This window comes from Peromyscus leucopus, chromosome 12, assembly GCF_004664715.2.
Source record: "Peromyscus leucopus breed LL Stock chromosome 12, UCI_PerLeu_2.1, whole genome shotgun sequence".
Lineage (NCBI taxonomy): Eukaryota > Metazoa > Chordata > Mammalia > Rodentia > Cricetidae > Peromyscus > Peromyscus leucopus.
The window spans coordinates 53,824,575-53,968,753 of record NC_051073.1 but is presented as its reverse complement, the minus strand read 5'-3'; the positions used below and the strand labels follow the sequence as shown (position 1 = coordinate 53,968,753).

Genomic DNA, 144,179 nt, shown 5'->3' with positions numbered 1-144,179 from the left:
AATATTTTTAAAACAAAATCCATTTATTAGGGCTCACAGTTTTATGGAAAGTCCTTCTGCTCTCAGTGGTCTTTACTCATCCCAGTGTGTAGTCACACAGATGCCAGCTCTGTGGAAGCTGGCTCTATTCTCTCACACACTGGAGGTTGGCTGACTGTTGACAGACAAGTTCATGGTTTAGGACAACCTCCATTCTTTTCCATGGTTCCCCTGCATTCCTTTAACAAACCTGTCCAGGATGGCTCAGGGTGAAGGCGGCAGAGCAATAGAGAATGCAAACCCCTGTAAGATGTACCATCTCTTCGGCCACATTTGATCGGCCAAAGAAAGTAGAAAACCAATCCAGGTTCTTAGACTGGGAAAGAGACTGAATCCATAAATGGTAGGGGGAGGGGAGGGCAGGGGTGGTGCTAAAAGGATTTGAATGTGAGGAGGAGTCAAGGACTGCAGTCATATCTTTTGTTTTATTTTTTATTTTTTTTGCAATAAGCACACTGCTACATTGAGACATACATTTAAAAAGAAAGCATTTTGACACAAATTATCTCATGTCATCTCCACAATAATGTAATGTAGCATTATCTACATCTTCCTGGAAGCAAAAGGCTGGAGGGGGCCGAGAGAGAGGATGGTAAAATAGTTGCTAATGATGTGTACAAACAGAATTCAGGTACACTTTGCAGATAAATGTTTTAACCTAAATGAGCAGCAGACAATGAGGTCATTACAGTTTGGCAATGAGGGTATATTAGCAGCGTAAATGTGCTGATTATGTGAGATGAAACTGTTTTATGAAAGAAGACAGCATTCAAGAAATGGTTTCATTTAGATCTCACAGCTGTCTTTGGACTCTAATCCTGATTTATTTTATCAGATTTTTGACACAGCAGGGAATACACAGTTGTTGTTCAATGCATCCTTCCGGCCCCACCCAGACTTTAGAGTCAGAAAACTGGGGATTAGATTCATCTAACCTTTGGGAAGAAATTGCCTGGTGATCTAGTTAATTGTGGTTGAAAGGAAGATTACCAACCCTCTACATATGTTAGGGTGATTTTGTAGAGCTGTGCTGTGTATAAAACGCCCTGCAAGGAAAGTTAACTTTGAAGAAACAGGGGAGGGTGGAAGAGGTCCTGATCCTGTGTTAATCCATTTAATTTACTAAGCCATGGTCCCACTTGCTTCTCTGATCTCAGCGGTAGAAGCAGAAGCCTCACACACTCCTGACAGAGCTGAGGAGAAAGGATCTATTTTTATGTGGCAGGAAAAACTATCTTGTAGTGGGTGGCCGTTCCAGCTTTGACCTGGAAGTACTACCCACATTGAGGCTTTCGGTAATTGTCACACCTATGAGGCGGGCCGAGACAGGAACCCTTAAGACCTGAGATCCAGATGTGCCAGCTCTCTCTTGGTTCCTGGATCCTGGAGGCTGGAGGTAAACCAAGCAGAGTTCTCCAGAAAACACCACTGGACTGCAGGTCACCTCTCCTGGACCCTGTATATAATCTATCCCTCTACTTGTAAGTTACACCACAAAATAAACCTCTCTTTTAACTATGTGGAGTTGCCTTATACTTCTGCCAATACTATCTCTCCAGCATATCAAGGCAACTGAGCCAAATGGATTTTCAGATCAAATCAGAGCTCATTTTGAAGCTTAATGTCAATTTTCATTTTCCTACCTTAGAAGTCCTGTTACAGAGAATGGTGAAAAACCCTTTAATGACCTTTTGTATTTATTTCACATCCTTTGCTCAGTAATTCTGTAGTAATTTGATATCAGCCCCCTACAGAGAGTGAGTTTGTTTTTCTGGGCTTCTACTGTGGCCAAGAACATAGTGTAAGAAGCTGCATACAATGTGATGGAGAGACTGATTTCCAGAGTCTGGTATCTCTTTCTGCCTTTAGCTAAGTAACCTTGGACAAGGTATATAATCACTCCATGCCTTCATGTGCTCCTCTACTTCCTATTACTCAGGATTAAATGAATAAATTATATAAGTGCCAGAAACATGTTAAGAGCTTAACAAGTGGTAGCTGTGATTATTAATAAATACACATTTAGTTAATAGCCATGTGTATTATTTTACTATTATGATAGTTAAGCTTTATTGTCAGTTTGACAGCATTAAGAGTTCCCTAGGAAATACATTTTTGGGGATGTCTACAAGAGCACTTACAAAGAAGTTTAACCCACCCTAAATGTGGGCAGCACCCTCCCGTGATGTGAGCTAGGGTCCCAAACTAACAGTGTCCAGGAGATAGGAAGCAGAGCCAGACATTCTCTCTTTGCTTCCTGACTGTGGATACAATATGAGCAGGTTCCTTATAGCCCTGCTGTGGGTGCCTCTTCCACCATGACAGACAGCTGTGAGTCAAAATAAATCTTCCATTGCTTAAATAACTTTTTCTGTTTTTTTTTTTTTTTTGGTATGGGGAAAGGGGCAGTGCTATGACAGACTTGCCCATGTGGCTCTTAGGATTTCTGTATTGGTTTTCCAGAAAATGTGAAAAAGTTTGAAGCTTCTGATGAACCAGCCTGCCTCTATCTTAGACTTGAAAGCCGTCTTATAGTAAAGACAAACTAGATTCATTCCTGTTTATGATTAAATCTGTTTCTCAAGGACCAGGCTATGCCCTACTTGTAACCTTGACTACAAATGGTTCTGCCTGTTCCAGGAAATAGCAACCACGCTTTTGTTTCAAAAGCTTATGACCACCTGTTGTTATGACTGCCTTGTTATGACTACCTTGCAACCAGTCTTTGTTGCACACAAGGTTGTTATGACCAACTTGTTATGCTTATGTTCTGCTTCTGTAACCCTCATTATTTGCCTTCTAAATACTAACTCTGGAAACCCCTTATTCCTGACCTATAAAAACACTTACCTCACCCATTTCTAATGCTCATCTCTTGAACTTTGCTTTAGGGGGAGGCAGCCTGTGTATAGGAGTAAAAAAGCTTTCTTTTATTAATTTTGGCCATGATGATCTGGTATGGTGTTCTTTTTCCTTGTATCTGTGGGATTAACACTTCAGGCTAAAAAAAAAAAAGTGGAGAATGCTGTAAGAAGGGCTTAATGGGTCACAGTGAGGAAAGCTTAGATGATTTGAATGTCAAGATTAATGTGGACAGTGCAGGCCTAACTCATGAGGTTTCAGGAGAGAAGAGAGACATTGTTGAGAACTCCCCTAGAGGCCAATTGTGTTGCATTGCTCACAATAAGCTGGCTGCATTCTGCCCGTGTCCTGGAAACTGGGCTGGATTTTTAAAGTAATGGACTAGTTTGTTTTGGGTGGGAGAAATTTCAAGAGAGGGTAGCATCCGGGTTTCAGCATGGTTACTGCTCACTGCTCTTAACTAGGTTCACAGTGAGCCAGAGCAGCAAGTGGAACAGAGAGATATGACAAGTGAAAATTGCAAATGTCAGGTGTTTTGTCCCAGAGACAATTGAAATAACTAATACAAACATTTTTTCAGTGTATTAAATGGAAAAATTCACAGGAAAAGGAAGACAATTTTTATGGCCTAAAAAAAATCAGAATTAATGCCTAATTCTACTTTCTTTAAATATTATTTCCTATCCTTCTTGCTTATTGTATGTCTAAGTTTTATGGAGTGTTTTCACTGTTTATATCCATGATGGCCAATTTTTATTTTAACTTGACACACCCGGGAAGAGGGAGCCTCAGGTGAGGAATTGCCTCCATCAGGTTGGCCTAGGTAAGGGGGTTTTTCTTCATTGCTAATTCATGTGGGAGGGCCCAGCCCAATATGGGTAGTTCTGGATTGTAAGAAAATACGGACTGAGCATTAGCTAGAGGAAGTGAGCTAGTCAACAGTGTTCTTCCATGGTCTCTGCTTCAGTTTTCTGCCTGAGTTCCTGCTTTGCTTCCCCTTACTGATGACTGTAAAGTATAAGATGAAACACGCTTAATCCCAGCACTCGGGAGGCAGAGCCAGGTGGATCTCCGTGAGTTCGAGGCCAGCCTGGGCTACCAAGTGAGTTCCAGGAAAGGCGCAAAGCTACACAAGAGAAACCCTGTCTCGAAAAACCAAAAAAAAAAAAAAAAAAAAAAAAAAAAAAGATGAAACACGCCGTTTCTTCCCCAGTTCTCTTCATCATGGTGTTTCTCACAGCAGCAGAGGGATAACGAGTACAATAGTTATACAGCTTCATAGATCCCTGTAGTAATCTATTTTATTTGGCTTATTCTCTTCATTTTTAACTCATTTATCTAATTGAGATTATTCAAAGGTATCCAAAAAATGTCCATTCTGTTCATTTATCTAATCAATATTATTCAAAAACATGCTTCAAAAGTTTATTTGTGGGGCACCAGCCACTCCAGGGAAGACCTGCCCAACTTCCCCCAGTTTCTGGCCACCGGGCAGGTTCCCTTCTAGCCCCACTGGGAAGGATCCCTTCTCCAAGACCCCAGCAGACCCTGCAATCTCCACGCCATGCCCACGCCCATCCACCCGAGACCCCAGCCACTTCCTGAGACTTAGAGACCAGCCCCCAGCTCCCATTCTGCCCCGGACTTCCTTTCTGGACAAGAGCGCCCATCCTGCCCTGGATTTCCCTTCTGGACAAGAGTGCCCATCCTGCCCCAGACTTCCTGTCTGGACAAGAGCTTCCATCCTGCCCCGGAGTTCCCATTTGGACAAGAGAGCTCCCATCTGAACAAGAGAGAGAGAGACTTCCTGAATCTGTCAGCTCTGTCTGAACCAAGTGTGCTGATAAGACCAAGAACGAACCACAAGGAGATGGGCAGACGTCAAGGCAGAAGTACATACAACAAAATGAAGAGCAATACAGCATCACCAAACCTAGCCCGCCTCCAACATCTAGACCTGAACATCAAAAACTGGAAGAAGAAGAAGAAGAAAACAGCCTTATGAATAACATAATGAAGAAGGTAGAGGCTTGTGTAGAGGAAAAGACAAAAAAATGGGAAGAACGCTATAAACAACTAGAGGAAAGGGCAAACAAATTAGAAGAAAACAATAAAGTCCTGAAAGAAAACAATAAAGTCCTGGAAGAAAACAATAAAGTACTGAAAGAAAATCATGAAAAAGCAATGAAACAAATGAAGGAAATAGTCCAAGACCTGAAAAGGGAAATAGAAAAAATGAAAAAGACACAAACAGAGGGAATGCTGGAAATAGAAAATCTGAGTAAACGATCGGGAATTTCAGATGCAAGTATAACCAACAGAATGCAAGAGATGGAAGAGAGAATCTCTGGCATTGAAGATACAGTAGAAGAATTAGATTCATCAGTCAAAAGTATATTTGTATGGAAATGTTAGAGTGAAACCTGTTTCTGGACTAACCAAAAGTTAAAAAAAACAAAAAACAAATATTTTGTTCGTTGTTTTTTTTATTTTCTATTTTATTTGTTCATTTATTTATTAGAGACAGGGTTTCTCTGTGTAGCTTTGGAGCCTGTCATGGATCTCACTCTGTAGCCCAGGCTGGCTTCAAATTCACAGAGATCCGCCTGGCTCTGCCTCCGAGTGCTGGGATTAAAGGCGTGTGCCACCACCACCTTGCTTTGTTCATTGGTTCTTTAAAACAATATTAAAGTTGAGAGCTTTCAAACTCCCTTCAGTATGATAGTCAAAAGAGGGAAAGAAGTTGGGCTTTGGAATCAGAGAGGTTTTTGCCTTAATAAATTTGTACCTACTCTTACACTATAAATGTTTGATTATGCTAATATAAAAGCATGGAACCAATTCACTTTACACCCACATTTAAATGATATCTTATAATTTACAAAACATTTCCATGTTTATTATTTAACTTTGTAAGTAGAATATTAGAATTATCTATGTTTTGTGGATGGAGAAATGAGATTCAAAAAGAGTAATTGGTTTGCTTTAGAAAATATACAGACACATGAAGCTCCAATAATTATTGAAGACATTTTTACTCAGAAGAGTGGTTGACCTTCTCCATAAGAGGAACACATGAAATAATAAAACTCAGGTAAGGAGATGAGATTCCTTTGCCATCATGTAGGACCTTGCACAGTTTCTTAAGGCATTTGGATTCTTAGCTCCACCATCTGAAAACTGTGTGCCCTTTAAAAATGATTGTCAAGGAGATTAGATAAAATAATGTATAGGACACAATGAGCAGTAGGCACTGAATTAATCTTATTCCTTTATTTCTCAGGAGTCACAACTTTGAGTGTTCCAGAAATAAGATTTGTAGAATTCCACATTTTATCTTTCAACTAAATCACTTACTGTACTTTTGCTACCTTTTGCTTTTTCTATTCACAAAAAAGTGTTAGTCATCACCTCAAATGAAGTTACATCCATGTATTTATTTAAAAAAAAAGAAATAAGCTGATTTGATTTCTTTCAGCTTTTCTTCATTTTTTACAGATGGTTATGTTAGTTTCAGAAATGTATTATGGTATCTGGCCCATAGTAGGTACTCAGAAAATGGAGTTATTGGAGAAACAGACTACTCTTGGCAGAGATCCACAGTGAATAAATCATGATCGTAAAAGTTGCTAAGTAGAAGTTGGTCCTCCATATGCATGGGTTTCATATCTGTGAATTCAAATAACCTCAGAGCAAAAATATTTAGAAAAGACGATTTGGGGGGCTGAGAGATGGCTCATCAGTTAAGAGCACTGGCTGCTCTTCTTCCAGAGGACCCAGGTTCAATTCCCAGCACCCACATGGCACTTCACAACTGTCTGTATCTCCAGTTCCAGGGGATCCTACACCTTTACACAGAAATACATGCAGGCAAAATACTAATGCACATAAAATAAAAATAAATAAATCATAAAAAAGAAAAGAAAATCTCAGTTATAGATATTCATTCAATTGTTGTTGTTTCCTAAACAGCATGGTATATAAATATTTACATAGAATTTACACTGTATTTGACTTTGTAAGTAGCAGATATGTGCATAGATAATATGAAGGTACTGTACCATTTTATATGAGTGATTTACTATGGGTTTACACACACACACACACACACACACACACACACACACACACAGTTTTCATTTTAGTGAATTAGAACCCAATTATCCATGAGCTTATCTTTAGACGTGCTCAGGGTCTGATGTGTTGCTATGAGATTGTTATTACTACATGATTGAGAAGGGAAAGCTGGATCACACAGAGCAAAGAACCATGAGAGCAGTCTGCAGGTGGAATGGGGCCCCAAAGGTAGCAATGAGAAGGTGCTGTTTTGAAAAGTGTGAGCGTAGTTAATGCTACAATCTCAGTAGCTGCCCTTCCTCAAGTCCCTCCACAGAGCAATTTCTCATTGTCCTATTTAGCGTTTAGACTCTCATCTAAGGGAGCAGGGGAATAAAAACTGAGAAAAGATGGTGAAATCTCTTTTCTCAGGCCTCTCCCTTTGTACAGTTCCTTTGTTCAGGTCGAGGTGAGTAGACATGCTCCATGGGGGACGAGTATTCAGCTAGCTAGAAATAAACACTGCTATGTTGGTGCCTCGCCTCTGTTTCCTCCCTAACGGGGGAAAAGGTGAGCATGATAGAAACTGCTAAAGGCCCATGAATATTTCAAAGCCAAACGCCAAGGGACTGCATTAGACCTCAACAACTCTTCGGTAAATGGAAATAGAGACTGAATAATGAAATGCTCAGAGGTACTAGGGTGATTTCGGCGCAAAGCAGGCACATACAAAATAAAATGTTCCTCACCACAAAAATATCTCAAACTTCCTCCCCAGCCATCTCTGTTAGTCATTTCTTTTCAGGTCCCCAATGTCCTTGCACTGTGGGAGGCAGAGGCTGTCAATGACTACAGCGGCTAAAGTCAGGACCTGTCTAGATCGAGAATCCTGGCTGGAGTCTGGTCTCTTCCGTGGGTTGTGATAAGTATTATGAGAAATCCCCCAGCAGTGGGTAAGTCTGCCGATGCAATAAGCCAAATCTAACCAAATGAGAAGTCCAGATTTAATGAGCCAAGCATCCCTGGGTGATATTGGGGAAGAGGAGAAACCACCTGGAAAGTCTATGGATCCGACCTTCAATACCCTGTAGGCGGGTCTTGAAGAACTCCAGGGAAGGGGCTGGTGCTTGGCAGGCTTTCTTTGGGCGGGGTCTGGAATGAGAGGAGTGAGGCTGAGTTCCCAGCTGAACCTCTTAGGTGAGGTTTAGAATTGCTCCAACCCCGTCTCCCTCCCTCCTCCACTCTGGAGCTTGAGATTCCCAACAGGTTGTTTGAATCTCTGGTTCTCACTGCTGATGTTGTACAGTCACCTCTCAGAACACAAGTCAGTCACTTATTAAACGCATTTTACTGTTATGTGTTCCTCTTTCATATTTTCCTGCCTTTATGGAAACATTCTCACAACTCCACCTGCCGCATCGGTCAGGTCAGCAGCCAGTCTTGGCATGGCCCGTGTCAATCAGCCATAGGTCTAGTCGACAAACACAGATCTTGTGGTGGGTGAATTTTCCTCCTAATGGTCCTCGGGGACATAGGGCTTTTAAAACTGCACGTGCATCAGGCAGACTAGAAACCTTATTAAGGGCTTGTGCACTGTCAGGACCAGTTAAGTCAGTTGACGTGTGGTGGTCACTGCCTTCTGCTCTCTGGGTTGGCCAGGAAATATGCCTCTGTGCTCTCCTTTGTTAGCACACCTTTATAAAATATAAAAATCACTTTTGAGTGTCAGACTATGCATGTTTTTCATTATCAGTTCAGCTGGGTATCTCTTTGTGATTGTGTTAGTCATGGAGTAGAAAACTCAAGAACTATTTTCCCTTAACAATTTCATCCTTATATACTCTCCTTAAAGGCAGAGACAGCATTGGGAATGACCAGGGTATTTTAGAATCAGTTAATCTGTATTCTCCAGAATTCTCAGTAGAATGTTATGTCATGGAGAAATTCTATTGGCAAATATTTTTGCATGCCTACCTAATTTTCAGCCATAGTCCTAGGTGCTACCTGTGTAAAAACAAACAAACAAACAAACAAACAAATCCTCAAGGCCTCTATGTTTGGGGTCATAGTAGGGGAGGCAAGAAGTAAAATGGGTACTTATAATGTCATGGTGTGCTAACACAAAAGTGAAATGCCAGAGTAAGGTACGTATAAAAGCAGTGAGAAAATAGATGGGGGCGGGAGGGGGGGAAAGGGGTTTGAGATACTCCTCAGAAACCATGGCCTTTGATTTGAGTCCTGGGAAATGTGGATAAGGATTAACTAGTTGGCATGCATGATACACAATTTCTATTCAGTGAAAATTTTCGAATGTAATGCTTCAGAACAATTATTTGCTCTCAGGTCTCATACTTTAAGGGAGACTTTTTACCAGCTAGTCTATTACAGTTAACTTCACCCAGTTGTGATCTGATATATATAGGTCATTAACTTCCATCTACAAACTATAACCTGAACGTACCTCATACCATTGCTTTATAACCATTTCAAGGTTTTCACTCTCAAATAAATTACAGGCTTCCTAAGAGTTAAGGTTGTATTAATACGATCTCGATATTCCCAGAGTTTCCTGTGTCTTTAGAGGACACCCTTCATAGACAACTGCACTCCCTTCCCTCTCCCCTCTCTTCCTCCTTCCTTCCTTTCTTTCTTTTTAGGTTATGGTAATGGGGTGGACCCCTAGGAAAAATGCAGAGAAGAGTTTATCAGAATTCGGTGATAGACTGGCAGGGGCTGTGGAGGGGGAGAGAGGAAATGGCTGCTGGGTTGTGTCTGAGACATACAGGATGCCAGTGGCAAGGAAGATGGATGGGAATGTGTGATTGCAGGGATACATGACATAGATAAACAGCTTGGCTGTTTGCCTCTTTAAGCTCCATTTATTACTACTTAGACTGAATTGATTTCTGCATGGCAAATATTGGCTCATCTTTCAAAGGCTCCAGCTAAATGTCACCTCCATGGAGAATCCTTTCAGACACTCCCCAGGCATTGAGTTGCCTTTCCAGGGCTTGACAAGTATGCAGTGCATACACTGTTCATGCTACTATGATAATATTTTGTTGCTGCAATTTGTTGCTCCTGTCTTTTCTCTTTGACCAGTGGATCCAGGTGGCAGCCTGATCCAGCCTCAAGTAATCTGATCCCATCCCAAGCTCTGACACTACTGTTTCCTCATTAGCTACAGAGCTCAAGTCAGCAATGAGGGGTAAGGCAACATGTTTTCTCATCTAGCTGGCTTCCACAACTAGAAGCTTTCTTTTTGCCTGGTGCCAGCAAGTGAGAAAGAAAGGTGTCTTAGTTAGGGTTTCTGTTGCTATGAGGAGACACCATGACCACAACGTTGTAAGATATTCAATTACACTGTGTAAAGATATGGCACTGTGATTGGAAAAATTAAAAGCTGAATGGCCAAGAGCTAGGCAGGACTTTCAGGGCAGAGAGGATGCTGGGAAGAAGAAGGGTGGAGTCACAAGGAGACACAGAAAGCATGACATGTAGAAGATGAGGCAACAAACCATGAGCCATGTGGCAGCATGTAAATTAATATAAATGGGTTAATTTAACTTATAAGAGCTAAGCCATCGGCTGAGCTTTCATATTAATAATTAGTCTCTGTGTCATGATTTTGGAGCTGGCTAAAGGGACAGAGAAAGACTCACACCACCATGGCAACTCAAAAAGGAAAACATTTATGGGGGCTGCCTTAGTTTCATCATGTCAGGACATGGCAGCATGCAAGCAGACATGGTGCTAGAGAAGGAGCTGGGAGTCCTCTATCTTGATCCACAGACAGCAGGAGACTGTGTCTCACACTGGATGTAGCTTGGGCATATAAGACCCCAAAGCCCACCTCCACAGTGACATATTTCCTCTAAAAAGGCCACACCTACTCCAATGAGGCCCCTAGTGCTACTCCCTATGGGCCAAGCATCAAACACTTGAGTCTGTGGGGGCCATTATTATTCAAATCACCACAAAGGGACAATGTGATTACTTCCGAAGGTAAGGCTGAATATGGAATACTAGGAGAAGGACCTCAACTTCTTTCTAACTGTGTAGCCTCAGGATGTTTTCTTCTTTTCTGCTCCTTACAGAAATGCAAAAAGAGATTTTTGTTTATTTTTTTAAAATCCATTTTCATTTTCTAAATGAGCCAACCAGATTTCTAAAAATAGATTTCTAAAAAGTAAGCACCATTAGAAACCTAATCTGCCTATGGGAAGCTGATCAATTTTTTAATTATGATAAAGTGTGAACTAAAGATATACAATTAGATATTATCTGGAAATTTTGTCAGTGATGCATCATTCAAGTTGTTATTGACTTTTTACAATTTGAGAGTCTTCTGAGTTAAGATCTAAGTCAATATTAAGGATAACTTAGCAGGATGTCAAAGACATAGTGGCCAACAGTATCATTTTATAAGTGGGGTTATATTTACCCATGCTTTATAACACTTGCGTTTATACTATTGAGTGGGTACAATAAACCTCTGCACTAGACTGAGGATATTTGAAATCTTGTTCAATAGAAGATGTCCTTTAGCTTGGAGCTGTCATGTTCCCCAAGGGTTCATATAAAGTCTTAATCTCCAGCTTGTGGTGCTGTTGGGAAAAGTTGGAACCTTTAAGAAGTGGGCTTAGTGAAGGAGATTCAGTTGTTGAGGATATGCCCTTGAATGGGAGCCTGGACTCCATCCCTTTTCCTGTCTCTCCTTCCCTTCTGCCTGTGGTAAAGCAAAAACTTTTGTTCAGCCATGCACCACTGACCATGATGTTCTTCTGCCTCAACACGGGCTCAGAAGTAATGGAGTCAATTGAGCAAGGACTGACAATTTTGAAACCAGGATCCAATAGAAGCCTGCTTCCTTTTAGGTCGTTTGATCTCAGATACCTGTCTTATTGATGGAAAGCTAACAACAACAACAACAACAAAAAAGAATCTTGAGCAGTGAGGATCAATGCCAATTCTGAGTACACACCACACACACACACACACACACACACACACACACACACACACAATGATCAAAAGCAGGTACACTCTATCATATCTGAAAAAGATTTGTGGAGCAACTGTGGACAAGAACAGTGAAGATTTGGATAGTGGAGAGATGAGCCCTTACCTATGTATAACACTCGTTTGTTATCTATCTATCTATCTATCTATCTATCTATCTATCTATCTATCATCATCTATCTATCTTTCTGCCCATTATGAAGAGCAAATATAATATGTATAGGATGTAATAGATGCACATATCTCTTAAATGCCTAAATAACTACTGCTTATATGTTAGCAATTATAAAATGAGATTCATCTTTGAAAATTCTTCTATGTCAAATGTTCTGGACTTGCTAGGCAAGCTCTATACCAGCTTTAAGTCTGTGACGAAATTGATCTTATCAATTTTTCTTTTGTAAATCATGATTTTACGTTCTGTGTAAAAAGCAGTCTCTCCCAAGTTTGTAAAAATGTCCCCCTAACTTTTATAGGTTCTGTAGTCTTGTTATTTCTGTTTAATGTGATTTAACTGGGATTAAATTTTGTATATCGAATCATGCAAGTGCTAAAGTTTATTTTTTCTTATGGCTGTCTATTTTAGAAACATTTATTGAAATAATTATGCTTTTCCCATTGACTTTAGTTTAGTCCTTCAGCAAAAATCAATTGGGCTTATGAGTCTGCCTCTAAACACATTGTTTTGGCTCATTGATACACCACAACACCACTCTGTCTTAATTACTCTAGTCCTGTAATACATTCTAAAATGAGATAGTAAAACCTGCCTTCCCCCCCAAAGTATTCCCCATGTTTTAGGTTCTTTGTGTCCTGAAGAAGTATTAAAATTAACTGGTCTGTTTTTCTTGAAATGCATATCTGGAGGTTTTTTTTTTTTTTAATCATTAGTCACCAGTGACAAGCAGAATAAAATAAAGTCAATAAACTGCCCTACATCCACTAAAATATCTAAAGTTATGAAGACATACATCACAGAGCTGAGGAGGGAGAGTCTGGAACAAGCAAAATTCCCCTCTGTTGACAAGAAAGAAAGAGAGCACCCCCTCTTTGGGAAACAGTTTGACACTGCCCCTAATATTAAGTATTTACCTGACTCTATGATCCAGGAACTTCATTCTTACCCACAGAAAACACAAACATGATACATGTGCCAACATGGAGATGTGCACACAACTGTTGGCAAGAATCTTCTCAGCCTGGAAATAATCCCAAATCTAACAACATGTAAATGGATAAAAATATTTCTGTGAACCACCATATGATAGAATAACAGAACATCATCAGCAATAGGAAGATGAGAACTAACAAGTGCATTGAGCAAGATGAACTTCAATACCACAGTGCTTCAAAGAAGCCAGATGGAAAAGAAAACATATAGAACTTCTCTATTCAAAAAATAATAATCTGTAAGAGACAATTCATGTTCAGAGAGAGTTGGAGTCTTCCTACTTGTCGGCAGGTTAGGAAGTGATCAAACACCAAATGAACCTTTTGTGGGTAAAAGAAATCCCCTTTATCAGACTTGTGGTGATAGCTGTGAAAGTGTGTAGCACAAATCTTAAAAGGTCTTATTAATAAAATCAAACCCTTTGTATGTATGTAATGCATCATCCATCCATCTGATGGAAATCTAGGTTGATTCCATGTTCTAGCAATAGTAAAATAAGCAGTGATAAACATATGTACAAGGATCTCTGTGGTAGGATGTAGAGTATTTTGAGTATAGTTGGGTCATACTGTAATTCTGTTTCTATTTTTTGAGACTACTCCACACTCATTTGTAGAATGAAATTCTAAAAGGGTCTTATTAATAAAAACAAACCTGAAACCAGGTATTGGGGTGAATACTGAATGATCAGAGAAACAAGTCACAGCCACCTCACCTTGCCAGTTCCTCAGTTGATCCTGTTTCCTCAGACTAGAAGCTTCTCAGTCCTCATTCAGAATGAATCTCAGCTAAACTGTTGCTCAAAAGCCTAAAAGCTTAACAGGCTCTAGTTCCTGGTCCTCAAGCCTTAAATACCTCTCTGCTTTCTGCCATCACTTCCTGGGATTAAAGGCTCTTGTTACCATATCCTGGCTGTTTCCAGTGTGGCCTTGAACTCACAGAGATCCAGGTGGATCTCTGCCTCTGGAATACTAGGATTAAAGGTGTGAGTGCCACCATTTTCTGGCCCCTATGTCTGCCTAGTGGTTGTTCTGTTCTCTGACTCCAGATAAATTTATTAGAGTGCACAATATTTTGGGGAACACAATACCACCACAAAAGTGAATATATTTGGCAAAGCTTATTGAACAGTACAGTGCAGTTAACTATTCTTGTCTATATGTCTCGAAAGTAGATTATATATAGTTTTAGTGCAATGATCACCTTTTCTCCATTAAATACTCCTTTCTAAAATATTAAATAAAATAAAAATACGTTTTCTTGTGTTTTTTTCTGATTACTACTTCTGAATTTTTCTGCTCTCTGAACTCTAATAAATTTATGCTGATTACAAATTATCCAGTCTAAAGTATTTTTCTTCAGCAACCCAAATGAACAAAACAGAAATTGGCACCAGAAATCAGGTGCTATTATAGAAGATATGTAAACTGTAGAGATAGATTTAGTGTTCCAAAGTGGGGAGAATCTGGAAGAACTTCAAATTACATGCTAGTGAAAGCATGGATAATAAGGGGCAGTTCTGGCAAAAACTCAGAAGAAAGGAGCTGAAAGAGAGCTTTGAGACTGCCTAAATTGTCATGCTCAGAATATTGGCAGGAAGACAGATGCTAAAACCCATCTGGGGCCTGGAGAGGTGGCTCAGTAGTTCAGAGCATGTACTGTTCTTATAGACACCCCAAGTTTGATTCCCAGCACTCAAAAGGTTCACAGCCTTAACTCCGGCACCACAGAATCTGGTACCCTTTCTGGCCTCTTTAGGCAAATGCACACTTGAGCACATACCCAAAACACAAATAAAAAGATACAAAGGCATACACATAGTTAAAAATAAAAATTTTAGATCCAAGCGGGGCAGTGGTGGTGAACACCTTTAATCCCAGCACTCGGAAGGCAGAGACAGGCAGATCTTTGTGAGTTCGAAGCCAGCCTCTTCTACGGAGCGAGTTCCAGGACAGGCTCAAAAGCTACACAGAGGAACCCTGTCTTGAAAAAAACAAACAAAACGTTTTGAATCCAGTCTGATGAAATCTCAGGTAGAAATCAGAATGTGCTCCTGAAACTGGAAAGATGGAAATGTTTCCTATAAAGTGACAAGAGAGCTTGACTGAATTACGTTTGTAGCCTAAAGCTTTGTGGAGTCTGGAGTTTGTGATGGATAAAATTGGATATTTGGTGGAAGAACTATCTAAGAATGCATGTGGGGTTTGCAGTGTGGTATGCAGTGTTGTGGTTTGAATCTGAAATGTCCCCCAAGGCCTCTCAGTTTGAGTCCCAGCTTGTGGGACGTTTTTAAAGCATGTGGAGCCTTTAGGAGATGCAGCTGATGGAGGAAACAGGGGACCAGGCCTGGGCCTACGAGGAATTTATCCGGCCCTGTTTGCAGTCTGGCTGGCTAGTTTTCTGACTGATATTCTGTGACTAAGCTACTGTCTCATGTTCCCGTCACCAGAACCACCATGGTCTTTCCTGCCTTCGCCACCACAGTGGATAAGGATTCCTCAGAAGTCCTGAGGCGAAGTAAGATGCTCCCAGCTGGTTCTGTCAAGTAATTTGGTCAGAGAGACACAAAAGTAGCTCATAGTGTCCCTAGTTTCTGTTGACCGCTTAGAAAAGGCAAAAAGACACAGAACTAGAAGATAGTATTGATAATTAAAAGAGAAGCAAAGCCTAAAAGTAAGGCAAATCCTTAGTCTATCCAGGTTGCAAAAAGCACAAAGACATGTTCAGAGGAAAAACAAAACAACCCCAAAACAATTGTGGGGCCAAGAAAGCAGGTACAGTGTAGTCCTCTGTGAGGAGCCCATGGTAGATGGTATCATGATAAAGACTCATATGAGAACTCACCCATGGTGAGAGATCACACTGGGCAAGACAGGAAGCCAGAGGGAAAAGAGAGGGGCCCATTAGTTATGTCAGCTCACCCAGGAACTCAGAGGCCCTTGGCAGTGTGCAGTCCTTTCATAGGTCAATGGTTTCAATGGCATCTGCCAGGATCTACTTCTTTGTGTGAACATATGTGTGTGTGTGTATGCGTGTGTGTGTGTGTGTGTGTGTGTGTGTGTGTGTGTGTGTGTGTGTGTGCTCAGGCGCGCATGTGCGCCCCTGTGGAAGCCAGAGATTTATATCGAGTGTCCTCTTCAATTACTTTCCATCTTAGTATTTTGAGACAGAATCTGTCTCTAAACCTGGATCTTACCAATTCAACTAGACTGGCCGTCTAGGGAGCCCATTTTTTTTTTCCACAGTGAAGGGATTATAGGTGTGCACTGAAGTGCATGGCTTGCTTCTGAACTTAAGTTCTCATGATTTATGGCAAGCGCTTAACCTCTTGAGACACCTCCCCAACCCCAGATCCATTTCCTAAGGTCTCCGTGCTTTAAAATTTCTACACTGAGGACTAGCCTGTCAACGCATTGGGGGATAAAGCCCATCCAGATCATGGCAGAGAACAATCTGCTTCGCTAAAACCCACTGATTTAAATATTAATCTCATCTAAAGCACTCCAACAGAAGCACCCAGAAAAATAATGAGCAATTACTGTGCACCACAACTGAGACAGAAAGTCAGCCATCACATTCTATTGAATTTCTTCCTCCCCTCCCCACCACCATCTCCTGTGAGGGCCTCCAGCATCATCGTGTGGTTGGTCTCTGACTTCAAATTTCCCCCTCGATAATCTCTTTATGCAATCAGTTCTTTTCTACAAGATGAGTAAAACCACTCTGCCTCCATGCTTGCAGATCTGAAGTGCTTTCCTCTTCTCCGAGGAAAGTCTCCTTATGAAGACTACAACGACCAGGGGACTTGGTCCGTCCTTCTCTTTTAGTTACACGCTGCCCTACTCCACCCTACACTCACCAGTCCCCAGGTCCACAGCCCAGCTTTTTTCCCCTTCTTATCACATTTACCCCCTTTAGGACTTGGAGCCTCCTGGTTTCCGAACTTGCTCCCCGTGTTGTTCCCACTTCTCTGCGTAGCTTTCTTCTCGACTCCTACTGTCAGTGTGTCTGTTCGTTCCACAATGCCCCTCATCTAAACACAGTTAGCCTCCTAACTAAATTTTCCATTGTCACAGCTTTTCACTCATCCTTGTGCCCGTGTTCTTCCCAAACCACAAATGCATCTCTGAAATATCGCTCACACGGGGCTCTCAACCTTTTAAAGGGTAGGGTCTTTTACAGTTGAGAAGGCCTAGGCACTATTCTCAGAATGTTATTTTAAAATAGAAGGTGACATGCACACAGGCATAAGGCAGGCATGCTTTTGTGAAATAGTTACTGTGATGAAATACTTATCAGCGTGCTTCTGTTTTAACCCATCAAATAACAAGATAAAGCAATAGATCTTGTACCTATTGTAATTTTAAACAGCATACATATCATGTCAAGGTATCTGCAACCATAATATGAAATGACAATACTTGATTACTTTTGATGACAGTCACCGAGATTGCTAGCACTGCTGATTTTTAGTTCTACCTGAAGAGGAAATGATAAATTTCACACAAAAATCCAAGTTTATGAGCCCTTTGAAATCTATTCTAGATAAATCTTTTTAATATAGTATTTTTATTAATTCCTTGTGAATGTCATACAATGTATTTTGATCATATTCATCCCCATCTTTCCCTGAACTCCTCCTAGATCCATCCACCTCACCACTTCCCCATCTGTCCTCAACTTCTTGTCTTATTTTTGCTACATTTTAAATTTAATTAAAATACGATTACATTATTTTCCTACTCTCTCACCTCCCTCCTACCCTTCCTATGTCCACCCCCCCACTGACACTCCTTGCTAAATCCAAGGTTTCCCTTTCTTTAATCATTGTTGATTATATATATAAATAATATGTGTAGGATATATGAAATACTATACAATATATAATCATATAAGTATATATACAAACATGCACACAGATAAACATATAAACATGTTCTGTTGAGGCCTCTAAGTGTGACCTGCATGTTGTATGTTTCTAGGGCTGCCCACTGGTGTGGGATAAGCAATCATGGCCTCATCCCTGGGAAGACTAGCTTTCCCTCCTTCAGTGGTTGTTAATTGCTGTAGCTCTTCATCTAGGAGTAGGACCCCATGCTATTCCACAATTCTGTGCTGGGATGTCAACAGGTACTGGAATTACTCAGGAGGCCTTTGTTAGTGCATATGATGTTGAGGTTTCATGGGTGTTACTTCTCAATCATAGATAGAAAGTGGGATCTCACAGCAGGCTTTCTGACCTTCTGGCTCTTACAATCTTTCTGATCCTCTTTTCTGTGATACTCCATGAGCTCTAGGTACAGGAGATGTGTTGTAGGTGGATCACTTGGGCTGGGCAGCCTATGGTCAGTTGTTTTATGCATTTTTTTTTAACAAGTTATGGTTTTCTGTAATGGTCTCCTACTGCTACAAAAAGAATCTTCTTTGATTAGAGGAGAGAGTTACATTTATCTGTGGGTATAAGGATAAGTACTTGGAATGCAAGCTAGGAATTATATTGTTTTAGGAAGGTGGTGGTAATAGGTTCTCCTCTAAGACCCACCATCTGTCTAGCCAAGTGGAGTTGGCTACATTTACAGTGCCAAACATTATTTCCTCTTGTTAAGGAAGCTGTGAGTCTAATTAGATAGCTGTAGGTTACCTCCAAGATAGAAGCATCACTATCACACTTTTTGGGATATCTTGCCATGCTGATTATTATTGTGGTTGGTATCTGTGGTGGTTGGTGGTTTAAATAAGAATGGCCCACATAGGCTCGTGTATTTTAATTATTCATAACCAGGGAGTGAAACTGTTTGAAAGGATTACAGTGATTACGAGGTGTGGCCTTGTTGGAGGAAGTGTTCACTGGGAGTGGGCTTTGAGGTTGCAAAAGTCCATATCAAGCCTAGAGTCTCAGTCTCTCTCTCTCTCTCTCTCTCTCTCTCTCTCTCTCTCTCTCTCTCTCTCTCTCTCTCTCTCTCTCTGCCTATGGATCAAGATATGGAATTTTCAGTTATTTCTCTAGTACCATGTCTGCTTATGGACTGCCATGTTCCCTGCCATGATGATAATGGACTAACCTCTGAAACTTTAAGCAAATCCCCAATTAAATGCTTTCTTTTGTAAGAGTTGCCTTGGTCATGGTGTCTCTTCACAGCAATAGAACAGTGACAAAGAAAGTGTCACAAGTGAGTAGCACTATTGATTTCTTTACTCCTTAGAAGCTTGCATATCACCTTTGGTACTGTGAAAGCTAGTCCTTGGTGAGAGGACTTTTGGATCAGTTCCAGCTCAAGCCCTCTGCATCCTATGTCCAAGGTGTGTGGTGTCTTCAGCAGTTAGGACTTACCTTCAGCATCTGGAAGCCAACTAAGAGCAATAGCAATAACCTATATTGCTTCAGGAGTCTCTTGATTTGCCTGACTAACAACTTGAAAGGAGGTTTCTCATTCCTGGTACTGGGATTTTTTTAGTCTATGTGTTTTGGATAGAGTACTTTCACTCTAAGTCATTTAACTTCATTTAAATATGTATATATGTGTAATATACACTTACATGGGTTACATGTGAATTTTGGTAAATATAAAATTGCCGGTAGCCATGCCCAGAAGTGGACAGGTTCTAGTGGAAGATGTAAGGAGTCAGTGGGAAAAGGAGTAAGCCAGGCATGATGGTCTGGAGAATCTTGCAGCCTGACTGACTAACATCAGAGTGCTTTTTTATTTATACAAAATTTAGTAAGCAGTGATAGATTCATGTTGTTCCAAAACATAGATCATAACATTTTTGTTTTGGGATATGTATTTCACTTCCTCTTGCTCATCTTTTAGTCATCATTAATGACAGAACAGAGTTACCATTTCCAATCATTTTTGCTCAAGTTTTGACATCATTGATGAACAGAGTTATCATTTTTACTTATTAAACCACAACTCAATTTTTAAGAATCTAGAGACATATGACAGCCTGCCTCTGGTAGCTTTGGTTGCTTCAAGGACGCTAGACCAAAACAAAATCTTCAAGCCAGCCCAGGCATATTGCCATGTCCCAAGCAGTGACCTTTAAGTCATTCTTAAAGGTCAGAGTGCCCAGGAAAATTACTCAGGCCAAAACTGCTGCAGTTATTATTCAAATTCTGGCATAATACAATGTTTATATTTTATACTTTTATAGAATTTGTTTATATGTCTAATCCTGGCATTCTGTTGTTTCTTGGTCAAATGGCACCACAGTGGCTCTTCATGTGCTAACTTTTCTAAGAAAGGGAGGTCCTGACATCTCATTCTTTTATCATCTTCCCACTTCATACTTTGCTCATCAATATAAGTCTCTGTGTAGGGCAGAATTAACCACAGCTAATCTAACTTTATTGCTGTATATGTCACATAATTGCCTGAGTGTATAGCAGGAACAGGCTTGCAATCTGAACTGTGGCCAACTCCTCTAGCCCACTGAATTTTGTTGACCTTTTTAAGTTTACTTTGTTTTGACTATCTTGTTCCTGAGTAAGCATGCGGACCGATGTTTCAAAAATATCTCCTGGCCTCATAAAGAGACCTCTGGCTTCTTTGTGTGTGTCACTGTCTCCAAGGTATAAGGAAGACCTTCAAGTAGATAAGGATATCTCCCTAAAAGCTGGAGGGGTGGTATGTTTAGGACTTTCCTGGGGAAGCTTAGAAGCAGTACTTCTGGGAGAAGGCATCAATGGTTCATAAGAAATTCCCCATCCATCCAGTATCCCCAAATCGTGCAAGTATTAAAAGTCTCCCAAGTATGCAACAGGTGGAGATGAAAACCAAAGGTGGCATGGTAGCCATCATGTGGCTCAACTTTGCTGGATCCTTGTCAAGTTGTGCTGGCTTTATGACTTTTGCCATTCTGTTCAGATATGGCTGTGCCATAAAATAATGATTCTTTGTGTCTTTTCCAAGCATCCTGGGTGTTATTTATCCTTCCTCTCTCTCCTTCTGTATTGTCCTTCTTTCCATCTCCCCAATTAAAGACTCCTTCTCTACGTTTCCAATTTCCTCTTTCATATCACCTGTACTATTCTAGAGAAACCTTTAAAGCAGAGTCCCTGAATATCACTGGCTCTGCACTATCCCAAAATCCTTTTGCATCTTCTAAAATTTTTACAGCTATCTCCAACATTTTTTCTCTCAACATTTCTTTCCTCTGTAAAGAAGCCACATATCCGTTTGTGCTTGTTTCTAGACATTATCCCCGACCCCCTGCCATTTCTACTCAAAGCAGGCTCGTTTATATCTTTAGACCTGGAGGGATAGAGCATCATTTTCCTATTTTACCTGAAAAGCTCTCCTGACTTTGCCTTCCCCAGGGGGCTATCCTTACCAGCTACACAGTTCCTTGCTCCTATCTTTCTTTATTCCCCTGAAGGAGCCATCATAACCTTGCACTGTCTATTCCTCACACCTTATTTCTCTTGTTATCTACTGTGTCTAGGCCTGTACAGCTGTTCAGCACACCACCTAGAGCTCCAACTTCAGGGGTATCCAATGCATCTGGCTTCTGGAGGTACCTGCACTCGTGTCCACATAAACATACACTGATATATTCAAAGGTAAAATAAATCTTAAAAATTAATTTAACCCTCCTCCTAAAAACTATCACATTGGGCATTAGGCTTCAGCGTATGAATTATGAAGGGATGCAAACATCTATCCCATAGTAATATCTTCAAAACTAAGAGGTGAACCCTTTTGAGTTGCCCTGATTATGGTTTTGAAGTAGTAGGCAGGAACTTGGGTTTTGTAACACCCAGCATGACATTTCAATATAGAGCTTCCAAAGACTGCTGGGGGAAATGGAAGCAGAGCAGAGAGAAAACAACAAAATGGGACTTTTTTTTCCTATTTGAGAATATGATGAAAGCCTTTGCCAGAGAAGGTCTTGATGGTACCCACTGATGCCCATTTTAAGAGCTATCCTGGTAAAATTATGGATTTTGGCTCCACAACTTGTATCCATAATGGAAACAAGTGACAATTGACTCTGTGTTATTGCTATTAATGTAAGGCATCAATGTTATCTTTTAATTTTGTTTTCATTTTATTTTTATTATCTTGTATTTCTTCATCATATGAAATTTTTATGTACATATATAACATGCATATATATTATATGTGCAGCTATGTATATGAGCAACATATCTATGTATCTATATGTATATAGACAGAATAATTCTTTCTTCTGTAGGCAATGAAACTATACTAATTTTAATTTGTTAAACACCCACTCTATTGTATCACAACAGTACATATCTACAGCAAATATTTAAAAATATTTGTTCAACATAAGTTTGCTAATAGGAATGGATTCATGTTCGTTAAAATGTATAATTACTTTCAAACCATATGCTGTTCTGATGTAAATTCATGTTTCGCTTTTGAAGGAGACACCTATGATTTCAAAAATAGATTGCGTTCACTATCCTGTTTCTCTAAGCTTAAAATGTATTTTGTGATTTTTTTCACTAAATGTCTGGGGATGAAACCCAGGTTCCTGGTAACTCTTCACCTGCAACCTTAGCTGTTAATGCCAACTATTCCTTCCTTGTGTGTCTGATGTCAGTTTGTAGATGAAATATTTAAAATAACTATTGACCTGTATGGGGGAGATGAGGACATGTTATAGATAACAGTTCATGTTTATTTCGTAAAATGAACATGTCTAAAGGCAAAAGACTAGAATAGGTTAAGCAGAATCACCCAGATACTGGGGTTGGGGCAAGCAAAATCAGGCTCATGTGGAGTCAAGGGGTCAAGAATATTTTAAGCTGTGTGTGACAGACATAATCCCAAGTATCTTAAGTAAAGAGAAAGAGAAAGAGGGAGGAAGGAGGGGAGGGAAGGAGGAAGAGAGGGAGGGAGAGGGTCTCTTTAACTTTTTAGCAACAATTTAATAATGGCACTAATCCTACTAAGAAGGCTCTATCCCAATGACCTATTTACTTCTTAAAAGCCCCTCCTCCAAACAGTATCACATCAAGCATTAGATTTCAGCATATGAATTATGAGGGTATGCAAACCTCCATCCCATAGTAATATCTTCTCTGGAAATCAGGGAAACTTCTTAAAGTTATCTTATTAAATCTCTAGGAAAATTAAACATTTAATTCCAAAGTACTGATATCCTCACCCACTTTAAAGCCTTACAAGTCTTGGGTATTACTAGGATGTCACATAACTGTCACAGCTGCCTAATAACTGTAAGAAAATGGTTATCTTTTATGTTAGTCATATTTTCATCCCTACCACAAAATATCTGAGACAAGTTACTATGAAAGGAGATTTATTTAGTTCATAGTTTTGGAGGCAGAAAGCCTAAGTGGCATTATAGTGAAGGTCCCTTGGCCACATCACATCATGATCCACACAGCTACAGTAGGAGCCTGTATAGTAAAAAGCAAGTGATTACATCTGGAACCTAGAGTGGGATATGCTGGGTAGGCCAGGTTTATTCTTTTCATAACACACTGGCCAGAATTCAAAGGATAAAATGAGAACTATCAACTGCAGCTGATGGACCCCACAGCCACTTATAAAATAATCACTCAGAAGCTTATATTAATTAAAACTGCTCAGCCATTAGCTCAGGCCTACCACTGACTAGCTCTTACATTTAAACTCAGCCTATTTCTGTTAATCTATATGTTTCCACGTTTTCTGTGGCTTTACCTGTGTGCTGTTACATGCTGCTCCCTGGACGGCGGGCTGGCATCTACTGACTCAGCCTTCCTTTCCCAGAATTCTCCTTGTCTGTTTATTCCACCTATACTTCCTGCCTGGCTACTGGCCAATCAGCTTTTTATTTATCAACCAATCAGAGCAACACATTCACAACATACAGAACATCCCACAGCAATCAATGGTCTTTGCAAAGGCACTAACTTGTGGACCTTGACTAGGCCCCAACCTTTGGAGACTCCATTACCTCCCAGCAGTACCTATATGGAAGCCATACCCTTTTACATACAATAGACCCTTGGGGGCACTGAAACCATATTATAAGGAAAACAATAATTCTATCATTTTTGAAGAAAGAGGATAGTGGTTAAGATAAAACGAGTTGGAAGGGGTGGGACTGGAGACGGCTCAATAGTTAAGGGCACCCACTACTCTTGCAGAGGACCTGAGGTCAGTTGCCAGCACCCATGCCAGATAGCTGACAACCACCTATAACTCCAGCTTCTGATAAATCTGATATCTTTGGCTTCCATAGGCACCTCTACTCACATTCATGCCCCCATGCATATACAAACAATTAAATAGAACTACAAAATGATAAAACAAGTTGGGTGTTTGCCTCAAGTCCAAAATGTATAGCTTTGTCATCAAAAGTAGTAAACATAATTATTTGAATGTCATGTTTTCATGAAAACAATACAGAACTGTCTATAAAATAAAAAAGGAACTTTAAAAAACACAGATATGTGGTGATATTTTATTTGTGCTGAAATGTGATATTTTATTTGTACGTTAATAAACAAAGTTTGCCTGGAGATCAGAGATCATAGCCATAAACAGAAGTCAGGCAGTGGTAGCATACCACTTTAATTCAATCACATGGCAGGCAGAGTCTCTGTGTGTTCAAGGACACAGTCAAGTGTGGTACCAACCATAGAGACCTGGAGGTCTGTATAGATAGTCAGTGATGTGGCTGGGCTTAGAGCCAATGAGAAGGCACAACAGGAAGGCAATAAAGGCACAGGAAGAGGCTCTCTTGGGAAGCTACCGCGACATGGCAAGCTAAGGTTAGTTGGAGGCTATTGCTTTGATCTCTACGGCTTATACTTCTGTATTGGCTCTGTGTTTCTTATTTAATAAGACTTTAGAAATTCATCTACAAAGATAGGGCCCTGTTTGTTGCTTTTTATGAGTCTTCATTATTGTACAGTAGAGTCAACCCTCCCCCACCCCCATTTAGTCCCCTTCTCAGTCTGGCAAAGTAATTGATCCTCATGCACACAAGCAGGCAGATTTGTGAAACCGACAACAGACTCAGTCAATAGACGTGTCATGGATAGTTTGGGTTTGATAGTGGAGCTTTTTATAACTTCCCCACTCAGTTCAAAATAAGGGACAGTTCTCTGACAATTGTGTACTAGGTTGGATATTTGTCCTATCAGCTCAACCTTCAGTAGAGCTCTGCAGTCACAAAGAAGTCACAACAGTACCCACAAATTTAAAGACCTCCATCTTTAATAGGGGAACTATATCAAAAGCCCGTAAGAATTCATGTCCTGTGACTCAATTTTTTTCATTTTTATGGACCAGATCAAGCAAATTCTCTTATTAAAAAACATAGTGCAATAACTAAATTACATGGTTGTAAATGTACACTTGCCTACATGAAGAGTCCTACAATTTCCTGTGGAATACTTAAGTCAGCTTACAAAATAAATGTAGTGTGAGCTCATTGTTGTTATAGGTATCCTTGCAGATGTCTCTGAATAAATAGTCCATGTAAATAAACATGGATATTTTATGGTATCATGCTTTAAGTTCGAAATGTCTCCAAGGGGTTATGAGTTTGCACATTTGGTTTCCAGCTGATGCCACTGTTTGGGGAGCATTTGGAACTTTAGGGACTTGGTACCTAGCTGGCTAATGTAGGTCACTGGGGGGTGGCCTTGAGGATTATAGGTTAGCTGTGCTTCTGGACTAAGGTCTCTGGTTCCTGATCTCCAATGTGTGAGAAAGTAGGTTGCACAGCAACTCAAGCCCCAGGAAGCAATCCATTCCAGTCTCCATGCCTTCCCTGTAAGGTACTCTGTACCCTCTAAACCAGTGGTTCTCAACTTATGGGGGTCACCTATGACCATTAGAAAACACAGATATTTACCCTGTGTTCATAACAGTAGAAAACTACAGTTATGAAGTATCAATGAAAATAATTTTATGGTTGGGGGTCACCATAACCTGAAGAGCTGTATTAGGAAGGTTGAAAATCACTGGTCTAAACTGTGAAACAAAAACAAAACAAAAAAACAAACAAACAAACAAACAAACAAAAAACAAAATGAAACAAACCCAAAAAACAAAAAACCTCCCTTTCCCACTTAACTTGCTTCTGACAGATATTCTGTCACAGCAAAAAGAAAAGTGGTATGTATATGTACACACACATACACACATATACATACACACATAATACACATACATACACACATCACACATACACACATACTTACACACATATACATACACACACATACATACACACACAACACCCACATGCATACAAACATACACACACACACACACACACACACACACACACACACACACACATATGCCACCACCACACCACACCACATCCACTGGCAAATGCAGCTAGGCAGACCCACTGTATTAAAGCTAGATCTCTAAACGTCAGCATCACTCAGTCAGGATGGATTATTTATACCTTATTTTGTCAAATACTTTCTATCTTCCTACAACAAAAAGTATTGTCTGAGTAACTAAGCAACAAAACTGTTTTAAGATTCTTAGGAGAAAGCCAGAGTGTAGCTCACTTGAGCCAGTGTTTCCCTGGGATATACACAGCACATTTGGAAAGTAGAGGCCAGAGGATCTAAAGTTCAAGGTCATCCTTGGGTAAGTAGCAAGTTCAAGGCCAGCCTGTTATACAGGAGACCATATCCCAAACAGAAAAACATCTTAGAAGAATACTGTGTGGTTCCACATCCTAGTCTTCTGCACTTTGCCATTAATCACCAACAACATTCCTTCCCATCTTGAGATACTGCAATTCCATGATATGTTTGTAAAATGGTATCATCTGGGTCATAATACCCGCTGTGATTGCCAACCATCACACACACACACACACACACACACACACACACACACACACACACACACACACATCTATAAGAAAACTAACCAGGCAACCAACCTATTGGAAAACATACACTGAAAATGTCCTAGGTGCCTTGACACTTACCATTCTCATAGCTACAGTCTTTTCCACATTCCTGGTGACTGTGATTTTTTTTTTTTTAGCAAGAAATAACAAAGTTACAGTTCTATAAGGATCGATACATGAAAGTCATGGGCTTGGTAGATAGCTTTAACCCTGTAGAGAATAAAGTTAAGCAAGAGTCCCATTTGAAATTAAAGAAGCCTGCATGTATAATACTACCCTCATTAACTAACATTTCACTAGAAAGGTCACCAATTAAGTTATTTTTATAGTCAGGTGAACAGAAGCTATGTTTCCATGACAACAGATGGTACATAACAAGATTTTTTAAAAGGTTAATGGAACTTGTGGTGAGATTAATAATGATGTGTGGGAATCATTCATGCAGTTGGTTTTTCTATTGCACGGGCTTTCACAGGGCTGGCCATTGTTGAGAACAATGCATATATTTTTTTGAGATTTCCAAGTGCCTCTAAGGTGATATATTTAGAGAAGTGTTTAGTTATCCTGTCCTCAGTTGTTTGATGACTTGGAAAGAGAAAGGGATAACTGTAGAAGTCTGCCTAGATGGGCCTAACTGGCTAAGGAAAGTGCAGGGTTAGTCAGGACAAGACATGCAAGTTGTACCCTCACCCACCTCTGGAGGCCACTATGTGAATTAAATGGTATGTAAAGAAAAGTAGGATCTGGACTTCCGAACTACGCCATCAGGTAGAGAATGTTGATCATGTTAGAGGGGCAGCAAATAGGGAGTATGTCTACAGAGCTGACAAGTTCTATTTCAGGAAGTCCTTTATCATCAAAGAGGCTCAGGTACATCATTGGGGTACATTGTAGACTCAAATAATGCAGCTTGGTCAAAATAACTTATTTCCTACAGAGAAAGAAATGGTTAGGCTATGAATGGGACACTGGGTCTGGTGCCTATGGTTGTCTTACCCTTAGAAGGAATCACCTTCCCTTGCTGAGGATTTTTAGACTTATCTTGAATCTAATTTTTATGTTTCAAAATAATGTAAAGTATATATCATAGTGTAAATAGCTTATTTACTTTAGAATTCAGAATGTATATTTCTGTGTCTTCAATGGTCCATGACTTCATCACCCCGACTTCCAAATATAATGTATTAGTTTAAGTGAATGATTTTGTATCAAAATGCAGTCTAATTTTCCTTTATATTTCTCTAAGATTACTGTCAGACTCTAATGTGTCTTCCTCAGTTTTAAAATTCTACTAAGAAGCCAAGACTTTATGAGGAAAATGTAAATAGATAAGCATAAGAAAGATGAAAATTCCAATTCTAACAGAAAGCTGAAAACCACTAAACATGTATGTATATTAATATGAATTTTCAAAACCCCTGTAATCGCTTGCAGTGGGTTTGATGGCAAACATTAGAATGCATGAAGAAGTTCTGTGTCCAAAGTTGTAGCAATGTTGATCTGAAGTATAGACTGGGGATGGGGGACAGGTTAAAATATTGATCAAACTGAAAAAAAAAGTGAGGTAAAGAAATCCTAGAGCAGTAAGTAGCTTCTTGGTCACTCTGTGAGGGGTGGATCCAATTTAAGAATGACCTTCCTAATATTGTATGCAGGTTGATGCTTTGGTGAGATAATGTTTGAGACTGCACTCCAAGCACTTGCTTTAATGCCTTTCCCACAAACAATATCAATTCAAAGCAAAGTCAAACATTCAAATCATTTTAATATGTGGTGTGATGGCTTATGGTCTTTTTCTTTGTAGTAGTTTCTGCCAATGGAAGTTTCACTTAGTGTCAGTAGCCAAGTGAAGATCTCTTTTGCCTCACATAGGACTCAAGCTCCATGTGGCAACAGGTTTCTCTGAAGCATTTAGTTGCCTTGTGGAGCTGATCAGAGTTGCCAAAGTATAGGTTGCATCTCTTAAAATGATTTTATTTAAATCCATGATCATTCCCACTTTGAGATCTTTATCTTTTTCTTAGTTTTCTCCTCCCAGCTTAAAACCTCTGGGTGTAGATGAGCATAGGGGCAGAAAGAAATTCTTTGACCATGTCTGTCCTCAAAAAAATCCTATGGCTATTAGATTTGTATAAATTTGCATCAAATAACAGAAGCATTGTAGAAAATTAAAACTCAACGGAAATTTGAAAATGTGTAATATGAATTTAGTAAAGGTTACATACTCTTTCATAAGGAATAAATCTTTATGAGACAATAAATATTTCTTTCCTTTCCTTCCCTTCCCTTCCCTTCTTCTTCCTCCCTTCCTTCTTTCTTTCTGTGTCTACCTGGATGTGCACACAGGCAAAGGCCCCAGGTAAAACTCTTGTATTGTCCCTCAAGTATCATCCACCCTGTTTGCCGAGACAGTGTCTCTCACTGGAAGCTGGGACTTGCCAGTTTGGCTAGGCTGGCCAGTGAGTGAGACCCAGAGATCCACTTCTCTTTGCTTCCCCAGAACTGAAATTACAAACAAGCCCCACCTTGCTTAGGTTCTTTAAAGCCCTTAAAGTGGGTTTGTTGGATCAAATGGGTCCTCATGCCTAGTATCAAGGACATTACCAACTGAACTGCCTCAGGCTTCTCCCTGTAAGGTATACCTTTCCTTACATATCAGTATCAGCTGGTTCAATGGTTATAACTATTTACCTGCCTTGTGTGGAGATAGACATTCATAATCTGAGGGGGAAAAGATAGAACAGAATGTCTCAATATTCATGTTAAAATAAATCATCTAAACAAAAGCCTTAGAGTTTCTGAGAGATATGAGCATCTCTGTGATATTTAACCTAGTGAAACCTAGAGCACCTTCCTTCCAATAAACCAAACTTCTGGATCATTAACATACTTAGAGTTATTTTAATAAGAGTAAACCTTAGGATTTCTATGGACTGAACTTTGTGCCTCTCCCACAAATTCCTGTGTTGAAGCCCTAACCTCTACTCCCTCCAATATGAGAAAAACTTGGACACTAAGATGTGCACAGAGGGATGACCTGAAGAAATGCAGGGGAAAGACAGCCTTCTAGACTAAGCCATGGTGAGGAACCTGCAACACACCATTTTAATTGGCCCCAGAAAGAATCAACACTGCCAACGTCTTGATTTCAGACGTCTAGTTTTCACTACTGTGAGATGATGAGTGCCTGTTGCTTAAGTCACAGTGACTGTGGTTCTTTGTCACAGCATGCCTAGCAAGCTTTTGAGCTTTTGTAGTACCCAACTGTGTCAGCAGCCATTGGTCCTGGCCGGCGCTTCCCTCCTCAGGGCTGTTGGTGGTAGTGTAAGAGCTCAGGGAGAGGATGAACTGTGAGAGTCCCGTCTGTTGGAACAGAGCGACCAAAGGGATGTGGAAAAGAAACACGGAGACACCCAATTTGATTACTCTCATGATTTATTAATATTCAGATTGAAAAAGGAGCCTCACAGCCTCAAGTTACGCTAATTGGCACATTTGCTTTATTTATTTATTTTTAAAACAAACCGGGTTTTTGATTTTTTTTTTATCCTTTTTGTTCATTCCATCACATTGAAAATGAGGAAACAGAAGTGGTTTTGAATTCACTTAATATTTTGGACTCCTCAGAACGGAACATTGCACACGCACACACACTTGAAACAGAGAGAGAATAGAGAGGAAAGTGGACTCCCACAGGGCCACACGCACCAGATCAAAAAACTGGGGTACAGTGCAAGAATTTCCCAAGATGACTGCATCATCATTACCAAAAACTCGCATTAACAACACCAAGAAACAAAATGTTTAAGCCACACTGTTGGACTTGGGATCTTTCCTGCTTTTTTTTTTTTTTAAATGTTTGCCACACAGAGAGAGGGGGCTAGTAGGTAGGAGAGGACAGGCTCACACGCGTGAGCGGGACAGGAGAGGAAACTTCAGAGTGGAGCAGAGAAAGGGCGGGAGCAACAGGGTTCAAGTGGGAGCAACATGGAAAGCCATTTCTTAAAGTTCAGGCATGTTCTTGGTCAGCCTCGGGGTCTTCTTTACCCTCATCCTGTCGGGCACTTTCCTTAGGTTTGGCTTCATCTACAGCTTCTGAGAAAGGAAACAAGATGGGGAGAGGGAGAGGAGGGTTAGTTAGTATTCTGTCTCATGAATAGGTTCAATGGTACAATGCATCATTTTCTTTCTTTTCAAGTCATTGCATAAGAGATTGCGGTAATGTGATGAGTAATATCCCAGTGATCCAATTTCCCAGACCAGAAGCTTTTAATCAGGGAGGCTGCTCAGTAACACATAAGGAAGAGTGAAGGACAAATTGTCACTCTGTAGATATTACATTTAGTGTGTGTGTGTGTGTGTGTGTGTGTGTGTGTGTGTGTGTGTGTGTGTGTGTGTTATTTAAGTCAGAGGACTACTTGCAGGAAGGAATCAGTTCTCTCCTCCCACTGTGTGGGTTCCTGGGATTGAATTCAGGTTTCTGGCTTGGTGATGAGCACCTTCACCCACTGACCCATATCTCCTGCCCATCACTGGTTTTTAACCTTTTAGCCTTATAGTTGAGGCACCCACAATAACCTGTTCTTCTGTTGCTTAGTGTCAGAATAATTCTGGCAGATAAGTCATATGGCTCATTGAGCATTCGTTCCAGTTTATATTACCATTTATCTCGAATAATGTGAAGTTTGGAAAATAAATTACATGAATTTTAACCCTCTATGGGAGCCATAGGAGGCCACTAAAAACTGCAGTTTGATTAGGAAGAGGAAGATTCCCTTGGAAAGGTAGAGTTGGTTTTGTCCTTTGTGGCTTCCTTTTCCCAATACAGGGAGCACCAAAAAAGTACCTGGAATTATAACACCTATCTTATGACCACAAAGACACAATTTGTATAGTAAATATGGTGGAACAGAAAGAAAATTCATCATTACATGGAGTATACCATACTTGAACACCTTTCTATCATCCTTCTCATTGAGGGAGCTAAACAACCAACCACTTTAAACCACTGTGATGGCTCACAGTCTCTTATAGCTAAGTGCATTCCAAGGGGATACACAGACCCATGAAGTGAGCATTTCTTTGCTTAACAAGGTAGATTCATCTTTATGAAGGTTAACTCCCCCAACTCCAAAGCTTTCCCTAGATAACTTCATCAACGGATTATGTGCTGTCAGACATTTTACTAATATGCCAGCCTGTCTCAATAGAATCCATTGTCCCTAAAATTACTTGGTGCCAATTAATGGCATATCTTATGGCCCATACCAAGACCACCCCTTAGTCCAGTGATTTTTCAGAGAGGCCTTATAGACTCAGCCATGGCTGTCATACAAATCTTCATGGCTATAATTTATGATAGTGGAAGGACACAAAACAAAATAAGTAGTGGAGGGGAAGACTGCCTGGGGCAAAAATGGGGGAACAGGCACAAGGAACTGTGAGTCTTCTCCCCATGGAGTGTGAAGGATATGCTTAATCCTTCCAGCCATGAATTGTGAGAACACATGTAAGACAGCATCTATTAGGGATGCCCACTCAAGTCTACAATTTCAGATGTGCACTGGGAACTGGTCACATAAGCGCCCACTGCTTAGCATGAACTGAAGCCAGACTCCCAGAATGAAAACAGTTGTTCAACATAAAGTGCCCTGTTTACACTCTCTTATCATTCTTATCAAATAGGGGAGTGTGAGAACTCTTCACAGGTGCCAGTCATCAGTCAATGTTATAAGCCAACTTAAGGACAAAAGCCCCAAGGTTACTGTGCTAGCATTTTTTTCTCCACACTTTCTGGTGTTAAAGACACCTATGCCCTTTAAAATGTAGCTTTTATTATTGCTTTCCTCTCTTCATACCTACTTGCTGCCAGTTTTCCTTAGACAGATAAACGGGAGCCAGTGGGATCTTATTAGCCTGGCAGATTTGTGTTTAATGAGAAGGCAATGGGTAGGCATTGAAAACACTAAAGCAAGAAAAAAAAGTCGAACAGATTTGCTTTAAGGAGATTAAACGAGCAATGTTAAATAAAATGGATTGTTATTGGAAGGAGATGCTGAGGTTAGCAAAATGGACCCCACTTAGCAGGCCATTAGAAGAATTATAAAAATGTATGTGTCTTTCAAGTTCCTCACACATAGACTGGCATTCACTTATAGCAGGATATTTACATTTAAATAAGACCACCACTATCAGGCATACCTTTGGAAATCCTTCTTTGTAAATATATCTAAAAAAATGTCCTTGAAAATGTACATGGTTTCTATAATCGAGCCACTCTTATCTGGTAAATAATGTAAGCAGCTATGAGCAATAATTTCATCTTATAATGCCTCACTTATACCTGAAGCTTTAAAGTCTTACAGGTTTTGTAGGACTCACAATTCAGGGTGAGTTACTTCTGCAACACAGTGGTTACTTAGAGTCTTCAACCAGACAGCTTTCCAAGTGACAACTATTGACTTTGAAAAAATTGTCTCAATTCATATTTTTGGATAAAACAAACACAATCTTGTCAAAATAATATTGTGTGTGCTAGTATTCCTCAAAGATTATGAACTTTTGGTGTAATCCAGAAGAAAAGAGTGCAATGACTAAGGTGACCAAGGTCCTTGTGTAGCAATCTAGAATTCTTTTAGAGGATTCATGTGGAGCCTAGCACCGATCAAACCTTTGGATATTAAGAGTATGCCAAAAGTGGTTAATATTTCTATTGGCTCCACAAAACAATTTTAGAGCCCTTTTAAAACTACAGAAGCAGGATTCAAATGACCCAGCAGCAAATGGAAGGGTCAGTTATTGAAGCAGGAGAACACTTCACATCTCTCCTACTGAAATAAAACTTTGGGAACTACAATATATATGATTTGAAGGAAATTATGAAACTCAAGAGAAAAGAGGTTGCATGCTGGGTAAAATGAGAAGGATTTTGCGCTCGTGGAATATAAAGGAAAGAAATTCTAAGAGAATAAACAGAAGTCAAAGATTCCCATTGATTCTGAAAAGCAGAGATGCTTCTGTTCTTTGTCGGGATGGAACCAAGTTAAATCTTCTTCAGTTCTAACACTTTCTCCTGTCATTCTTTGCCTGGATGAACACAAAGATGAACACTTGTAGAAAGTTGTTTATTATGACACAAAGTCATTGTTGACAGTTCTCTATGAAGGCAGCTTTGAGACTTACAAATTTTCCACTGATACTTCAAATTATCATATATATATATATATATAATTGTTATTTACTTAACTGATGTGATACACATCTGCAGTGTGGTAAATATTCTGTGTTGGGGAGACAGTGAAAACAATAATAAATACCCCATCCAAACTGAAACATTTCATCACATTTATTTAACACAAAGAAATATTTATAGCTATAGAGTGTGATCAACAAAGGGGATCTTTAACATAACAACTTAGATATAAACTCCTTAGGGGCAACAATATCTACTTTTGTTCTATTTTGAATTCCTAGTGTTGAGCACAAACAATACAGGAAAAGCCCTCAATGATTTTTGAGTGAAACAATGAATATGTATCTTCATTTCTTAGATAAGGAAATTGAAGTACATAAAGAGATGCCCCTTAAGTCATATGGTTTGCTGAGAGCTAAGCCAGGACTAAAGCTCAGGTCTTCCACTTGTTTTATATCAGGGTAACAAGCTTGAGCTGCAGAGGTCAGAGGAATACCTGTTTTACCAACTGAAAACTGAGGTGGGTAAGGCTGAAAGCACTGGGCCATACCTTAAGCAAACAAAGAGCTGTGACATGCGCAGAGAGCACTTGATCAGAGGAAACCTGACCCATAAACTCCAAAATGGAAAGGATGACAAGCAGCCTCAGAGCTAACCAAGAAATGCCACAGTAGTTAGGAGCAGAGCCTGCCAAAAATCCACATACGTAAACCTCAGCCCTTTGTTTAGTAAAGGAGAGTTTGCTTGCAACTCCCAGAATCTGTGTTGTTGATTCTGCACATTCTCACGCCACTTCCTCTGGGATCAGAGAACAGCAGGACCACAGCTGCAGAGCCAGCAACAGAAGACTAGTAGCTAGAGTCTAGACGTTTCTGCTTCCCTATAAAACTAAGGTTTGCTTTAAGGCTCCTGAATATAAATACCAGAAAATGACCATTCATGAGATTCAAATGAAATGTCAGTCATTTAGCTGAAACTTAATTCAGAGGAGCATATACAATTAATTCTGTGTCTTCCTTACTTTGCATGAAACATGAGTAACTTTTCTGTCTAAACATTGAGCAGAAAGGTCATTTTCATTTGAGATGTTGAGCTGACTGCTTCAAGAAAGTAATATGTATCAAGTCAGGGTGTTCAGTGAAGTTTTGATAGGCCCCTAATAAATTATGCAAAATAAATAAATAAGAAAGGAAGGAAGGAGAAAGAAAGAAAGAAAAAAGAAAGAAAGAAAGAAAGAAAGAAAGGAGGGAGGGAGGAGGGAGGGAGGGAGAGAAGGAAGGAAGGAAGAAGAAAGAAAGAAAGAAAGAAAAGAAAGAAAGAAAGAAAGAAAGAAAGAAAGAGAGAAAGAGAGAAAGAGAAGAGAAGAAAGAGAAGAGAAGAAAGGGAGGAAGAAAGCAAACAAGCTTGGAGGGAAGAAACACTGGAAAATGCCAGTCTCTTCATCTCTAACAACTACAAAGTGAGGCCAGCTAAGATGAAGAACCCACACTACTACTAAAGAAAACTATACATACAAATGAAAAAAAAGCATAGTCCGATGTGGGGTTATACCTGTTCTAACGTCTACTTTAGTGGACACTAAATGCAGCCTGTGAAGAATTTTAAGACCAAGTGGAAGGGAATTTTTTAGGATATCTGTGATTTAGAGTAGGTCCATTTGAACCTGTATGCAAGAAAGAAACGCCTCTGGTTGATTAACGGGTTTTCATCGGCACCGATGCCAACCATAAACAAGTCTTACAGATAATAAATCACACTGGTCATGCAGGTGTAGATCTACAATTTTGTGTTTTCTTCAGTCTTGATGCCTGGAAGTAGCTGTAAATTATGGCATCCTGACCCTTTGTGTAAGGTATTTTGCTTAAACCAATATTTCTAAGATGTTGTCAACGCTCAGAACAGTTGTAAGCAGATTCATATTGCTTCATTTTCATCCTTGCAGCTACTCTAACAACATTATGTTACATCTGGGAAATCTGAGGCAAAAGAGTAAATAATTTATATAAAGTCGTACACATGGATGGTAAGTGGCAGCTTACCTCAGCCTGTCATAGGGCCTGTTTAAGCCTACCTCTTGATATCACACCCTCCGCTCTCCCCTTAGCCCAATCAGTATGAATGGACTCAGTGGGAACAATGACAGACACAAGTCCATTGTTATACAGTCTCAGTGTCAATAAAATCTAGAAGCTGGACTTGCTAAAAATGGCTCAAAATGGTGGGAAGAAGCCTCATTAGTGTTTAGTAATACAAAAGCTGGCTTTGGCACATTCTGGTGCTAATTATGTAATTTGCAAATGCTAGAGATGAGTTACTATGTAATCTTTGGTATTTTAAGCAAAAAAACAAAAACAAAAAAACTTTGATCATGGTGGTGAGTGTGAAAGACATGAATGGCTGAGGCCAGCTGGTCACTCCAATAGCCACAGTCCAGTTAGCATAAATAACTACATTCCTCATGCACTCTCCCTCTGCAACAATTGTTACGTAAGAGGCCGAGAAAGCTGAAGGACTAAAGTCACATTTTCAGTGCCCAGTGACATCAAACAAGGGAGCAGAGGTAACAGGGCTCAGAGATGGCAGAGTGAGTCTGACATGGGATACTGAAGCAAAGAAGAAATCCTGTAAGATAAAGAGTAGGACACAATTTTCTTAGTCATTTAGCTCTGGGTGCTACTTTTAATCATGTTAAGCACACAAAAAAATTAATATTAATATTGATGTTTTGGTTAAGATGGTATAGGAAAAAGAATCATGGCCCTATGGTCTGGATGTTTGTATTCTTGCAAATTCATATGTGGAAATCTTGATCCCTGTTGTGAATAATAAGAGATGGAGTCTTTAGCCAATGATTAGACCATGAGGAGGGAGCACATGTGAATTGTCAGAAAGTTCTTTAAAAATGGGCCATTGAGCACTCACTGGTTCCTTCTGCTATGTGAAGACACAGTGAGGATGTTAGATCTTTAAGACCTCAGGCCCTCACTTGACAAAGCAATTTAATTGTAGACTTGACTTAAAATTTACCAGCTGCCAAAGGAGTAAGAAGTAAATTTTTGTTTCTGAAAAAAACACCCAACTTTTTTTATAAATCAGGTAAGCTAAAATACTTTGACAATATATACATATAAATGTGTATGTGTGTGTGTGTGTGTGGAGGGGTATCATGTAGCAGATGATGTGTCCCCAAGTTGGTTTTCATCACATCAAAATCAGCTCCCAAAATGTGGTCTCCTTATGAGGACTAGAAATGTGTTTTAGTGGCTTGCATTAAGAAAAAAAAATTATGTGCTATAAGGTATGAGATTAAGAGACATGGTCTAATTTTTAAGAGTAAACAATTATATCCACAGGAGAAGCTTAAACATTTAATCTTTCTTTATGCAATAATCTAAGTCACATGAATGCCACCTAGTTATAAGAAGAATATTGAGACAACTAAGACAAATGATTTTAATATTTAACAAATAGTTGTAACTTGCCTCAGCAGCATTTTAGGCTTTGCAAAATCTTGCTTTTCTAAGCCCAAAGAGCTCTTGCAGGAAAAAAAAGAGGCTTGCAGGAAGCCTCTTTTGATTTTATTATTTATTTATGTGTTAACTTAAAAAGAGAAAGCCAATATCATAGACAATAAAGTCATATATTATTCATGTGTCAAAGTTGAAAGACACTTCAAAATGACAGAATGTGTGTTCATCCATTCATTAATGTATCTGATGAAAGAACTGAGCTACATACTATTCTATGAGTTAGGAGTAGACAGTGATTACAATGAAACACAAATCAAGAGTGTCTATCTTCTGGGACTGCATATGCTAGTAGTTTCTAGAATGAGGTGTTGCTCATTGGCGAAAGAGGTAAAGAAAAGAATAACAGAATTCACCATCATTTTCTTGAGCTACTTCTCTTGAACTTGCAAAGTTGAATGTTCTTGAACAATCTCATACATTTAGGAAAATGGAAGACCTTCATAGTTTTTTCTACATTATGTGACCCATGACTACCATTCTCTCCCCACATCACTTTTTCCTGTGCTGGTTATTGAACACAGAGCCTTGTAAATGCTAAGTATGCTAAGCAAGTGCTCTGTCACTGAGCTTAACTCATTAACCCTTAACTCCGTGACTATCATTCTTAAAAAAAAAAAAAAAGATCAAAGTCAAAGAACAATAAATATGTAAAAATATTTCTGTGTCCATTTGCACAGTAGTCAAAAATGACAAAACTACAAAGGAGATTTGAGTGAACAATTTCACCGTGGTTCTTCAAGTTCTACATCGACCTGACTCTCCTATCCCTGCTGAAAGCGAATCTGGAAGCATTTCTTGCCTTTGATGGTTTTCATTCATTTCCTCGAAAGGGTGAGAATAGTATGTCTGTGCCTTCCTTCTGTTGACGAGCAAACACCAAGACCATATGCAGCAGCGGCTGCTTGCGTGCCCATCCAGGCAGTCTGGTTTCAGTGCTGCTGGAGGGATGGCGGTGTTCCCAGCTGCCGTCGCCCACATGGAGCTCTAATGGCCCCGTTTCTTGGCTCTTCTCCAGGTCCCTCCACAGCCCTACATTACTGAAATTAGGTTGAGTGGATTTCCGAGTAAAACATTACCTCTTGGGACCTGCCCAGCTCTCCCCAGTCTTGTCAACATTGATTAAATAGAATCTGCTATCATCCTGGGGCCATGCCCACAATTATTCTACCAATCACCACTGGGCTGGGGTGCACTTCCCTTTCCCATTTTATTTTCATCTTTCTTGAATATTAAGTATCATCGTAACCTCAAAAGCTCAGAGGAAAGCAATAAGGAGTACTTAGTAGCTTACTCACATATGGCCCTTTTTGTGACTCACATGGTCTTTTTCTTGAGCTGTACACCAGATGTCAATCTGGAGCCTAAACTGGCTTTTGGTTGTCACTGGGACCCAAATTTTCCTTTGTCGTCACTTTGTTTCATATTTTAAATTATATTAAAATACTGAGCCTGTATACATAGTTTTTGATGTCAAGATAATGATTGAAATTACACCTTCACCTTTGTCCCTTGTTTTCTGAGCCTTTGAGAGAAAAAATAATCCATTATTCACTTACATTTTACAAATAATAACAAATAATTTAATTAAGAAGAAATGTCAGAGGCAGCGCCTTGGGGTCTTAGTGATGCCCAAAACACAACATCCACATGTTCTCTACTACCCTGCGAGCTTCAGAACTAAGCAACTCTACCATTTATTCTGACTCTTCCACCAACTAGTTGTACAAGCTCAGACAAATTACATTTCCTTTCTTTGCTTCAGTTTTCTAATCTAGAAACAAAAATATGGACAATTTGCCTGCCCTCCCCCTCACTGAAGATTGTGTGGTAGTTGTGAGAAGATATTTTATAATACTTCACAAAATGTGTAGTCTGTTGAATATTTAACCAACTAGGGGTTTAAGGTTTCTTTGACTTTAGTCTAACTTATGGATTCTGTAATTCTCATTCTGAGACAAAAAAAAAAAAAAAATCCCAAAGAAAGAAAAAAAAAACATTTTTTTCTCTTTACTTTTCTAGATTAAATGAGACCCCCTCACAACACTTCTATATCTCTGGTTGAAAACGATATGTGTCTTGTGAAGAGGTATACACACAAAAGCAGACACTCGTAAAAGGAAGATTATTACCCAAGGGAAATCATTGCTATAGAAGCTAGTAGGGAATATAGGCTTTCTAGTCAGTGAAAGAAAAGCTGGTGTTTTTATTTGAAAGGAAAATAGACCCAAAGATTAAAGACAAGAGCCAAAGAAGAATTGGTGAACTTGTTTTAGAAACTTCTTAAACTGTATCTACACAGTTGGCCTACACAATCAGTAAAAATCAATATCCCATCTCCTCCTATTACTGACATGCAGAAAGAGTGACAATTAAAACTGACATGACTAGCCTAGTAGCTGTCAGTAATTTCTGGCATAAGATGCAACAAATATATAAAATTAAATGATTTTAATTGTATTTCACACGCGCGCATGTGTGCGTGTGCGTGTGCGTGTGTGTGTGTGTGTGTGTGTGTGTGTGTGTGTGTGTGTGTAGACTTACCTATCTTTCTAAAAATTAAAGCTCCCATCTGACAAGACAGGTGAACATGTCAGAGACTTCTAAAAGCCTAAGTAAGTCCTGTCTTTGCTTTCTTAGCGTTGCAGATCCTACTCAGTTTGCTATAAGCAAACTGCAAGTGATCATTGTAATATTGGCCCAGTTTGCCTTACCATCTTAAAATTTCTTTGTTTTTAAAAAAATAACAGGAGAATAACACACACACACACACACACACACACACACACACACACACTTCAATATTCTTTTGAGAATGAGTAAAACACATATCTAGTTTTGATTTTGTAAATAGCTTGTCATAACAAAAGAAAAAAGAAAAAACCTTTCTCAGTGTTACCTTTTCCCTCATTTGCCATTCAAATATGCTCTTCATCTCTGGATCCTAACCTGTCCCTGTCAGGAGGTTATTGTACATTGTAACTGTGCTATTTGTGACCTGTGCAAAACTTACCTTACCAGGCCTTGACTCCCATCTCCCAGTTGCAGCAGGTTTGGTTGGCCACATCCCACACCTGCCTCCTTGACCTATCGGTGCAAACTGGGAGTCACCTCCATCTCAGGTGTCAGAAGGGTCCTGTCTCTCTGGATCCCCTACTTTTGCGTTGTGGTGCATTCTCTGTTTCAGAGTTCTTTGAGGGATGAGACAAGACCACGCTTCTCAACTTTCATCTTTGCCCATCTTCTTCAGCCCTACTCTCTTCAATTATTAATTATTTCCTTAGAGGGTGCCACCAATACTTTAGTTACACAAAAATCCTGTACTCGGGCTCTGATCCAAAGCTATCCTTTTCACCAAGAATGGGTATGATTGGAAGGCTGAGTAGCTGGTACTTTATTTAATGTATACAGAAAATACTCAAAGTTCTTTCATTTGAATTTATGCTCACCAGCTCTCATGACCTGGCCCAACTGTGTTTCCCATTTCTAAACTGCTCTAGGGAGAATTAATCACTCTTTCTTTCATGTGGAAACTGTAGTCCTTGCATTATATGCTGGTTTATGGTGTCTTTTTTAGTCTTTCGCTGATCATAAGCTAAAGTCTCCCCCCCCCCCGCAGGGATATAGTTACACAAATTTATATTCCACAAAGGCAGGTTTTTTTTTTAATTTGATTGCTTATGAATCTCAGTCTTTAAAACATGCCTTAAAAAATAGTGTGCATCTGTATTGTCTCCAAGTCCTAGCATCATGCTTTATATCTATGTTCACAAAATACTGCAAATGATAAAAATATTTAAAATATATTAAAATAAAAATCCACAAATGCTTTTTAAATACAAATAAAACTTCAATAATCTCAGACTGGGACCTATAATGAAACTACAACTTTCAAATTGGGGTTACAAAATGATTCCCAATAAACCAGAGTTCATGGCCATGGAAGATGTCCTCCATTTCCTTGCTAATTTTAATTTTTATAATTATTAATTTAGTAACAGTTATTGAGATATGCAAGAAAGTTTCTAAAAGATAGATATTTTAAGCATAACTATTATTAAATGGCCTAGAGCAGTGGTTATGGGATAATCCTTGAGCCAGACTGCACTAATCCCCTGCTGTGAAATTTTACTATAGCTTTGGGTAACTTATTTAACCTCTTGTAGCTTCATTTTCCTTATCTGTAATTGGCAGTAATGTTGGTACCTCTCTCACAGGGTTGTTATGAGAACTAAATGTGTTGATTTAAAGTCCTTCACAATGCACTTCATGTTTTAGTCATGTGCTTGCTCTGAAAGAGAACATTGTCCACTGTTTGCCATGTATTTAGGAGCTTGGGATAAAACAACCCAATAATTACATTCCATGCTTTTTCATATTTTCATAAATGAGGAATAATAAATTTACAGACATGAAGACAACTGAAAATCAAATGAAGAAAATGAAACTAACAGAGTGTCACTTCCTGGCTCACAGGGATACCTAATAAAGGAGTTGTCTTCTCCCTCTACCTCACTACTGAATACTCACCCAATCTTGGAGAAACTTAGAAAAAGGAAAGAAATATCTGCCCTATTAGGCTTTTGCTTATAGGGTGAAAAAAATATACAGAGAGAATTCTTTGAAAACAAAGCTTTAAAGTTGGGGCCAAGGTTCAGAAATTATCTCAAAGGCAAAGATAGATCACTGGCCAAAATGGGAGGGCAGCAAAATGAAAAGTCAAATGTTCAAGATCAGATTGAAGGCTGCTGAACAGAATTATACAAAAGTTAATGACATCTCTGCTGAAGCCTCAGCTCACCTACCAGGAAAACCTACTTCCTACCTAAACTTCACACCGGTTATTTTCAAATGAAATAGCTTTATACTGGGACTTAGCTCCGTTTGTAGAAAACATGAGTACTCACGTTGAATGAGCAGGATCCAAAGTGCCACTTGTTGCTAGCTGTGCAGTGAATCTAGCAGCCAGTGGACAAGTTACATTGGGAATGATGAAGTTTCTAGAGGTCAGGTTATCATAGACAATTTTAAGAAAAAAAATCCTTTATTCAGTCATATTAATAGAATTCTATACTTTAAGAATTCATTGTTTAAGCTTTAAAAATAATCACATCGAGTGAGATTTTCCAGCTCTATTATGAGAAAGATTTTTAATTTCTAGGAAGTCTTGTGGTCACCTGTGGTGGTGGTGGTGGGGGATGAGCTGAGGAAGAGATCCCCAGAGAGGACTTCCCTGATGTGGCCATTCTTCTCACTCATGCATCATACTCCATGGTTTCTTTATCTTCCCAAGTACTAAATCCCACCAGAGTCTACACATAAACTGTCTGGCCAGGAAAGGAAGTGGCTGTCTTCTCAAATGACTTCCCAGGCCAAAAAAAAGTCATACTTCCTTGGGAATTTTTATCAAACATGACAGAAATTGGCACTTCATTTTCTCCTCCTCAACCTGAAAAATATTTTCCTACAATTTCTCCCTGACACACTTTGGAGGAAGTTGCAACCAGAAAAAAAAAAATATCAGATAACATTGCCTGCCCATCATTACAGATTGTTTCCTCAAACTGTGAGCCAAGTAAAGTCTACCTTCTTTCCAAAAACAACAACAAAAAGACAACCCCACAACAAACCACTCAGATGTGATGCATTTGGTATCATTTATTAGGCTTAATACCAAGAGAAAATTAATAGGATAAGCAATTTTATTGGCCTTTTTTTTTTTTTTTTTTTTTGGTTTTTCGAGACAGGGTTTTTCTGTGTAGCTTTGTGCCTTTCCTGGGACTCACTTGGTAGCCCAGGCTGGCCTCGAACTCACAGAGATCCGCCTGGCTCTGCCTCCTGAGTGCTGGGATTAAAGGCGTGTGCCACCACCTCCCAGCCAATTGGCCACTTTTTATCAATATACTCTCTTGTCTTCCTTTATCAGAATTTTTCTTCAATTGAATTATATATGAGCTTTGTGTGGCATTTCAAAGGGTCACCCAAGAACTTATCTAGTGATTTGTTTGTTTGTTTCCCTTATATTTGAAATAGTAAGGATGTCTGAAAAGTAACAAGGAATCATACTATTAACTACCTACCTGAAAAACAAAAACCCTATAATATAAGTAAGTGTGTGTGTGTGTGTGTGTGTGTGTGTGTGTGTGTGTGTGTGTGTGTGTTTTCCCATCTGGGTCAACAGTGTTCCCTCCAAGAGCCAAAGATTGTCTGTTATAACCAAACCCAACACCACGCATGAAAAACTCCTTTTGAATTGTTACCCAAGAGAGTCCCAAAACATGACAGGCTATAGGCTTTTGTTGACTCTCAGAGTGGAAGGTTAGTCCCTATTCCTGAAGACACTATGCACTTCAAAGGGGGGGACCCAAAAGCCCTTGAGCTGGAACTGACTTGAAAGCCTCCTCCTGTGATTGGTGTCTTGTGTCTGACTTAGAGAAAATTAATGAGCTATCTTCCAGGTTGTAATGGCTTTTGTTTAAAAGAGCCTGTATTGATCCACAATAATATTTTCAAATATATTGAATCAACTAACATGGCTGACTACAAAGTTGATAATTTCAACATTCACCCTTAAAAGCAAAAAAAAAAAAAAAAACACCTCAGGGTTTTCTAAATCCTACAATCTGATATCAGATGTTATGATCTGGTTATCTGATTCCAGGGCTGACATTCAGAAATTAAAGCTGGGCATGACTCCAATTCTAGGAGAGTGACACCAATCTTTTTCCAGTTGCCTAAAAGCCTCTCCTGCTTGTGAACACCCATTGTCTGGGTGAGATGTAAACCCGTAAGTTGGGAGCATGGCACCCATGGATAGCAATCAGCGAGTTTCTTGCCATGACTTGCTGTGATTTGTTTGGGTAGAACTTGAGATTAGGCAGACAATTATTTATCCTTGTTGTGTAATTTTCCCTTATGGCTGTGTCTACACAGCACAAAGCAAACTAGAAACTTGGCAGTTGTCTTGCTAATTTTATCAATGCAAATGGCTGAACTACATAATTCAGGACAAAAAATCCTAAGTCTGTATATATTATCACAGACTTGGCTTGTGATGATTCATAAAATTACAGTAAATTGTTCATGTAATTAGTGAAAGCTGGGGGAACCCTTTAAATGATCTCATCTCAGCCCTTCCTTCTCTAAGAGAGTAACAGAAGACAGAGGTTCTGTGCTTTCCCTAAAGTCACACAACAAATCAAAATTCCGGGATCCTTCCAGGAGACCATAGTGATCTTTGCCATCCTCGTGGACAAGTGCATTCTAATGCTGATTTTATTTTATACCTCTCCCTTGAAGTCCTAAATGTACTGTGTATCTACTCCCTCCATCTTCCTCTTCCTCCATTCCCATTTTCCTTTGTGACATACAAAACAATTCAATATAAGTTAGTAAGAGCTATCAAAAGTAATCTTAGACTCTCTGGAGGCTCACAGAACCAGAACTGAGAATTACTGCTTTATAAAATTTCAAAGTTGTGTTCAGATTGAAAGGAGATGAAGTGGAAATCCTACACAGAAAGGGCAAAAATTAGGGACCTCTAAATGCATTCATTAGGTTGAATAGTAACAACTGATTATGATACATTTTGTAAATTAAATAATAAATTACTGGATAGTCAGAGACCAGAAGTGGATGAAATTATTACAGATGCTGTCATAGCTATAAATCCATAAGAGATCATTTTTATGTTCTGCAAAGGAGGAAATAAAAGTGAATACCATTCCTCTATCAGCCACCCCCTCCAGACTCTGGTGGTAGCAGAACGTTAAAAAACCAACTGTGAAGGTTTAACCCAATTTTGAAGTTAATTTAAAAAACATTATTGTAACAAGCAAACCCCATAAAAGGCGTTTGTATTATAAGCTTACACGTGGGTAAATAGATGCAATCCCATCTCTTACTGGGACAATTCATTTTGTACTCATTGTACACTTTAGTTTCCTGGGGCTTGTCAAATTATGGTGCTGCCTTTGAGCAAAAGAATTGCTTTAGGAATCAATGGCATTCACTGGAACACAATCAGAACTGTATTGGAAAAGTAATATTAGTGTTTGTACTGTTTTTTTTTTTTTTTTTTCACATTTTGGCCACAATCTCGAAGCTCTTCTCTTATATACAGTGACAGAATGTTATGGCTTTGGCTATTTGGGAACATTAGGAGAATAATCAGCAAAAGAATAGGGATTCCTGCTGTCTGAATCTTATCCAGGATAGAATCATAGACCCATTATTTAAATGTGCAATTTGAAGGCAGTACCACTGAGTGTTTATGGTCTAGCCAAACGGCTTCATGTGGAAGGTAGAACAGTCTGAGTGCCACCAGCTACCCTCCTAATATCCCCATCAGAAAGACCGCGATCTGCTCACTCATTATTAGTGACCATAGTGAATAGAAACAAGAGGGCCAGTGTACAGTGGAAATCAACTGCAGAGTTCTCACAACCCTAGTGACATGTAGACGATATCCCCACCTAATATAACCCTCAACTATAACTGGTGAGTTTTACCTTGTCATATTCTTGCTGAAAACCCTAAGTCAGGCCTAGAACCTGAATCTAAACTCTGTTCACCCAATAATATAAACACTGCCTACTTTTCCACCCTCATTATATTTCATGTGCTTCCTTATAGAGAATTCTTTTTGTGACTCCTTCAAACTCTAGCTTTGCCTCTTCTGGAATCTTTGTATGGGACATCTCTCTATTATAAGATGATGTGCCTCATTTGAAAAGGCTTTCTCTAACCACTAAATCCAGAATACATCCTGCATCATCCACTGACCCTGTGACTCCATTTCTTCTGTTCCATTTCCTCTGTTCCATTGATTGCAATTTGCAGTTCTTTAATTTTTTTTTAGCAGTTTTGTAGGTCTTGCACAAGGGGAAACAAGCATGTCTGTGTTGCTTATTATTCCACTCCAAGTTTCCATATTGTGCCAGACATGAAATATATACTCAATAAATGCTGTTATAATTTAAAAAAAATAATAAAGTACAATTTGAAAATTCATCCTTTGAACTGGGCATGGTGGCTCATATCTGTAATCCTATAACTAGAGAAGCTAATGGAGAAGGACCACCATGAGTTGGAGACCAGCTTGGGTCACAGAGTGAGATTCTGTCAAAAGAAGGAAGAAAAAGAAAACAAAAAAGGAAGAAAGTCACCCCTCTCTGTTTCTCTACCCAATGTTTTTTACTCTCCAATAAGGTCATTCTCTAGGACATATTATATATAGAAACTATCTCCTATCTCTTCCTTTTTTCAAGTTCTTCTTTCAAAATTATTTGAAATTGATCAGGGTATGCACCAACAGCACCTGAGTGTTAAAAGGGGTCTTAGAGACCCTCCCACACCCCCAATCTGTTGCAGGTATCCACAGTGACACCTCCAGAGACAGACAGTCTCTAGTTCCAGAACTTTCAGTGTAAATTATCCTGATGTTCCATAGAAATCTACCACTGTAAGCTTTGTGCAGCCTGTCTACTGGAATAACACAGAATAAATAAATTAGAAATCTCTCTTCTATCCAATGCCTTTCATAAAGTTTAGGGTAACCTCTGTCTTGGTGACGTGCACTAACCTATTTATTCCTTTCATCTCCAAGCAATAAACCTCATGCAAGAAAAAAAGCTATTAACTGTGTATCTTTTCTTTACCTTTCCTTCCTTATTTTTCTATTTTGAATTCACCAAAACAAAACAGAACAATTACACTGTAGACCATAAACTTCAGTTACCCTTATTATCATGGTACCATTGTTCCAGACCTTTCTTTGAATGTTTGTTCTTTCTTTTGAGTAATAACCTTTATCTGAGATTTAGGATGGAGAAAACAGCAATAGTTAAGAAACTCTCCCATTATTTTGCTTCCTGAGCAACCCCTATCCTTTTGTACTCCAGGAAGCGGCTTACCACAAAGAACCTCTCCATATAATTTGCTGTTCTCACAATCAAGATTCCCATAAGACTCTGGCATGCCACTCTTGTTTACCTGTAACAATGCCAAACATTGACCTTTCCCCCTGTGCCTAAACTACTGACAAGACCAGACCAGACATGGAACCCCCAAATCAGCATTCTTTGTCTATAAAATGTTTAGCTGAGACTAGGTATTGTTTGTCCCTTTGAAATGAGCTGGACACATGGTAGACAAATCTTGCTCAGCTGAATGAAAAATCTCTTATTTTAAAGCAACCCCAACTGTAAATCACCTCACCAATGATGACCAGTCTGTTCCTGCCTATAGCGCTCTTAGAGAAAACCAAGATACTGTGATGCCAGCCATGGGATTCCAATTGCTATAACCTGCTAAAAAGTATCTCTTCGGTTATTGTCACATTTTGGTTTTGACTTCTTACACTACTAGTTTTCTTTCATATCTTTTATTAAGAATAGGCTATGGGTTTTATTTCTGTAGAATCAGACTTCCTTTCTTTGCCCCTAATATGATTATAACCCAAGAGTCAGCTTCACATCATTTTTGCAGACTGTTTCAAAGATTCATTTCTCTAATGGCCTGAATGTGAACCATTAAATGCATGCTATCACCTCTATAATATTTAATTTAATTATTTATTTATTTATTTATTTATTTATTTATTTATTTATTGTGGATATGTACAAGCATACATGCTCGCATGCCAAGGTATCTCAGGGGAGATCAGAGGACTAACTGAAGAAGTCCATTCTCTTCTTCCCCTATGTGAGTTCTGGGGACCTAATTCAGGTCATCAGGTTTGGTGACAAGTGCCTTTATCTGCTGGGCCATCTCATCCTCTCAATCATTATATTCTTAATCTTTAAACAGTCTTGTAAGCACATTGCTTTTATCTCTGTATCACATTTGCCAAATTTTAGATTCTGCTGTCTAATATGTTTCCTTATACTTAACTTGCCTGCTAACTTCACTCCTGTATTTTAAACTATACTAAATATCACCTGGCCATTGTCTCTATAAATATAATCAGACTGGCCTTATCATCTCTCAGTGATCTAGGTTAAAATCCTCTTTCACTATGTACCAACATCTCTTCATTCTCCTTTTTCTGGCACACCTCCATAACTGAGGCCATGAACATGAAATTAAAAAGTACTGACAAAGTTGATATAAAGGCATGTCACATTCAAAAGGAACAGAGATCAACCACACAGCTACTCTTTGGCCATGAACCCAGGTGATGGGTGGAAGATAGTAAATGAACTATCTAAAGTCCATGGTTATGGAAATAGTCCCACAGTCAGTAAATAAGCAGTGGAGATTGCTGGAACACAGTAATTAGGAGGAGGCCAGCTCAGAGACATCAGAGCTAAATTATAGAAATCTATCAGTAAGCACAAAGTCTCTCTAATCATGTGCTTAAGAACAATAGTATTTCTGGCTCTGTGAGTATGGATGACAATAAGTCTGTGTTTGAGTCTCAAATCAGCTGAAATTTTAAAAAGAGATAAATGATGTAGGGTCTGACGTAATGCAAACTAACCAAAAGCATAGTTAGTAGAAGAGCTTCCAAACTATTGGTTGGCACAAGTTGATTCAATAGTGGGATAATTGTGAGAAGGGTTCTTTCAACAACCTTAACCTAGGAGTAAGAACATTCCAATGCCAAGGACAGAACTCAGTCTGAAAGACGTTTGCCACCTTTACTGGTGAGGCTTCTGTAGACACATGGCAAGACATCCAGCTGTCACTGCAGAAGGTGGTGGAGAAAACACTAGCACCTGAAATAATGTAATTACATCATAATATGCCTTTCTACTCTCAAGTAGCTAAAACAACTCGCTTAAAGCTGATAGATGATAACATGAAAGAGAAAAGAGATGACTGATATCCCAACTAAACTAATTCTTTGAAACTTTAGAACCTAAACTTGGGGCATAATTCGCCTTCAGAGCTAAATGAAAATACACTGAGTTTGAAAACGATAATTTTGCTATAACAGGTTCAGATGCAGCTGTCTGTCTGAGCCACACAGCTTAAGTATTGCTGCCAACTCCCACCTAAAGAGTACAGGAAGAAGCTCTCAAACTACACTGCCCTGAGTTGTTGAGATAAAAATGGAAAAGTTATAAAGAAAAAAAAACCAATTTAGTGAATTGTTTCATTTTACACACTCTCTCTCTCTCTCTCTCTCTCTCTCTCTCTCTCTCTCTCTCTCTCTCTCTGTGTGTGTGTGTGTGTGTGTGTGTGTGAGAGAGAGAGAGAGAGAGAGAGAGACAGACAGACAGACAGACAGATAGATACCATGTTTCACAGTGTGCATGTGAAGTCACAGGATAGCCTTGGGTGTCAATTCTTGCCTTCCACTTGGTTTGAGACTAGGTCTCTCATTATCTGCCAGTGCATAAACCAAACTATCATGTAAATTGCTGAAAAGTCTGTTGATTCTGCATTTCATCTACCATAGGAGCTCAAATATTGCAAAAACAAACTTCTATGTCTGGCTTGATTCTGGAAATCTGACCTCAGGTGTTCAATTTCCCTTTATCCACTGAGTCATTTCCCCAGCCCTAATTCTGTTTTTCTCCATTAGGTTTTCGAAGGTAGTCTCTGAATTTAGTGAGGTATAGTTTAAAAAATAATGTACAATAAAAAGCACATAAAAATAATCACATGTATGAGAAAAAACTTCTTATTTAAGGGAACAGAGAAATTCTATGGGACATCAACACTTTCTATCCAAAGACTGCCAGGAGCTTATGTGTAGCTAAATGTAGCTGGGTTTATTGACAGGTTGTAACCATGAAAGCACACACCACACCACAGGGAAACATGAGACATCTCAGAAGAATCAGAAGTGATTTATTTGAGTTTGTGTTTGGTGTACTGGAGATGAATTGGGAAACAGAATACACTGTGCATTGAGATAATGTCATGGATGGGTAATTTTATGACTGGGTACCTCAACAAATATCATCTAGAAAAACTTAATTGTTTATATAGCCAGACTAAGGATATGGATGGCCATTTTGTAGTTTGGGCAATGTTTATACTTAGATTATGCTCATATATGATCCTAGCTGTCTTACATAAAGTGCCTTTGCCTAATTTTTGTGCTCTGTAAAATGTTTATATACACAGGAGAACTCTAAAAAAGACCTATAAGAACCAGACTAGACCCTGGTTGTTAAGGACAGATTTTCTCTTCCTCAAGAGAAATAAAGAAGATTTCAACTTGACTTTTATTGATATGAGGTGTCACTTAAAGTCCTTTCTTATATTTCCCTATAATACCAAAGACATGCAATTCCCCTGAGCCACATAGAAAGAGAAATTATATTGATCACCTGCTGCCTGTGAAAAATTCTGTTTTACCCCAGTGTATTAGCTGAAGCCTTACCCTGAAAATGCTTTTATTGGCTTTTAAAGATGCTTATGACTCCTAGTGGACTAGTGGCACTGTTTTCTAATTTAAAATATTTTAATTAAATAAAATCTTTTGTGAGAAAAAAAAGAGCAGGCGCGATCAGAGTCTGTCAACTCGGTTGTCCTTTTACTGAACTGATATGACAAGATAGTACGTTTGGGTTTCTCACCCGCTCTCTCTTCCCCCTCCTTCCCTTAATGGTCTGTCAAAAGGAAACTTCATCCAGTGTTGGCACTAATGCTTGTTGTAAATAAAAGGGAAATGGGAGGAAAGAGGAGGAGGGAATAGAGGAGGGGGTGTGTTAGAATCTAGATTTGCAGTTCAATTGCAAAGCTTCTATCTTAGTGTCTAGACACCAGCTGCCTGGTTGCCATGGGAACCCACTAACTTTGGCTGATGGGCTGAGTAGCAATGATTCTCTGGAGATCTGGTGGGAGCTTGGTGGTGGTGGGAGACAGAGAGGTTGAGATAGATGGCACAGAGGGTGTTGGAATAACATGGCACACAATAAGACAAAACAAAAGTGTTTTGTGAAAGGGTAGCATTAACCCTGTTACAGTTTCTCTCAAACACCTTATTCATGGTGATAAGCTATAAATCTACTGTACTCAGCAGGTTTCAGGACACAGGTTGCTAGAGATGAATAGCTGAGCCAGAATGATTATATTCCCATTAACCTCCTGCCAGTGCCAAAGAACTTCTTCAGTGAGCCAATGCTTCGCACAGTAAACAGACTCAATGGAGAATCATCAGCCCAAGACTTGAGAGTAGGAAATCCCCAAGAATGGCCACCACATTTCCAAGTACTCACCAGTCAATGTTAATTACAACTCTCTTATCCCTTCTTCCCACCTTTGTGCTTTTCCCACTTACCCATTTAAAATATAGGGGTGGGTCAGCAGTTTCAGTAAAAGGGGGTGATGGTGGCTATGCTAAAAAATTGAGTAAGGAATGATATTTCTACCAGTTTAGGTCAAAATCATTAAGCACACAACTGTATTTTGTTCTCTTATTTGCATACAGTCTCCCATCATTGGAATTCTCACTCCACCAATTCTGGAGCTTTATGGTCGATTCCTGACATCCTGATACTTTCTAACCACAACTTCCTTTTGGGTTTGATTTTCTTCGGATTGCACTGACACTCTCACCCCTACCTCTCCCATCACACAGTCTGTTCCTAATTCACGTCCTAGCTACATTCCTTCATTTCACTTTCTAAATGCAACAGCACCTAAACCTTCTCCACAGTCCTTTCTCATCAAAGTTCATGCACAGTCACACATACTAGGTTTATTGTTGGCCTTGGTGTTCAGCCATTTTGCAGGTACCGTTCCAAACTACAGTCAAAACGAAAAGGAAAAGCTACTGAGTTTACAGGCATTTTTTGGATCGCAACTGTTTTTTCAAATGAACAGTGCTGATAGTTGACATAGAACTTAATCCTTAGATTATGACCAATCTTATGGTTTGAACTTGAAACATCCTCCTAGGCTCACATCTTGAATAGTTGTTTCCCAGCTAGTAATACTATTTTAGGAGACTAAAAAATCTTGAGGAGGTGGAGCCTTCCTTGTTTTGACTGTTAGAGAGGAGCTGGTCTGTAGTGCCTATTCTGCTCTCTCTGTTTACTAGTCCACACGGTATGAATAGCCTAGGCCACATGCTCCTGTTGCTATGAATGGGGCCGCCCTGCTGTACTTTCTGTGTTGTTACAGAATTGTGAACCCAAACCATTCTTACAGTGACTAAGACATCACTTGAAACTGAAAGAGTGGCTTGTATGCATATGTGTGCATGTATGTACACACACGGGTGTGTGCATGCTTACAAATTGCTATATGTGTGATTCCATGCTTCTTTAATTCAAATATGTATATTCCATATATTTTCATATAGTGGACCCATTAAAGAAATATTTAAATCATATTGAGCTATAATCAGCATGTAAAAGATCCAGCATACTAAAACAGAACCATTGCTGGGTTAAGTGCTGAGTTAATCATAACTTATGACATAGAAAATTTTAATCCACTGAGACTTTGTAGACATGAAATTTTCCATGACTGATTTGCTGATTCAACATGAGAGAAAGACAGATCACTCCTATGCAAATGTGAGTTTTACCATCTATTTTAAGTCAGAGAATTCCCAGTGATTGGGATTAAGCAGGGCTCATGTATTATTTCCTTTTCTGGTTGTTGTGACTACACACCTGACAAGAAGCAACTTAGGGGAGAAAGAATTTGTTCTGGCTTACAGTTTGAAATTATACAGTCCATCACAGTGAAGAAGGCACCATGGCAGGAGTGTGAGGAGGCTTATTCACCTTGTGTCGTAATCAGGAAGCAGAGAGTGTGCAGAAAATTGTGGTGGGCCACAAAATTTCAACCCCATCCCTGTGACCCACTACTAGAAAGGCTCTACTTCCTAGGGATTCTACCAGCTTGGGACCAACTGTCCAAACACATGAGCTGTCGGGGACATTTTACACTTAAACCAAAACATTGGCTAAAATTGTTCTCTGCCCTTTATATAGTCTTTTCCTCGGGAGAATGAGACAATGTGCCCCACCCATGGCTAGTCTCCCACCCAGAGAGGGACTGTGAAACAAGATCCAAGGATCAAATGCCTTAGGACCATACCCTGCTGATGGCTGTCAGTTTCTAGGAGGCTATTACATGTACAATGTATCAAAGAGTTTACAGAAGCAAAGGAAGCTGGGGGAGAATCTATCTAGGTAAAGAGAAGAAAGAAGCACCTTAATGGTCACTAGGGAAAGACTTACGAAAAGTGAGCATCTTTTCTTTGCCAGCTAGGTGCTGTCTTTCAGAACTGATTTGGCTACTTCGTTTTCCTTTAAGTGATCACAACCAAAGAAGTGCCGGTCATATTGTCATATAGGTGACTTCTTCAGTCACAGAGTAAAAACATGTCTTCTATAATGTTACTACATGTTCTACTTGCTAGGAATACAGCAATGTACAAAACAATACTAAAACAAAGAATACCCTGTCTTCATGTACCTTATATCACAAATAAATAATTAAAATGTATAGCGTATTATATAGCTTTAAGTGCAGTTCAACCCTTTAAGAGACATCTATCATTCCATGAGCCCAGAAAACATTGTGGACAAAGGGATGGAAAGTGTAGATGAATTTCTAATTTTCTTATGGTCTTATTAAATAATAAACACCGAGCCAGATATAGGGGTAAAAACCTTAGAGAGATGAGGGAAGCAGGGAAAGCCACAGCTAACCTTACCTCACCAACTCTGCAGCTCCCAAATGCCAGTTACTTCCTGTCTACCCATGCCTATATGCCTTGCTGTTCTGCCATCTGATTTGGTCTCTCTGCCCAGCTACATCACTTCCTCTTTCTGCCCAGCTCTGTAACTTCCTGTCTTATCTGTACAGACCTTCAGACCTCCATGGTTAAATAGTTTTGGAATTTAAGGCATGTGCCATCACACCTGGCTCTATTTCCAGTGTGGCCTTGAACACACAGATCCTGCCTGCCAAGTGATAAGGTTAAGGGCATGTGCTACCGTTGCCTGAATTCTTTGTTCTCTTAAAATGGCTTGCTATTTCCTCTGATCTCCCGGCAAGCTTTATTAAAGCAAAAATAAAATATCACCACATTTCAGCACAAATAAAATATCACCACAGGAAAGTGTGTAAAAGCTGGAATATAGGACTCAGTAAAGCACTGTGCTGGTTGGGTTTTATTAACTTTAACACAAACCAGAGACATCGACATCTAAGAGGAGGGAACCTCAGTTGAGGAAATATCTGTGTCAGAGTGACCTGTAGGCAAATCTGTGTAGCATTTTCTTGAGTGTTGATTGATGGTGGAGGACCCAGTGTAGCTAGTGCCATCCCTGGGCAGGTAAAGGGTATAAGGAAGGTGTGAGAAAGGTAGCTGGATGTGAGCTTAGAGAAACCCAGTAAGCAATGTTCCTTTATGGTCTCTGCTTCACTTTTGTATCCAGGTCCTTACCTGAGATCCTGGTGTGTCATCCCTCAATGATGGACTGTGATTTGTAAATTGAACTACATCCTCTCCTTCTCCAAGCTGCTTTTGGTCAGTTTTATCACCACAACAGAGAGGAAACTAAATTATAATTGAAGTTAACTATAAAATGCTGGGTCAAGAAGGGAGAACTTAAAAGTGTCTATTGGGTTTCCCACTATGGTAGGCATTTGTGACAAGGTACTTTCAGTGGAAGCTGGAAAGATGGGTGTGGTCATTAGGAATCAAGAGAAAGCCTAACGAAGTAACCTGGAGTCTGAGCATAGACAACCCTATGAGACCATAAGACTCAAGAGCCAGATTTCGTGTTTGAATCTGGAATCCATCACTTCCTAAATGTGATACCTTAAGCACCTCATGCAACCTGTCTACACCTCGGCTTCCTCAGTAATAAACCCTACCATAGAGGGTTGTTGTGCTGTGTGAGGCACATCAATGGCTAAGGAGTAAATGAGACTGTCACTTCATCCTTGAAAAGACAACTCTGCTATCAAGTTCTGTTCTAAGTCCTAGAGTCCAAAGTAATAAACATTCTTTGAGTAATTTTGGTGAAAATACTGCCAAGGCTGGTCTATTTTCATAGTGCTTTATGACAGCTGTGGGTTGAGTCAAAAGAGGGCATGCCATAATTCCACTCTTCTGCTTAATGTGATGTTTAGTTTTTTTTTTTAAAGGCAGTCTAGCAATTCTGAATAGTTAATGAGTTTGAGGTTTTTATTTTCTCAAATTTCTTTATTTTTGAAATATCTCAAAAGATTTCTTTCCTAATCAGGTTGAATTTCCATGGTGGTTTGTGAAAGACTATTCAAAATGCTAAGGCAGACATTTCCAGACTACCAAGTCAGTTCATGTGGCATTCTGTCAAACAGAAGTCTTTATCAACTAGCATTGTGGCCTTCCAATAAAAATTGACATTTGTATAATGCTCCTGAAGCATTTTATAGCCATGATTTCTCTATTTCTAATGTTGTATGTATTTTATTATATCCAAACCTCCCACAAATGGAAATCCAATAATGACAAAGGTAACAATTATTAATCAAGCATTAGAATAACCATTTCCTTAATTACATTGGATTACACAACTGTGTTGGTCCTTTTTATCTTTTTTTTTTTTTTTTTCATTTTTTCGAGACAGGGTTTCTCTGTGTAGCTTTGCGCCTTTCCTGGAGCTCACTTGGTAGCCCAGGCTGGCCTCGAACTCACAGAGATCCGCCTGGCTCTGCCTTCTGAGTGCTGGGATTAAAGGCGTGGGCCACCAACGCCCGGCTGTCCTTTTTATCTTAATATAAGCTAATATAAAGGAAAAATAGAAGTATCAACCTGATGATTGTATAGAGGGAACAAACCAAGACCCTGATGCATTCACACTCACAACCCATGAAGTCATCCGTTGCTTACTTATGTATCTATGAAAAGGAACATCACTAGTCCTCATCACAGAGCTGCTCAGGCTTCATATGCATGTCCAGAATTTAGCAGTTAGTCTAGAACAAATGCATACACAATCTATATTTTTCATCAGTATTATATTTGCTCCCTCCTTTTCTCCCTGCTTTTCTGTTTTGTTTTGTTTTTGAGACGGGTTTCCTCTGTGCAGCTCTAGCTGTCTCGGGATTTTCTCTGTAGACCAAGCAGGCCTCCAACTCAGAGTTCCACCCATCTCTGCCTCCAGAATGCTGGGATTAAAGGTGTGCGCCACCAAGCCCACTTTATATTTGCTCTTTCCATGACCTTATGTAAGGACCTAATAAATGAATGCCAGACCAAAGACGAGTAGCTCGAAGCTGTCAGATATGCATTAGATTGGTTTCCCATTTCAATTAAGTTTTGGGGTAGTACTGGAAACAGAGTCACCATTTTTGTGAGGAATCTTCAATTAATCACAGGAGTTCAATAGACATATGGAGTGTGTACTATATTCGTGTAGATGACTATTGGTGTGGAGCTGGAAAGGAGGTCTCCGCCCTCTATTTCTGAGCTGCCTGCCACATCAGCACAGCCCCTTGGGGTTTTAGAAGATGCACTCAAGCCTTCTGAGTGGCCGCACCCCCCAGAAGCGACAGGGGACAAATGGCTGCTGTCTTGCCACACAGCTCCGCTTCACTCTGCTCCCACCCTCTCGCCAGCCCACCAGGCACGTGCCAACAATGAGCTGCCTGCCTCACTGGGATCCTCGGCTCCGTTAATAAGCCCTGGAAGGCTGATAATTGGAGATTTGCAGAGCCTGCCGTCTTTCAATGAGACAGGTTGTTATGGAAACCGGAGGCAGACCATCATGTACATATTATTGATCCTTTAAAATAAAAATAAAAATGGGCGTTAGAATGCACCATTCCAATTCATCCTCTCTCTTACCTCACTCATTCCCATCGTTTTCTTTTAGAAGTTTGTCACCAATTTGCACACATGACAATTCACAGCTCCCCCGCCTCTCTCTCTCTCTCTCTCTCTCTCTCTCTCTCTCTCTCTCTCTCTCTCTCTCTCTCTCTCTCTCTCTCTCTCAGCATTCACCCCACCCCTTTCTTAATTACAGTGAATGATTTTTCACCTCTACAGACAAAAAAAAAAAAAAAAATTCAGCTGAGCAGGGAACCAACGGAACACCAAAGAAGACACTCTAAATCTAATTTAACACCAAGGCATTAATTCGATTATTTGAGACAAGAAAATCAGTCATGAATATCAATGTGCTTTTCTCACCATTAAAAATATAATAATCGAACAGGATTTAAAAATGACTTCGGAGCCCCGCCCTAGTTTATTCTGGTGGCAAGATAGTCACCACCCACGGTGAATCAAATACAGGGCTCTGTGAAAGGAGCGCCCGGCGCTCAAGCCTAAGACAAAGCGGGACCAATTTCTGATCTACTTTTAAAATTAGCTGACAACATACTTGCAGTAAAAATCCAATTACTCCTTTCAGTTAATGAATACAGGCGTGGTGCCAAGCGTACCTGACTGGGAGGCCTGTAAATAGCACTAAATGAATCCGGGCCCGGAGGCTGCTGTGGACTCAGTATCACCAACAGTCCCTGAATGGAAAAGGCCTGGGCACCATTGTTTCCCGGTGAACTTCCCGTATTGTCCCAGCAGAGGGCAACAGCGTAATACTGTTTCCAACTGTGAGGCCCACAGACCAGCAGGGACTCCAAGCAAAGCATACAGCCCTGAGATGGGGCAGGAATGATTTACTGTGACAAGGTCCTACTTTGAAGCCAGTTCTGAAGTTAATTTTATTTTTCAGACCTTCATAAGGTCATCAAAAACTAAATCTAGAAATACTCTTTACTGAAATCATGTGAGTGGATGAACTAAAAGGAATTGTGAAATGCATTGCAAGAGCGGATTATGCTTTGCATCAATCTTATCTCTATAGGATAAGGTCTTATTTATATCTAAGACCTTTAACTCTACAAAATAGTATGGCATCAGATAGACATACTATTTTTTACATAGTAAAAATACCTACCATTCTTTATTTTAAACCCCCAATCACTTTAGGTCTGAATATTTTAGGGCCCAACACTCTCACCTTCTCTCCCTGTCGCTACACCCATTGTTCCCTAATTATGTTCATTTCTTTTATTCAGATATCCCCCACCACCATAGCATCTGAACTCATCCTCTGCAGTTAAGACTGCAGTTTTCAGCCAAGCACGTACTTGTATGTTGTTCTTGACCGGCCCTGGAATAATTTTATTTGTTGTTTTTGTGTGTGTACTTCTTTTGCGTGCCTTACTTTGCTTCCGACCAGACTATACCTTGAATGCCAGCATATTTTTTTCCACTTTTATATGCCTGTATCCCTCATTATGCCTAGAGCTCTGTGCAAATTATACCCACTAGCAAATGAAAATTATCAGAGTGACAATGAAATGTGCTGCTTGGATAGCTGGTCTCCTCTACTCTGATTCTAACTCATTATGTGACCATTCAAGGTGTCTCCTACAAGACACATCACCTTTCATTAGAATACACACATGCACAGCCTGTCCTGTTCAAGTGCAGTTGGGTTGAACATTTTTGAGACATAGTCCCAGCTGAGTAACTGATGAAAGACAAGAATATCATCCATATGCACACACGGTAAAACATGTTACAAACAATTACAGAAGATGAAAAGATTCTCCTGAAACCCTCCACTCTTAGGTCAAGGTGATGTCTAACTTTTCCTCTATGTGTAAGCCTGTAAGATTAAAATGCAAGATGAAATCATTATACCACTATCTACCTAGAAAGAGCATAAGCCATTTCTCTTAAGGGTTCCCAACTCTTTCTATCAAATCCCTAGATTGCAGTTTCTGAGGGACCAATTACAGGAAGCCTAAATTAATCCTACCATCACTACCTGGTGGCCTTGGCTAACTTCCAGGCTCAATCATTACTGATAATGTAAGTACTTGGTAATGTTACTGAGTTACAAAGTAGGCCAAATAGAATATAGCCTCTGAGTCCCAGGAGACATGGCATGTCATTGTCTTTCTAGCTGACCATAATAAATTAAGTCATAGTTGTATGTTAATTTCCTTTATAAAGTCAGGGGGTTAGTGCCAAGGAAGAAAAAGTAAGTTTTCCAATAACTTCAGATGAAAAACAAAATCAGGACAGAAAGAAGTCAGTTTCTATTAAACACTTGCTACGTGTTTAATAAAATACATTGTAGATACTTTACATGCAATCCATTTAATGCTAACTGGGTTCGTCAATGAGACCATTTCACAATGATGAAACCCACACTGAGTTATTGACAGAGCTCCTTAGGGGCCATGTCTGTGCTTCAGGTTCAATGCCAAGACCCATGATCTTCCTCCTTTGTCACAGCCAAAGATGAGATTTACCTAAACCTACATACAGCTGTTGCAATGTTCTGTCTACTGATGCAACAAGTGTTGCATAACATATTTTCTTTTATAAAAGGAGTAATTTACATCATTTAAAATATATCACTTTGTAAATGTCAACTATTATTTACTGGATAAAATAGCACCTTCTACTAACCTTTACTTGAAATTAAATGTTCTTTGACAATTTTTTACATGTATTTAATGCAACCTCACCTCACTCATCCCCCAAACAAGCAAATATTTTCTTATTTCTCTATAAAAAGAGATGACAATCATTGTTTTTACTTTCTCTAGTATAAAGATCTGCTTAGAAGATCTTCTCCATGTGGCAAGAGAAGAATAGGATGAGAAATGATTATTTCATATATTATCAGAAGAAAGGGGTGAATTAGGATCTGCTTGACATGCATGTCTTTAGATGTGGTACCTTATTAAATATAATAAATGTATAGAGGTAGCAGTCATATTTTCATCCTATCAATGAAGAGTCTAGGGGATTGGAAAAATTGTTAAAGCTATGCAGAGAGACACCTGGAATAGAATCCAGGCCTACCTGACAAGTTCTAAGACTATTCCTTCATGAGTTGTCCTAGGTAAAACTTGTTTCTAGAACTTGACTTGGAATCTGCAATGTATTAAATATGGAAGTAGCTAATGTTTAAACTCAGGAGATATTGAAGTTCACCTTCTCTCTTCCTGCTGAGGAAGCAAGTAGATAGTGACTCTTGGTTGGGTGAGGTGGGGTTGGCTGGAATCGGATGCTAAAGAATTCAGACTGGGGGTGGGGATATTCAGAAATAGGTCATGTAAAGGAAATGAATGATTCATAACACTTAAAGGAGTGAGTTACAAGCAATATAGATACTTTAATTGGGAAAATGCAGTCTCTTTTTTTAAGTGGGGAGGCCTTCAAATTTGAAAACTGATAGAGTTCTTTCCTTTGCAAGTTATTTATTAAAATAAATCCCTCCATGTAGGATATTAATCAATCGGTAAATGTCTGCTGAAACCCGCCTATGTGTTGAGCTCTCAGCACTAGGATACGGAGTATTGTGGGAAAGGGTGTTGTCACTTCATTCAAGGATTGAAAAGCCTAATGATGTAGAAACAAATCAAAGCTATCAAACAGTGATATCATCATGTTAGACACAAGGATGCTCTAAACAAGGATGCTCTAGACAAACTGAACAGGTTGATGTGGTAGAACTATGAGGCAGGCAGGTATGCTCCTACTCAGAACAAAGGTCGGGGAAGTCCTCTCACAGTAATGGAGGCTTAAATGATAAGAGCCAAGCCAGCTAAGAGAAAGCAAGTGCAGAAGCCACCAACAGAAATAAGCTGAACCCATTAGAGATATTGAGAAAGAGAGTGTGGCTAGAAAAGAGTGACGAAGGGTAGGTTTCAAAGGACACAAGACCAGAGAGAAGCAGAAGCCAGCCCACAGGAGGTCCTGTAGGCAAAAGTAATCATTTCAAACTCATTCCAGCTGCCAAAATAAGCACCAGAAGACTTTCTGAAGGGTACAGTTTGGACAAGTGTAAATGTGGAGCTTTGGGTGAGTGGTCTTCAGAACAATCTACTGGAAATCAAAAGAAGCTTGGGCCGGCAAGGTGCCTCAGTGGGTTAAAGGCACTTGCTACCAAGTCTGAGGACCTAAGTTCAATCCCCAAGACCCAAAGGATGGAAGGAGTTCTTCTGGTCTCCATGAGTGTATCCCTTCAAACCCTGCAATACACATGCGTATACACACAAACAAATAAATAAATAAGTATAATAAAAATGCAAGTTAATAAAGCAATTATCAGAAGCCAAAGCACCTCAGAGCTAAAGCCTATAATTATTAAAGCTTCTCCTTTACCCAGCTGGGGTTTGCCATACTGTGATGTGACTCACTAATATGATATTTAGGATGTCAATCTCTGGAGTTAAATAGGAATTGGTGCCATAGTTCACAAAAGTTTCCCTTTGGGGCATCTTTTTAAGCAGGCATGCAAACAAGCTATCATCTGTTGGAGATGAACAGTAGAACAAAGGTTAGGGTTTTTTTTTAATACTCAAAACCTATTCACAGCTTTCAATTTCTGTAAATCCAATTTTTGTTGATGTTTCAAAGTTACATAGATATATTTCTTAAGTAGGATAACATATAAAAAATTTGTGTATACCATTCTATTGCAAGTTAAAATAGAAAATACACTATTGCATCCTCAGTTTGCTTTTCCTAAAAACTCAGCATTCATATATTGTTGCTTTATAGAGCTTTGGCTAATAATTTTAGGTGACTCGCCTAAAATTCAATGGCTTATGAGTAACATTATAAGCAAATTCGTGAAATACAAGCAATTTCTATGGGGTGTCCAGCAAGAATATCTGCTTGGAAAATACACACTTCAACCCAAGTGTGGAGTGAGTGGCTACATGAGTTCTGAATTTTTGGTTGAACTTAGCTATACCAAAATCAAGCGTCTTTGGAAGACATCCTTAAGTTCAGAATAACAATTATTAATTACTACTGGTTAAAATTTCAAAGTTCTGGCCAGGTGATGGTGGTGCATGCCTTTAATACCAGCTGAAGCAAGAAGATCTCTAAGAGTGAGGCCAGCCTGGTCTACAGAGCAAGCTCCAGGACAGCTAGAGCTATGTAGAGAAACCCTGTCTTGGAAAAACAAAACAAAACAAAACTTTTTTCAAAGTTCTTCCAAGATCTAGAAATATCTGAGGACAGGGGTGTTGCACAGGAGATTGTATGCTGGTGAACACTGTGACCCCTGACGACTAACCCCTGCCTCTGCCAAACAGCCCAGTTCTCAAAAAAGTACCCCTCTGAGGTTCTTCTCCATTGGACTCTAGGATTCCAGTAATATAGTTGTGCACTGGTTTAGAACTTGAACACAAAGTTTTAGAGAATAAAGTATTTCTGAAGTATTTATTAAGTATATTTTGCATGGTCTTAATATTGTTGAAATTTTACCCTATCTAACCCAATGCAATGTTTAGGGGTGACCCAGATCAATGAGCAAAAAGTAGGACTTTAAAAAGGTCACATTTTCTGTCAATCCTGTAAATAATGCACATGGTCTAAAGCACCAGCATGACTGTGATTATCCATACTTATATAGAAGGTAGGGATCAAACAATATGGCCATTTTTCCTCTGGTCACATGGACAGATAGCAGCAAAGGATCTCCTTAAATTTGCGATTTTTCAACAAGCAATTCAGAGCTGAAAAGTGATCCTCTTGGGCAGAAGGGACAGAGACATAGGCAAGGAGCTTTCAGTGTTCTCCAAATAACTCCATTTCCCCTACAATCTTCAACCACAGTAGTGCTATTTGGTGCCCATGTTAGCAAATTGGAAAAAAAAAAATCTGCTCTTACAGCTATTCACTAATCTCATCCCTCCCTCTCCGAATATGTTATTTCTCAATGTTTTTTCTAGCACTGAAATTAGTGTGAGGAAAAGAAAGCAGTGAGTGTTGAGGTCAGAAAAGTGAGCAATAGTTACAGTTCCATGTGGACCCGGGATTTGTCTCTAAAAAAAAAAATAAAAAATAAAAAGCCTTATAATTCGTTAAAAATTAACTTTAAAAAACTGGACATGCATTCATCTGGAGGAGGCAGGGGACAGCATGCACATGCCACTGTGTGCATCTGGAGGTTCAGAGGACAGCTTGCAGGAGTTGGTTCTCTCCTTCCACCATGTGGGCCCTAGGACTTGCAGACAAATGCCACTACCACCTGAGCCTTTGCACCACCCTCAGCCCACACTTCAGAGGACCACACATTTACCCACTAGGGAGCAATCGATTTTCGAGTTAATATCAGGTGCAGTTCTCAGCATTGCCTTTATCCTTACCCATTTTAAGAAGTTCACCACGCTCAGCTGATGCCTGAAAATGTTACGGCAAGTTCCCATGATGTCACAGGCTCATATACGTAAGTATATGGGTTCATAAGTGGATCTGTATGTGCTCCAACACTGAAACGCTAAGACTTGATAATTTCTGTTGTAGTGCTTCAGAGTTACCCAAAGTAAAATTAATCAGCTCGTTAAAACACACCGATTTGAGCCTATGCTGGAGCTCTCTGACGCCTCTTCCCAATGTGTATGCAGTGATAACACACTGGGAGCCTGAAATAGGCTGCAATAGGTGTATTTAGACAACGGAACTAAGCAAATTCTAAAATGTTGAGTTTTGTGCTTTGGGAAGCCAGCTTGTCAGCATGTAATTAGAGGTATGGATAATATCACCGTGAATACTTTGACTTCCTTGGGTTTCTCTGTTTGTGTGATATATGAGTGTTCATGTTCATGCACATGTGTGTGTATGTGAATGTAGAGGCCAGATGTCAATCTTCCTATGTTGCTTGTCATCTTATGTTTTGAGACAAGGTCTCTCGTTGAGCTCACCACTTGACAAGACTGCCTGGACAAGTGAGCTCCAGGGATCCTCCCGTATCCACCTTACCAGTACTAGAGTGATAGGCACAAGCCACTGCCTGGTTTTCCACTCTGTTCTAAGAATCTGAACTCAGGTCCTCATGCTTTCTTGGCAAGCACTTTACTGACAGAGACATTTCCAAAGCTCTTTTCTGCTAATTTTTTCCTTACTTTCCTTCATTTTCTCTTACCTCCTTCCCTTTTATTTTCGTGTGTGTATGTGTGTGTGGTGTGTGTGTGTGTGTGTGTGTGTGTGTATGTATGTATGTATGTATGTATGTGCTCATAATGTATCCATGACCAAATGACTAAACATGCCTACAATGAATACAGACAGAGAATACAGAAAAAAATATTATCCTCGTATACCTCAAAACTTCATAATAGCCCATTCCAACTCATAATTCAAGTGAATTCTTTGGAAAAGACTCTTGTAGCGAGAGGCATGTAACCCAAGTTCCAGCTTAATCTTGGCCATAAGAAACATTCTTTTCCCCCTTTGTTAAATGGTATTCTGACACAAAAAATAAAACCGGTTTTAGCTTGGTTTTAAGAAAATCTAGATCTCTCCTCAGTTTTTCAAGTGATCTGTATCCTAACAATTGCAATGACCTCAAAGCCAGACCACCATCAATGTACTATAGAAAGCAGTGTATCACTGACTGTCCATCTGCTTCCCCACTGGTATGACTGAGCCTTTCCAGAGCTCTGGGTTTCTTTTCTAAAGCTTCTTTAATTAACGTATCAGCACTAGAGGGGCAGGAAGATGAGAAATAAAACTCTTTCATTACTGCTTTTCCTCAGAGAAGGCTGTAGTCCTACCAATAGGAGGATGATGCAATCAAACTGTGTAAACTCCGGGCTGCTCAGCCCTCTAAATTGGAATAGACTTTTTGTCTGTTGTTTGTTTTGCTGACTGCATACAAGTTGTGACAATTTGCGTTTCATGTATGTGGAAGAACTTATTTGATCTTCCACTCTCTTTTGTTTTGTTGTCTGAAGGTGTGCGCACAGGCTGTGCACAAATTCCGTCTGTAGGGCTGTGGGAAAGGAGACCAGACAGCAGGAGAGGGAAACCCTGTTTTCACCTTTCTGTCCCAACACTCCTGGTTTGAGAAGGCATAAACCATTCATCCCACGGTGGGGCAGCAGAAGGAAGGGTCAGTAGACTCTCACATACCTTGCAAAGATTACTGAGATGTGTCAGAAGAGGGAACTGAGCCAAGAAACCTGGCAGGTTATTTCTTCTCTGGGTGTGCCTGTCACACACTGGCAAGAGTCACCCACAGGTCACTCATGGGGCTGGCATGAAATTAATCACCTGCTTCAAAACGGAGCAGCTCTGCTTTTCCTCCAGTTCTCAATATGTTTCTAAACATAATGCAAAGTGCCTCCCTCGGTCTAGGAAGCCCTAAATGGTTTAAATTCTGGCCACTACAGAGAGGACCTTATGGCTCCAAATAACAGCAACACTTTGCAGGGAGTGCTTGGATTCGGATTCCAAATTAGTGGAGAGATTCATGGCACTGTAGATACTTTGAATAAATGATAGTCAATAACCATTTGTTATTTAGAATGTGCCTACGAAACAGGAACCCATCATAACATGGCCATCACCAAAATCTTTCACTAATGATCTTGTGATCGTCTGCCCGATGTTTTTGCTTTATGAAAAGATAAACTCACACTCAGGGAATCAAAGAAATGGCCAAGTTTGGAAGTTACAAACCAGTCTCCTGGAGCAGCTTAGGACTTCCCCCACTATATACTGTTATTCACTCATTCTGACTAATTCACCAAATCTGCATTGTCTGCCTGTTCCAACAAACCACTAGTAAAGATGCAGAATCCACCATCAGCTTTCCCATCGAGGGTTAATTTTAACTGCCCACTGCTGAATTAGGGCTTGAATTTAAATATTTGCAGTTTTTCAAATAATTTGAATGAAAAGTAGAGCTTCTCAGGTGTGGGTTTTTGCTTTTGTTTTTTTAATGAACTCTATTCCTTTTTATTAGATACCTATTGTTCTTTGAGACAGATGAGGCAACTTATATCAAGACCTCCAAGGAAGTTTCCTCTAATTAGCCTAAGCCAAATTTTCATTTTCAGATTCTATGTATTTTGTAAATAGAGCCACAGAGATGACTTCGTGGTTGAAAGCACATATTGCTTTTGCAGAGAATCCAAGTTCAATTCCCAGCACACACATTGGTCAACTGACAACCGCCACTAACTCAAGCCCCAGGAGACCCTCCAGCTTCTAGGCACCCACACAGAAATATAACTAAATGAATATTTGTAATTCAGAAATTGCATAGTCTTAGTTTTGGGTTGCATTTCCATCGTAGATTCAAGCGGACAAAAGAAGAAAAAAAATTACCATTACTCTCAAAGAAACGGAAAACTGGTCCAGGAACTATTGCCATTCCTTACGGGATAAAGAGCGAAGAAAGAGTGTGATGTACTCATTGTTCTTCCAGATTTTCTGACAGCCTAAATTCTTTCTTTTCCTAAGCAGGCCTTTCCTTAGATTTTGAGTGTGTGTGTGTGTGTGTGTGTGTGTGTGTGTGTGTGTGTGTGTGTGTGTGTGTGTGTGTGTGTGCTTGTGTCTTGGCAGAAGGATATACCACAGACATGAGAACTTAAGCATATTTAAATTATATTCTTCACTTGTTCATACCACACATCAAAAATAACAGTGTTTGCTGACTATAAAAATGTTCATCTCCAGTTTTACTGAAACACATACTCATCATGTATCAATATGGGGTGATTTTTAGGGGGATGCCATTTGGTTTCTCTTCCTAATTAAAAATTTTGTACTGGGTTAGGAAAGGCTAGTTTTCAGAAATGATTTCACTGTTCATGTACCACCTATGTGGAGCCCTTACAGCAAGCATAATTTATAAAAAAAAAAAAAAAGGGCAAATGGCCTTCTTTGTGTATGTTTTTCTACCTGAATATAAGTATTTGAGTTTTCCTCCCAAATAGGATGGGATGAGATGGACAAACCAAAATATTTCCTCTTTCACAGCCTCTTAATTTGTGGCATGAAAACTGAAAACAGGTTTGAGAATTGTTGAGCAATCACATATATTATATATTACCTATGCTATCTTTTCCACAGATGTTTAATATTGCCTAAATGCAAATGCTGAAGACTATCAGCCAATTTCACCAATGATTAAATAGCCTATTGCAGAGAATATAGTTTTTTTAAGGAATTAGAAGGAAATTATATATTTTTCCATATAATATGACTTATCTGCTTGCAAATCTTTCCAAAGCTCATTAGATATTTGATGATGTGAAAGGATGTGTCCTTTCTCTATTTAAGAGAGAATCCAACTCTCCAAGTTATCTCAAATGCTTAACATTTTACTGACTGTGTTACTTGTGTCTTCACTGTGGCCAAAACACCCAACAGAAACAACTTTGGCTTTTTGGCCCACAATTTCCAATGGTCATAGTCATTGGTTATATATCGTGATAGTAGGAGTGTGTAGCAGAGGGGTTGCTTCATGGTAGACAGAAAGCAGAAAGAATGGAATGCCAGCACCGGGATGGCTTTTCCAGCTTATCCCTTTTCTTCCTCCCAGGCCCCACTAATAGGATGGTTTCTTCCTCCCAGCAGCTGATCCATTCTTGAGTCACCCTCAGAGATATACCTAAGTGTATACCTCACCAATCTACTAGTGATTATAAATCCAATCAAACTGACAATAAAAACCATTATAACTACTTAATGAAATAAAGTGGATATAACGTTACATAAATAATGAATTAAGTCTAGGAGGAAAAGGAACTATTGACAACAAAATATGGTCAACATAATTATAGTTTTCCATCATAGAGTCTGGGTTAGGAGGACTATAAGGTAGGAGTTTAACTTTATTGGGAATCATCATTTCCAAATCTTTATTTCTAATTTCAAGTATAATATAGATTTAAAAGCACCTTCCATTTTTTGCTGTTTGTTGAACCTCAAGTATGACTACAAAATTTCTTAGAACTGGCTTCCTTGATTCTTTCCCTTCTATCCAATGAACTCATCTATCTAATTCTCTCTTTTTTCCTCTCAACTCCTTCCTCCACATATACTGCCTAGTAGATAACAAGAGACAACGGCAAAGTGGCCATGCTTAGGGAAGACAGCATTTGCCACACTTTAAATGTGTCCCTTTGGTCTACCATTTGCTTTTTTGGAAGGCAGAGAAAACGTAGTCAAATACGCTTTACAGATACCAAAACTAAGCTTAAAGTACAAACGGCTAGCCTGAAATATCAGTTAAAGCTGATTAAGAACTCAATCTCATAATCTGAGGTGGTAAGTCATCTATTACACTAAGAACATTGAGAGATTGCTCCAAGTGTAGCCTATAATATGGATCTATTTAGGACATGCTGCTATTCATCACCCTTAAGACAATTTGTAAATATTCTTTTAAAGCAATCCCCAAATAAATATTTGCTTAAAAAGCCAAGATTTGTTTGCTGTGAAATGAATGTCTGGAATTTTGAAATAGGCTAAAGTGAAAATCTTTTTTTATTATCTGAATTAGAATGAGTTTTGATTGCCTGATTTACTCAATTTCTCAACATAGAAAACTCAAATGAGGTCAAGAAGTTAGGCATGCCTTCATGCCTTTTCTACATCTTTATTTTGCTGTAAGCCATCGCGTCTTGAGACATCTTTAAGGACACAGTTATTAGAGCTTGAAGCAGCTCCACTGTTTCCTTCTTTCTTTCCAGTCATGTTTGGCTCTAGGAAGCATTCAGCATGTAATGGAGCTATGGGTGTGAGAGCAGAGTGAAGGCTGAGCAATCAGCTTTCTTCTATATTAGACTGAGCACTCTGCTTTCTCTCCATGGTTAGCTAAATGAACTCTCAGTGTAATACTTACTGCTCACGTTTCTTTTCATAATACTCCCGAGATTGTGGATGTGGATGTGTGCACATGTCAAAATATTTTATGAATGCCTATTTATACCTGAAACTATTCTAGATTATATATTTTATTATATATTCTATTTTCAGTGCTAAGCATAATATAGCAATTCTAAAATTAAGGCACTGATATGCATGCCTTTCTGCTTGTTAGCTTTTTTTTAATTAAATGAGAGCAATAATTTTATATGAACAATGAAAGAAGATATAAAAGGCCTCAAGAATGTATTTTTTGATTCTGAAGTTTACTTCTTCATCTTATTGTTTGTTTACTTCCTTTGGAACTACAGAAATAGAAATCATACTCCAATTTGTGTTTTCTAGAAAGTTCTGTAGCAATCTAGTCCCAGATAGTATAAAGGCATTGGATCCTTTGGAAACATACTTACTGGGGAAAGGGATGGAGTCTAAATGGGTATCTGAAAAGGATCTGATTCAGAGAAGCCAAATTTAGGCTGGGCACATCCTAATTGTAAGTGGCCTGCTGTGGCCAATAAAGACTCGAAATTTTCAATTTGTAATTCTCACTTTTTCCAGGTATGTCTGATGATACCAGCAACAGTTCTATTTTGAACAGTTTTAACTGATCTTTGTAGCTTACCTGGTTCTAACAAGTGGGGCACTTCTGTTGAATATGGACTTTAAGATCAAAATTAGTTTACTATTTCTCATAATTCTGGGGTGATGGAGCTTGATAAGGAATTGATCAGGATTATGAGCATTACTGGATGCCTCCCTATAAGTGTTATCACTAATAATTCCCAACAACACCATGGAGCACTCAAATAAGGGAGATATTGTTATGTTAGCCTAAATATTTGAGTCCTTGGTCATCTTTCTTCTCTTTTTCTTTCAGAATAGCATATGCCTGAGTGTATGTAAGGGTTCAGTGTGTAGGGGCCGGCTTTCTGGTTTGATGCTTGCTAGATGCCTGCTCTTTTTAAAAAAGAAATGGGGGACCAGTAAATCTAGGGGAGAGGGGAAGTGGTAGGAAGAGCTTGGAGGAGTGGAGGGAAGTAGAGACTGTGGTAGGGATGCATTGCATGAGAGAAGAATAAATAAAAAGAAAAACAGTAAGAAAATATTTGAGAGCCGGGCGGTGGTGGCGCACGCCTTTAATCCCAGCACTCAGGAGGCAGAGCCAGGCGGATCTCTGTGAGTTAGAGGTCAGCCTGGGCTACCAAGTGAGTTCCAGGAAAGGCACAAAGCTACACAGAGAAACCCCGTGTCTCAAAAAACAACAAAAAAAATGTTTAAAAAAAAAAAAAGAAAAGAAAATATTTGAGAACCTCACTTAATCTCTGAACTTCACATTTCTCTCACGTAAAGGGGGAAAGGAAATAGCATTGATTTATACCACAGAGTGGTTACAGTGATTCAATGATATACTTACCATGCAGCATTTAACATAGAGACTGGCTCTTAATCAACTGTTTATTAAATGCTGTGTACTGTTGAGACCAGACCTTCCATCGCTTCGTTCCAGAATACTTCCCCCCTGCCTACCTTAGAGGTATGCAGAACAGAACATGCCTCAGAAATGTCCTGGTTGGGACTTCAAAAGAACAATCAGAGTTTAGCACAACTACTAAGATTTAAGAGAGACAGAGAGAGACAGAGACAGAGAGACAGAGAAAGAGGAGAGGAGGAGAGGGGAGGGGAGGGAGGGAGGGGAGGGGAGGGAGAGGAGGGGAGAGGAGAGGAGAGGAGAGGAGAGGAGAGGAGAGGAGAGGAGAGGAGAGGAGAGGAGAGGAGAGGAGATTCACATTTTAGCTTCAAAAACTACACAGCTATGCAAAGATAGATTGAGAGACCTATCAGTGTGACCCTCCTTTGTCAGTCAGTGACTCTGTCTGTGGGCAGAATACCTTTCTACTTCGCCTTCAGACTGTAAAAAATAGAAAAGAAAATATTAACAAATGTGAGTGGATTGTTGTCAAGTGAAGGCAATAAAAATGATTACTCTAGCAATATAAAAGTGTTCCATAAAAGCTTAATAATCAACGGTATTTAAGCTGTGTTCCACTGAGTAAGCTGACAGGGTGCCCATGTTTTATAAACAACATTTATGGACTTTCACAATTCAAAATTTCAGTCTTTATGAGTTGTATATAAATCTGGGAAGTGGTTGAAGCCACATTTCAAATCTAAACCTCTTCTGCGGCACCCTGCCAAGCAATCATGAATACCCAAGGGAAATCCCACTCTTAACACACAACCTGGTGAAACTGGCTTGTCCTTTAGCGAGCTAAAGAGTGGGATGGGACTAAAAAAGAATAGAAGAAAGAATCTCTCTAAATCTGTAACTGTAGGCTGGGTATTTCATTTTCTTACACATAATTATCTTAGAAATTATCAATCTTCATCTGTTTTGTTTGCTCATAATTTAGCTACTGGTAGATGTATGATGCAAAGCTTTTTTTTGGGGGGGGATCTAAGCAAGCCTACAGATGTAGGACATTTTCTTTCTTTTTTTTTTTTTTTAATTTATTTTACAACACCATTCAGTTCAACATAATAGCCACAGATTCCCCTGTTCTCCCCGATGCAAAGCTTTTTAATGGCATAGATTAAATTGCATCTGGGCCACTGAAGCACCGGTTTTTGTTTATTTGTTTGTTTGTTTTTTTTTTACCTAAAGAACATTGTAAATAAAAATATCCCATACCTATTGGCATGATTCAGTTGAGATTATTAATGTGATTATTTTAAATGCCACTCACTGGATTTCATCAAACTTCCCCTAACAAATGAGAATACCCTGATATCAAAGGAGTATATCTTACAAATCTTTGTGAAATGGATTCCTACAACATCAGAAGTTATTCTAAATGGAAGGAAATAAAGAAAGTGAGGATGAGGCCGGGCGGTGGTGGCGCATGCCTTTAATCCCAGCACTTGGGAGGTAGAGGCAGGCGAATCTCTCTGAATTCAAGGCCAGCCTGGGCTACAGAGTGAGTTCCAGGAAAAGCACAAAGCTTCACAGAGAAACCTTGTCTCAAAAAAAAAAAAAAATAGAAAAAAGAAAGTGAGGATGAAATTAAGAGAGGAAAAGAGGAAGGAAAGATAAAAGAGAAGGCAAGAGACACAAAGGCAGTTAGTTAATTTCTCTCTTCAGCAGAGAGTTGCAAATGTAAACTTCCCTGTTTCCCTTACCAGTGTTGATAATCCCACTTTGAAAGATGTAATGACACTACAATAAAGTATAGGACTGATGAGATAACTCACTGGGTAAAATCACCCACCACCAAGCCTGCTGACCTGAATTGATCCCCAGGACCCACATGGTGGGAGGAGAGAACTGGCTCCTTTGACCTCCATGTGTATGTGGCAACCCCCAACACTCACTTAACAAATAAGGGAATATCATTTTTAAATTAAAATAAATAAATGAAGTTTAACTGAATCAATACCCAGAATACTTAGGTGACTCAAAATTATGTTTCCTATTGCATCTGTCACATGCTCTGTGTCAACCACCCAGTCAAATCACTGGTTGATAGTCTCCTACGTGGGTAACATTGCTAATACTATATCAATAGAATTTTTGGAGTTCCCTTTGAGGAAAATCCACCAGCAGTACTGGAGGTAAGGGACACAAGCAAAGAACTCCATCATTGAAAGCCAATGTGCATGCTGACTGCTCAGTAGGAAACTCCAAGGACAGTAAGATTAAAGGAGGCTTGAAGGTTCTCCCTTTCATCAGTGAAGGAGGGAGTGTTCTACAGGTGTTCCAGCATCCTATTTCCTATAACAGAATCGTCTTCCTACAAAGTGGTCAAAGGTACACTGAGTGTTGAGTATGTGCAAACAGAAGAAGGGATATATATAGTTGGGAAACTAAGAAAAACAAGAAAATAAATTATTATCGTTGCAAGTGGTACTCACCAATAACAAAGCTATAAATAGTTAAAGGCATAGGTAAATAATATATTCACAGTTTACAAATAATTTCCATATGTATTAAAGCCGTGATCAGAATTTATTTGAAATTTTTTCTTTTCTTTTCTTTTCTTTTTTCTTTTTCTTTTTCTTTTTTTTTTTCTTTTTTTCTTTTTTTGTTTTTCAAGACAGGGTTTCTCTGTGTAGCTTTGCACCTTTCCTGGGACTCACTTGGTAGCCCAGGCTGGCCTCGAACTCACAGAGATCCACCTGGCTCTGCCTCCTGAGTGCTGGGATTAAAGGCATGCACCACCACCACCACCACCACCACCACCACCACCACCGCCCGGCTTATTTTATTTTCTTAGATTATCCCCTAGGATTTATTTGACCCCTGTCTCTATTGTACATAGCTAGCCTATCTCTTCATGCCTCTTTAAGCAGCCATGGCATCTTAAACAACCCCTTGTAGCTGTCCATTTCCAAATAATATAGTCAGATTGAAAATTACTCTGTTATTTTAACCAGGATTAGAATGAAACTCAATGATGGGGTGGGAGGAGGAAACGTGGCAGAGCCTCTGGGAATTTGGGACTATCACCTTTAGTTTCTGTGATTCCAGGAGATTCACCATGACTGAATAATTTGTGCTTGTCACACTCAACAAGGAGGCTGATAGAATTCAGACCAGAAAAGCTACAAGCTGCATTTCAGAATCTAACTAAGATAAAAGTATCATTCCAAAGCTAAGATGCAATAGACCTAAAGCTATACCACGTCTTTGTGTCTATTCTCCAAACTTCAGAAATCTCAGTTTAAAACATATGACCTGAGGGAACCAAATACATCATCTACTGCCTCCTGGACTACCTCCATGTTAAACTTCATCTACACTCCCAATAACCTTTCAATGTACACTATACAGTCTCCTTAGATCAGATATTTTTTAATCTGGAATTTAAAAAGCTTAAGACAGAGTATGATCTCTATCCACATTCAGTGACTAAACACATTTTAAATTAAATAAATGATTAGAATGTGCAAAGTTATAGGAGGACTCTATAGGTAGGTAAAAATATTAAATATAAATTAAATCTAGTAAATTTCTGGTCTTCTAATATTTAACATTTATTGAATACTAAAACACTATAATCAGTCATTTAGAATGATCAAAGCTTAAAAACAATAAATGGAATTCTTTGCCTATTCTTAAATATATATATTAGATTTTTCATTGATTCAACAAATTCTTTCTATAAAACCAAACCAAATTAGTATATATATAATTACATTGTATCTTTGTGTCTATTCTCCAAACTTTAGAAATTCTAGTTTAAAAATATGATCTAAGGAATGTCAAACATGTCATAGACTTGAAAAGCATGATTGGCTTCCAAGAGTTACAGAATGACACTCTAGATATCTGCAAAGTGATTCCCAGACATCTTATCTGAGGCTTAAACTCTAAGCTGAAAGAAAAGGAATCAAGACAGTTTCGTTGAATAATCTGAAACCAATGCCTTAGTCACATGCCTTGCTTTTACTGGGAAAATAAGTCACTGGTAGAAAGAATCATGATTTATTTGGAGCTGGAATGTGAGAGGATGCTGATAACTATGGTAATTATTATACTCTAGAGATTTAAAGAATGTGGGGGCTAAAATGAAGAAAAAAAAAACAGACCTGAGAAACTACAGAATAATCTTCTGCCATGATTTAGCATCTAGGCAACTGTTCACTGATTTCTTTCTCAATCTGAAGGCCAGATGTTTTAACATTCCTCGATTAGTCTGTAGTCTAGTCTCATGAACTTTCTCAAGATAGTGATCTGTCCCAAATTTAGACCCTTAGTCTGTAGGATAAATAGATAAAGTTCTAAAGGGGCAAGCCAGCCCAGTTAAACTAGTCCGAAGTAACTTTATGTCTAAAGACCTTTGGGTTGAAAGGTACAATGGTTAATCTTCATTGTCAATTTGAGAGTCACCTAGGAGATTAGTAAGGCACACCTCAGTGTGTATCCATGAAAGGGATTTCAGGGAGGGTCAGATTCAGAAGTCTTTGTCTAATCAATAGTTTTTCCACTGATTGATGCAAAATAGACTTTAAACTGATGGTGGAGTTAAAGAAGGTGAGATCTCGTTGAAAATATGCATATGCTTTAGAAGAATATACCTCATCTATCTATCTATCTCTAAAAGATCTATCATATATACACACACACACACACACACACACACACACACACACACACACATCTCTTTCTTCCTAGCTACCACAAGGTACACAACTTTGCTCTGCCATATACTCTTGCAGCCATAATATCCTGCCTTACCCCAGGCCCATTGCAACAGGGCAAGCCCATTATGGACTAAAACATCTGAAGCTGTGCAACAAAATAAGTCTTTCTTACCTTAAATTGTTTTCCTTGTATAATAGTCACAGTGATGAAGGCAACATAAAAGGTATTCTTGGTTACACCAGATTATCGAAAGACTTTGGAGACATCACCATTGTGGATATGCTGGAGTGAGGGACAGGACCAGCTCCCGGGGTGGAAGTCTATTATTACATTTATCCTACTCTTAGGATGTTCTATTCCAACTCTGTGCAGGCTCTTTGGGCTGTCATAATAAAAACACTCCAACTTCCATGCTATAGCTCCAAGCTGAAGAGAATCCAGTACCTTTTCATATTCACAGTCAACTCTCAATTAGTTATGCATATGAGAGTAGTGTGTTTGATAATAAAATGATAATTTATGTATTTGGGTTTTTTTTTCCTTTGTTTTTGGCAACATCAACAGACTTATTTTCCTAATTGTGTCTGACCCCAATTAGTGTCATAGCTAACATTCTCCAGAGCATACACATATAAACACATACTACTCACCAATTGGTGGTGGGTGGAATGCCCAGAAACACTTTGTGTGATAGGGAAAGGAAGGCTGAGATTATATTTTTGTTGCTGGCAATTCACACACTAGATAATCAATAAAGAGTTGGCTGTATTTATAGGAGGCTCTTCCTAAAGCCAAATAATCACATTAGCTAATTCCCACCCATGAAATAAATGTAGTCTCAGTAATTACTTATTAAACTAAGTCTATCAGCATACAGCACATTTTCTTTTAACTGGGATTATCAAGCTTGACTGTTTATATCAATCCAATTAAGATAATTGTCTGAACTCTCCAGTACTGGCTGCCATGTAATTCTTTCTCGGTTTTTGCTTAGGCTTGTAGATTTGGGGGAATTCAGTATAACTTTGGTGATTTCCAGACAGTTGTCTAGACAGTTCCCCCTGGATGGTGCAGGCGGTCTGGCTCCAGGCTTAATATCCCTGGTGCATCCCACCCATGATCCACCCTTGCTACAGTGCTCACCTTTCTCTTCCTCAGCTTGGCTGCTTTCCGCAGTCTCCGTTGGAGGCTGGGCTGCCTTGGTGGCAGCATCCTCTGCAGCAGGGGTGGTGTCAGCAGCATCAGTGGCGGCAGCAGGCACGTCGGCTTGTTTAGGCTCCTCTTTGGCAGGGCCATCTTCTGCCTTGGAGGACGGCGAGTTATCAGTGGTAGCTTTAGCGGCACTTTCTGTCTCAGCTGAGCCGGCCTTCTCATCTGAGGGGGCCGCATCCCCCTCACCTTTCTTCTCCTCAGAAGGTGCATCTCCTGCCTTGCTGGGCTCATCAGCCTTGGGGCTGGTGGCTGGGGCTGCATCAGTAGTAGCAGAGCCATCTCCCTCCTTCTTCTCCACGCCATCAGCCACGGGAGCGTCATCCTTCTTCTCGTTTGCCTCGGCCTCAGCAGCTGGCGCATCACCCTTCTTCTCGCCTTTGAGCTTTTTCCTTGTTATGTGTCCACGGAAGCTAGCCTGAATTTTGGTCGCAGCCTTATGAGCCTTATCTTCCGGTTTGACACCATCTTGTTCAATCTTTTGGTCCTCATCATTCTTTTCGACCTTTGTGGACATAAGAGGGACAAAAAGGAAAGTTCAGAGGGTGTTCTCAAATCTAGACATTGGAGAGCTATTGAGTGATCCACTCTGATTCAAATCAATCCTCAGAGACGCTTCTCCAGCCACTCCTTGGAGATAAGGTTTTGCTGTGTAACCCTGCCTGGCCTGAAGCATGAGAGCTCCTTCCTTCTCAGCTTCCCTATTCAGGGATTACAGAACTGAATTACTAACCAGATATTACTGTCCTCTGACCTCCAAGAATTAGAAGGATGTCCTGGAGAAGCACTATAATTCAAGAACTCAAGAAGCTGAGGTAAGAAGATTACAGCAAATTCAAGGGCAGCCTGAACTACATAATGAATTCCAGGCTAGCCTAGGCTACAATGTGAGACACACACCCTTACTTTAAAGAACAAAAAGTAAACAAACAAGCAAACAAAATTACTGATGTTAGCTCAGATATATATTCTCAAGTCAATGTTATTCTATAGAGCAATTGAAACAAGCCTTGTTTTAGATGTGACTAAAATCACATTTGCCTTAGGTTTTTCTAAAAGGGCGCTCAAAGATATTGAGTTCTCAGGATTTCTGAGGACTAAAACTTAATGATTTAAGAAATATTATGCAACAGCCTATCCATCTCTCTCCCCTAAGCTTACAAGCATGATCAGAACATTAATATACTCAAGGAAAGGAACATGCTAAATATTTCAACAGCAAATTCCATCAGGGATTTATGCAAAATAGAAATGACTTCCAAGACTTTGAACAATTCAGAATGTGATGAATTATGATGCTGGTGACCAACTGTTTAACTATCTCAATGTTATCTCAATAAGCATACCAGGCCTCCAAAATTGGAATAAAGAAAATAGTAATAATCATTGAGTTTTAAAAGGTGAGAAAATTTGTTTTGATTGTTTTAAAAAAAAATGGTCCAAATTCACTAAGTCCCAAACATAGCCCCAATGTAATTTAAACCTAAAATTAGTGTTTATTATCATAAATAAAGCGTTCTAGTAGTACAGACATGAAATACCTTTTGGCAATAACATTTATGGTCTTACATGTGCAACAAATGACCTTTTTCTATTTGGAAATTCAATCAGAAGGTAGGAACAAAAGGTATAGTCATGGAAAGAAATGAATAGGCAAGGACACAAAATTCTGCATCATATTGATACTCACCATGGTGCCCTGGCTGGCTATTAATAGTCTCTAATTTTTTCCTTTACCTTTTCTTCATATGTATATAATTTATATACATATATATCTTCATATATATTTACATATTTTTATTTTGACAGTTTCATTCACTTATATAATGAATTTTACCTATTTTCACACACCCTCTACTGTTTATCTATCTATCTATCTATCTATCTATCTATCTATCTATCATCTGCTCCCTCTTTCTCTTGCCAAAACACTTCTTCCCAAGAAGCCATACTGCTGATTTCATATCCTCCTTTTTATATGTGATCCACTGAGTTTAAAGTTGCTTGCGTGAACATGGGTGAGAAATTACTTGCTGGAGCATAGGCAACCTATCAGAGCTATACCACTGAAGAAAATGACACCCACACCCTCTCCCAGCAACTGTTAACAGCGCACAGACCAGAGGAAGGAGTAGTTTCATAGGCACTCCTCACTGGAAATGAAATGTTGAGGAACCCAATCATGCGCAGATCCTGTGTCGAAATGAGTTCATGAATACAATGGCTAAGCTTTGAGCATCTCGCTTTTGCTCACGTTTGTGAATCCTGTTCTAGGGGCTGTGAGTTATTTCAGTAAGCAGTATAGCAACTTGTTCTAAAAAAAATTAATAAAAGAGTTTATTGTGTACTGTGTCCCATGCTTGATCCTAATCTGCCCTTGGCTTTGACTTTGCCCTTTGCTTTAGTTTAAGAAGTAAGCCACAGCAGTCAACACACAGTATGCTTTTCCACCTGTCACACCAGCCCAAACCCAGTGACCCAGATCCAGCTAATCATGATGTGGTCCTGTTTGATATTCTTTGGACCAATGTACGGACCTGTCATTGCTTAGGTCCATCATCATCTTAGTGGATACACAAAGGTATCTTTTAAAATAAGATACATGTGAGTCGAAAATCAAGATCGACAATATTTTCCATAAAATTCAAGGCAAGCTCTTCCTTTCCCTCGGCTAATCACACATATGATTCTGTGCAGAAGGAAAGAGAAGTAACAGTGCTTTGACAAGGCCCATCCTCCTCTTTCCTGCCTCCTCCCAGAGCCACGCTGCAACTGCTTCTCTATTGGAGGCATCACCTCCTTCCTGCCATCCTGCTGCTCTTGAAGGCTCCTACTGGGACACACACAGCACAATCTGGGGCAGCAGAGCATCTGTCCCTGCCAGGAGCCCTCTGCTCAGAGATGAAATCATAACCCTGTAAAATTAACAGTTGTGAATGGAGCACAGAGTAAAGCCAAGATGTTATTTGTTGTACTCAATTGTGGATTTTCTGAATGAGGCACTAGCTTATATGATAGGACATCTGCATGGAGGCACTGATGCCAAGTGGTTCTTCAATATAAATACTACTCTTTCTGTGGATAAACAAACCAGTTATTTCATATTAGGCCAACATGCCGAACAGGCCCTCCAGTGACTCAAGAAAGCTACCATGCCCCATTAAAACACACAAATATTTCAAAAATGAAAAACAGGAGGAAGTGAGTAAGCCAAAATTAAGGATACATAAAAAAACATCATGGAAGCCCAATGCTTTGTAACCTAATCAAAAACGTACAATTTTTAAAAATGGTGTTTGAACTCCTATATGGGTGGACAATGCTTCCCCTATAAAACATGAGTTATTCAAATGAAAATCTCAGTGCCAGAAGTGAGATATTTCACTATACGCTATTAATCGGAAAGCCTCAGAAAAGCCCACCCCTCCCATATCCCAATCCCCCCAAATCACAGGCCATTTCTATTGCTTTTGGTTTCCAAGCAGAATTAAGGACACTTGACTCCCGAGGACCCAGAGATCAATCCAGAAAACAAGTACTCAGAAAAATCAGCTTGCCTCATCCACAGCACGAGTCAGTGGTCCAGCCTATGTTTGGACTAAGTTCCTTTACCAAGTGTACTCATCCTCAAGTTCAAATTTATTGCATTACGAACCTAGGATTGCTTGAAGTTTCTTGTAGCCAACACTCCGTGAAACACTGTCTTAACACTGACATTATGTACAACAGAGTATCTATGCTAAGCACACACACACACACACACACACACACACACACACACACACACACACACCAGCAAGGAGATGGATGCAAGGTTTCATAAGTGCCTAAGGTTCAGAACTAAAAATAACATGCATTTTTCTGGGATACCTCAGTGCAGTTAAGGTTTTACAATTATCACAAGAACACTCAATCTTCCAAACAAAGCGCAGCTTTGGTATGCTCTATACTTCTGTCAACTACAAATATTATTTTAACTTTTCATTTTTTTCCTCTGAGATATGACTGATTTTTAAATACTTTAACAGCCATTATTGTGTGGCAATTCTTCTTTCTAACTGTGATTATTCCATTCTGGAATAATGCCTGTTTATTCTGTGCTATTAGACATTATATGTTAGAAGTATGGCATGTAACTTGTTTTTTGTTTGTTTGCTTGTGTGTTTGTTTGTTTTAATAGGCACTCTCCGTTGAGAAATTGTATTAGGTCTCAGGTGAGACTTCGGACTTTTAAAGGGTATTGGAATTATTAAAGACTGTGGAGATTTTAAAGTTCAACTGGATGTATTTTTGCACTATAAGATGATTACTTGTCTAAGGGAACAAGGATAGAGGATATGGCTTAGAGGTGTACCTGAGAATCAAATTGACAAAGGGTGGAGTTGTGATGGGTTAGTGTTAATTGTCAACTTAACAGCATCTGGAATCTAAGATACCAGCCTCCAAGAACCCCTCTGAGTGATTGTTTAGCCATTGAGCATGCCTGTGAGGGATTATGTTTATGAAGATAAAGAGGTAGGAGATCTAACCTACAAGTGGCTGGACCATTCCTTTGGTTCAGGTCCTTGCCTATTTGAATATAAAGGATAAAATGAGCTAAACAAATACCTTTATCTCTCTCCCCCCTATTTGTGGGGAATACCACAACCAGCTGCTTCAAGCTCCTGTAGCTTAACTTCCCTACCGTGATAGATTGTACCTTTGCACTGTAAGTGGAAATAAACCCCTTCTAACTTAAGTTGCTTTTGTGAGGGTGTTTTATCAGAGCAAAAGAAAAAAATAAAAGAAGTTGAGAACGTCTTTAGTAAACTAAAATATGACTGATTTGATTGAGCAAGTCATTTTTAAGAAACATAAGCAAAGGGCAAAAGATGTGCTAAACAATGTTTCCTCTAACACAAAGTTTTTGTGCATATGAAAAAAAATCTGATTTGGCCTATAAAATAACTGGAGTAAAATATTAATACACACATATGAAATTTAGCAAACACCTACCTATGATACATTCTATTCTTATTAATAATTTATTTTAATGAAGTTTTATTCTACTTGTGGTCATAATTGATACTTTATCAAAATACCTTAGGAAAACTATGCAAGTATCAAACCAATTTACACTAGTGCCTCTACATTTGCTTTAAATGTAGTTAAGAATCCATAATTATATTGAAATGCCCCCTTCTAGATGAGAAAGAGGGATGGATGAGCCTCCTCTACTTTCTTAGATGAAATGTCTTCGAATTTTTCTGGGCAGATGTAGAGGAGAATAGTCACAGATGGAGCATACAAGGTTCCTTCCACACTATGCTTTCTTGGTTTGAAGATTTTTCCAAGGTGAAAAGGAAAGAGAATGTAGGTTGAAGCAATGAAACCTTTAAGCCTTTTCCAGCAACTGTCATAACTTGATTCAGCTCTGACTCAGGGTCTAGTAAAAATCCTTTCTTAGTTACAGGCCAAGTGAGATACTTTCATGACTGAATAATTTCCCAAGAGAATGTGTGAACAAAGAGGGATTCTGGAAATCCTAGCAGAGTAGTGGTGAAAGAACTTATTTTTTTTCCTTAAGGAAGGGAGCAGCATATTGCTGCTGTTGCAGAATCAATAAGAAAAAAAAAATGACCTTGAGTTGTCAGAATAGGAACCAAATAAGGGAGATTCTATATAACACTACTGTTAAATTCTCAAATAATAGCTAGTGATTAAAAAATAGGTCTATGATATATTTCATATATTATTTAGCATGTACTTTTCACCTATTTCCTTAATAATATTAAGTAGCATGTTTTAAATGGTTTAAACACCACTAAATAAATAGTTATGCTTTCTAACAGAGAAGCTCAGCATATGAGAAAGAACTTGCTTATATTTGCTTCTGGATTCCAAGTTTTTAAACTGATGCAGGAATCAGTACATGGCAGGTGATGGATTAATATTTGTTTAATATTGATGAACTAAAAATTCCAACATCTTATGCTAGAGAGGTGATGGCTTAGCCTCAGTAAGTAAAGGCATTCGGTACAGAGACCAACGTCCTGAGCTTGATTCCCAGGAACCCACAGGGTAGAAGGTGAGAACTGACTCCCCAAAGTTGTCCTTTGACCTCCATGTGCGCCTATGCACACCAGCGGTCCCCCCCACACAAACATTTAACATTCCAAATGCCATTTCAAAAATAGGATAGACAAAGATGTCAGGGTTTCCTTTTGCCAACTTTGTGAAAAGCCTTCTCTTCCCGGTGATGAAGTTCAGGAGCATCTATCTCTCAGCATAGAGATGAGAGAGGGGAGTTCAACAAAGAGAAGCTACAAGACTACCGGTGTGCCATTCCTGATGCGAGCACAAGAAGCCAGTGCTTAGAGTTAGCCAAGCCATGGGCAACTCATATCATCTATGGGTTAGCAAGTCTTAGCAATAAAATAATGTTTCCAATATCTACCTCTTCTACATCAGTGAAGTTTCTGAAGATATTTGAAGATTATAACAGAATATCTCTCTCCCTCTATTGATACCTAGTCCATGTATTTCTCAAGGCCTCAAGTGGGATGATGCTCTCCCCCTTTAAACTGGAGTTGGGAAGAATCTAGGCTTAAGAAAAGGCATATATTTATGCTAGCCATTTAATTGGGCACACGCTAGACAGAAATTGACTAAACTCTTATGGTTATGGCAGACATGGGAATAGGTTGCCTGACAGAATCAAGGATCAAAGCCACTGACAGGCACATTTAGGCTCTGCCCTCTCAGAGGTCACTATTTCTTTGGAGATCAGTGAGGTGGACGAGAGAGAAACTCCCTATCAGGCCACTCAAAAAGCTAACAGACCAACCATAGAGAGTCTATGAGGCTTCTACTTGCTCCTTAGTTGGTGGCACTACCTGGGGAGGGTTAGGTGTGGAGCCTTCCTGGAGGAAGGACATCATCAAAAGGTTAGAGTCTCATGGCGTTTATGGTTTGCTTCTTGTTTTATGCTTCCTGGTGAAAGTGTGGTCTCTCAGCTTCTAGTTCCCACTGCCGTGCCTGCTACCTATTGCCATGTTTCCCCATCAAGATAGATTCTGATCCATCTGGAGCCATAGTTAAAGTAAACTCTTTCTTCGGTGGGTTGCTTTGGCCATGGTATTTTCATCACAGCAACAGAAAAGTAACTAATATAGTTGGTGACAACTAGGGTGTAAAGAAGAAGAGTAGTCATATGTAGGGAAAAGATAGATGAGTAGCTCAGCCATACCCCTGGACCACCACCATGGGTGAATCCTTCCCAGGGAAAAGTCCCAAGAATGAACAACATTCAAGTCTTCTGGAGAAGATGGTCACATCTGTCCAGCAAGAAGGAAGCCCCTGGTTTTTAGAACTTAACATCAAACAAACATCTTCCCTGACAGACACTGAAGCTATCCCTTTAATTAAACATTCAAGAACACAAGATACGATGAAATGGGCATTTATTTATTCTACTATATTCTTCTACACAAAATAGTAACAACTAATTGATCTATACTTCCTTTCCTTCTCAACTGGCATGTGCCTTCATTCTACTATTAAGTAAACTTTTTCAACCATAAACCCTCTGAGAACAGAACCTTCTCAGCTTTGTACACCTTCAGCATCACAGCAGTTCAAAGGGTGTCAGCACATCACTGCTCCTTAGAAAATACTTACTGGTGGTTTTTAAGTGACACATACCCCTTTGTGTTGCTGAACACAGACTGTACAAACTTTCAGCACTCAGTCAGCTGCCTGGGTATCCTGGAGATGCTCATCAAGTCACTCTCCAGCGGTCCTTTTCCTCTATCCTTTTTCGTGTGTAATGAGAGAACAGTATATACATGAAATATTTCAATTCAGTCTTCATCATGACTGTGTGAGGAGCACATGATGCTGCCTGAATCAGAACCCCAACATTTAGAAAATGGAAGAAAGCTGGGTGGCCCAGATTCTATACGACACAGCCCATTCTTGGTCTCATTTGGTCCAGTGCTTTTTTTAAATACAGAAAGTCAACATTTCCTGATTATTTAGAGCATGGGCTATGAGTTACAAATGTAGGTCTGAAATCCAGTCCTACTGAAGACTTAACTGCTCAGCACCTTGGGCAGGTCAGTCTCAGGTTCCTTACCTGTGGGATGAAAGGGTGATAGGACTGTCCCATTGTGCTGTGATAACTGAATGAGTTCATGTATGGACACCATTTAACATAGTTCCTGACACATTGTATAGTCTCAGAATGGATAAATGATAAGTTTCCTCTCATAATCACTTTCATTTGCCAGGCACGGTAGCATATGCCCTTCAGAGGCAGGGAAATCAGGAGTTCTAGGCCAACCTCAGCCTTACATTGAGTTGAAGGTCATCCTGGGCTACATGACCCCTACCTCAAAAACACAAACAAACAAATTTTAAAAAAAAAATCACTGACATCATCATTCCCCTCAGTGTAATATTTACCCCATCAAGAGACTAAATTAAGACCCGTCAATAATAAATATCAAAGATGGTTTTGCCACTAGACCTTATTTATCACCTGGCTTGTTGGCATTTCCATCCAGAGACGAGGGTGGGCTGAGGGCACTCCTTAACTCCCCTGTACTGCTGAGCTATCTATCTTCAAAAGTATAAGCAGTACACTGTCTGCAAATGCCACAATATGAAGTTCATTTCTTTCCTATCCCTGGGAAGAGAGAGACATGTTTACACTGCCAAGGTTGAATAACAGTCCCACTCATTTCCTACCTGACACGCACTAACTGCTTCCTTTTTCTTCCTCTCCAACTTTACTTTTCCTCCAAACCTCTACATGTCCAGAAGAAATGATGAAATCTATTCATTTTCAAAATATATGACCTTTATTTGACCTCACAAAAAATCCCATTTTGTTACTATTTTTTATTATGTCCAACTGATCCACTTATATCCCTTGTATGTCTGAATAACTGCCTGAGCTGGTTCTGAGAACTACTGTGCATTTATGACTGGTAATAACCATAGCTGATTAAAAGTTACAAATGCAAATGCCACACACTTTATGGGGGATTAGTTGGTGAATGTTTGTTCCTATGAGAAAGAATCATTTTAATTTCAGATTATTCAACTTCATTCAACACACCCCCATGGGCAAATTAATAATACCCAAATGTCATGTACCTAATCTAGAAAGGGTACATGTTATCTACAACCAGAGTGCATGTTATTATGAAATCTATTTGGTAGGTGATGAAAAAGAAATTTGAAATACCATTTGGGGGTAGGGGAAGACAGTGTTTTGAATTGGTGTATGATTCATTGTGCAGTATTTTAAACTTAATAACATTGTTTCTCGAAGAATCCCTGTGACCTAGAGTGAATGATTCTGCTATCACTTTATACTTTTCCAAAATAAGGAAATAAACAAGTGAAATAAATAAATAGGTCCACAGCTAGTAGGATGGGTCTTATATATACACAGTTATAATCTCATATAATTTTCACACCTACCAAAGTCATGCCAGACTTAATAGTAGACAGAAAGTATCATTGAGTATGTAGCAATCCTAATATCAGCTCCAATTCTGGAAATATATAGTACCTACAGAGCCATGGGACAGGACAATACAAACAAAGTGAAATTTGCTCTTTCACAGACACCAAAAAATGGGTGAGTTCTTCATTAAACATTTTATGCTTTTCATTCCTTCACAGAAATGAATAAAAATTCTCACTGCGAAGTACTCTTAAAAACAACATGTGCCCTTATCAAAAACTAATATTGAGGATAATGATTATATGTGTAAAGTTAACAACCAATCAAAAATGGTTTTATATCTTAAGTATTATCCTAAACACTTTATTATGTTTTTATTTATTCATATAAGTGCCAAACATGTTCAGTGAATATATTTTATGCAATAATGGTGTAACCCAGGCACCAGTGCTATAATAGATAATATTATTTTATAACAGAGGGACTAAGGCACAAGGGCACTCACTAACTTGCTCAGAATCACATACCAGCAAATAGCAGAGCTAGGATGTGAAACGAAATGCTTGAATGATACCTGGAGGTGAAATATCTCCAGAAAGTTAGGTAGTTGAGAAGCCAAAGTGAGAACTGGGCATCTTTCATCTCTGCAGATTTCCCTCTCAAACATTCCAGGCAAAATGAAAAACAAAAAAAACAGAGTTGGGGGGCAGTACAGTTCAGAATAGGGTTTTGTCATAGCCAGTGTCTGGTGACACTGATCAGTTTCTAAAAGAATCATCAGAACTGTCACCCTGGTTTTATCTCCCCCCTTTCAAAAATCTCTCTCCAAGAGAAAGAAAATAGAAACAAATCTTCAAAGCAGGAGCTGTGGCATCATGACCTTGTCACCTCAGTGATGATGGGACTTATTTTCCTTGTGAAGATTTTGATGGGAAAGATTCGCACTTGAAATGCTGAGAACAGCTCTGAGGCCAGCTTTCCTATTTAATTTTGAAAGCAGGAGAGAGAAATTATCAGGGAGCAGAGGAAGCAATCTGAGAGAAGAGGAGAGAAAGGGGTGGGGTTTAGATCAGGAATTATGGCTATTTAATTAAATTAGAAAAGTAAGTGGGTTAACTAGAGTTACCCTGGTGAATTCTTACAGAAAAAAAAAAGGTAGCAAAGGGTAGGTTCTGCCACTTATTCCCGAGTCTGAGAATTTAATTCCAGTCCAAGTTTCTGAATTAAATATTGCCTTTTCCTTGCACCAACAATTTCTCTTTTCTCCACAGTTATAGTGAGGCAGATAGGGAAATACACACATAGGCAATCAGCTCTGATTAGTTTCCCAATACTGGCTACCACTCTGTCATCTAGCTCTTTGAAGGAATGCTTTACCTGTTTTAGTGGCTGTTATTGTCATGGAAACCATTATAACCCCTTCCACCTTGTGGTCCTACAAGCAGAAACACTGCATGCTTTAAAGCTATGTACCTATGAAGAGGCAATCTTTCCTTTCTGTTTTGAAATTCTTAAATAAAATTCATAACATCTGAGTGAATTCTTGTGGCTTTCCCAAGGATTTTATGGTAACTCATTCTTTGAGCTAAACAATTAAATGAAACAGGGTAAAACAGGAAGGTATTGCCTGATTCAGGCATATGTGTGTTAGCAAAAGCTACTTTTCTTTCAGTCTGGTGCATCATTAAGTGAAAGATGGGGAAAATGAGGGAGGGGATGTACAAACTGATGCACACGGAAAGCCTGAAGACATTTCTAGCATCTTAGTCAAGGAGACAGGCTTCTGCCACTCTTCCCCAAATTCTGATGTATTCATCATAAGTTAATTCTTCCTCCTGTTCCTGTGTCTCAGATTGAGCAATGAGAGGACTGAGAAAAGACTCCCACAGATCTTCAGTAACTCACCCTGAGACTGAGGCAGTATGATGGCTCCTAGCTAAAGTAATTATCTACATTGTCCCCAAACCAAACTCACAGACACAGAACTGAGTGAACAAAAACCACTTGATAAAACCAGCCTGTGATAAATGATTTCAATGAGTAACAGTGATCAGGGAACTAATGGGGCTAGCTGCAGGGGGTGGGGGAAGTGCAAAGGAAGCTGGATGAAGATTTCTTTTTCCATTAGCAAATATGCCTGAGCACATTATTTCCATATTTTAAGCTTTAAAATTGACACTGGGTGCTGCCACTATAATACTCAATCTAAGAAGTTCTTTTACTTAGTCTGTTTTCCACTCAATTCATATTAAGTGAAAATAGAATGGTGTCTTTATCATAGTGTGCTTCTCCTCCCAAGCTCAAAATAAATTAAGTATGTGCATTGTTTTTCAAGCTAAGAAGATATGCATTGCTTTGGAATTTGGAGTCAACCTAGTGTGAACTGAACTTCAGCCAAAGAAACCCTCACACTCTTCATATGGCCCTCTCTAGCCAAGGTCTGTGTGCTCATTGACAATGTGGCTTCCCTCGGGGTCTCTGTCTTGTATGTCAGCTGAAGATCTTCACATCCCTCATGACTCATCGCAACCCCCAGCTCATTGGCTGGAGAACTTTCTTGCTTTGGCTCAGTTGTGTGATTAGGAGTTAGCATCTTTATTCTGCAAAGGGTCAAATTACAAATTAAATTAAAAAAATTCTGGGCCATATGGTCTCTACCTCTACTACTCAGCTCCATCATAATAGTGTGAAATATCTCATGGGTAATGCCTAGTAAATGAGTATGCCTGTGTTCTAATGAACTTATTTATGGACTGGAAAAGTTTGCATTCTAGAGAATACCAAGGAGCCATAGCATATATCTATCAATTTGGGTTTCTTTAGACCACTTAAAAATGTAAAAGCTACTCTCATTTTGCTCACCACTTTGCCCAGCTGTGGAATAGACTATTAACTTTATATTAAATCCCCACTGCATCTCCAACTGTATTTGTTTTGTTTTAAAGCTAAAGTGACTTGTGTACTTTCCTCCCCAATACTCCACTACTTTGTAAATTCTCAGAGGGAAGGAAAACTGTCATAATAATACTGTTGATAATAGGGGTTGGCAATCATTGATCACCTTGTCAGACACTGAACTAAGGCTTTGCATGGAAATTCTTATATGCATGGAGTAGGCATTATTATAATTATAATATATGAGTTAAGTAATCTTATTTTTCAATGAGAAAATTAATGCTTAGGGAGGCTCTATACTTAATGAGTAGAAGAGCTAAGATTTGGCTGCCTTGGCTGCCTGACTCTGGAGTTCAACATCTCTCACTGTTTCACATACTAAAGTCTTAATAATGCCTGGGAAATAGACATCATGATATGGCATACCTCTTGATTTTTATCCAGAGAGTACATTATAATAGGAGAGACTGAAAATGAACCCACAGGACAATCTACAGGGCTGTGGCAAAGGCACTTTGGAGGTAAGCAAGCTTCAGAGAACTGAGAAATGGGCAACACTGAAGTCTGCCTGCCTTAGGAGAGCCTTTGCCCAGTTATTTATTCACCTGGACATGTAGTGACTAAGGTAACATCACACGAGGAAGTACAGAAAGGAATGAATGGTGAGAAGATGCACAAAGACACATGCTGAGCCCCGGTGGAAGGGCCAGGCCTGTGAGCTAGCAGCACCCCAGCTGCTCTCCCAGAAGGAAAGAAATGAGTGACAGCCAGAGGACACTTGTGCCATACAACAAGACATTCTTTTGCCGTCAGAGTTGAGCAAATTGCCTATGTGTGAAAGGTTTGTGGAACCAAGTTAAATGGTGCTAAGTCACTAGACAAAAGATCACACCCTTTAGCTCAAGACACCTGCCTCTGGAGATGATTTCTAACAATTTCCAGCCTGGCTGAGGACAGGCAGTGAAAAGCATCCACATTAGTGAAGCAGGCAGTGACCTGGCAACAGGAACATAAAAGGCTCCTTAAATCCCCAGGGCTGCTGCATCTGTGCTAAGAAAAAGCTAGGAGGAAAGGTGGGCTACTTGTTGGTGCTGCTCACGAGGACTAGCAGCATCTGCCCCACTGAGGGCAGCTGGTGCTAACCACTCTCAGTGCAGACTATGACCTAGCCTGGGCTTATTGCATCAGGATCTACATCTTAACACATCTAGGCACATCAATGCGAACAGTACTGGCAGTATCACCCATACTCAGCATACCTGTTCTGGGAAATTCACAGTTCCTTCTGAATAGCACTCTAAATGGAAAGATGTTTTCAGAGGTTGTCTATTTATTGGATTCAGAGAAATGAGGAGGAGGAGGAAGGAAGGGAAGGAGGAGAAAGAGGAGGAGGAGAGGGTTGTAAAAGACCAGAATCATTAAACAGGAGTCCAGAGCTGTCTACTTGACCCTCCCATTCCAAGACCTGCAAAAGTCTCTATACTTCAGTGAGTTTAGTTTGTCTATCTGAAGAGTCAAACATTTCAAGCATCAAATTTCTATCAGCAAATGCTTATGTGTACTTTTTTTTTTTTTTCTGATTTTCTATTTCCCCAGGAAAGGAAGCACCTGAGAAGTTGGGTGATTTAACCCTAGAATCTTGTATGGACTGGGTCTCCTCCCTAGACTTTGTCCTCTACTGTCACTGACTTTATCACATCATTATTATATGTATAGAAGTTCATCTACACAGCTGCACATTTGTACGTTGTTTTTATGTAGTTATGTAAACAGAAGATACGCCATTTCCAACAGAGGACCAAGCCGAAAAGGGAAAAATCTACTGTGGCATCTGTGGTCTGAAGCCTGACCCTCTACAGTGCAGGGTTCCTTTACCATAATACCTGTGAGGTGGTAAATGAATTATCTCTTCATAGAATGAACACTACCATCCTGTAAATACCAACTGATAACACCTTGATACCAGCTCTCTTCAAAGGCTGATACCACACCATTCATCAGTCAGTAGAAAGCTATAACTTCCGCAAAGTCTCTATGATACAGGAGGCAAAGATTCTAAAGGAATGCCTTAGATACCATTCAAAAGCCACATTGAGGGTGTATGTGAAGAATGAGTGCAAGCTGATTGGAGAAAGAGAGGCAGGTTGCTAAAAATGAAGAAGATATGCAAATCCCTATTTTTCTCTGCCGCCATTGATTTCAACCCATTTAAGCGAGAAAAAGGTCTGAAAGTAGGGAAAGAAAATTCTAGCTCCCATCAGCATCCTGCTGGCCAGTGCAGTGGCATCTTTCTGTACAGTAGCTTTTGCATGATCCAAGTCCTTTCACAGCCACCACCTCCTAGGTGGAAACCCACGGAAGCTAGCTGCCTGACTTTTCACTCTTTTTCCATTTGTGAGTCATGGACAGCCCATGACAAAGCCCATCCCATTGCCAGTGTCCTGAATTCATTCATGTTACTGAATGAATGGAAGGCACCGGTGCCAGGAGTTCCCGGACTAAGAGGAAATCTCACAACGTCTAAATTTGGCAACATCTACAGTAATTTCACTTCTTTCTACCCGCTTAATTTACTGTCCTCCCAAGTTAAAGAAAGAAAGAAAGAAAGAAAGAAAGAAAGAAAGAAAGAAAGAAAGAAAGAAAGAAAGAAAGAAAGGAAAGAAGAAGGAAAAAAGATTTGTGTGCAGTTGATCAAGAAACCTAAAAACCTTAAAAGAATACTAATTATAAAGGGCCATTGTTTTCAAAAGGTGTCTCTGGTTTTGCCTTGGCTGGCTTTCTCTCCTGTGACATCCTCCATGACAAGGGATTCCTACTTAGTTTGCAAAAGTATGATCCTGCTGATGTAAAGAAACCATCCAGCCCTTGCCCCGCTGAAGGAAAAGGTGAACACAGCCTAAGGGATGCTAATGTACCCTTTGCAGCCTCTAAAGCAGGGGAAAAAAAACTGGAGAAACAGGCTTCCAATTGACCCAGCTAGCTCTTCCCATTCTTTTTCACCCGCTGTGTAACCTTGACACTACCCAGGTCTCTGTCTGCATAAGCAGTGTGTAATCAGGCTGACTAAGGCAGGCTAAGGAGGGACCCTGCTCATTGGCCCTCACTGCTCTTCTAAGAGGTCTGGGGCATAGGCTCAAGCTTTTGTTCTCCAAGCCAAGCCTAGGGAAGAAGCAATTATTTCCTACACAAGAATTCCCTAGTGCTCCGAGAGAGCAATAAGCCTCTGCGGATGTTTGCAGAGTTGGAGGAGGGGCTTCCCAGATTGCAGGCGTCGAGTCTGCACCTCTGAGTGATACTAGGGGTGTGCAGGTGGGGCATGCAAGCAGTGAGCTGTCTGTTGCCACGCCTTGGGGTTCATAGGACCCCGGAGCATCTTGCCACGCCCTCAGCTCCCCCGCAAGCTCAGAGGTGGGAGCCCCAGAGAGATGCACTCGGAGAAACAAAGCGATGAGATCATCCAGAAGGAGCCAGGGATCTTCACGGAAGAGAGAAAATGAAGAGCAAAGTAGGGATGACCAAAGGAAACATATGTCAAAACGTAGGGAGCAGGGCTGAGAAACCAAAGCACGGAAAGGAAGCCAAAAATCAATGTGTCCAAGGGAGAGCAGAAACTGCAGAGAGAGGCCAGTCAAAACCAGCATTGCTTAGGAAAAAAGCCAGCTGCCTTCAGCCCCCTCCTCCGCTTGCTCCCCAAAGCCCACGATTTGGTCAGTTCCTTACTTTATTCATGTTTTGTATGTTAGGGGTGAGAGGATGAGCTTCAGGGTGTCCCTTAATCCAAACCAGCATGCAGTGTGCCTACTTGATTACTTGTCTGAATGCCCATAGTTTTTCTCAGGTCGGTGCTGCCCATTGCTTCTCTACTTCCAAAAGAGATTCATTGTTATTAGACTGAATTATGGAAAAGAAAAAGATCAAAACATAAGAAACAGCTAAACTGTAAATGATAGGAGTGAGGAATTTGGTGATAACAATTTTTGGTTAATAAGACTGACACCAACCACTCTCCTAACCACGATAAACATTTTAAGGAACGGCATTGAAGGCAGTTACATTTCTTCTGAGGAGACTGAAGTCTGGAGGGTGGGAGTCTAGGAGACGGTTCTCGATACCAGGATTTCCAAATATATCCCCGAGGTATACCACCCAAAGTACAGGCAGAGTACTGGAGAAAGGGGATTGGTGATCTTTCAGTTTTCCCTGGGGACAACCATGAGGCAGACAAAAGGGGACTAAGCCTGAACTTCATCACACAGGAAGACCATTAACTCACCCAGATGAATTAGCATCTTACTTACCCATGGGGGCCTCTCTTTCTTGGCTGTCAAGCTGACTGAAGGCAGAGACTTGTCCCATTTTTCATTTTAATATCAATTTCTTGTATGGTTCGTGGGCCTTAGGGGACACTCTATAAACACTTGTGGAAGTAATGAATGAGTCATTAAGCGATTTGGATTCCTCTCTCTTCTTCACAATGAACTGGCCAATACCCTAGCTGTTCTGGATCATTTTCAGCATTAAGTAGTTATTATGGGTAGCAGAAAAATCCCTTACCCAATGTTCCTTTATCTGCCTGGAGGATGACCATATAACAACTCTTTCTCTTTAGGTCTGACTTTCCTCTCCTATACTTACACTTCAGTGCATCACCTTCTCAGGTACCCACTAATAATATATCTTTTCTCTTTTTTCTCTCTCCTCATCCAACAGTTTCTTCTACCATTTAACCAGGCAGCAAGAAGGTTCCTTTGAATTTCCTTTTTGACCCTCCTTTTCTAGTGCATTGCTCTTGAGAATCTCATTTGACACAAAGGTTCCTAGCATTGAGTTGGCTAGCATACCACCCAGATCAGAAAGGAGAGGTGTGTATATGTGGTTTTAAGCCTACATCCTTTCCCCCAATGAAATCAAGTATAAATGCATTATTCTGTCTTGCAGCAGAACATGGCTTTTCACTCTCGAATGCTCAGTAGCTATGATTACCTGGTCAAGTTTAGATACATGAGGACCCTGTCATGGTTAGGGGAAGCACACATGGGCCTGCACCTCTAACTGATGATTTATATAAAATTAATGGTTGATGAGAGGAGAGAGAGAGAGAGTTTTCTGTGGTGATGTGACCACTGGTAAGGTACCCATGATCATATAAACAACCCTAATGAAACTAATTAGTTTACTTGGTACACACACACACCCATGGACATGAAATCAGAAGGGGAACTAGTTAGGAAAAGAAAGTAGATTATCAGGAGTGAGAGAGGGATTAAAAAAGGGAACTAGAAAGGAGGAAGAGGCGAGCATGACCAGAATACACTGCATACATCTATGAAAATATAATAATAATGAAACCATTATTGTGTATAATTCATCTATGCTATAAAAATGCATTAAATATATTTTAAAATGGCTTTATCTTCATAACCCAATTATGTTATTTTCTCCTGTTTCCATAAGAAATGTACAGCTTTCCAGCTCCATTTTGGATCAACTTGAAGTTTTATATACAGATGTAGAGATTTTAACACCATCTTGTGTTATTACAGCAGGGAAGGTGTTTTAAGTTTCAAGTTTAACTATTGTTACTTTTGAGATTTAGTCTGTGAAAATGGCTTCTATTCTAAGAGGCTGTTCCACCAAGGTACCTTTGCTTTCTGGATAATGGAAGATAACATTGTTACAAAGTTGAGGCTTAGGGCGATTACATGATTTTCTCCCAACCAGAATTCAGATTAGCAGGAAAAGAGCCCTTCCATCTAGATCAGGGGTTTGCAACTTTCAATGCATGTATCTGCCAATGACTATGATTATAAAAACAGACTCATTCAGTCACCTCTAAGGATACTGAGGGGAGGAGTCTGATGAGAAGTACCAGATGCATTTTTGATAGGCATCCTGGTGACTTGCAGTAAGTGATCCATAGATTACCCTGAGAGCTGGCTGTCACCTGAGCCACACTTCTGTTTCCAAGTATTTTCTATGAATGTATTAAAAATGGCTTTATTGATCAAGTCAGAATTTTCTACTTTATCCCATTCCTTCCAATGGATACCCAGCATTAGTAGCTATTTCCACAAAATGACCAATAATCCCTACTCTAAATTCCAATTAAAAAAAAACCAGAATGACATGTTATCACACCTGGCCTTGGAAACAAGCTTACAGACTAAATCACACAGTGACAGAGCTGAGGCTGGTTACTTCTCTCTTCATCTCCAGTGTCCTCCTCTCCACCCCACACCCCCTGTGAGATCCCAGGCCACAGAGAATGAGAAAGCTAAATTTGGGACAAAGTAGATAACTGAATTAGATCATTAGTGTCAAAGGCATGCTTTAGCCTCAGGCATTTGGCAAGTCTCAATTTATTATCCTTCCATTCTGGGCCTGAAAGATACAGATTAGCGGACAAGCTCCTTCCTCTGCTACATTTCAATCATAAAGACATGGTGTGGTGCTTCTGTGTAGTGAGTATGTGCTCATAAAAGCTGAGGACTGTGGCCTGAAAAGAGCAGATTATGCTTTCCTGCCCCAGGAGCAAGTCTCCTGTTGCATAATTTCCTTGAATATAATATCCAATATAAATGCAAATTAACTTTGACTGTTTTATCACATCTACTAAGTTATAGGCTACCTATTAGTCTTCTACAAAGTTTCAGTACCTAGGAAAGTATGGATAACTCCCATCCTTCAGGCACCTGCTAGATCATAGTGCAACATTCTGCACACACTGCTTGTCACTCTTTAAGAGCAAAATAGGATTTATGCAGAGACAAAGTAGTGAGGGTGGTGGTGATATAACCTGCAATAACAGACCTTTTTAGTAAACTATTCTAATGGAATAATCTGGGTGATGTTCCTCTGATTTGATTTTTCAGGATAATCTTGACTAGTGTATATTCACATCAACATGCATCCTGGGGAAAGCAAGTCACTATGAGACAATAAATTCAGTGGTAGAAGCACTGTCATCTCATTTTATCTCTGTGGTGATAGAGGTGTATGAAAGAAATAAGGAACCTGCCAACTCTAGTTCTCAAGTCCCTGCCAGACCCATCAGTAAATTTAAGAATCATCTGTCATTCACAGGAAAGAAGTTTGATTATTCTGATACAATTAGACCTCATTGAGGTCTTGTTTATATCTACAACCCACTCACTCAAAGGCCCATGTGGCTTGAGAGGCTCCTAATTCTACTCCTTGCTACCCAGGGCACCCTGTACTTCTTGCCCGAGAAACTTTAGAAACAAAGATGGCTGCCATCCCCTTTGAATGCTGAGTTTTGCCCAACATCAGCAGAAAAATTTAAATTCCTCAAATCACCGGAGTCATTTTCTGGTTCTCCCCAGATTTTCCTGCTGAACATCCTTCTGAGTTTTCACGTTCTCCAAGCGCAGGCACATTCCAGCGCGGAAGACAGAACCACACAGCATGCCGCAGCTGCACTGCACTGCGCTGTGTCCGTTTCTGGAAAGTGGACTTGGCATTATTTTCCCTCAAGAAACCACCAATTTACACATCTGTTTTTTGCAGCAGCAGATATAATTAGCCATGATGCTGTTTGTAGTCACATGACCCTGTGAAGGGGGCATTGCTTAAACATCTGTAAACATGGATAAACATCATATTGTGTTTCTTTCTCGAGCAATTTGAGCAATTTCTGTTGGAGGGAAAAAATATCTTTTGTCAGTGTTCAGCAGTATCTCCGTTTCTGAAACCCTTTCTGGGTGAGATTAGTTTTGCCCCCAGGAAAGCAGATTTTGTTGAAGCACTCTTTTGACTCGGGAACATAATGTTCAAGTAAAACAGAGCTTTTAAAAGCCAGGCTGTAAGAGAAGAATGCAGCGGTAGTGTTGGGCTTGCTCATCATTTCCTAGGATCTTCCAGGAAGAGCCAGGCTCTTTACTAAAGATAGTTTATATTGCTTAAGTATCTTTCTCCGGAGAAGAACTTTCCAGTTAAACTCAGGTACTTTGTTGTTTCATCTCCTGTAGCCGTGTGTGTGTGTGTGTGTGTGTGTGTGTGTGACTTGCTTAAGGCCATACCGAAAATGAACACATTAGCTCAATTCTTGAATTACTTAACACTTTACTAAGCACCAATGAATTCTGCTTTATACACATAGTGGCCAGTTGGTAAGTTAAAATGAACACAATGAGTGGGTGAAATGTGTAATATTATACACCAAGACAGAAAACTTCTGACCTACGAGAATCCATTACACTAAGTTTTCTACCCTAACAGAAAGATGGATCACTAAAGTCATGCCCAAGTGGGTATACAAGGTGGATTTGGTGTGAGGAGAATGGACAGGGGGAAAAGATAGCCAGTATTTCCTCTCTAATGGTGACTCATAGATTTAAAAAAAATTAGCATTAATTTTTAAAAGTTCAAATACTATTTAAAAAGTCAGTACTGGGTCTGCTTTTCATGGGAAAAGCCATTAAACACAAACAAGGCAAAATGTTATGTTTGTCCAGATAGCAATATTTACATTTGGATGAAATTACCCAGACTCTAAGGCCAATACAGAGCAGGAGCCTCAAAGATAAGGCCCAGAGACAAGATCAGAAAACCAAACTTACGACCAAGATTAGCAACAAGACAGGGGACCTCTGAATGAGAGATTTGAGTGAGGCAGGCAAGTCCTTTCCAACCCTTTAGTGCTGAGAACCTGTAAACACAGTGCCAGGAAGACACAAGCATTGGAGAGCCAGAGGTTAGTTAGTGAATCAATGATTCAAAGTACAACATGGGAATGGAAGCCAGTCCTCATCTTTCTGTCTGTTGAAATTGAAAAGCTGCTCCACACTTTGTTTAAAAAACCAACTGTCTCCTCAAGGAAGCTGCAGTGTGACACAGTGAGTCACGCAGTAAACCCCCAGGCTGAGCTAAAAACCTGAGACTGGATTTCTATACCTCACCTGGGAGAAGAGTGTAAATTCAGGGAGCATCCATTTTCATATATTTGCTTTTTTTTTCTCTTAAATTTTATTTTGTTTTATTTGAGGAGGGGTTGCAGGGGCAGAGGGTAGATGAGAGGGGACGGGAGGTGGGTGGGATTGAGATGCGTGATATGAAAGACACAAAGAATAAATATTTTTTTGAATAAAAAAACAAGCAAACAAAAACAAATATAAGAAAATGGATGCTCCCTAGTGTTCCTTGTGCTCCCAGGTGAGGTATAGACATCCAGTCTCAGGTTTTTAGCTCAGCCTGCTTCACACTGGAGATCTAGCTAATCTAATCTGATGAGATCCTTCAATTTACCTCATAATGTTTTGGCTGGTAACTGTCTCTTTGAGAGATGCTGAAGAGCCAAACAGAACGGAGTGTATAAAGTTACATAAGGACTTCTATTGACAGTAAGTTAGAGAATTGCCCCTATCAATTTACTAGCTGCCATTTGGTCCCAAGATGGTGGTTCAAACCAATATTAAATCTTTGTATCTACTAACTTTTCCATGATCTGTCAGTGCTTTCAAAATTTACCAGGAAAGAGATCATTACAAACTATTAGCAACTTAATTGAAATATCTTCTTAAAAAAAATCATTTCTTGAAAAGTATATAGGAGCTGGGAAGACAAAGATATAAAGATGTCTTCAAAATAGACAAAATAAAATGAAAGAAGTGAGAGACACAAGGCAGCAGGCACTCAGAATTAAGTATGTGGCATGGTTAATATAAATATGTGATTTAGAAATTTCATGGAGTCATCAGGGAGGCTGGAAGAAATTCAATAAGCGGATGCAAAGGAAAAGATAAGGTTTGGAGAAAAATGTTGGATTCCAGAAGGCTACAGAAAAAAAAAAAAATGGGACTTCAGATGTCAATGTGATGTAAATTCTTAGTAGACTGGGAGGCAATTCAGTAGATAAACATATGTATGAAATCATGAACTTCATGTATGTGCTCAACCAATATTGAGATTCTTGTTTTAGTTACAGATGAACATTAATGATCTCTCAGATATGATGGACCTAACCTAGAACCATGCTAACACATACTTGGAGGAGTTCTAGTCTTTTTCTTGACAATATATCCAGAGAAGGAAACACTGTGAGGATTGTGAAGAGGAAGTTCCCTGCAGCCAGAGGGCCATGTATCTTCCTGTTATGTTCCTAAATTGGTCAAAACTTTCAAAGAGCTCCATCTTCCAGAAAAATCCACTCCTGGATTTAATGCATAAGAATATTCTGAAGAACTGATGCTTCTCTGGAAGATGTAAGCTCAAGTCACCCACAAAAGACACAGGGAAGTGCTGCTTAGCTGTCTTCACTCAGGAAGTCCTCCTGACGGATTTCGTTTCCCCATCTTCATTCTGAATGTGCTCCATCAGAAAAACGATGAGGCTCAGACTTTTGATGGGGTCCCAGAACATACACCTTCCCAAATCAGTGCTTTCCCACTCTCCTCTGCTTCCTCTCTATTTCCAGCTCATCTCATTTCTCCACAAGGAGCCCTCTGGAAATCTAAGTGGTTTAACCTATTCCCTCTCATGCTATGCCGACTCCCTATTCAGTCTTCCAGGATTCCTTCTCTTCTTCAATCTCCAATCTCCTCTAACATGTGTCTGCTCCTGGCTTGAAAAATAGCATCCTTGTATAGATTCAGCCCAACATGACCATCTCATCAAAACCCTGATTGCTCTATGACAATCCTAGTTAATAAACACACACACACACACACACACACACACACACACACACACACACACACAGGCACACACACACATAGAGGCAAACACATACACACAAAGACACACACAAACACTGGGACAGAGATAGACAGAGAGACAGAAAGAATGTTTCCCAGCATAGTATAAACTAAGTATCTGGAGTGGCATGTGGAATTTTAAGATAACCCTGGACTTATCAGTGACAGGAATGTGTCATGTCCTTAATATGAGCTTAAGATAACTCAGATAGATTCCAGCTTGGATGAAGTCACTTGTATAGTCCTGACTATACAAGTCTCCTGTTTGCAACATAAATCATGAGCATTTACCTCTTCTTGCTGTCTCCCAAGATGATGTTTCTATCTGTAATTCTCCAATAAATTATACTCTGCACAGTTCTGGATCTATTTGCCTCTTTTGGGAGTCTCTTGGCAAGAGGGGCTGGTTATTATGTGCTCAGATCAGGTGGGTTTAGAGCAAAACTCTTACTGTAGCCTCACTCCTCTTCTTCCATTTAACATTGCTGGGGTTGGAATGCTTGTGTCTCCCCTAAATTCATGTTGAGATTGAACCTCCTAACTGTTGGGAGATAATCAAGTCATGAAGGTCCAGCCTGCATGAATGGAATTAGTACTTGTTTTAAAAAAAAGTTCGCATGGGTTTATTCCTCTTTGTCCTCCACTATGTGGTAACACAGACAGCAACAGGATGGCAACAGAAAGGAAGAAGGCCCTCCCGAGACACGTGACTTACTGGTGTCTTGATTTTGGAATTCCTAGATGCCCAAACAGTGAGAAATAAATATCTACTGTCCATCAGTCACTGAGTTTGTGATACGCTGTGAGGACTGCAGCTGAACAAACAGCAAACATCCCAACATGTGTCCTGTCCATGTGCATGCATTCCTTCCAGTCCATTCACCTTCTGAACTCCTCAGTCTGCCCTTCCTCCTCCGCACTTACTGCATTGTCCACTCTGAGGCTATCAATGGCCTCCTTATTTACATATCCAGTGGCCAGTTCTCCACTCTCACCCTTCTTGATCACTTGGGTTCAAGTTTTGATCATTTTAATATGCAGCATTCTGCTCACTGGCATCTCTGACTCCACATGCCAGTTCTTTTGCTGACTCATCTTTCTGTTTCTTTCAATGAAGCATGTCTTCCATTGATGGGGAGGGGAGTAGGTAAGTCTTTCTCTAGGCTTGCTTGTAAGTCTCTGTCAACTGAAGTTAAGAAGTCTCTCAATTGTTCCTGGAGTCATTTGCTCCCTGTCCCCTGCCTCTAGCTCAAATTCTCCAAGTAAACACTTCTTTTGTTGAAGTTTCACTCATGCTGAGCATACTGGGAAAGTTGGTTTTGTTTTCTATTTGTTTAGTTTTTTGTTTGTTTTGTTTTTAAGTATTCTTTATCAACTGAACTTTTCCCTTCATATTTATCATTCCTGCCAAAAATACTTACACTCTACAAGTCTGAGCTCAAAATCATACTAATTTTTCTATCCATCCCAGAGAAAATTAGAGGAATTGGCCTCACTTAAAGGTTCAATGGGCTTGAAGAGGTAATACTAGATAGTGCCCAAGGCTAGAGAGCAAAACAGCCCCATAGACAGATGGCTCCCTATCTCAGAGGCTAAGACAGAATATCCAATGGAGTACACTGAAGAAGAATTCAGGAGTAGCAAGCATGGTTGGGGCATGAAAATAGCAGCCTAAAACCTAAGGGAAAGAAAGTACAAGAAGAGATTACTAACACCAAAGCTCTTTTGTAAAAAGCCATATGAAAGCCTACAATTGCAGAAACTTGTATGCGTGTGTGTGTGTGTGTGTGTGTGTGTGTGTGTGTGTGTGTGTGTGTTATGTGTGTGTGTGTGCGCGGCGCGCACGCACATGCGTGTATGCATTATAGATGGTAAATGGAGCTACCCTACAAAAAGATGACACAGTAGGCTGACAACAACACCAACATAAAGCCCAGTACCAGGAAGGAATGAGTCACCTCTTTTGGAGTTGACGGCCAGTGAGATCCCATAGGCCCCCACACTCTATAAGCTATTGCCTCTGCTCTTGTGTCATGCTAGAACTTGACAGTAAGACCCTGTTGCTGAAAACACCACATTCTTGAGACAAAGAACATGGAGAAATCAATCTGGAAGCTTTCTTCTTACTGGCTAGTTTTCATAAGTTGTATGCATGCTACGTGATGAGAATAGTGATTTTCAGTCTTACCCGTCTGTGAACCCTGTGAGCAACAATAATGACCAACCGCTCAAGAGAAGCTCACTTGTACAACAGTGGTAGGAATGTCATAGCAGTAATAAATCACTCTCTGATTAGATTTAAGACACACTCTACAAGATAATATCTATATTTTTAACCTATGGCTAGACAGGTCATAGGCCATGGGGGGAAAGACTCTGCTAAGTGGGCAACTCCCAGTCACTTATAGTTAGACCCAAATCTCTCAATCCTGATCAGAGAAGCTTCTTTTTGCAATAGATGGCAATTAACACAGATATTCACAAATGGTCATGGTACAGAGAATAAGAGACTTTGGAATACTCAACCCTAAATGAGATATCAGTATCTCATACCTCTTCTCTTAAGGCTCAGGGATCATTTTGGAAAAGGGGGCAGAAAGATGGTAAGAACCAGAGGCAAAGGACGGCCTCAAGAAAACGTTGACTTCTGGACACAACAGGGAAGTTGGATACATGAATTCACAGTGGTTGTGACAACACAAATCTATGCCAACTCATGCCAGACATATCTAAGCATGGAGGGAGGAAGTGAGCACAAAGTCCTACCCTACCTAAGCAGCTATGTATGGGAAAGCGATGCTACTGAGAGTGGGGAAAAGTTAGTTTTCTTTAATGGTTTGGCTTCCAATAAGTCTGCCACACTCCAGCAGCTGGCCACACACCAACAGTATATTGGCAGCACAAACTGAATTTGACAGATTTCTAAAAAGAGGATACAAAGTTGAGTGAGCATGGGAATGAGGGTCGATCTGGGCAGAGTTGGAAGATGAGGTTAATATGTTAATATGATCAAAATATGTGGTATCAGCATCTCAATCTAATAATGATGAAGCAAACTAAAAGTTGGATCTTCAGAAGGTCCTATGGTGATTGCTTAAAGTCAGGAGAGCTCCTGTACACCATACCAACTGGCCAGCCAGTTCAGAAAGGTCACAGACTATGTACATTAGCAGAGACTTTTCTCTATATAAGTACTGAAAATGGCTCATTCCCCGCCCCCAAGGTTCTCCCACTAGCTTTACATTTAGATTTCAACTTGGAGAATTCTAGTTGAAGGTGTCATTTCCTCATATGTATGTGTTTTTAAAATAAACTCTGAATATGTCTTCCTGTACTCCTGTGCAATCTGGTATGTGCAAGCTGCCTCGAGTACTTCTTATGTCAGCCCTTTAGCTGAAAGCACACATTTCTTGCTATATAACACAAAATGGTTTGAGTTAGGTCACAGCCTACACACTCGTTTCTATGGACTAGTCCTCACTACCACTCCTCATGGTTTGCAGGATGGTCCCTTGAGGCTCTGTGAGAGCACAGCACGTCATCTCATAAAAATCCTCTGCCTACTGAGAACCCTCCAGGTTTCCTTATCTTTAGAGCTCTCAGGATCCCTTGTCTCCTCCAAGGAATCCTCCCTGGGTTCTCATCATGCCTCTCTTCTTAAAAGTTAAACTTCTTAAACTGGAGGTTGGACCCTACCATTGTCAAGTAGGAATATATATTTTAAAAAATCAGTAACAGTAAAGGGTGTCTGAACATTCAACAACCCCAAACTAGTGACTAGTTCAAAATCGAATGTGTAATGAATCCAAGGGGTTTCTAGCAGTTTCTCACCAATGTTGCATCCTGTGACTTCACTGGAGCCTTGGTTCTGAACACACTGCGCTGTACATGGCCTCACACCACACACTGACTATAGCACCTCAGCTAGGATTACTGGAGATGGTCCTATATTATGAATGGCAATGTTTTTACTATGTATAGAAAGTTCCCTGCTCTTACCAAATATATAGATTTAATTACAGAAAACAAAGATGGAACATTTTCTTACTGTCCTATTCTCCTCATCATGAAAGTGTTGAATTGGTGTATTTTAGGGTTGTATTATTTCATAATATCTGACTTCAAGCATTGCTGTTTGAGACACTGACTTGAGTTTCATCAAAAGTCATTCAATGATGTTTGGCTTGGAATTGAGACAGAATTTCAAACAATTCCTGAAATGGCCTGTGCCATCCTTCTACCATGTTGTATACACATTTGTGAGCTGGTATTTTCAGCACTGGCAATTCTGAAATTGATCATCACTGAAAATCATCAAAATATTGATCATCACTGAAAAGCTCTGAACACAGTCCGTATCCTGCTACATCAAATATTCACCCAAGGTTCAATTATTTATATAAAAATAAATAAGCATAGTCATCTTATTAACATAAAGATTTGCTTTTGTCTTAATAAGTGATGAAGTAATATGCATATTAATTGATTTAAATATATTTATGAATTATTATCAGTAAATGTTTTATTTGTATAGTCATTTTATATAACTATATACTGGGATCATGTAAAAATTTCCTAGGTAAAAAGGAAAAAGTGGAAAAAAAACAAGAAGCCCTGGTTTAATCAACAGATTTGTTTTGTTATTTTCTTGAATGATATTCTTAGTTTGTACACATTTACTAAATATCAGCCCTGTTCCTCTCTGAGTCTATACTGCTATAACAAAATAGCAGAACCTGGATTGCTTATAAACAACATAATTTTGTTTCTGAGTTCTGGAGACTGGGGTGTCCAGGATTACAGAGCTGACAGAGTTAGTGTTTGGAGAAGATTCGCATTCTGGCTCTTACACAGTGCATGATCATCACATTAAGGGTTAGAATTTCAACAGGTGAGGCTTAGGGTGTGGCATGATCATTCGTAGGATAGCATCCTCCCTCTGTGAAAACGGGAATTTTAATCCACTGTCCCCACCAAAATATGCCCTGGGGCATCTAATAGACTCTGATTCACCATAAGGGATTAGAGAACACAACTGGTGGTTAATAATGCAAAACAGGGTAAGAAGGGGGTTTTTGATGCGTTAATATGTGGTGCCTACTTACAAATGAGTCTCAGCTGGGAAGTCTCTTGTATTGGGGTTCAGTCCTAACTATGTTATGTCTATAAGAGATGGTTGCCTACTAACTTAGGGCCCTGCGGATATTTCTGAAGGTTATGTTTAATATAGAATACTAGAAGGCTTCCTTTTCCTTTGGCCACATGTGACAACCACCCCAGCCCCTCTACACAACAAACACATTGAAGCTTAAGTGTTACAATCTTGAGGTCTTTGTATTCTAATCTCTGACCAAATGATACACCTTCATCAAGCCTTTATTGAATTCAAAGAATAACAGGAAGGAGAGGGAGGAGGGAGAGGGGGACAAGGAGGAAGAGAGGGAGAGGGACAGGGCAGTAGTAACTAGCTGTATAAGCAAAACAGACCTGGGAGGTGACAGCTTGGGAAGTTTCCACTATGCACACACAGTTGACACAAGCAGAGCTGCCTGCAGGAAAAATCTTTATAGGTCACAAACGTGGGACAGATTGGTGGCCCAGGCCAGACAATCTGTTTATCCAAGGCTGACTTACCCTTGGCACCAAGTTTCTGGATCCTGGCAGTGAGAGAATAACAGGAGACTCTTAGGTCATGATTTAAGAATAATCCTATAAGAAGGCATAATCCAATAGGCTTTTGTAGTGGTATATTTAAAAGTTTGAAAATTAGTCTAATATTTCTTTTTACCAGTTATTATTAAAATCAAACTACTGATTAATGAACATTAACCTTTACTGTACACCTAAGATATAAAATCTCTCAAGTCTCTAAATTCCAGAGTTTTCATTTTTGTGTGCACCATATTTTCTATTTTATGACTTTATAATGCCTTAAGTCTTTCTAAGGTCAGTGCTGAAAAGCTTCAATCAATATCTTCCTGGAGATATTTATAAGCATTGTCCATATGAAGAATTTCATTTTAGCATTTTAGCTTTACTTTAAAGCTTGAATGTAACTGTATAAATAAAAATAAGTGAAGTTATTTGGGCTTCATTTAATACCAGGGACAAGTATTCTGAGATGCATGGAGAGGCTTTGCAAGATGTTATTTGTGGAATAAATTATATTACATGTATATTATAAACATATAGCCTTGCATTGGTCCATCTCTGCATGAGCTCAGAAAACAGCCAGGGAGAGTGAAATGCAAGAAATAAAGACAAGAGTTTGTAACCCCAGCACTGGAACGGTAGAGGCAGGAGAATTTGTTCATTTAAGGCCCTACTGGGTTACACAGCCAACCCTATTCCAAAGAGCAAAACAACAGCCACTATTATTAATAATAATAACAATAATAATTAACTCTTTAGCACTTGCATTCATATATTGTTCTGATCCCTGTACCTAACTATTTCAATAGCATGACTTTAGTTGGCATTCTTTATACTGGGTACTTAATAACCATTTCCTAATGAATAAACGAATGATTCGAAGATAGCATAGCTTCTAAAATCCTTGCCAACTTAGAGATCAATGGAAGTATTAATACATTGGGATATATTGGGGATATATATATATATATATATATATATATATATATATATATATATTTGAAGATATTTCTCCCTCTGGGGAAAGATGAAAGATTAAATATTAAATAGCTTCTGTAGCTTCCCTGTCATAGCAAGATCATGAGATGACCTCAGACATGCTGAACACATCCCACATTTACAGAACCACCCCCTACTTCCACCTCAAATGAAAGGTTTGATAGAGATCAGGCTTTGGGAAGCCCAGCGTATCAAGTGCTATGAGGTGACATTGTTACAGCCCCAGGAACTATGCCTGCCACTGTTCTAGTTCACCCTACACTCTCCCCTTCAGTTCCTCCACATCTCTCAGAGTGTTTTAAAATGTCCTGCAAGGGTCACTTGAAAAAATATCCCAACTCATAAGTCATGGATGTTAAGAAGTGTGTGAAATTTTAGGGGCAATCTCAACTAGAATCACAGCACAGCCGGTATCCCCAAGGGTTTGTCTCTTTGCTTTGAAACTTAAATCTGTTCTAGAAGATCTTGCTAGTTTTATCTTGAGTATGTTGCCATGTTCACTCTTTGAAGATTAACCCAGAATGCAAATAGGACACAGGTGAATGCTTTATCTTAGTGCTTAGGAAGCGTCCTGGTGTCAGACTCACTGCCCCAGGTTCGTTAACCTTCCTCAACCACAATCTGACCTCCTTCTACTTTTGCCCATTTATCACCCTGATAGTCCTGCCCAGAGACTATCAGGTAAAAATGCAATAATCAGTCAAAGCCAGATGGTGCCAGTGGCAAAAGCAAGCAGCTCCCCAGCAGTGCCTGCAATAAATAAATAAATAATACAGTCACATTTGACAATTTAATGAGTATAAATTTATCACAGCAGGAAAACCCTCCCCAAATATTTAAACAATTAAGATATAAAAGAAGAAATAAATAGATGTGTTAGAGCAGTAGGCAGAACCAAAGTTTTCTTTCATTCCTCTTTGGAGATTCACTTGATCGTATGTCTTGTGCTGACAGCTGGACTGAAACATCTGAGATGCTGTTGGTCAAGATGAAGGGACAAAAACCAGGATTGACAAGGGGAGAGGTGGAATGGATTCTCTAGTGATTTCATTTCTTTGCTAATTATTATTAGATCTCAGCAGAATTTAAACGTGTGTATTTCAGCCTTAAATACACATTTCTTAAATAACTCCAATATGTCAGGGGCTGTCGCAGGTTACAGCAAATATATGTCACCAACAGAGTCATGGAACCTGCATGCAGTTCGCATCCCACTGGGTAAACAGATTATAATATATTAGCACCGGGGGTTGAAACCATGGCTAGAGGTAAAGATGAATGTGTGTGAACAGGAACAGGTGAGGGTTGCATGGTGTGTGTTGTCTTACATAAGGTAATGAGAAGTTTCTTTGAGGAGAGTGAACAGCTAAGAGTTAAGGAAATAAGGGAGGCAATCGTGAATATATGTCATAAACAAGCCTTTCAAATGGAGGGAGCACCCAGAAGCAAAGCCCCAACACTATCAAAATCAGCTAGGTAAAAAAATGCTGTTACTTCTGATCTGATTTCTGGACACAATGTTGTACCTGTGAGATTATTGTGCAGACAATACAACTTGGCTTGGATTAGGATAATACTTGAGTTCATGCTATTGATGGGAAGGCCAGAGAAATAGGTTCAAAACACAGGCAGGAACCAAAATAAAGTGGTCTGGGGAACATAATGAAGGAGAGGCCAACTGGATAGGACATGGGCCCATCAGTAGCACAGCCACAGGACCTGCGTGGCAAAACCACTGAGGATAACTTGTAATTTGCATTGCATCTCTGCATAATTGACTGAAGGTTCAAAGTGGGTAAAAGTGGGTGAATCTAGTCTTGCCCATGCACAGCTTCCTAGCAGTGGCTAGCCTCTGCAGCCTGAGTTAAGGAAGGCTCAGTCTTCTTTCATGTTGGCCACACCTGTATGTTTTGCTAATTATACCTCTGATTTCCAGACTCCAACAACCAATACATTTAGTTCTAAAGAGTGTTGAAATCCCAGAATGTACACAATTCAGTAGCATTAATATCTCTTTCCTTTGTTAACCAATTATGTGTCCACTGAACTCTATACAACATATAAACATACATATATACACATACATAACCCTAAATCTAGAAACTGGCCTTCTGAGAATCCTTATAAAAACATATCTAGATATGTGATTCTTTTAACATGGATCTGTCAGTAGTAGCATCAACAAGAATAAGCAATAGCTAAAATTAAGTGTTTACTACATGCCAGTTAAGTTTTAAAATGTGTGTGTGTGTGTGTGTGTGTGTGTACATTCATTTAATCATTGAAATCTTTAAGAACTGTACTATTTAAATCTTTAGACCTATGAATGTCATTTTGTTCACAAAATTCATCCTCTAAACCTCCAGCAATCCAACTTTATAAGAAGAAACTCGAGTCTATTATTTCTATGTTAGAAAATATTCTGGAACAATCGTGGAGATAGTACCTTAGATTAATAAAAAAACAATCAGAAGATAGTATAGAACACAGACTTTCAAGTTGACACACATACAAAAAACTGTTTTCTTTTTTTTTTTTTTTTTTTCTGAGATTTTCTGTGTAGTTTGCGCTTTCTGAGTCACTTGTAGCCAGGCTGGCCTCGAACTCACAGAGATCCGCCTGCTCTGCCTCCCGATGCTGGATTAAAGGCTGCGCACACGCCGCTAAAAATGTGTAGTCAAGGCTGGCCTCGAACTCAAGATCTGCCTCTTTCAGCAAATCTACCGGTGCGCGCCACCACAACCGGCCTGTTTTCTTTTTTAAATGAATATTATTTCTTTATTTTATGTGCTTGGTGTAATCATGAACTCAGAGTATATGATTAATAAATTCATATTAAATGAATAAAATATACTTTTATGATATTTGAGGGAAATACTTTCTTCAGAATATAAAATCTTAAAAAAAAAAAAGACTAACATGATGGAAACCAGAGGCAAAAAGCAAAAAGCAGCAAAATGACTTGTGGTCACCATTTGTAAAAGAACCTGTTAATGGACCACATAAAGTCTGAGTTATGTTTTAAAAGAACAAAGATATGGGCATCCAAAGATCTGTCACATGATCTTATTCTATCTCCTTCAAAGGATCAAGACTGATACAAGATTATAATTCCAGTTTGGCCCTTTCCAACATGAAGGATCTCGAGCACTGAACATCTCAACATCAGCTCCATGGAAGATTGTTCATACATCAGTGTTCCAAAACCTCCATCCTTTAGGCTTCATCAGAGGGCCCCAGAAGAGATGGGATGGGGTTGCTTAAATAGATTACTGGACCACCAAACTTTGCTTTATCCAAAGCAGCGTATCTTAATCATATAATAAGTTTGGGGTCTGAGCAATATTTCTCCTAAGTCAAAAAGTATAGTTGGCAAAAAAAAAAAAAATTAAAATAACCACGAATCCCCAGTATCTTTTGAGTTCTATTAATCAATGGTAGTAATTACCTTTAGCTATACAGAAAATGAGGTTGCTAATCTTTAAAAGATTTAATAAAATGTTAGTAGGTGGCTTTAAGAGTAGACCTAGTGTGTGCATGCATTGTTCAGTGACCTATGTAGTCTAAAGAATGGAAATTTAGAAATGGGGCTTGAGATATTTCTAAAGAAAAAATAATTATACTAGATATGAAAATATGAATGCTAAGGGCTGGGAAAATGAGTCAACTGTTTGCTGTGCAAGCATGAGTGCTGAGCTCAGATCCCTAGCACCCCTGAAAAAACTGGGTGTGATAATTCATGTGCCTGTAATGTCAGTGTATGAAGAGAGACAAGAGAACTCACAGGGCTTGCTGGCTAGGCTCTTACCAATTGGTGAGTTCTAAGTTTAGTGAGAAACCTACAGGGACTTGTAAGGGAGAAAGAAGGGTTTCAGTGGGACAGATAGGAGAAAGAGGTAATGGGGGTTGAAAATGACCAGAAGTGATCATTTGCTACATATAGCAAACTGTTAAAGAATACAAAAAACTAATCACAACTTAAAAATGAAGTGGAATGTAATCTAAAAAGACACCAGGCCTTGACCACTCTCCTCCACCTTCATGTGCATACACATGTACATGCACACACAGACGTGTATACAAACTTGTGCACATACCCACACGCAAGGGTAAATACTTTATAGCATAGATACACATGTAGCCTCTATGTATGTGTTTATAACATATGTTTTGTAGAGAAAAAGAGATAAAACAACGTCAGAAGAAATTGCAATGGAGGTCACCGTAGTGTTCATGGAGCAGCAAACAGGAAGAGTGGAAGTATCTGAAGTGATTTAATAAAATGGGTGACATTTCAATAGAATGGTTGGATGTAGCAGCAGGTTGCACAGAGTGGAGGAAAAGTATTTCAGTTCAGGAAATTTCATCAGCTTCAAGACTAGGAGGTAGTAACAGTTTATTTGTAAGAAATGAGCCTGGCAATATTTGTCATTCCCTAATTTGATCTCTAGCTTTCTTGTATCCACACAGACCTGCTGAAACACTACTGGGATCCCCGAGAACCCCCTTCTTAGTTCCACAGAATTCAGCATAAGTGTGATTTAACTGGAATAACTGATTCGTTGGCCATTCCCGGGGCATCACATGACTATTGGTATAACTAACTGAGCATCTTTGGTGGCCTGACCCTGTGGTATGCCAACCAAGGCAAACATCAATTGAAAAGTCTGATTTGGTGTAGCTTTATATTCCATCAAAAGGTTATGTTGTGAAAGTTACCTAGAAGTATCATCTGTGAAGACTGGAAATGGAGACATGTAGGGTCAATCAATGGGATGGAAAAAAAAATAAGTCTTTCTTCTGTAAGCCGCTCTTTGTGGTTTTATCCCTGACTGGTTTGTTTCACTTTTTACCATAGCTCACACAAAAAAAAAAAAAAAAAAAAAAAAAAAAAATTGTCCAATGCTGAAGGCCTCGCTAATCCACTTTCTCAGTAACCCAAACTACTCAAGCATCTTCTTGGCCTCCCACACAATTACCAAAATACAAATGCACAACTGAGAATGGTGAGTCATAGACGTTTAGGCTTACGTCGGCTTCCCATTGCTTTTCTTGTAACCATTTGCTCTCTGAACAGGAAAATGATAATCTTTTGGTTCTTGCCAAATCTGACTTTTATGTGCAATATATTCCAAAAGTTGTTGGTTTGGAGCTTTCTAATTTTATAGTTATTGGTTTAAAATTTCCACTATTTTTTCCCGGGGCGGGGGGAGGGGGGGATAATTCTTAACAAGTATTAGTTTCTCATGCAGACAAAATTCCAAAAGAAGAAGATTTGTTCTCTATGTCAGCTAGCTTTTTAGTTAAAAAAAAAAAATGACCTAGTTTCTGAATGTTCATGGGCCATTCATCCCCCTTGTGATTTACAGAACTGATTTTTACAAAGAAAAGGGAATATTCCTCCTCATCAGAATTCCATGAAGAAGCTTGGTCCCACTTCCCCGAAATCTTATCGCTGTGTGTAAGAGATATTGAATGTTGAAGTAATCACCTCTTAGCCATTAATGTGTCCAACCTTACCCATCTCCAGTGAAATCTATTAGTATCTTAATTTGTGTTAATGAGTTTGGGAATGAGTACAGCAGTATCAGAGAGATGCCTCCACAGTAGATGAAGGCCAGGAAAAACAACAGTAACTAAGCATGGTTGTACATAATTATTCTAAGGAGAAACTAAAGACTGGAGTCAAGAAAGTATATGTGTGTGTGTGTAGGTCATATAATAAACAGAAAGTTGAACCAGTAATCCTGTAGCAGCAATACCAAACAACAGTTTTAGATGCCTTATGAATGGGCGGAATGTTCGGGACTTGATTTAGGAAACATAATTATTGGTTGAGAAAACAAAGCTGTACATTTAAAGTAACTATGCATCTGTAGCAAGATAATGGTTGATAGTATCAGTATTACTGTATTTCTGATCACAATAAAGAATCTCTCTACAAAATGGTGACTGTTATTTGCTGAAGCAGCCAGCTGGCACTACTTGGGTGAAATCCAGGACTGTGTGGTCCTAGCTCTGTGTGAGATATCTATTAGGTGCCCTATTATGAACTGTGCCAGAATTGGGCAGTGCCTATGATTGATCAGTGGGAGTTTGGCAACCTTTGTCTTACTTAGTCCTGACCAAATTTTGCCACCACATAGTACTCATTAAACATGAATGTTTGTTCATTTGTATGGGCTATTTATTCAACTCCTATTTATTGGCAGCCAGCCTACCAGTCATTGAACTAAAGCTATACATGGCCAGCAAATGAAGCACAACTCCGGCCTAAAGGAACTCAGTTCAGAAAGACATAGTGGTGAGTATGCATATAATAAAGTGGATTGGATATTACAGTAGCATACAGGAAACAGAGAGAGGACAATCACACTTGAGTAGCCAGAACTGTGTTATGCAGGTAAAGAGTGGAAGGAGAGTTCTAATCAGAAAAAAAAAAATAGTGTTTAGGAATGAAGAAGGAAATGGTGAAATTATGTAGGTCATTATTTGAGACCACAGAATTGCAATGAAGTCTGAGATGAAAATTGGATGGCTTGGAAGTTTGAAGAGTTAAGTAGGGGAATATAAGTTAACAAATTCCTTCTGATTCAGATTATGAGCAATCTTAAAAACAGAAGAAATGTGGTCATTAAGCAACTCAGACATTGTTTAAATGAAAATAACCCTTTCAGTAAAGAGTGGAAAGAGAATTCTTAGCCCCGGGAACAATGCATGCAAACAACTTGGAGATAAGCCACACTTCATGTGTTCTATAAACTAAAAGGAAGTCTGAAGATTCAGTGACCAACAGGAAAATGAATCTGAGAAGTCAGAGAAAAAGAGAAGGCCTGGATTTGGAGCAGTTCAAAGGCTTTAGTAATTGTGAGTTTGGTTTTGATTGTAGGTAGAGAGGAAACCTCTCAGAGACAGACATATATTTTGAGAGGCACTTTTAAAGAGACAACTCTGGCTTCTGAAAGGATGATTTTTGATGTATGGAGTGTAGAAAGGGGGAACTATAAGGCAGCCTGTGTTTCTGGTTTCTACCATAGATATTGCATTAAAGATGACCAGAAAGAATGGCAGACAGAAGGAAGACCGTTTAGGGGTAGGAAATGGAGTAAATGAGAGCAGAATAGTTTTTTTGTTTATTTGTTCCTGTTTTCATGGAAACTGGAGGTAATTCACAAACATCTAATGATGAAAGTAAAATAAGGGGGGAGACTCAAGTGTCCAATTTATGAATTATATGACCAGATGAGAAAGAGACTTAATTAAGAGATCAAGACTTATTCCAAGAAACAATTACATGCAAACTTCGAGAAAGCAAGTTTGGCTGGAGAGAGCCTGGAATTCTCCAGTCTGAGACTCACTAACCCACAAGAGCAGAGCAGCCATGGATGAGATCGTTCATGTGCTCTGCATTAAGTCATAATAATGACAAAAGCCTTAGTAACACCAAGGTTTTAGCAAAAAAAGAAGAGGAGGAGGAGGTGAAGTTAGATAGGTAATATGCAAACAAAAACAACAGAGGAAAATTCCAGCAGAAATGTATATTATGGAAGCCAAGAAAAAAAATAGGTTTTAGAAGGGAGGCATTGATCATAATTTTGAATATCCTTAAGAGGTCAAGCAAGATAGTCTTATTTCTCTTCCTGAGGCTCTACTGAAACTTCTGTTGTTGTCTTGTGCAGTATCTTCAAGTCTAACTCAGAGTTCATCACAGAGTATATATAAATCAATATTTCAAGAAATAGTTCTTGAGTCAGATGATGAACTGGATGTCTTAACTTCAAAGAGTTTGTGAACCATTTATGAGAATCATGTACAAATAAACACACGTGGTGATTAGGCAAGGTTCTGCTTGAGGGATGGCAAGAGTGATTTCATACACCGCAGGAGAGCTGAGGAGGGAGGTGGTCCTGGAGAACCAGGAGAGTAGGGAAAGCCATTGCAAGTGAGGAAACTCTCTGTTCAGAGTAGGAGGGCTGGAAGAGTCTAACTGATGGGGGAAAGGTTTTCTGAAGCCTTGATAGTGACAATGAGAAGGAGCAAAGGACAGCTGGTACCTTAGTTCATACTAAGTGCAATGAGACAGGGTGTCCGAGAAAAGGTTAACTTTTTTTGACAGAAGATATATTCTATAATTTCAGAAGCCTTGGAATCAATTTTGTTCAAATTTTTCATTTTCCTTGAAAGGACATAATAACTCATATAGACTAAATTTGTTTAAATTCACAAGCCAGGTTAATGAAAGCCTCAGTAGAAGAGAAGAGAAGACTACTGGATAGATATCAAATTCTGAGGAACAATGAAAAAAAATCACATATAATTAAATTGTAATTAACTCTCTAAACAAAAGAAAACCATTGGAATTCTGGGAGAAAGGTAAATTAAATGTAAAATTAAGTAGCAGCCAGTAAGTACATGGTGTAATGAAAACAAAGAGTCTTGGTGACTGTTAATTTTATCACTTGTTTCTTGCTTGAGCCACATAACAAAAAAAGTACTTTCTTCTCTCTGAGGATGGTATGTAACTGTCACTCATCTTAATGCACTGAGAAGAGGCTAATTCATTATAGATTGTTGTGGGCATAAGGGCCTTGGAAATCTATGACCTGGCCCTCTTCTGGACACTCACCTAGAGAGATTTTCAGAAGATTAGATGAATAGGTATGAGAGACACTAGAAATAACATTCAGCAAAGGACGTTGTGCTTTCATAACGTAAGAAAAATAATCAGTTATTTCTATGTTAAGACCTGGGAACCCAGGAATGTGCTAGTAGATTAAAAAAATATATCACCAATAATAGAATGTCAGAGACTTCATATGGGAAAAATATAATGTTGACTGGCATATTCTGAAATGAAGACAAATAAAAGAAAAACATTTTTAATATCTGAAAAGCTTACATGAAAGAAAGTTGTCTTTTTTTACTGGCTCACCTTTTTCATATATGTTATATGTATGTGATATGTATGATATCATATATATATATATATATGCAAGATGAGTAAAACCTTAGTTCCTAGGCTAGTTATACTAAGATGTTCTTAAAGTCACTTTTAAAAGCAGCCAATTCCTGAGTTTCCTCAACCTTTGAAGTTCACCCACTTATTTTTGTCTTTGCCTCATCTAGCTCTCTTATGTAGTCATTAATGGGAAGATATTAGGGTTTTTCCAATTTCCATTTAAAAACAACATTTTGAATAGTTATTGGAACAGGAATTACAAATAATGGATGTGAGGCTAATTACCAACATTCTACATTTAGAGCAAACTAGTGCATATGGAGACAACAGCTCAATATTTTAGAAAGTGCCAATTTGCTAAAAATAGATAAATATGGTGATGATTGCTGGAATTAATTCAAGAACATTCAAAACGAGATGACTAATATCAAGGAGTAGTGCTTCTCTGGTATAAATTGAGAATATCTGTTTTATACCCATTATTGCCCAATCTTTGGGCAGAAACTGATTGTATAAACTGAACAAAAAAAGTGAGAACAAAGCTATGTATGTCATGCCCAGTTAGCAAGAGTGTACAGCAACCAGGGTTCCTCTTAGAGCCGAGGTACCTGTCAGGTGGAGGCTTCTAGAGGCAGTGGAAATCCAGTGGTTGTCATCTCTAGGGATAGAGATTGGCTCTGACTTCATTGGGTGTATAAAATCAGTAATCTGTGAGAAACTTCTTCCTCCTAGAACTCTAATACTAAGCATATTGTGGTGGTATGAATGAGAAATGTTTCCCATAGACTCATGTATTTAACACTTGGTTTCTAATCGGTGTTGTTTGAGGACATTGTGGAATCTTTAAGAAGTGGGCCTTGCTGGAGGAAGTCCATCATAGGGAGTTTCAGGGTTGATAGTCTTCCCCACTTCTCTCTCTTTGCTTCTTGTGTGTGGATGCAAATGTGAGCAGCCAGCCTTCTGTTCCTGTCACCAGGCTTTCCCTGACTGACATCATGCCTTCCCTTTTATCTCTAAGTTGCTTTTTGGCAGGGGACTGCATCACAATGGCAGAGATGGAGCTAGTATGAATACATGAAGCAAAAAAAAAAAAAAAAAAAAGAAAAAAAAAAAAAAAAAAAAAAAAAAAAAAAGAAAAGAAAAACAACCCAAAGAAAAATGTAGTGACCCAGCACAGTTGAGGCAAGTTCTTCCAGACTGGGTTAGCTGCCCCATGACAGGTATGTGGAAATAGATCCAGGGTCTCTTTCTCAGCATTGACTCTTCTTAGATTTACAGGTGTGGGCTTCCAGAAACTATTTGACTTTGGTTTTCTTACAATCAGAGAGAATTGTCCAAATGGCAGTAGTTGATCCAAGCAAGACCATTAAAGTACTTTTTTTCTGTCTGTCTGTCTATCTGTCTCTGTCTCTGACTCTCTCTCCCTCCCTCTCCTTCTCTTCCTTTCTCTCTCCCCTTTCCTCCTCTCTCTCCCCTCCCTCCCTTTTTCTCTCCTCCCCCCTCCCCTTGCTATTCCTTCTTTAATTTCTTTTCTCTCTATCCTTTATCAAAAGGCAGAGAAGCTGGGGTGTTAGGAACTGAACTGTTTTGATGAAAACCCCAATGGCAAGCTCTCATGAGTGAGTTTCTGCTGTTAAATTTCCCACATCTGCCCTTGTTGCTCTAGGCTTGAATTTTATATTTTTTAACTCATAGGATCTCTAGGTTCCTTCCAATGGATTATTTTCATGTACACTTAAAGTCAAATTTTGATACTTATACCTAATTAAGAAACTCATAAATAACAGTAGAGACTAGAGAGAGATTAAAGATGATATTGATCATTAGCAAACTATAAATATAATTATTTTTTCTTCTAACCAGCAGTTTATTCCTAGGTATCGTTAGCACACTTTCTATTACAAGCCTTTATGGGATCCTTTATGTAAAACTAATTCTTGTAAAATGTGTGATGCTGGTTTTCCTATGTTAGATGTTTGGCTTCTAGGAAAGACAGAATTTTTGTACTAACATAATCTGATTGTTGTATTTTAAAATAATTCCAAATACTTTCTATGCATATAAAACTCATTTTCTTGTGGGGTGGGTACTGCAGAATTTCTTTGCTTTGTGTGAAATTTTTGTTATGTTATCCCAGTCCTAGCTATGGACCCAAGGGAACTGCGATGTCCTTTGTAGAGATCTGGGGACTTAGGAGATTACTTACGGCATTCAGAGTTGAGTTATAAAAGATTCAGGATTCCATGCTCTCCTGATTGAGGTTTATCAGTGGTGCACTGAGGAGCCCTGAAACTGCTATGGAAACGGTACCAGGTAATAATCTGCTGGGCTTCCAAACAGGCTGTAGCTCTGTTTTCAGGCTCCAGAGTGGCCCTACCTTCCCTCTACCTTCTTCTGCCTGACTGGGCCCTCATGTGATAGATGTGAGCACAGCATGTATGATAATCATCAGAAGCCAGTTTGGAGGTGAAGTGTGGGGTGAGGGTGTGGAGGCAAGCAGCAGACTTAGCAAACAGAGATGAAATTGGAATGCAAAGGCAAAAAAAAAAAGATATATAGGAAAACAGTGGATATTTCTCATGTTCCTGACATGTTGGAGCTAAGGACAATTTAAGTGTGTGCTTATCTGAGTTCTGTCACTCAAGTTTTCAAAGGACATGATAAAGATATGCTATGCTCTCATCCATCAGTGTGGCTATCATTACTTAGAGAATAGGAGGGGGTTATGGAGAATACATATTTTCAATGCAGACAGCAACGGTACTTCTTGTTTGTGTAGCATCATGAACACTTTAAGGATAATCAAAAAGGCATTGTGTACAAAATATATATTTTTTTATTTTTCATCATTTTATTTGAGCCTCATACCAACCTAGTAAAGAAAGTGAGTCAGGAGTTGGAGGCTTTTTATTATGCCCATAATACAGATGAGTAAGCTGAGGCTCAGAAAAATTCAGTTACTTACCTAAGATCACAGGGCAAGCAATTGGCAGAGCCAGGTCTAGAACCCAGGGGAGGGATTTATTCCACTACAAAGACATGGAACAGGACATTAAACAAACAACATCTAAGAAAGCAAGATGTGTAAATAATTACGGATTGGAAATGTGGAAATTCACAGTCCCACACTGAACCCCAAATGGCTGTAAGTATGCCACTTTAAGCAAATAAGACAGAGAATTGTAACTTCCACCACAGTCATCCTGTTGGAAAGACAAACAGCATTGAGTAGAACCCCAGGTTGGCTCTGAATAGGTACATAAGGACAGTCTTGGTTTCAAAACATCTCTTCTCAGGTTTCATCATGATGAGTCTTGCATTCCCTCAAGTAAATATGTGTTGAGAGTCCACTCCATGCTAGGTATACCTTAAAGTGCCTGATTTGCCTAAAACACGTATTGGAAAGTTGGGCAAGATACACTTTTTCTTAACATCCTCTTCCCATAGCCTCAAACTCCAAACACTCGCAGAAACTGGTGTACTAACCTGAAAAACTTCACTTGCATTGGATGGGAGGAGAAAAGGATAAGAAAACCCCAAGCCAGAGATGCATACAGCATTAAGTAAGATATAGGACAAGGACACCAGGTTTGAGAAATACCATCTAACTTTGGCAGTGAAACACAAACTTTGCCTACAAATATTTTTATCTTTTTTTTCCCTCAAAGCTAGTGGGAATACAGCACTTGAAGTCATGGAAATACATGGTTGCAATCTCCTTCATACTGGACACCTAGGCTCATATCAAGACCACAAACCATGAAGTCTATTCAAAACTGTCAAAGATTCAAATGATCTGATTAATGTATGTTTAACACAAGTTTAAGAGATTACTTGCTATTCACCCTCCCTTCAGCTCCACACAAGATGTATGTTGATAGATATTATTATTCAGATACTTTAGGGAGAAAGAAAAAGTTCAAATATAAATAAAATTAATTATTGATCATATACTCTTCAACACAGGCTAACACTACATGCCAAGTAACTAAATCAGCTGTGAGCAGCAAAAGTTGGACATGAAGTCTTTAAGTAATAGTTGTAGGATAAAGCAAGGATCATGAGTACACCAGGCTCCCAGGAAAAGGCCACATGGAGCTGCAAGAATTTAGTAGCCAAATCTAGACTGGGATTCTTCACCTCTGAGGATGGAACTGGTATATTGTTTGCTAGGGGTGGTGGATATGGAAAGGAAGTCTCCAGATAGTTCCAGCTATGTTTGGAGAAATGCAATGTACAAAATGGGCTAATTCTATGGCTGCTTGCATGAAAAACAGACAGTTGCCACATCTATAAGTTTTTAACAATAGTCAATGAGGATGAAATAATTCCACTTTAAAATTTCATACCAATAGCTTCTTTAAAATCTACCAGTGATTCTATCCATTTAAATATGCCACAAGTGTGACAAGACTGAACATCTGGTTCCATATGTGTTTAGCCAAGCAGATCATTCATAATTCAAAGTATTCACCTATGAACCATACAGTACGATAATCAGTAAGGAAAGAGAGAGAATACAATTTTATCATTTTTTACAAGAAGCTCATAGTGTACAACACTAGAGTATTGGAGATACTCTAGTAATGGAGATAGTTCAAAATGCAATATGGTTATAACAATAGTAGAAGAAACCTCATTAATGAAAGAATGAGTTTAAAGAGCTACCTCTTGTGAGGGAAATGGAAATTTTCCTGGCTAAAGAAAATGTGTGAAGTGAGCAAAAGACTGAGGCATGAGAAGGAGGAAGTATTTAAAGATGGCCCCATGAAGATAGGCAATACTAGATCATGCCATGCATCCTGAAGGGTTGTTTAATGGTTTGTAGACATCAGGGAGATATTGTAGAACTTTAATGAGGAAAACAGTGTGACCAGATTTACATGAGGTAAAGACAGTTTCTCTGTTGTTTGCAAGGAGAGCGAAAAGAGAAAGCAAAGCATGTGGAATGAGGGTCCATGTAGGCAGCTGTTGCCTTTGGCCAGATGAAAGGTAATGAAAAGACTGGGCCAGGTTATTTATACCAACAGGTAAGTGGTAAAAAGCAAAGAATGTGTTCACAATCTTTTCAACTACAGTCAAAAGATTCTGTAACTGAATGTGGGTGTTGAAATGAAGGGCCACATTTGGGACACATCCTCGATTTTTGGAACTCTGGAGCTGGATGGATAGTGCTAGAGCAATGGAGTAGGAAGTCCAAGGGTGGTCCAAAACAGAGGACACCTGACTGAATTCTGCATTGGATACATTTATCTGGTATTAATGAATGGTATGACAGCAAAAAGAAAAGAAAGAAAGAAAGAAAGAAAGAAAGAAAGAAAGAAAGAAAGAAAGAAAGAAAGAAAGAAAGAAAGAAAGAACCAAGATTACATATGGGAAGTCATTGGCTTTGGGTGGTGGGGGAGAGATTTAAAAGGTCCTGCTTGAGGAGAAAGGGGATTGGAAGAACTATCAAGGAAGGACAATGAGAAGACAGAGCAATGGAAAATAAGCAAGATATAGACTAATGATTCACCTGAAATGGTAGCCTGTGTCAGTGGAATCAGGGGAACAGAGGTCTCTTTAAACCATGTATGACTTACCTGCAATGGTACCCTGTGCCAGTGGAATCATGGGAACAGAGGTCTCTTTAAACCAGGCAGAGTAGTGAATGATGAGTGACAGAGAAGAGCATGAGCATGGAATGCCATTGGAAACTTTGTTCTAAAAAGGAGAGTGAGTTGGAGCGCTGAAGAGATGGGGTTGCAGAGTCAGGAGACTCTAAAATGGAGGAGGCAAGGCACATCCATTGACCACAGGGAAACCAGCTAACGCAACACAAACTGAGGAAATCTCAAGGGAATGGAGCAGACGTGAGTGGGGATCTGGAGAAAACAAAGTAGAGAGATCATGAATCCAGACAGAGCACTCGTTGTGACCAAAAGTAACGTCTCTGATGAAAAAGACAAAATAATGATCTGACAGTTGTGGGGGTGGAGCGGGGAGGGAAAGGGCTGCCCTGTCCAGAATAGAGAAAACCCTGATAAAAAAAAAAAATCCTTTAAGGTAAATGGGGTGGGGCTGTTTAGTTCTTTGATTGGAGGGTTTATTCTTCCATCCCCATGACATGAAGAAACACACCCTATGACGTGATCCATTCAAAGTCACTGAGTGTACAAATGGTAGAAACTAGGGACTCACAGCACAGTGTTCTCCAGAGACTTCTATAATGATTTCAACTCAGTGGCACAGAGACAGACTGTCTACACTTCGAAATTCAAGGGACAATACACGGGTGTCATCATCCACTCCTTTTTACAAGTGCTACTCTCTTAGAATTAACAGAGAAGTGAAGGAGTTAAATGCTGTACCTTCTCTTGATAAACTTTGAGAGGCTTCTATTGAGAGGCATTTCTTAAGCTATTCATAGAGAAAGATTTTAGATGTGTCTTAAAGTCATTATGACCAGGGTCCGGGAGAGGTGGGATGGAGTGGGAATACAATGAGTTAACACATAGCTCCATTATCGCCTGAAAGCCCCCACCCCTTCCCTGTGGGACCAAGTAAAACTCTGAAGCCTATGGATTAATTCTGCCCCCGGCATGTCACTAGTAATTTCTCTGTGACAGAAGCAGAAGACCCTGGGCCACCCTTCCTTTTGGTGAGCAGGAGCTCTGCCCTTTACATTGCCACATCAAAGGAGGTTGCTGCAGTTTCACCAGCTCAGCAAGAAGAAAATTAACCCTGTCTTTTCTTCCTCCAGTTGCCTCAGCATAGCTCACAGGAGTAGAGTGAGCAGATACCAGGTTGACATTCAGAGGACTCTCTTAGCATGAAGGATCAGGAATCATTGTGCATGTGCCATAGCGTAACTTTAATAATCAGAAGTGAACGCATTTCTAAATTCACCACAAACTGTGGTAGATTCTCTGCGAGTTCAGATGACTTGGAAAGGATGGGGGGAAGAAACCCTTTTAAATAATATCTTCTGTTTAATTTTGGAAATATGTGGAAGATACCATGATTTTAAAAAAATGAACAGCTTCAATTATATTAAGTAGAAGGCCTCTATTGAATCAATTGACTAAATCCCTGGATGACACTGGGTGTGGCTCAGAGAGACTGAGCAGGAATCCAATTTCTTACTCGAAAGAATGTTCCCCCACCCAGCAGCAGAACTGTACCCTTCCACACCTCCTGATGTTCTTAGGGGGAGGGAACAGCAAGGCTGGAATTCTAAAGCATGGATCAGTCTTTTAAAGATAAGACTTATTTGTCCTACTAGAGGAAAGGCATAGGCTAGCAGGGTAAAGATTGGGGTCTGCTTGCTTACAGAGTAATTTTTACACTTCAGCTACAAAATAAAGTCATAATTTTTAAACAAAGGAAACATCTTATAGTTTTCTTGCTCTGTAGACTATGACACCTTGCAAGTTTTTAATCATCTGCAATATGCATGGTAATTGGGCTATTTAAAGTAAGCCCCAAGATATTTGAAAATCATGAGCCAATAAAATCTCCAGGATTCTTTTATTTTAATCCTCCTTTGCCTACTCCCTTGTAGTCTCTCTCTCTCTCTCTCTCTCTCTCTCTCTCTCTCTCTCTCTCTCTCTCTCTCTCTCTCTCTCTCTCTCTCATGTTCTTCTTTCTGCTTTAATAATCTACTGTGGTAAGTAATGGCTAATAGAGATCATTTACGTGTTCTCCTCACCCACTGACAATGTATTACAACTTAGAAATATCTAAGGCTGCTTGCTTGTGCTGCTCAAGTGGAAGAGGAAGGAAGTGCAAGCCCTCCAGTCCCCCTCCCACATTGCTACTGGATTTCATGGGTGTGGCAGAGTTAGACCTTTGCAGGTTTGTACCCTTGTTTTAGTCCCTGCTAAGAACTAAGATGATAATCACCTTCCAGAAGAAGAAATAAAACACTTAGATTCTCCCTGGAATGAGAGAGCATCATTTCCACCCACAAGAGGAAAACCTGCATGAGACTTAAGTATCCATACTATAGAAATGTCAGTCAGTGTAATATGAGCCCACACCCTGAAGACACCATTTCCTTCTGTCTGGCTTAATGATATCTTAAATACTAACTTATGCAAATGAGACATAACACTATTACATAGGGTACATAACCATTTCATGCCCAGGAACCTATTTATAAAATGTGTGGGCAAAAAGGACCATTTCTACACCTTCCATTTCCCCCTTTGCAACGGTGACACTATAACACAGGCAGGCATGTGGAATCCATACGGAGCACATGCATGGTGGTTGCATGGGAAGTATGCGTGAGCTATACACATTTACATGCAAATTCCTACAAGTCCCTAAACACACAATTTCATCTTCATCACTTTGCACATCAGAGTGAGTGCTCCAGGCTGTCAGTGAGATGGAGCCAGTGAAAGCAGCTGTCCTCAATTGGGGAGGGAATTCCTTCAGCCCCAATTCCCTGTCTAAAAACCATGCTTGGTTCCCTTGACTGAAGGAGATGTGTGGATACTCCCATACTCCCATGCATAAAAATAGGGTGGGAACAAGCTGTCAGCCAGCACACTTTCCCCCCCAAAATTCAAGCCTTTAAAATGAAAAGAATTGGTTTTCTTAAGGCTCTACCTTCCTAAATTTTATCACCAGCTGGCCAGTGTAGTCACCATAAAGCCTTTTTTTTTTTTTTTTTTTTTTTTTTTTTTTTTTTTGAGGGTGTGTTTAACCCTGGCACCTGTATCTGTTGCATTTATATATTAAAATGAAGGAAGACATGGGACTAAATGTTTTACAAATGTTCCCATGGAAGCAGCAGTTTCTGCAACCAAGAGCAGCTGGAGGAATACAGAGAGCAGCACCCCTTGCCCCGCCTTGATAGACTTTTCTCCATGCATCCCTTTACAACCAAGTATCTACATTTATTTGTTTGTTTGTTATTTTGGGCTTGCTTCTCCTCTAACTAGTTGGACATTCTGCTTATACCTCTTTTCCTCTACCTTCTTCATCCCTACTCCCCACCCCTCCTTCCAGGGCGCTGGCTCCATGTGGCCAGGCTGAATGGCTGTTTCCTCTGCACTCTCCTCCACCCCCTCTGGATTCACAGAGTGTTTAACACATTGCCCAGTTTCCAATACCTGCACAAGAATAATACCAAATCCTCCACTTTTGTACCCCACCCCTAAGGCAATCAGTTTGCAGAGGGGTTCTTCAACCACTACTGCCACCCCACCCCACCCCACCATGGGCACACAAGCCCACAGGCACTCAGACCCCACACCCATTTTTTTTTTCTTAAGCCTCTCCAAAAATCACTCAAACGTGCTTGTAGGGATGTTTGAAGGCTGCATTTGGTGAGTGTTGCTGCGCTGTGGGTTACTGCGGAATACCATGCCTCTTGCTCTCTCCACCCTCACCCCAATTAAGTTTCAAAAACGTCTTTCAAGAAATAAGTGAGCAATTTGAAATGAAAGGGGGGGGGGAATCTAGGCATTGGGGGAGGGGAGCTTAGGATTCTAGCTTGTCTTGGAGGCGTCCCTCATCCTGATGAACATGAGTCACCATGCTTATCCTCCGGGATATTAACACACCTCTGGTCACTGCGAATGTAAGGAAAGACTCGCAGGAAGGGGGAAGGAGAAAAGCCCCGGTTTCCAACAGGTAATACCGGCTTGCCTTTCCCATCCCATCCAAGCTCAAAGCTCATAGGGGCGTGGTCCACCCTCTTCCAGGACCAGCTGGCGCACAATCCGCCTCTGATCTTAGGAAGGGGATTTTCCCCCTCTGTACAGCCAGTTCCCCCCTCCCCACCCCCGTTGTCTTAAGACTCTCTTTAAAAATAAAAATCTCCCAAATTAGTTTCATTCATTCATTAAATAAATAAATAAGATCCCCACATGTTTTTCCACATCTACCTGCTCCCCTTTAAAGCTCCTGCTAGCTCGAAATCAGGTATCTTCCGCAAGCACATGTGAGAAAAATTAAACCACAGAACCGGCAACGTTAAACTGTGATTATAATTCTCTCAAGCCACGCTTTTCAGAAATAATATAAAGGGTCGCTTTCTTATCTTGTACATAGAGCCCACATTGTCCCCACACCCCTTTCTACATCCACACCCTCAAAACCAGAGACCTAGCGGCTATGCACTTACTAATAGGCGAGAGGGAATTGGATTTCCAGCCAAGCCGGCATATTTCTCTACCCTCACCCTAATTAGTATCAGCATTCCAAAACCAGAGCATGAAAGACAGAAAAGAATAAAGCTGGGATGCAACCATCAGTTACCATATGCTAAGAAGACCAGAGCACCACACCAGGGCAGAAGCAGATTTTTTAAAATATTTTTTCCCCCTGCCTTTTACAAGGAAATACTGTGCTCTGATAATTTCACAACAGCAAGAAGTAAAAAAAAAATCTTTAACTCTACCTGTTTGGTTCTTCTCATACAGCACAGCATGGTGGTATCTTCCCCTGCCTTCTTCCTGCCTTCTCTCCTTTCCTCCTCTCTTCCTTATTCCCCCCCTCTCCACCTCTTTTCTGCTCGCTTGCTCACTCGCTCTCTCGCGCTAGCGCGCTCTCTCTCCCTCCCTCCCTCCCTCCCTCTCTCTCTCCCTCTCTCTCCCTCGCACACACCAGGGCAGTTAGCAGCAACTGTAAGGTCCACAGCTATTGCTCACCGCACATGCTCTGCTCTCTCTCTCTCTCTCTCTCTCTCTCTCTCTCTCTCTCTCTCTCTCTCTCTCCCTTCCGTCCCTCCCTCCTCTTTCCTCTCCCCTCTTCTCTCTCTTCTCTTTCCTCCTCCACTCCCCACCCAATCTATCTTTTTCTTCCTTCTCTCTGGGTCCCTTTCTCAGAAATGTTCACTAGCTTTCCGTGACTAATCACTTCCCGTAGCCCCTACCCCCATTCTAGACAGTCGCCCCCTCCCAGTCCCCTGCCAACCTCATGAATATTTAAACACCTCCAATCTGGACCCAATTACCCACCGACTCTCACACTACATTGGGAGAGCTATGGGGTGGGGGCAGAGAAGGATATTCCAGACAGTTGGAGAGATGGATGGAACATGTTTTAGGGAAGTGGGGCCTGAGGAATGCTTGTGTGTCTTTCCTCACTCCCCTCTTTCCCAGTACCACAAGAGCAAACATTCCAGGAGGAGCTAGAGATACATAAGTTATAGATGCCATTTAGATTTTATGTGCAGTTGGTAATCGTGGAGGTTCAGTTTCCTCAAAAATACTGTTTTTATTTATGTAACCTAAATGCATACATATAATAAGCTTAGATGTGCACAAACATATGTCATCTATGCTTTAATACACAATATGCACACACACACACACACACACACACACACACACACACAGAGCACTTAAGCATTCTAAGCATTTGAATGTGGAAATAACTATTGTCTAGGAATTAGCATCCGTATCCAAAATCACATAGTGGGTGATTTTATGCACACAAGCTTATTTGACAACTGCCATTCCTTCTAATTTTTACCGGAAAAGCCGAGTATATGTGAATGACAGGTTTGTGTAACATTGACAGTGATGTTTTACAATTTGAGCACAATGAATAGGAGTAAGTCCTGTCTTGAGGAAAGAAGCATACCCTGAAGTGTGCATCAGTTCCTTCTGGTGCCTTCCTTAATTTGGGGGTGTGGGAGGGATATGTAACTTGCAAGCTTGTAGTATGCAAATTGTAGAGATTTAGTATTGTATGGGTTGAAGAGCCCTTTACATCTGTAAAATGGGACTAATAATGTCAGTCTTGCCAACATGCTATAGGATGAGATGCAATGCACACAAGGAACATGGGAGCCACTCTCAGGGAATAGCAGTTTCACAGGTGACAACTTTTCTGAAATGTTGATGACATGTCTAAGAGACTACTTCAAAGAACTTCCCAAATTATTCCTTGTTGTTCATTAGTGATGACAAGCACCTCTAATTAAATAGCTCCTATTGTTCCGTATCCCTTCTAGACATAAACTTGTTCAACAGAGCAGCCAGACAGCTTATCATTTATGTTTCAGTAACTGCTGAGTGCCATAGATACTTAGTACACCAAAAAACACGCCCCTTAAGATGGACCAGCTCAGAAAGATGACCAGAGGTGATGATGATATCGACAACGATGATGGTTAGAAATTATCCCTAGGGGTTCTCTCTAAGAATGGCCTGCTTTAGACTCAAGCCCCTTGGTCTGTTCCCCGCTCAGTTTGTTTCTCAGTTTTCATATTTTATGACTTTCTCTTAAAAAGGAGATACATTCTGGTTTTAATATTCTTTGAACTTTGTGGCAATCCCTGTCAGAGCTGAGTCTTCAAAAGCAGCTTTCATGGATGTAAGTGATAGAAGAAGGTAGAGAATGTGAGAAATGGCTTCTAATGCAGGCATTAAAGTTCTGGGTTAGGATCACCCTTCCAGTGGTGGAAAGCACCCGAGGAAGGAAGCAGAGGCAGTGGGGCTGGGAGCAGAGGAGAAGAAACAGGTTTTCAACCATTAAAACAGGTTTATTCTCCAAGTGATCAGATCATTTTCTTTTTCTTTTCATATACTTCACCATCTCAGCCCTCCCTTTATGTTTCCTTTCCTGTTTTATTTATGGGAAGGCACTTGAGAAACAATGAGGCATCATGCCATCATAACAAGGGAGATTCAAAATCAGACATGGATATGGATGAACTTTGTAAATGAGTATGTTACACCAAAATTGTGCCATTGGCTTCCTCATCAGCTTCTATGACTTGTTTTCGGGGGCATGGAGACAGCCTGGATCTCATTTTGATGGGATTCAAAGATGGAGAGAAAGTAAGATCTTTGACTTGCTCACACAGCTAATAGGAGATAACTTAGACTCCAAATTCTTTTCAACAATTTAGCTACATCATCACACAATGGGTGTGTGCATCATTGCTTCTGGTTCTTAGTGGTTAACCTATGTAGATTCTGTGTTGAAATGAGCATTAGTCAAGGACCACCTATTAAGTCCAGCCCTTATTCAAAAGCCTTGAAGAACAAACTGATATTTTCATCCAGATCGCAGTTGGTACATTTTTAACGAAATGACGGGTCTTTAATCACCCTCTTGCTTCAGTGTGCAGAATCCTCATTGTTTTGAATGCCTTTCTCTGGACAGGAATGCTACATATTGCCAAGGAGCCTCTAAAAGTTACTTCACCAAAAGGGAACTCAGGATTGGAAGCTGAGTTTGAAAACTGTGGATCCAATTCCAAGATGTCTCCCCAACCGCCTATCAAAGCTATGGAAGTTTGTGGGCCGGCAAAAGAATGAGAAAGAAAAGAAACAGAACAAGAAAACACACACCTTGATCTGACTTTAGACCAAATGAGTAACAAACAAAACCAAAATCAAAACAAATCAGCAACAACAAAGCATATATGAGCACACATAATAAGAAAATAACAGCCAGGGTGGTTATCCTCATCCTTTTCTAGGTTACTACCCTGATTTTTATTCCCTTGTCACCATTCTCAGTCTATGTATGGCTTTGAACCTCACGCCTGATAATGATAAGTTTTAGGCTAGCAAATTAATTCATAAAATGACCAGTCAATTTCTGAACTCTGGAAGAAGAGGGGATTAGGAAGCAAGATTCCAGTTCCACTCTCTTTGTTCTTTGCATTAAAATTGAATTTTCATAGTAAACCAAGTAGTTCCTTGGCACCTACATGGTCACATAATACGATTTAGCCATAGCTGACTTCATCTATGTCATTCACATTTTGGAAGTTGTAAAAAGCACACTCCCTCAAGGAGATTCACACACATGTAAAAAGCAAAACAAATGTTAGTCAAACACGACTTAGTTAAATGTCAAATGTGTGCTATAAACAATCAGAATAAGAAATAAGCAGTGTGGGCTAGGATTGGCTTTGTGATTACATATGATTAGAATTTGAACAATGAGAGAAGACACAATGAGTTTAAGAGAGGTTGTTCTGGCTAATTTTATGTCAACTTAACACACCCTAGGGTCATCTGAAACCTCGAGAATCTCAATTGAGAGAAAATGTTCCATAAAATCCAGCCGTAGGGCTTTTTCTTAATTGGTGATTGAAAGGAAAGGATCCAGCCCATTGTGGATAGTGCTATCCCTGGTCTGGTAGTCATGAGTTCTATGAGAAAGATGGCTGAGCAAGCCCTAATGAGCAAGCCAGTAAGCAGTACTCCTCTATGGCCTCTGCATCAACTCCTGCCCTTCAAGATTCTGCCTTATTTGAGTTCCTATCCTGACCTCCTTCAATGATGGACTACAATGTGGAAGTGTAAGCCAAACAAACCCCTTCCTCCTTATCTTTTGGTCGTTGTGTTTCATTACAGCAAGAGAAACCCTATCTAAGACAAAGAAGACAGATGCTATTAGAAAAGGCAAAACACAGATAGTGACTACATGATTGAGAAGCTGTCAATCTACAGACATATGACAGTAGCAGTAGTAGCAGTAGTAGTAGTAGTAGCAGCAGCAGCAGCAGTAGTAGTAGTAGTAATGACAAGTCTGGAAGGGTAGGCTGAATACAGGTGTCTTAAAGCGTCAACTAACCAGCCCATGAGGTAACTTAGCAGGTAAAAGCACTTGCCAAACAAGCCTGTAAACTTGAGTTTGATCCCCAGAACCTAGATTTAAAGATCTGGGGATGGTGGCATGCACATCTATAACCCTGTTACTCCTGCAGACAGACAGGAAGTAGAGACTCTGGAAGCTTCCAGGTTTTCTGGAATACACAGCATAGAAGAAAGAAGGACAGGTGGAAGGAGAGAACGGATTCTTCAAAGGTGATCTCTGATCTCCACAAGACCTCCAGGACACGGGCCTGTAAACATGCATATCACACACACATACACACACACACACACACACACACACACACAAACAACACAAACAAATAAACAAATAAACAAATAAATAAATAAATACATTTTTAAAGATTTGACTAAAACAAAAGAACACCTCCATTTGCAACAATGTTGATGGAGCTAGAAATCATTAAAAAAAAAACTCTGGTCAGGCACAAGAAGACAACTAGTACATATGCTCATTCATACGTAGGGTCTGATAAATCTGCTACATATTGGTCTCATAGAAACTGAGAGTACAATGGTGGTTACCAGAGGCTGGGGTGGGGGTTAAGGAAAGTTTAAGCAATGAGTTTTGAAGCTGGAGCAATACACCTACAATAAAGTGACTCAAGAAAACAATACTACACTGTACATTTCAAAAGGTGAGAAGAAAGAATTTCAACAATTTTCACAATGAAGGAATAAGAAATAGTTCAAAAGGAAGAACTGAACACTGCACAATGTATATATCTATTAAAATATCCCATGGTTCCCCATGCAATTTTTTTCTTTTCTTTTTTCTTTCTTTCTTTTTTTTTTGTTGCGTTTTGGTGGGTTTCTTGTTTGTTTGTTTTTTGTTTTTTGAGACAGGGTTTCTCTGTGTAGTTTTGGTGCCTGTCCTGGATCTTGCTCTGAAGACCAGGCTGGCCTTGAATTCACAGAGATCCGCCTGGCTCTGCCTCCGAGTGCTGGGATTAAAGGCGTATGCCACTGCTGTCGAGTGCAATTTTTTTCTATACCAGTTAAGAAATAAATTTCATTTTAAAAATATCAAACAAAAAGGATACATTAGCTTCCTAAGCCTGCCATAATAAATTTCCAAAAATGTATTCTCTCAAATTTCTTTAGCCCAGAAATTCCAAATCAAAGTACTTGAGGATATGCATCTCTTGGAGGCATTGAAGAATAATTCATTCTCCATTCTTGACTCTCTTTCAAGCTTCTAGTGGATGGGGTCAACCTTTGGCATTGTTTGATCTGAAGCTGCATCCCTTCATCCCTCATCCTCACGTGGCCTTCCCTTCTGTGTGTTTCAGTTTTCTGTATGCCTGTTTCTGACTTTTGAGTTCAACCTAAATCAAGAATGATCTTCTCTTGAGATTCTCAATTATATCGACAAAAGGCATTCCTCCATAAAAATAAGGTCATGGTCCCTGGTAATAGAAATTAAGGTTTGGACATAGCTTTTTGAGAGATACAGTCAACTCTTATTAGAAAGAATTAGAGTTAAGGCTGGAAATAGTAGCATCTTGGGGAATGCCTGTGGTGATATCCTGTACTATGGAATGAATAGAAAGATACAGTGAAGCCCAATGAGAAGAATGTGGATCTGGGAGGAATGATGGCAGAAAAAATGAACTGTCACTTGTTACATGCCTAGTGTGTTCCTGCTGTTACACATTTTATACTTTACATGCACTGCAATGTTGATCTCACAGGAGAATATCTAAGGGGGAGAGAAAAGTAAAAGAAACAAAAGTTGTCTAGACATTGAGCCAAGAGAATAGGAACACAAATAGTCAGATGTGAACAGGCACAGGGAGGTAACTTGGTAAGGGAGATGATGGAAGAAGTTTCAAAGTTTGCATCTTATGGAGGCATTGAAATAATCACATGCCACACTGAATCAGATAATTACAAACCCGACTCAGAACTGTTTTCTATGAAGGGTTAGCGGATCAAATTTTGAGCTACAATGAGCTGTAGAAACCAGAGGGCCAAAGAATAAACTTTGAAAATTGTTTAGGCCTCAAGTACTTGAAGATACAATCAAGAAAAGGGGGCACAGAATGAGGGAGCACGAGCAAACCAGGAGCTAAAAGCATCCTCACAAACACTTGAGAAAGTTTTCTTGAGTTTATCATCTCAAAATGTTATTAATAAATTCAACGGACTCTGTAGTGAGTAGCTGTTCCAGCTTTGACTTGAAAGTACTACCCCCACTGAGGCTTCCGGTAACTGTCATGTCTACAAGGCAGGGCTGAGACAGGAGCCCTTAAGACCCGAGATCCAGATGTGCCAGCTCTCTTGGTTCCTGGATCCTGAATGTTGGAGGTAGACCGAGCGGAGTTTTCCAGAGAACACCACTGAACTGAGCTATACCTTTCCGAGAACCTGTAACCTATCCCTTTACTTGTAAGTTACCCCATAAACCTCCCTTTTAACTACATGGAGTTGCCTTAATACTACAACCAATAGGACTCATTGTTCTTCAAAGACTTGCCTAGCTAAACATATGTAGGTGAGATTTTATAAGTATCTGTAGCTAGGCTATGGAATGACAGACACTTTTTTTAAAAAAGACTTTTATGTAATATTAACAGCCCACAAAATCAAAAAGGGATCCATCAACATATATTATCAGAATTCATCTAAGAGTTTTAGTGTCAAAGACCTGTTGAGGCTGATGTGTTTAATTGCACATTTGCAGCCCATGTAAGGGTCATGGAGATGACTCCAGTTCTTAAATCGAACTTGTTCTTCCAGATCCAAGATTCTGGATTTATCCAAATTGTACAGATATGTTTTCACCACTCGGTCACCAAAATTTCTTCCATTGAGATCAACAACAACTTCACTGCTGATTCAACTCTCTTAAATTCTGAAAGTATGCATATCATTTCATCATCCAGGACTCCAGGAATCTCAAATACCACACATTTCCCCACATTGCCATGGCTTCCCTCTTCTTCTTGGTTTCATCTTTCAAGTCTTCATCACCTTTCCTGCACCTTGCTCAGCAGGGCCACACTAGTAGGACACTACCTATGTATTTCAGTTCATGGATTTGAATCTGATTTTTCCATTGCATCCTGAGACTCCTCTCCTCTCTTCCATCACCCATAAAGATCTTGCCAATCTTCTTCACTCACAGTGTAGGTTTAGCTGATGTTTTTCCTGCCCTGCCTTTCCTGACAATTACAACTTTGCATGTTTTATATCCTATTGTGTCACCCATATTGTCCAGGGAAAAGTTGCTGTGCTAAATTGGAGATCTTGTTCTATTTAGCTCCTCGTATATCTTGGAGGAATAGCAACTTTGAAAGACTACAATCAAGGTCTTGAGTCCTCTTCAAAAGGAAAACCTTGGGGTAATTCCCTGTCCTTCTCTACAAGAGTAGATGGGAGGGTGGCAACCTCCCCAAACTTCCTTTCCTCTTTTCTCAACTTTAGTCTTCAGCAGAATCTGGATCTGATTGCTTTGGACATCTTCCAGCTTCTAGCTTCCTTTCCTTTTCTTCTGTTTCCTTGTTTCAAGGTCCTACTGCCTCTCTTCCTCTTCTCTTTGATGTTCACTACTTTCTGATAATCATTAGGAAAGAGGATCACATTCAACAGCTGCAGGAATCAAAACCTCTTCCCCTACCCTCTGCAGAAAACCCACTGGGAACAAGATCCTTCATCCTGGCTGCTATATGAGATGGTGTGTCCACAATCAGCTTGTCTTCTTTATCTCTGAAAGTTTTTCCCAAATATTCCTTTTCTTTTTCTCATTCAATTCCTCTGGCTTAGCCCACCGTCACCTCTTGAGAAGAGTAATACAGGAACATCCTAACTAGCTTTGCTACTTTTATATTTACCCCCTTCTTTTATCTCAACCTTTCATATTTTACCTGCACATTTCTATCTAAAATGATAATCATGGAGGCTAGAGAGACAGCTGAGAAGAGTCTTCTTGCTCTTCCAGAGGACCCAGATTTGGTTCCCTGGGGATCTAACACTCTTCTGGTTGCACATATGTGGCATACATTTAAACATACATATATGCAAACATACACACTCACAGATAATAATGATAAAATTAAAAACTAAATATTAAAAAGAAATGTATTTAAAAAGTGAGAATTTCTCGATGTTGTTCTTAAAATCCCTTTGTGGATACCCATGGGCATTACTCTCAACCTTTCAGTGCACATTAAGAATTTTCTGAGGAATTTGTTAGAACATGAATTCTTTGGACATCTTTAACAAATAGTTGACCTTCATATGCATATGCTAAACTTTCAAGTCTGCAGTGTTACGATACACTGAGACAATTCCCACACATATATCTTTGCATCACTCTTGAAGAATAGTCTGAGGAACAAAAGCCAAACTCAAATTCCTAAGCTCCTTTCACTGTTCCAGCCATGTCTTTTATTTTACCCTTTCTATGCTTTAAAATAAAAATAAAAATATGTTCATTGAACATGTGATTTTGTTTAAATTTGCTTGGCTATTCTTGAAAGAAAAATACATTATATGAGTCTTAAAAACTGAATCATCATTAGTCAGATACATAGCAAATTTCTCTGAAGAGCTGTCACTGAACTCTTAGCAAAGGCTCCCTTTGCTTGCTCTGGGTCCCATCGCAGAGCATTTTTATCATTACCATTTCAAGATTTGCCTTTTACTTTCCACATTCAAATATAAATTTTATTATTTATTGTTTGCAAGGACCTTCCCTTATTCATCTTTATATTTCTAGGACCTGGCCCAGGAGCTGGCACAAAATAGATAGACCTGGATCACTGGCCTAGCATACTGCTGCGGAGCAGAACCTGCCAAAGGTTTCCAGGAAGACATGGCTACATCTGTTCCAGGGTGAGGCTTGCCTCTGTGATATGATGTCACCCTATTAATTAGGCTGATACCATCTCAGTATGGCCCCACTGCCAGGATTCACCATGCTTCTTGTGGTCAGATGAGATTTCTGAAGCCAGAAACTGTATGATTTTTAAGACCCTCTAATGCTTGTCTACCATTCCAGCTGTGCCTTAGATCTTACCAGATGCCCCTCGCCCCATTCCAACACACCCTGAAGGCCATCTGAATCACTGGTCAGACAATATTCCCTCCCCCTGAAAGGAGATCTTAGACAGGTAGTCATTTAGCACTGGAAGGAAAGAGGAAAGGCACATGGCCTGTAAAATAGGGTTTAGCTTGCCATGCTGCTGATTGCCTGAGTGAATAGATGCAACTTAGTGACCTGTGAGTGTATCAAGCAGCCCAAGTGGAAAGGTTCCTGAAGATGACACCAGCCTGCATCATCATCGGCACACTCCAGAGGCTGAAATCAGCTTTTCTTGACTCATCGCTGGGCTAACCACTGAGTTTCTTCCTGGACTTCTCTTCTATTATCCATTCAGTAAAGGAAAGGGCTGTTTACCTCTTTATGCTTTGCCCAGAATGCACATTTCCAGATAGCAAACACAGTGTCTTGGGTTTCAGATTTCTTCTGGGTATTTCCGGGAATATACATGGGTTTCATAGGACCTCAAGCTTTTATAATTTGGTCAGCCTTTTAAGATTGATAACACCAATAATACAGGGGGCTAGAGAGACAGGACAGTTAGCAACGTGCTTGTCATAAAAGCATGTAGATTTGAGTTTGACCCCGAGAAATCACATAAAAAGCCTGGTGTAGCCTTGCAAGAGTAATCCCAGTGCTGGGGAAGTGGAAAAGGAGAATTCCTGGGGCTTACAAACCATTCTAGCTGAATCTCTGTGAGTCTTAGGAAGATGAGCGACCCTGTCTCTAAGGAAGGTGGACAGCCCCTGAGGGTCAGCACCCAAGGTTGTCCTTTGGCCTTCACATGTATGTGCACACATGTTCATATGTAGAAAATATATCAGGAAGATGCACCCCCCTACACACAATTACGAATTAAATAAGGATTGGAATGTAGCTTAGTTTGTAGAACTCCTGCTTAGCATGCGTGAAATCCCAGGTTTTTTATCTATCCCACCACAATATAAACTCAACATAGTGGCACATACCTGTAATCTATTGGGAAGATAGAGGCAGGGAGATCTAAAGTTCAAGTTTATCCTCAGCCGCACAGCAAGTTTGAGGCCAGCCTGGGACACATGAGACCTCATCTCAAAAAACAAAATAAAATAAAAATAAAGCAACAGTAACAAAACAGAAAAAATCAAGAATGAAATGAGCAGTTACAAAAGAAGATCAGTTTTATGTGTTGGAGTGGTTAATAATGACAACATTGAAAATGTAGTATTTTATAACTGCTAGCATATGTCTGTACTGCATCCCCACATTTTAAGATTTATATGATGGCTTCTTTGTATGACATTGACTACACAAAAGAAATGTGTGTGTGTGTGTGTGTGTGTGTGTTTGATTGGTTGGTTTGGTTTGGTTTTTCTAGAAAGGGTTTCTCTGTGTAGCCCTGGCTATCCTGGAACTTGCTCTGTAGACCAGGCTGGCTCAAACTCAGAGATTCACCTGCTTCTGCCTCCAGAGTGCTGAGATTAAAGGCATGTGCCACTACCACCCAGCTGCAAAAGAATTTTTTTTTTTTTTTTTTTTTTTTTTTTTGGTTTTTTCGAGACAGGGTTTCTCTGTGTAGCTTTGCGCCTTTCCTGGAGCTCACTTGGTAGCCCAGGCTGGCCTCGAACTCACAAAGATCCGTCTGGCTCTGCTTCCCAAGTGCTGGGATTAAAGGCGTGCGCCACCACGCCCGGCGCAAAAGAATTTTTAAGAGAATGGAAAGATAATATGAATTTTTATTCCACACAGTTTATTTATTATTATTGAGATGGGGCATGACACATGTGAGTCCCATATAGAGATTGTTTTTCATATTTTATCACATTTATTAATTTACTTTGTGTGTACATTGGTGTGTGTGTGTGTGTGTGTGTGTGTGTGTGTGTGTGTGTGTTCATGGGTTAGATGATAACTTTTGAAAGTCATGTTGTCTCGTTCTACCACATGGATCTGGGTAATGAAACCCAGGTTGTCAGCCTGAGCATGAAGCACCTTTACCCTCTGAGCCATCTCACTGACCCGCAGAGATGTATTTTGCAGTGTAGGGCACTAGCAGTTATACAAAAGCACATGGATCCTGGAAAATTCTATTTTAAATTATTGCTATCAAATGAGAAAAATGTGTATGATAGATTGATATTGTGTATATGAATGACATTATCAAAGTAATCCTTGACAGAAGGAACTTTGATTTTGATCTATTTTAGAAAGAATGGACTCTTCCAATTAACATTTTACACAGCTGGGCATAGGATGAATTCCCAACAGAACAGCCTCTTGAGTCAGACATGCCAAGCTTTGCTTATCATCTTAACCATGGTGCATGTGCCAGGTGATGTAGAACATGTTTATAGTGTCATTCAGCATTTGGTCCTTGGCTTCTTTCTGTGATGCCCAATGAGTTGTCATACTGTATTTCTTCAAACCGTTTCTATTCCAGGAACACTGGCAGTAACTTAAAGGTACATAGAAGTCCCCAGAAGCAACATTAATAAATCCCATTAAACCCAATCTACATGCAATGCTGTGATACCTCATTTATCTGGTTCCCGAAATTGTCTGCAATCATTCGATGCAAAACTGACATAAAGGGAAATATTGCAAAGGAAAAAAATAAGTGGAAACAGAAAGTTTAAGCAACTGCTATTAAAATATTTTACTATTTCAAGTTTTATGCAAACACACAAGAATGTGAACCATGTCCCACTCAAGTAAAGAGCCTCAAAGCTCAAACTGTGTTAACTAACCAATTGATCTGTATCCGTCTTCTGGTTAGAGTGTAAAGCCATTAAATCATTAGTAAATAATGTATATGCCTGTGTGTAGTATGTGCACAGGCTTGTATGCATGTTAGCATATGTATGGGTACACATGTGTGTACATATGTGTGGAGGCCTGAAGTTGACATTGGGTGTCTTCATCAATCATGCTTATTTATATATGTAGGATTTCTTGTTGACCCTTGAGCTAACCAGTTTGCCTGAAGTACCTTTCTCTGGGATTACAGGAGGCTACCATACCAGCTGATCCTTCTGACTTTATGAATGGGTTCTGGGATCCAAACTCCAGACCTCAGGTTTTCACAGCAAAGTTTATATTTAATGATCCCTCTGCTGAGCCCAAGAAAAGAGAGAGATGGAGAGAAGAGGGAGGGAAGGAGGAAGGAAGGGAGGGAGGGAGGGAGGGAGAAAGAGAGAGAAAGAGAGAGAGAGAGAGAGAGAGAGAGAGAGAGAGAGAGAGAGAGAGAATGGAAAATGGAGAATGGAGAAAAGGAGTAAATGAAAAAGGAAAAGATAGAATGGTTGATCTAAATTTCAAATGCTGACATGCTGATTTTTCAGGACACCCAGGTATTTCAATCTACAATAGTCTTTTTTTTTTTTTCAACACAATCATAGACATCTTTCACCATTCTCCAAACGTGTCTCATTCTATACTTCTAGAATTCACACAGCTTGGAGAAATAATAACCTACAGTCTTCTTGTTGGGTTCCCAATATAAAGCTCCTCATTTGGGTTCCATTAAATGCCAGCTGCCATCCCATGGGAAAGGGTGTCATTTAGAGACCATATCCCTAAACCCATCACCTTTATCTGCTCTCCAGCCCCAGGACATCCAGCTCAATGATTCTTCATTCACCTTGACACCTTCTTCTAAAACATTCTATTATTGGGACAGTTGTGGATAGTATATGTAGCATACAACTTGTAGTTGTATAACACATGAACTTTCACCTTCATAACTTCACATTGTTTGCATGTCTTGACTTAAAGCTTCACCAAACTTCAGCCTCATCCAGAGGGAATTGTGTGGTCTTTTGGCTTATTTTTCTACTTGTACTCTTGTCCCAACCTAACACTATCCTATCAGGTCTTAGCAACCTTCACCCTTTCGTGCTTGAAAGCTAAGCCTCCCCTTTCCCTTTACAATAAGATCCTTCCTAGAGAGCTTATGAAGCCGACCCCAGGTAGCCAATGGGCTCTGCCCACAGTATTTCCTCAAACTTCTCCATCTTTTTCATTTTAAGGCATTGGGGTAAATGTTCCTATTACTGCTCGCTTGGTTTTTTTCTTTAAAGTTGTTTTAGTACCTATTTGTTTCTTTTTTCTGCACAGTTCTTTTGATGGTTTTTAGTTCTGCGCATCCAAGGTCTTTAGAGGCAAGTCTTTTACTCCTCACTTCATCTCAAAATCCCAAAGCTTCCTTAAAGTTCCATCAAAATATGGCAACCATTCAGGCATCTTAAAACTATTTGCTGACAAAGATACCCTTCTGCATTTCCAAGACAAAATTATCAAGCATTAATTCTTGAAAGCTGTCTGCAGCTCCTCTACATATCCACCCACAACATAATCTTTCAAATGCACATTTAAATGATGATTATAGAAAGTGGTGTATTGGCTTTAGCTTAGACCTTTTAATCCATTTTCTTTAGCTTATTTGAAGCATTGGAAGACTAGAATATTCAAACTAAAGTTCAAAAATGTCACCTTGTTTATCTCCCTACTGCCAGCTAATCTCTCCAAAGTTTTATTGTCATTTTTTGAATCTCAGGGAGCTCTCATTGAAGTTTTATCTACCTCATTTCTGATATTGGCTATATTAGGAGTCTCCTTGCCGAATGTTAGTAAATTGTCATCTTCTAGGCTTCCATCAAAATGGATGTGTTTAATGGTCTGAATGACAATGAGGACGTGGGCTCCCTTTTAATCAGCCATGAAATAATTAGCTTCACAGAAATTGGTCCCTGCTGCATGCCTTCAGGCCTACCTTGCATGCTGCTTAACTTCAAAGATTCCAGGTCAGATAGCATCATCTATAAGATGCTGGTTCATCTCCCTACTGGACACTGTTAAAGGTTAAAATATCTTACACTAAAGAAAACTTCCAAAGGTTTTCATCTTTAACTTTGGATTATTGTTGGGCTATTTGCCTATCCATGTGATTATCCTGTGAGTCCTGTTTGCAGGACTTCTGACCACCAAGAATAAATCTATCGACATATTATTTCAGCAAGTGTTTTCATACAGTCAAAATACCCTGAGCTTTCTTCATGCCACGCCCCTTTAGAGTTCACTGGATGTGACTCTGAGATGCTTTTCTATTGCTTTCTAAGATAGTATACTACTTATTGATTACACTTCTTTACTATTAATTGCATGCATTTGTGTTTCTGAATGTGGGGATGTGCACATGAGTGCAGGTGCCCTCAGAGGTCAGAGGTACCAGACAACCCTGAAGCTGGAGTCCCAGGTTGTTGTGGGCTGCCTAACATGGGTGCTGGAAACCAAAATTGGGTCCTCTACAAGAACAGTAAGTGCCCTCAACCACTGAGCTACTCATCTAGCCCCTATTTCTGACTTTTTAAATGTAGCATCCATAAGTAATATTTGAAGTGAGAATGAATTTGGTTGGGAGAGTGAACAAATCATCATTGTAAGTTTAAGTACTACATTTTAATGCATATATCCGAGAACTGTGAGAACTTGTAGTGTTTGTGTGTATGTGTGGGTATGTCTGTGTGTAGGGGTGAGTTTTCTGCATGTGTCCCATCAACACACTTAATACTAGTAAATAGTTAACAACTGGCTGTCAGGGATGCGACATGTATATTTGTAGCATTTCCGCATTTCAAAAGTACAAAGAGAACCTGTTTCGCAAAAAGGGCATAGATAAATAATTAGAAATGGATGTAATTAGTACTCATTTTAATATAGCTTTAATTTCCAGTTTTTACAATTTGGTTTTTAATAATGACTGCATTTAACACTGGCCTTCAGATTACTGAAAACTTAACAGTTGATTCACAGAAGTTCACACAGCACCAGTGTCTAGGACAGCACCAGTGTGCTCCAATCTGTATTTTGACATGACACACTGAAAAACGAAGTGTCCTTTCTACAACCCTGAACTTCTCTGCCCCTATTGTTAAGATCTGTTTGATTTTTTTTCTTTCCCTTGAGTAAAATACTATATATGCATTGTGTTCTATTTTCATCTTGTAAACTCAACTGATTATTCCACCTTGTCAATAACTCCTCAGATCCCAATTCTGTCACCACACATCTCTGTCATTTCTGTCCTTTCCAGCTTTGGGTTATCCCCACATCTGATGAAGGAAGCATTTTCTTATTCTAATAAGAAAAAAGAATCTGCTAAGACAGAGCCAAGGACAGTATCAATGGCCATGAAAATAGAACTCTCTCCATACAAGGCCCAGAACATTCATCACCAAAATATTTGTCTGCTCAATTAACTCAGTACCCACTCCAAATTTCTCTACCTTGTCCTTTTACTCTGGAGATTTCGTTAATGAAGTGTGAGACTAAGTCCAGAAACTGTCACTACCACCTCATGCCAGAGAAGAGGATTATGCTGCCCCTCTGCAGAACCGGTCCCTTTCCCCCAGGATCCACCAACTGTCCCTCTGCTTTGTCTCTTAACCTCTTTGTCTACTCCCCCAGCTTTCCCTTAGAAACACAGCATCAAAGCAATGCCTGGCACCTCTGCTTTTTCTATTCTGTTTTCTCCTTCTATTAGAAAGAGTTCACATTTCAAGTTTTCTCTGCTCTTTGGCCTTACCAGAGGGAAATCTGCCCTCTGCTATTTCTCCACAAATGACGAACACCATGACCTTGTTCCCACTCGCAAAGTAAATGTATTCAGGCAGAGACATCAGCCACTTGCTCATTTGCCACCTTCCTGTTCAGCAGCATCAGGACCTGGCCAACTGGAGGCAGAGGCTTCTCCTCCACAATTGGAAAAGCATCCTTTCATTCCACAGAGACCCTGGTTCTTCTATTCCCTGGCACATCGACATGACACCTTTCCCTCTCAACTAAACATTTAGCCTCATCTTCTAAGAACACTGTATCCTCTTCCATCTCTTTATTTAAAAAATGCTCTCTTTCAACCCCAAATATCTATCTCATTGTGCCCCCCTGCCTGCCATCTTTACTTCCTCTTTTTTGAACCTCAGCTCACAGCAATTTGCTTTTTTTATTCATTGAATTAGTGAGTGCAATAAGTCACTGGGAATTTCATAGTCACACACACACACACACACACACACACACACACACACACACACCTTTTCATTTCTTACCTTTCAAGTGTTCTCTGCAGCTTTTACACTCACTAGTCTTGTTGGATTTCATTTTCCTTTACTTCCCTGGTGTCTTTGTTTCAGTGACATCTAGCTTCTCATTTTGATTTCCATCTCTGAATGCCTTCTCCTTCTCGTCAGGCTTCTCTTTCTGCCACCACTTGCTTGGGTCCTTTTAGCAGTGCCCACAATTCCTCCACCACCGCAGCTTTGTGTATGACTCCTAAACCTCTATTTTCAGCCCAGACATTATTGGAATCTTGCTTCAAATGCAGTTCTCCATATTCATGATTCATTCTCCCAAAATGAACATCTTATCTTCCCCCTGAATCCTCTTGCCACAATATGCACCTCTTCCTGTAACTCCTATTCTGGTGTAGAGGGCCACCACCTGCCCACTTGCCCAGGCCAAAACATCCCCAAAGTCTCTTGATTTTTCTCTACCTCCATTCACTAAGTCATGAAATCCTTTAACTGTCAAGATTTATAGTTCTTATTACAAAGCAGGTTTTTCTATTAAGAAATTTTGTATTCATTTTACATACCAATCACCAATCCCCCTCTTCCCATCTCTCACCCCTCTAGCCTCCCCTTCCCAACCCACTTCCCAATCCCCTCCTATAAGAAGGTAAGTCTTCCCATGGGGAGTCAGCAGAACCTGGTACATTCAGTAGAGGCAGGTCCAAGCCCTTCCCCTTGCCTCAAGGCTGTGCAAGGTGTCCCACCATAGGTAGTAGGCTCCAAAAAGCCAGCTCATGCACAAGGGATGGATCCTTATCATACTTCTAGAGCCCCCCTTGAGCAGATCAAGCTATACAACTGTCTCACTTATGCAGAGGGCCTAGTCCAGTCCTGTGGAGGCTCCACAGCTGTTGGTCTAAAGTTCATGAGTTCCCACTAGTTTGGTTTGGTTGTCTCTAGGTTTCCCCATCATAATCTTGATGTCCCTTGCTCATAGAATTCCTCTTCTCTCTCTTCGACTGGACTCCTGGATCTCTCGGCTCTAAGATGAAAGTTAGGCTATTCACAGATTTGATTACTGGGGGATGAGAATATAAGGGAATGGGATAGTCGAGCAAAGCAGGTTTTTAAAGAAGACTTTTCTAACTGCTTCCCTGGTACAGCCTCTTACTTCAATCTTCTACTTAGAGACAGAACCATCTTTTTAAGCAGACCTCCCTGATCATGGTCATTGTCTCCTTCAAGCCCCACAGCAATTCATTTAATTACAGGAAATCCCCCAAATGTCTCATCCCCACACAGCTTGCCTACCTCTCTCTCCAGTATCAGCCCTGCACATCTAATTTCTGCCCTCTTCCCAGACATCTACACTTTCATTATCTCCATGCCTCTGTGTACAGTGGCTTCAATTCACTGGATGATTCCCTCATTGTTTAGTGATCGAATTCTTATTCTTCCAAATAACAGGTGAAATTGACTCTGCTGTGACCACTCTCCTCAGGTCACCTGGTCTTCTTTCTCACACAGGCACTTCTCACCACATTGCTATCAACAGTGCTTATTCACCCACCTGTTTCCACCATTTCTCAGTACAGAAACTGAGACACCATCAAGTTTTCTTAAGGGAAGGAATTCAGTCTTGTTTATCTTCATGTCTCCAGTTTCCCAGAACAGGGCCTGGAGCATACTTACATGACTTAATAAACCTTCACTAAATGGATGACTCTCAATTTCTTGTATTTCATGTCTAAATAATGTTTGTTCATTTATTTATTCTGTGTGTGTGCGTGCTTGTGTGTGTGTGTGTGTGTGTGTGTGTGTGTGTGTGTGTGCTTGTGCATGCATGGAGAGAGGGAGAGAAGGAGAGAGATACTGGAGGATAATTCTGAGGAGTCAATTCTCACCGTCTATGTTGTTGAGGCAGGTCTCTCTCTCTCCCTTGCTGTTATAGATATCTCCCTTAGCTGCTTTTTGTCCATTCTCCTGTCTTTGCCTCCCAGCTCCAGGTGAGAATGCTGCAATTCTTTTTTTTTTTTTTTTTTTTGGTTGTTCGAGACAGGGTTTCTCTGCGTAGCTTTGCGCCTTTCCTGGAACTCACTTGGTAGCCCAGGCTGGCCTCGAACTCA

General features: G+C 39.7%; 1 protein-coding gene across 1 annotated transcript; it reads right to left on the bottom strand.

The window, feature by feature from the left end:
• Positions 1 to 30,439: 30,439 nt before the first annotated feature.
• Gap43 (growth associated protein 43) lies at positions 30,440 to 125,949 on the bottom strand. Its single transcript, XM_028872103.1, has 3 exons — positions 125,778 to 125,949; positions 76,642 to 77,212; positions 30,440 to 31,117 (listed from the first exon to the last, which is right to left on the bottom strand). Exons 1-3 carry the CDS (start codon positions 125,805 to 125,807, stop codon positions 31,032 to 31,034), a joined length of 687 nt encoding a protein of 228 aa, XP_028727936.1. The 5' UTR covers positions 125,808 to 125,949; the 3' UTR covers positions 30,440 to 31,031.
• Positions 125,950 to 144,179: the final 18,230 nt, after the last annotated feature.

Coding starts and splice junctions, on each gene's coding strand:
- Gap43 (XM_028872103.1), bottom strand. CDS start 125,807: ATGCTGTGCTGTATGAGAAGAACCAAACAG. Junction 77,213..125,777: donor GTATGAGAAGAACCAAACAG/GTAGAGTTAAAG, acceptor ATGTCCACAAAG/GTCGAAAAGAATGATGAGGA. Junction 31,118..76,641: donor CCAAGCTGAGGAAGAGAAAG/GTGAGCACTGTA, acceptor TTCCTTTCTCAG/AAGCTGTAGATGAAGCCAAA.